General features: G+C 39.5%; 5 protein-coding genes and 3 long non-coding RNA genes across 57 annotated transcripts in view; 3 read left to right on the forward strand and 5 right to left on the reverse strand.

The window, feature by feature from the left end:
* Positions 1 to 1,086: 1,086 nt before the first annotated feature.
* Positions 1,087 to 3,456, forward strand: LOC141385765 (uncharacterized). Of its 2 annotated transcripts, none has more exons than XR_015476631.1 (6): positions 1,087 to 1,191; positions 1,709 to 1,761; positions 1,893 to 1,952; positions 2,028 to 2,129; positions 2,383 to 3,037; positions 3,123 to 3,456. It is a non-coding gene; the product is annotated as an uncharacterized LOC141385765 (long non-coding RNA). The 2 variants fall into 2 exon arrangements; XR_015476632.1 differs by having other exon boundaries at positions 2,881 to 3,037.
* Positions 3,457 to 3,838: 382 nt separating this feature from the next.
* Positions 3,839 to 11,288, forward strand: LOC103908832 (uncharacterized). Its single transcript, XM_087237270.1, has 2 exons — positions 3,839 to 4,893; positions 8,520 to 11,288. The coding sequence occupies exons 1-2, from the start codon at positions 4,801 to 4,803 to the stop codon at positions 10,431 to 10,433; spliced, it is 2,007 nt and encodes a 668-aa protein (XP_087093396.1). The 5' UTR covers positions 3,839 to 4,800; the 3' UTR covers positions 10,434 to 11,288.
* Positions 11,015 to 15,258, reverse strand: zmp:0000000984. 2 transcript variants are annotated; one of them, NM_001440627.1, is given in 3 exon segments: positions 11,015 to 12,675; positions 13,202 to 14,242; positions 14,482 to 15,206. In NM_001440627.1, coding segments are annotated over 2 exon segments (1,173 nt in total). In that variant the 5' UTR covers positions 14,030 to 14,242; positions 14,482 to 15,206; the 3' UTR covers positions 11,015 to 12,330.
* Positions 15,259 to 26,523: 11,265 nt separating this feature from the next.
* ednrba (endothelin receptor Ba) lies at positions 26,524 to 37,658 on the reverse strand. Of its 4 annotated transcripts, XM_087235150.1 has the most exons (8): positions 36,955 to 37,593; positions 36,210 to 36,322; positions 35,919 to 36,123; positions 35,603 to 35,752; positions 35,293 to 35,426; positions 35,031 to 35,139; positions 30,700 to 32,345; positions 26,524 to 28,594 (listed from the first exon to the last, which is right to left on the reverse strand). In XM_087235150.1, the coding sequence occupies exons 1-7, from the start codon at positions 37,381 to 37,383 to the stop codon at positions 32,205 to 32,207; spliced, it is 1,281 nt and encodes a 426-aa protein (XP_087091276.1). In that variant the 5' UTR covers positions 37,384 to 37,593; the 3' UTR covers positions 26,524 to 28,594; positions 30,700 to 32,204.
* Positions 37,659 to 42,579: 4,921 nt separating this feature from the next.
* LOC147846871 (uncharacterized) lies at positions 42,580 to 43,367 on the forward strand. The gene is made up of 2 exons (XR_015476646.1): positions 42,580 to 42,621; positions 43,324 to 43,367. It is a non-coding gene; the product is annotated as an uncharacterized LOC147846871 (long non-coding RNA).
* Positions 43,368 to 46,676: 3,309 nt separating this feature from the next.
* On the reverse strand, positions 46,677 to 49,134 carry LOC147846872 (uncharacterized). Its single transcript, XR_015476633.1, has 7 exons — positions 49,060 to 49,134; positions 48,848 to 48,955; positions 47,970 to 48,053; positions 47,795 to 47,849; positions 47,620 to 47,695; positions 47,369 to 47,545; positions 46,677 to 47,032 (listed from the first exon to the last, which is right to left on the reverse strand). It is a non-coding gene; the product is annotated as an uncharacterized LOC147846872 (long non-coding RNA).
* A 59,194-nt stretch (positions 49,135 to 108,328) lies between these two features.
* On the reverse strand, positions 108,329 to 110,312 carry LOC141385746 (general transcription factor II-I repeat domain-containing protein 2-like). Its single transcript, XM_087237271.1, is given in 4 exon segments — positions 108,329 to 108,999; positions 109,002 to 109,731; positions 109,733 to 109,868; positions 109,870 to 110,312. Coding segments are annotated over 4 exon segments (1,797 nt in total). The 5' UTR covers positions 110,220 to 110,312; the 3' UTR covers positions 108,329 to 108,418.
* Positions 110,313 to 125,704: 15,392 nt separating this feature from the next.
* The window catches only part of zgc:172295, a 122,202-nt gene continuing 103,727 nt past the window's right edge, over positions 125,705 to 144,179 (reverse strand). For 12 of the 45 annotated variants that reach the window (NM_001431102.2, XM_087234924.1, XM_087234922.1 and 9 more), the window contains 3 exon segments: positions 125,705 to 127,190; positions 127,693 to 127,779; positions 128,267 to 128,353. In NM_001431102.2, coding sequence (NP_001418031.1) covers positions 127,174 to 127,190; positions 127,693 to 127,779; positions 128,267 to 128,353 — 191 coding nt within the window. In that variant the 3' untranslated portion in view covers positions 125,705 to 127,173. 45 annotated transcript variants of the gene reach the window in all.

The following is a 144,179-nucleotide window of genomic DNA, read 5'->3' on the forward strand; positions in this document are numbered from 1 at the left end:
GCATAGTGCGCTGGAAAAGAGGTCTGCGACACCTCACTTCATTTTCATAACCGATCACTTTCGTTTTCACATTGGGGTTGAGGGTGGCATGATTGTCCTCTGCCTAGAGCGGCAGTTCAGCTTGCTCCGGCCCTGCCGACAGCATAATGTTAGTTAATCGAGAAAATTCAAAAATATCACTGACTAGAATTTAATTCTAGCAGTCGTAACATAATCAGATGGGAAATGTGGATGGTAATACACAAGTTATTATACAGTTTCAGTTACCTTACCTTAAAGAAGACTTGCTGCTCGCCATTAGCTCCCTCCTGTAACGGAAGGCAATTCCAACCGCGCGAAAATGTAATGGGCGTGGCCAACCTGTGACCTCAATCAAGATGACCAATAGAATAAGGTGTTTCATAAGATCCCGCCCACTGAGATGCAGTTTTCAACTTGCAAAACTTTTCAACTCAAAAGCAAAGATATTAGATCTGCAAAAATGAAACAAAACCGAAAGCAAAATGAATGTGCACACAATTAATTAATCTGGTGGTAACTGCATAAAATGGCAATAGTTTATTTTTTGCAGTGTGAATTTTTTAAATTGCATTGTACCTAGTTTTGGTCAAAAACTTCATATGTTTGTTTGAATAATAAAGACACAAAATTAACCCCGGCATTCATGGGTTCAAAACTTTTCAACTCACAAGCAAAACATTTCAACCTGCAAGCAAAGATTCTAGATGTGCAATAAAAGACAGCAGAAAAGAGAGCAAAATTAATGAGTGTGCAATGAAAATTGTGGTAACTGCATAATAGGACAATTGATTATTTTTTGCAATCCAAAATATTTTATTATCATTGACATAAGTTTTTTAATTAAACGTGTTTTTTATTTGAAATATTATTTTTTTAACTACTACATACTTAATTTTTCTTTAAAACTAAATATTTTTGATTGAATAATAAAGAAACAAATCTAGCTCCATACATTTTCACCTTTAGGACCCAGCAGAGACATCAAACCGAGCCCTATATTATTGTTTATTATTCGCCGCTAGAGGGCGCTGAATGGATCGCAACGTTTCTGTCTGTAACTTAGTCAAGAAGAAGTCAACCTTGAACGGGCCTGCAGCTGAATATTATTGTGGACAAGACCAGCTTGCTATATCATCTTTTATCAAAAGAGGATTCATTATCCATTTCAAGGTACTTGATTATTAACTATTGAAAGTTAAATGTTGTTGTTATTACTGTTTGTGTGTACTATATTAAAGGTCCTGAAAATTGCATTTTTACTACATCTTATACTAACCTACAGGGATGAAACCACACCCTGATAATGTTAGATGCTAATGGAAATTTTTAATCAGTTATAGATGACATACAGCAATTAAATATAAGCCTAACAAAATTATATATATATATATATATATATATATATATATATATATATATATATATATATATATATATATATATATATATATATATAAGAATTGTAACATCTGTTAGCTTTGTATAATAATAGTAGTAAGTTAAGTATGTTAATGGGCAAATAGTAGTATGTGCAAACAAACAAAAATACAAATCCCTTAAACATACATTGTCCTTGCCCAGTTTTCTATTCAGGTGAGATTTTAGTGATGCTGTGACCACTGAAATAATAAATGTTGTCTGTCAGCTCATGTTCATTTGTGGTTTATTTTTTGTTTGTTCATTGTAGTTTGCTCTGGACAGAGCAAGGTTTAGACCTCCTTGATAATCTTGCTGAGAAAGGTGAGAAAACAACAGCTCTGTATTTTGTAATATTTACATGATGTAAAAATGCACAGATACACACACTTAAGCAATAAGCAGCTAAAAATGCACATTTTCATAGTTTTTTTTTTTCTCTCTATCTGTTTAAGGTACCCCTGGAGATGACCACTTGCAGCCTTCCAGTTATCTTTTCTCCGTTGCTAAACTGGGTAAGTACATGATTTTTGTTGTTATTTGGTCCTGCAAACATGTGCAAATTAACAATTAAAAAAATTTGTTTTAAGGTTGGAGAAAACATCATTTGGTATATGGAGGATGATTTGCTTTGTCCATCAAGTTGTCATTTGTGGACAGCCGAAATAAGACAATTAATCAACAACTTGAGGGTGAGTAAATGATGATTACACCCAAAAATCTGTGAAACACCCATACACTCATTCAGCAGCAGAGGTGACTCCATGTCCTGGAGCTACATATATATATATATAATTATTTTATATATATTATTATAAATATATATAATTTTTTATTATTATTATTATATTTTTTTTTCATTTTTGTGTGAAATATCCCTTTAATAAATCCAGTCTACTGTTTCTTTGGCATGGATTGAAGTGCTGTTTTTGTTTTTATTTTTAGATTGCTCAAGACAGGTATTTTATACCAACACGCTGTGGAAATATAAATTTCTAGCATCTAATTCCAAATGAACAATACTCTACGTATAACTGAAAAGTTATTTTCTTTGGTTTTTTTTAATTAAATCATTGCATGGACGTGCCATATAGGAGGGACATTTAACCTTGCCTTGCTGACTACAGACTTCATTTGTATGCTAAAGTGATGTAATTAATGGTTTCACAGCATGGCTGTATCTATTGTATTCCCTGTCTCCAGAACATCATTTGCAAATTGTTGTAATGATGTACTTATCTATTGATGAGATCAGCATGGCACCCAGACTTCATTTGCAACCATGGCACCCAGACTTCATTTGCATGCTTTGTTTTACTGTCCCCCATGACTGACCCCACCTACATGCTGTAAGATGTATAAAATGTATTATGTTTTGCTGTGGAGTTGAGAGTTTGCTTTCGATGACGCCACAGCCACGCTGAGTTTCCTCTTATTAAAAAGGATTCTGCTTTGAAGACAACCGAAAGATTCTCCCTGGTTTTTTGTGGGCTCTTAGAAGTTTACAACAACGCCAAAGATAAACTTTTTGAGGTTTGGGGAGATTCATCACTGTGGATTCTCTTGTATTGCAAAAAAGAGAGGAGAGCATTGGATCCTGGTGAGAAAATCTTGCATAATTTCACCTTTGATATAAGGGGCTTGTTTTGAGTTTAATTATTGTGTTTTTTCTGTTTGATTTAAAGAGAGCCTTGGAGATCCCACTTTGGAGATGGTGTTTAAACAACTCAGCCAGCTATCCGTTCTCCACTGCTATACAGATTGTGCAGCAAGATGGTTCGGCCCTCATACCAGGAGGCAAAACAAACATTTGTTGATTTGCGACCTAGGTGCATAATTTATGACAATAAATGTTGGACATTATTTCATTCATGTGTGTATACTTGGAGGAGCAACAGATACAGAACCCTTTTGTCCTGCTGCTTGGGGATGAACTAAACTGGTCTCAGACATTTGTTATTGTTGGAGGAGTGACACTAAATTCATGGATTTAAATAAAGCTTTGCCAATGTATTAAAAGCTGTGTATTTTATTTACATATAAAGATTACTACTATAATAATAATAATAATAATAATATAAATTTATTAATATATAGTGGTAAAGCCACTTTTTAGCGAAATAACCCAACAAATTAGTTGTTTTTGTAACCCAAATTGTTGGGTTGACCTTAACAACCCAATGTTTTGGGTTAAAATAACCCAACTGAAAGTCGGTGCCAAATTGACCCACCATTGGGTTACCTGTTGGGTTATGGGAAAAAAACGATTTTTAAAACTTTTTATTAAATAACATTTAAAAAATCTTTATAAACTAAACATCAAAGCACAATATTAACTATGCAAATTATTAACAATATAAACAGCCATATATAAAATAAATAAATAGCCAAAGCTATATCATACGGAAGCGTAGAGCTGCCACCCAGGTAAAAAAAAAATCTGAGCTTTATCACGTTTGTACAATATACTTTTCACGTTCTTACAATATAACATCACGTTTGTACAATATAGTTTCACGTTCTTACAATATAATATCACGTTTGTACAATATAATTATCACGTTTGTACAATATAATATCACGTTTGTACAATATACTTTTCACGTTCTTACAATATAATATCACGTTTGTACAATATAATTATCACGTTTGTACAATATAGTTTCACGTTCTTACAATATAACATCACGTTTGTACAATATACTTTTCACGTTCTTACAATATAATATCACGTTTGTACAATATAGTTTCACGTTTGTACAATATAATATCACGTTTGTACAATATAATATCACGTTCTTACAATATAATATCACGTTCTTACACTATAATATCATGTTTGTACAATATACTTTTCACGTTCTTACAATATAATATCACGTTTGTACAATATACTTTTCACGTTCGTACAATATAATATCACGTTTGTACAATATAATTATCACGTTTGTACAATATAATATCACGTTTGTACAATATACTTTTCACGTTCTTACAATATAATATCACGTTTGTACAATATAATATCACGTTCTTACAATATAATATCACGTTCTTACACTATAATATCATGTTTGTACAATATACTTTTCACGTTCTTACAATATAATATCACGTTTGTACAATATAATATCACGTTCTTACAATATAATATCACGTTCTTACACTATAATATCATGTTTGTACAATATACTTTTCACGTTCTTACACAATATAATATCACGTTTGTACAATATACTTTTCACGTTCGTACAATATAATTATCACGTTATTACGTGAAAACTTTATTGTCCGGTGCGAAGACGAAGAGCCCGCCTAACGTTACCTGAAAACTGGCAGTTTAAGCTATGAGCTGCTTGCAACATGGCCACAATAAACGTGGATAGCCCACTACTGAGATTTCTACGGAATCGTGGTGTACCCGAAGAATGTCTCCAACGGATGCAACAAGAAAACGTAAGTGCTGTCGTTACTGGAAAATGAGTCAAATCGCACGGTGAAAGTACGAGGGCCCGGGCGAGTTTGAACCCACTACCTCCCGGGCAGTGATGCCTGTTACGCGTTACTTAATAATGATAAAAGTTCTTTATCCAAGTCAATGTGCGTTACTATTTTTGTAATTTTCCTTAAAAAAATGTTTGATTTCTTCTTGCGTCTCCTATACGTCAAGTCACGTTTTCAGCATGAGGACAAATCACGTGTAATAGCCCTGCATTCTTTTACGATGCAACCCCATATACCCACTCCTCCGCAGGGCATGATCCGACTGTTTCAAGTTAACAGTAAGAAAAGCGAACTCTCTTTACTACGGAAGCGTAGAGAAATGTTACATTTGTTATTTATTATGTGTTTATGCACGTGTCAGCATATGCCTATGATATCAAAGTAACATAAGAACAGTTACCAAAAGACTCTTACAAACCACTCCCGCGGACTCATGTGCCAATTGCTCTGCACATCACTGATGTCCCACAAACCTAGCCTAATATTTGAGGCAGTTTGGATGTGGTGACACAGGGCTACGTGTAATCGGGATGTACGTATCATTTATTTTTTTTATTATGGTGACAGCTGAAGCTAAAAGAGGAATTTAAACACACCCGGCATGCATTCAGATCAGGGGCGTTGCTAGGGTCGAAAGGGATAAGGGGCTTAGCCCCAAAGAACCCCCCCCCCCCAAAAATTCTAAATTCAATACCTTGCAAAATATTGATATTCAATAGGCTACTATTTTTTACATAATAACAATTCTATCAAAAATAGTAGGCTAGCTAAGGCTACAAAAAAAATAAAAATAAAGATCTATATGCTAGAAATATGTTTACTTTAAATTTCTTCAGAGGGATTTTTTTTTCAGTTTTCCTCAAAATAGGGTGATGTGGGCATTGTAGCACTTTAAATGCATGTAATGCCTGTTTTATTCATACTTGAGCAGAAATTCCATATATATTCTTCACAAAAGTAGTAGAACATTCTAGGAAATCCCTAATATGGATGAAGGCATCCAGCTGTTGCTGTAGTAGAATAAAAATACGATCTGAATCAAAATAAAAAGGCTTTAACTGATCATTTACACGACTGCGACAATAATTTTTTTATACAGTTGAAGTCAGAATTATTAGCCCTCCTTTGAATTTTATTTTATTTTTTAAATATTTCCCAAATGATGTTTAACAGAGCAAGGAAATTTTCACAGTAGCCTATGTCTGATATTTTCCTTTTGAAGAAAGTCTTATTTGTTTTATTTCAGCAAGAATAAAAGCAGTTTTACATTTAAAAAAAAAACATTTTAGGGTCAAAATTATTAGCCTCTTTAAGATTTTATATATTTTTCCTATAGTCTACAGAAAAAACCATCGTTATACAATAACTTGCCTTATTACCCTAACCTGCCTTTAAAGCCTTTAAATGTCACTTTAAGCTGTATAGAGGTGTCTTAAACAACGTCTAGTCAAATATTATTGCACTGTCATCATGGCAAAGATAAAATAAATCAGTTATTAGAGTTGAGTTAAAACTATTATGATTAGAAATGTGCTGAAAACAATATTCTCTCCGTTAAACAGAATTTGGGGGGAAAAATAAACGGGGGCTAATAATTCAGACTTCAACTGTGTGTTCTTCCAACCATTTTAGGTATTTTCATAAGAAAGTCGATTTATAATTTGATTCAAACTGACATAGCATGTTACAGTAGAATATAATAATAAGCTAGGTGCATAAACTCACTGTGATTTAACTATTACAGAAACAGATGTGACTTGCTGTATCATATAAATATATGATATCTAGAAAGCTAGTACAATTTACGTTTTTTTTACTTGTATTTACATTGATATGATGCACATTTTACTGATTATAGTTATTTTATGTCACCAAAACTACACATATTTTATACTGTGGAAACAAGCTTCATCAGTAGTTAAAACTATTCAGTTTCGCGAAAGAGTTGTATTATTACCTCATTAGCTTCAGCTCCTCAAAATAATAAATGAATGATGTGCAGTGGCGGGATTTTTTTAACACCATGTGACAACAGAGCCACTCCCACCTGCCGGTAGAAACAGGTACTGCTGAACAGCTGACGGTTTAATTACCTGACACAAACGCTGCGTTAAGTGGAATGTTCGTGATGTATGTGGTAATTTTTAGTACTTAAATAACAAAATAAATGTTATACAACATATTTTTATTTAAGTGCAACATATTCCAAGAGATCAGGGGCTTAAGCCCCCAAAGCCCCCCCCTCGCAACGCCCCTGATTCAGATGCGCATTTAGGCGCGTTGGACAATAAAGCTGCGTTCTGTACCTGAGCAACAAACAAAAAAATACTCAATACATACTAATCTTAGAAAAAATGCCATTGAGCAGAGTCTGCAATCAAACTGCATATTAAAGAAAATACTACAAGCATTTTGCTAAATTTACTTAATAATGAAACTAAATAAAAATATTACTAATTTGCCATTTAAAACAAAACTGAATGATTATAATGTCTGCAAAAGTAGAAAAAGCTGTGTGAATGACAGGTAAAAACACATTGTCAAAAAAAAAAGGGCTTCAGTAAGGCTCGGGCTGAGAATTCTGATAGGCTGTTGGACAAGAGCTAGGCTAGGGCCTGAGTGTCTCGGGCCAGGGCAGGGCTAGGGCCAAAATTCTTAGTTCTATTCTTTTTAACTCAAATTTTATTTTGTATAAATGATAGCTCCACTAAATGATGCATAAGAAGTGGTTCCACAATTTACAATACATTTTATTTTAGAAAAATAGGTTTTAAAATACAAGTTTAACATTTTTCTTTTTTTAAAAAAGGGCAACAAGACAAACAGGGAATAAAACTTGCAGGGCTGAGACTAACTGGAGGAGGAAATAGACACACGGGGGATTAAATCCCAAAAAGAAACAAGTACGAATAATATAATAAGGTCACCCCAGGCAATAGTGAGCATTCACGCCAACGTGAGGGAACCCACCACACGCACAAAAATGGACCGCCACCACCGAGGCCACCTTCACCACCTCCTGTCCCAGACTGCCCAAAAGAAAAGGGGAGCTACAAAAGGGGAGTTATCCAGGTTTAAACAATATATTATTCAAACAGTGGAAATAAGCTACAGGGAAATGTGACTTTTGTTTTCAAGAAACGAATCAGGAATGTATTACATTATTTTTTATTCTGTAAGGGAACTGATACAAAATGTACATGATATCAAACTAAAACTGGCCAACCAAGATGTTTTTAACCAAATTTATAGTGTTTATAATTGACGATATCTTGTAAAGATTAAATTAATAGAGAAAATATAGTTTAGAGAGAATATAATTTAATAAAGGTAATCAGCAAAATTGGATAAATGTTATTCTGTTACTTGTTACCAACTGTAGTAATTTATTCAGCATAGGTTGGAACTGCATTCTTTTTTTTCACTTTATTATAGAAAAAAAAAAATTAAAAACATCTGAAGAGTGTATTTATAATTTTTTACGTTTTATTGTGATCTACAATTAATGTAATCAGTCAGGATAGGCAGCAGGTATACCTTGTGTACTTGTAAAGTAATAAATATTTTTGTCATTACAGATTGATGCCACAGTGATTGATCTCATGGATGACAAGACCCTGTCTGGTTACATCCCAACATATGGTGATCGGATAGCTGCAAGACGGTTCTGCTTGCAAAACAATAGTGCAAGTTCAAAAGATTCAAGAAAAAACTCATTGTTTGAACGATTGAAGCAAAGGATGGGTATCAATGAAAATGAGAAGAAACCTGACCATGAGGAGACATTTGGGTCCAAGAGGAAAAGAGAATATGCACAAAATAATAGATGGGCTGAAAAAAAGACTCGAAAAATTGAGTTGGGGTGGATCCATGAAGGGAAGCAAGTGAGAAAGCGCAGAGGAGGAGGAACAAGGACCTTCCATGTTTCCAAAGACGCCAAAAAATCTGAGATTTTACAGCATGCTAAAGATCTTTTCTTTCCAAGTGGAAAAAACAAATTTGGGAGGTGGGAAGTCTTTAATCATGACATATTGGACTATCAAGAAGAGGCTGTATTTGATGAAGATGTCACAGTTGGAGACCTATACTATGCACTTAAAATGGGAATGCTGAGATTTTACTTGTGCACTAAAAAAATATCCAATGATGAGGATGATGATGATGAAGAGGAAGCTTTTGAAAATGGGGAAACGCATGTGAACACCTCAGCACAACTGACTGATCCACCTCAAGATGACATGGAAGCTCCTCAAACAATTGTGGTCTTGTCATCCGATTTTACGAATGCCGATCAAGATGCATCGGACACATCAGAGGTAATGATTGGCCCCTACCTTGGAGAACCTCTAGCTTGTCATCTTGATGACACTGTAATACTTGAAGATGATGATCTGGTCATCACATCCCTTACACCTCCTTCAATAAACATAGCAGTCAGTACTCCAAACCCATCCATAAGCAATGAAGCAATGAGTTCTCCAGCATCATATGATCTTGTCTGTATCACCATCAAACTTCATAGGGTCAATATTCTGGAGGAGATGATCACCCAGTTCAAAGATCCAGCACTCCTGGGCTACCCTCTAAAATACATCTATATTGATGAAAAAGGAGATGATGCTGATGGCGTATCAAGGGATGTGTATGCTGCATTTTGGTCAGAGTTTCTCGATAACACAGCTGAAGAGGAGGAGTTCAGGGTGCCTTCACTGTCCCCTAAATGGCAAGAGGAAGAGTGGAAGTCCATGGGTAGAATTTTACTGAAGGGATTTCAAGACCATGGATATTTTCCTTGTCGCCTTTCCCCTGTTTTCACGGTGGCACTCATCTTTGGTGAAAATCAAGTATCAAATGAAATGCTGTTTGATAGTCTTCTCTTTTATCTTAGTCAATCAGACAGGGATCTGGTAACGAGGGCTCTAAACGAGGATCTTTCAGATGAAGACAGGGATGAACTGCTGGATCTCATGGATCGCCTGGATGTATCAGTGCTTCCAACCACAGAGAACTTAAAAGGCCTTCTTTTGAAAGTTGCACACAAACAGTTAATCCAAAAACCAGCATATGCAGCAGAGAAAATGTCCTCAGTTGCAAGCCATTTCCTAAAAGAAGCTTTTCAAAGTCCAAAAGATGTCCTAAAAATGTATGAAGAGAAAAAGCCAACAACTAGAAAGCTTTTGAAGTTGTTTTCTGCATCTCCCACTACTCAGGCAGAGAAGCAAAGCTTCAGATTTCTGCAACAGTACATCAGAGGACTTGATGAAATAGGGTTTAGAAGGATGTTCAGGTTTGTTACTGGGTCAGATGTCATCTGTGTTTGCCAGATAGAGGTCCTGTTCACATCGTCGGATGGATTGGCACGACGACCCGTGGCACACACGTGTGGTCCTGTTCTGGAACTACCATGGACCTACACCTCTTACCCAGAGCTACGGACTGAACTTGACAATGTTTTAGCCGCCAAAAGCTCTTACGAGTTCAGCATAGTCTGATAGAAGTACACCATGTGTAAACCAAAGAATGAAAAGTTTGATGGAACAATGAAGTCCAAATTAATATGGTAAAATAACCTATAATGATCACATTTTTGTTTTGAAAAAAAGAGGAAGAGCTTACATATGTTAGGGGAAAAAGCTGTAATTGTATTTGAATTTCCTTTCAAAAATAGAAGATAATTTTTTTCTTCACAAGAACAATTTTTTTTTTCAATTTAAGGGTTTCATAATTCAAATGTTTACCAAGCATGTCTAACCAGCTCATATTATTATGCAACAAGAGGTCCACATTGTTTAAAATTACAGTTCTTAAAGGTTTCATAGTTCAAATGTTTACCAATTGAAATGTTAACTAAGCATGTCTAACCAGTTCATATTGTTTGGCAGCAAGGGTTTAAAATTACAGTTCTTAAGATCTGCCTAGGCTGTTTTTAACAGGTCTGTGTTATAATTCTGTGAAATGCAAGAAGTTGTATGTTTAATGCAATAATTCAAGAGATTTATTATTTTAAAGTATCTTATTTACTTTTTGCCATCATTCGCTTTATAATATTTTGAAGAATGACTTGAGATAATTTAATTGGCATTTTTTTATTGAAGCAATATTTGACGAGAAAAAAGTACACAGAACACTGGTATTTGAGTTGAGTTTTACAGTGTTTATTAAGAGTCCATGTTTTCTTCCATTTACATTCAAATTAAAGGGAGATTTATATATAACGGTGTTTGTTTATTGCTAAATAATTATGATTTATTTCTATTTACTAGTTAACAAGAAACTATTAAAGGGTGGATAACAGTTGAACAATGTTTTTATCCAATTTAAAGACACTGGTTACAAGATCTCATAAATGACAATGAATAGCATATAACATATATTATATAACATTTTAAGAAACACCAAAACCATTTGTAATACATTACTGTTAGCCACTTGTATCAAATAGAACATCATTACACACACAATTATTGGTGCTTTACCCAGTCATTGTATAAGTTGGTATTAAGTTTAGTTTTAATCTTCATTTTGTATTCTCCAGATTGTCCACCTGCTCCAACAACCAAGCTTTAAATTGGTGCTTAAATCACAATGCAGTCAAAAAGCAGTTAAAAATAAGGAGGAATTTTATTGTTGAAAAATCATCTCTGAAGTTGAGTTTTTATTTGAAAACAACCCAGTAACTCCATTACAAACATCATGCTGTAATACTCAAAATTCAAGCCATAAAGACATAATGCCACCTTATACAAAATAAAAAGGTGTATTTCATATTATTTATGTTGAATGTATTTTATGGATGTAGATAAAGAATGATCACATTTACAGTGTTTTCATCTTCCGAAAGAATCTGGAATATGTTTAAACTAAGAAGGCAGTTTGAATCTTTGTACTTTTGTTTTTTCCTGCCTTTTGTCTGAATAATGTTTTGGAGGTTATGTATTATCGTGTGCTGAACTGGTTAAAGATGCACCAATAAATGAGTCATAGATTGTAATTTGCCAATATTCAAAAGGTGACATATCAAAAGTAACAAGACATTGTAAATTTTCAAAATATTTATATAGTTTTCTTTTAGGAAAAAACCTTAAAGAATTTTTTACAGATTATGCAAATAATATGTATCTTTCTCAAAAATTAGACTATAGTATTGTCACTGCAACTAAAAATCTCAGTTTATTAAAACAAAGTAGTGTACAGCAACCACACTTTGGCACTGCATTTGGAATTGTTAATGTCAAGGGATTTGTTTCATTTTGATTGTTCAATTGAGTACATAGATTTGGTTTAATATGTCGGCATTCACTTGCTATGATCTTGATTAGAAAACGAAAACAAATAAATAACAAAAGTGATAAATTGTCACACAAATAAAATGATGTGCCCAAAATTGTATCAGTAAAAGTGCCCAAGTTGTAAGTCCTTCAGGATATAGGCTCTCAGGAAAAGATACAGTTCAATGGATTCATCTGCTGTACTTGGTGGAGTTAAGAAGTTCTCTGACATTATAAGGCAGCACAAGCTGAAAACTGTTTCATCACAGGTATAAGGTCCTCTCTGTTGGCATTCTTGCTTACAAACATCCACTGAATTCTGAGAAACCTCTTTTAGATAATCCTGTCCTCCAAAAAGATGAGGGATGGTGTACATCAGAATCGGACGTCCACTTGGGGCAACTGCACTTCTGCTTCTGCGTATAATGTGGGTGTTCCACAGATGCACAACTTGCTGGAGCTCTTCCTGTAAAAAAAAGAAATAAACAAAAAACAAAACACAGGGACAGAGAAGAAGTCAGTTTGTCAAAAATACTTTCATCAAAATAATAACAGTGGTTGTGATAGAATGATGGTATCAAGAATTGCCCTGTTTGTGTGATATTGTGTAAATGTGTCTGGACAGTGAAATATTGCATGTTTCAAGTCTTGAACAGAATCATATTAAGTCTATTATAGTTATATGAGTGGTGTCAAAGCACATTTTATGTACTCTGTAAGAGGTAGGGCAGCAAGAGTACAGCTATAGCCGTAAGTTTCAGAATTTCAAGTAGGCTATATAATAATACTGCATTACAATATTACTGGGGTAAAGTTGTGATAAGCTACTTGTCAAAGAAAACGTGTAGAATACCCAGTAAGTAAGCATCATCAATCTCTCTCTCCCCTCTCTCTCTCAAACACGCACGCACGCACGCACACACACACACACGCACACACGCAATATACGCGCACGCACACAAACGAGAAAGTATAAGGATGGTGACGTATACCTCAATGACGTTCAGGCATGTAAACAATATGAGCTGCTTGTCCAAAAAGCATCCAGAGAAACTGTCATTGTCTTTTAGATCCTGGAAACGATTCATCCAGTCCTGAGCATGATGCCGTCTCAGAAAGGCCCACCAGCTTTCAATTCGCTGATTGTGATTACTAGACCCAGTAATAAAACAGTTAGTGACGTTATGATCCGTACTCCATCGCAAGAATCTTTGCATGTCTGCCATTGTGACATTTTCTGTTCCCAGATCGGAGCGAATCTGGGAAGGTGTCCCAAGCCTCTTTTCAACTTCTGCTATGAAATACCCAGCAATGATTTTGGGATCACTGTTTGTTGAAAAGGCATGAAGCCAAATCATAGCTCTCGAAAAACCATCAATGGCTCCATTTATACAGATTCCAAAGGGCTTCAGTTTGTCGTAGGAGTCGACGTGCCACATGAAATTTGGTCCAGGATTAACATACAACCGTCGGATTAGACGATTTTTGCGTCGTTGCTCAACACCATAAGGATCTAGATATTTAAGCAAATGACGGACAGTACTCTGAGTGACAACATAACCCGCTTGAATGCAATTCAGGTGGTGTAGTTTGTATCCATGGAGCCTCCCGTGTCCCTCGAGCTGATCAATAAGAAATGCAGCCACTTCCATCGGATCAGACTCATTCTTCCTCCTGTACAGCCCCATGTGTTTTAGGTTCCTTCTCAGTGTCCGCATGCTGATAACAACATTGTCCAAGCTGATCAGTAGCTGCAAAATTTCCCCATGTCTCAATCCAAGCATAAAATAAAACTTGATTAACTGAGTTAAACGAGACATTTTCTCACGCTCTAATCGCACCAGGTTAACGTAGCCTAAACAATTACGTTTTCACGTAATAACGTGATAATTATATTGTAAGAACGTGATATTATATTGTAAGAACGTGAAAAGTATATTGTACAAACGTGATATTATATTGTACAAACGTGATATTATATTGTAAGAACGTGAAAAGTATATTGTACAAACGTGATATTATATTGTACAAACGTGATATTATATTGTACAAACGTGATATTATATTGTAAGAACGTGAAAAGTATATTGTACAAACGTGATATTATATTGTAAGAACGTGAAAAGTATATTGTACAAACGTGATATTATATTGTACGAACGTGATATTATATTGTACAAACGTGATATTATATTGTAAGAACGTGAAAAGTATATTGTACAAACGTGATATTATATTGTAAGAACGTGAAAAGTATATTGTACAAACGTGATATTATATTGTACAAACGTGATATTATATTGTACAAACGTGATATTATATTGTAAGAACGTGAAAAGTATATTGTACAAACGTGATATTATATTGTAAGAACGTGATATTATATTGTACAAATGGATATTATATTGTACAAACGTGAAAAGTATATTGTACAAACGTGATATTATATTGTAAGAACGTGAAAAGTATATTGTAAGAACGTGATATTATATTGTAAGAACGTGATAAGTATATTGTAAGAACGTGATATTATATTGTAAGAACGTGATATTATATTGTACAAACGTGATATTATATTGTACGAACGTGAAAAGTATATTGTACAAACGTGATAAAGCTCAGTTTTTTTTTTTACCTGGGTGGCAGCTCTACGCTTCCGTAATATCACTTTTGTTTTCTTTGTAACAAAATACTGTTGAAAAACCAAACAGAACTAAATTGTGTAGATGGTTCAAGCATGTTGAAAAATTTTTTTTAATCAAGTTCTCTTACATAGAAAAAGTAAATTAAATAGCTACTAGGGATGCTCATTTCGGTTAATTTTGCTAACCGACAACCGCCGCTCATTAATCGGTTATTAATGGTTAACTGGTCAGATTACTAGGCTATTAATTTTATATTAAACAAATTGACGTGTCTATTTTGTGTCTGACACATTCAATATTGCATTTTAAAATACTGATTTATTTTTATATGCTAGCATATTAATAACAGAACAGAACAACAGAGCATCTTCACGCATCTGCAGTGTTTAAACAGAAGAGCAGAATAATCTAAATAAAATGAATAAAATAAATAAGACTGCCCTAAATTATTTTTATTTAAATAATTTATATTACAAAACGAAAATACTGACTGATTCTTTTTAATAACCAGCATAGGCTGTTTTTTTCCAATCATATATTTTTGTCTTCCGTCAAATAAAAATCGCAGACTTCCTGAAATTGCCCGCTCCACGGAAAATATGCATTTATTTAATGCCCCGCTGTTATTATTATAATAACAAAACTTTTTACATTTTTAACAGAAATCATTATTTTAAAGATTATGTCTTGCTATATGGTTATTTCTCTCCCTCGCGGTTCAAGTGCGCGCTGTGTGATGAAAAGACAACAACGAGCGCATATGTTGACTTTTTGTAAACAGTTTTGTTGTTTAAATATGATATTGCATTAATGTGCATACATGCTTTATAAGCTGTAAAATAAAAAGTAAAGCCTATTTGTTGCGTTTATTACGCAGATCCAGGTCAACATCAGCACTGGTTAGCATCACCACGTCTGTATCAAACAGCAATATTCTTCTTCCATTTTGCTTCAAATGTGTCTGTAGGCATGGGTTATACGTTATCGTCCTGTAAGTTATGCCTTGCAGTTGAACAAGGGGCCGGAGACAAGGCGCACCTCACTGCCTTTATGTTGACAAGAAAAAAAGAAGAAGGAAGCGCGGTCCTCATATAAAATGACTGAATCAGCTGGGTATCGATTGTGCAAAAGTGTTGCTGTCTGTGTTGTTACAATTGTAATATTTATTACTATTGTGATATTCAAGATTTGTACATTCATCTAGCTCTGGATAACTTAAAACAGTGATTAGACCTTCAGAGCGGCATTAATGCGTCCTGAAGTAAAGCGAAACGGCTATAAACTCCAGCAAGATAGAGTGATTATATACAGAGCCATATACCTGTATCTATAAATAAACTATGATTATAGAAACTGTGTTCATCTTAACTAAAAGCTTTGTCCTGTTTCCTGGCCTCACGCATCGCGCACCTGTCAGTCAGCACGTAACGTTAACTCCAAAAGGGTTAAACAGAAAGCGCAGAGCACGGTTACAGAAAAGTTTCCTCTGCAGGGGAGTCGGGCATCTGGTGAACGCCCATCCCTCTCTGCGCAGCCACATTAACAACAATGCTTTGACAGCATTGGCAATATTTCAGCCGTTGTCTGTTGTCAAGCGGGGTTACGTTGGTTTTGTTTTTGATATTCCTGACACATTCAGACGGTCCCTTACTAAGAGCTCCGTGCGAGCTCTCCCGGTTAAACGCGTATTGCGAGGGCTTAAACGGAGCAGTGCTCATAATGTCGAGCGAAAAAAAGTGTTCCCCTTCGGGGGGAACTTCAGCACTATAAGTGGATTTGATTGTAAAATCCACGCATTGGGAGGTTCGGTTCAGAAGCTACTCGTCTGAAAGAGTATTGAACGGGCCAATTAAGAATGAATTGGCAGCGCAAGCCTGCGCAGGTGAGCGGCATGAGCAATCAACTGAGTATATAAGCTCACCTGGCGCCAGCAGACGCTATCCTTTTTCGCTTCAGAGACTTTCTGATCGAGTCGATGAGGGTTCCTCCTGCTGTGACCAGCGATTCTGAGCGAACGAGAGCATTCTCCTGGTCCAGAGTGTGTACACGCAGTGGCAGACGGTCGAGCTGGGTTTCTCCCTTGCCTGGCGTTCTTTGGGTCCGGTCCTCCAGAGCGGTGCGTATAAAGTTGCAAACTTCACAGAAAGAGCAACACAGTCGTGCAGCACGTCCTTATCAGGACGGCGCTCCGACTGTGCGTTTCTGGATGCGGTGGTTTCCTGTCCTCGGATGATGGGCGCGGGCACTGCGTTACATGTCTGGGGGTCCAGCATGTTAATGCGCTGCTCGCGGGCAGTTCATGTCGTCATTGCGATGCCATGACTGTTGCGCAAGATCGCGGTTAGCCTTTGCAAAAGGGCGAACCACCCCAGTTGTCCCCTGCTCTGCAGCGGGCACTCGGGCAGATCTGAGGGTTTCAGCGAGAGATAATCCGTCGCCCACGGGCCCGCGGACCTCCCGCTCCTCTAAGCGCTCCATCCAAGCTTCGGGCGGGGGAAGCGATCCGTCTAACAGATGGTAGCCCTTACGCCCGATGACACCGGAGACCAGATGTCCACCGCGGCATCGGAGGGTGGGCTTTTATTGTCCGATGATGATCCAGACCCGCTCGCCCCCTTCGGGCTGGTGAGCGCTGTCACTACGGATCCTGAAACGGACATGTTAGCCGTGCTTTCCCGGGCTGCTTCGGCCGTGGGTTGGAGATGGTTTATCCCCCAGCTCCGTGGCCGGACCGACTAGAGGGGCGTTCCCTTCTTCCCGGAGGTGCACAGTAGGCTCACGCGGTCTTGTAAAGCACTTTTTTCTGCTCGTGCTGCGTGTTCCTCCACCCTAACCACTCTTGACGGTGAAACAGCCAGGGGGTATGTGGCGATTCCTCAGGTTGAGTGCGCGATGGCGGTAAATCCGCGCGGCGCCTCTTCTTGGCGGGGTCCGCCTCGTCTCCCATCCAAAGCCTGTAAGTTATCTACCTCCCTCGGAGCTAGAGCTTACATAGCTGCGGGCCAGGCTGCTTCCGCCTTGCATGCGATAGCCACCTACCAGCGCTACCAAGCGCAGGCGCTGGCCGAGCTGCACGAGGGTGGGTCCAATCCAGGCTTACGAGCTTCGCACCGCCGCCGACTTGGCTCTTCGGACTACTGAGTCCGCTGCGTGTGCGTTGGGGAGGACGATGTCCACATTAATGGTCCAGGAGCGCCACCCCTGGCTGATATGCGCAAAGTCGATAAAGTCCGCTTTCTTGACTTCCCCATATCCCCAGCCAGGTTCGGCGACACTGTCTGTGAATTCACCCAGGAATTCAAGGCGGTGAGAGAGCAGTTGGTGGGTGATGTCTTATCGGCGGTCCGTAGCCCGCTCCGCCCGCCGTGCCATTCATACCTGCTCCTCGCCGAAGGCGCCCGCCTACGAGAGCTGCTCCGCCCCCGCACACGCCTCTGGCGAAGCGAGCGCGTCGGGCACCTCGGAAGCAGGCAGCCCCCCTGCCCAGAACGCCGCTAAGTCCGGCAACGGACCGCGAAGCGCCCCTGGGACAGGCCATCTGGAGAAGAGGGAACTTGCTCTTTCCCCGCTGGAGGGCGGGGCCCTATTTCCAACGGCACTTTTTACTGCCATGAAAACATTATGAAAGGGCACTTTTCACTTCCCCAGATGTGACAGCTCGAAATCTGCCAGTCTGGGACGCTATGCTTTCTAGCTTGCAGATTCGGTGCGTTTCGCCAGTGGCTCACGAGCGCTGGGAGGACGGTCTCCTTTCTCCCACCCCTCGAGCCTCCCCTCCGGAGCTCGGGTTTGGAGTGAGAGCAAATATCTCACCTCCAGCTTTTCCGTGGGACCCGCGAGCTTCCCGGATCAGCACACCCACTCCGCGCTGCCCCACTGCTGGTACGTCAGCGATTGTAGCGATGAGTCCATTAGCGAGAGCTCTGCCTGCCTGGTTAGCGCGGGCCAGCTCTTCGCGGTGGCTCATACGCACAATCAGACTCGGCTATGCGATTCAGTTCGCGAAACGGCCCCCCAAGTCACGGGTGTGTATTCACCAGGGTCAGCCCCCTGTCCGCCCCTTGTCTTCGCCCTCCTGGGATGCAATCGAGCCGCTCCCTCCAGCCGAGATGGAGAGCGGGTTTTACAGCCCACGCTTCATCGTGTCCAAAAAGAGCGGTGGGTCACGGCCAATCCTAGATCTGCGCGTTTTGAACCGCTGCCTGCACAAGCTGCCGTTCAGAATGCTCACGCAGAAGCGCATCCTCCGGTGCGTTCGTCCTCTGGGTTGGTCTGCAGCATTAGACCTGATGATGGACGCGTATTTCCATGTCTCCACTCTTCCTCGCCACCGACAGTTTCTGCGGTTGCGTTTGAAGGTCGAGCTTGGCAATACAAAGCCCTCCCCTTCGGGCTCTCTCTGTCTCTCTGTCTTCGGCTCGCGGGCATCTGCATACTCAATTCTTTACGACTGGCTGATTTTTGCCCTCTCTCGGAGCAGTTGATTATGCACAGAGACAAAGTGCTCTGGCACTTCCACCTGTGGGGGTTTCAGGTCAACCGAGAAAAGAGCAAACTCGCCTCCGTGCAGAGGATCTCTTCTCTCGGGCTGGAGCTGGACTCGGTCACCATGGCAGCGCGCCTCTCCGGAGAGCGCGCTCAGCTGATGCTGTACTGTCTGAGAGAGCTCGACAGTAAAATAGTGGTCCCACTGAAACTATTTCAGAGGCTCCTGGGGCATATGGCATCCGCAGCCGCTTCATGCCGCTCGGATTATTCTATATGAGACCACTTCAGCACTGGCTTCACGATCGAGTCCCCAGACGCGCATGGCACGCGCGCGCACACCGAGTCTCTGTTACTGCGCTGTGTCGCCGCGCCCTCAGCCCTTGGAGCGACCCCTCGTTCCTACAGGCCTGGGTGTCTCTAGAACAGGCGTCCAGTCTTGTTGTCGTTTCAGCAGACACTTCCAACACGGGCTGGGGGGCTGTGCGTTGCGGGCATGCGGCTGCGGACCTGTGGAAAGGTACCCAGTTGCATTGGCATATCGCCTGGAGCTGTTGGCAGTGTTCCTCGCTCTCCACCGTTTTTTTCCGGTGCTGGAGCGGCAACACGTGCTGGTCAGGACGGACAGTACGGCGGCGGTGGCGTATATCAGCCGTATAGGGGGTATGCGCTCTCGCCGCATGTCTCAGCTCGCCCGCCGTCTGCTCCTCTGGAGTCATCCGCGGCTGAAATCGCTGCACGCCATTCATATTCAGGCAAGCTCAACCGTGCAGCCGATGCGCTCTCACGGCAGCCTTGCGTCCTGGAGAATGGAGACTCCACCCCGAGTCTGTTCAGCTGATATGGGCGCGATTCGGGGAAGCCCAGATCGATCTGTTGCTTCCCCCGAGATCGCTCATTGCCAGTTGTTCTTTCCCTGACCGAGTGCTCTCGGCACGGATGCACTGGCTTACAGCTGGCCTCGGGGCACGCGCAAATACGCGTTTCCCCCAGTGAGCCTGCTCGCGCAGTTACTGTGCAAGGTCAGGAAGAGGACGAGGAACAGGTTGCTGGTTGCGCCCCTCTGGCTCAACCGGACCTGGATGTCAGAGCTCTCCCTCGCGATAGCCCTCCCCTGGCAGTCCCTTCGAGAGAGCACCTACTCTCTCAGGGACAGGGCACCACCTGGCACCCTCGCCCATCTTTGAAGAGATTTTAGACGCGAGGAAGACTTAGGTAACCTCCGATCGCGGTGGCTAATACCGTCACTCGGGCTAGAGCCCCCTCCCCGAGCGCGCCTATGCCCTGACGTGGAGTCTATTCACTGAATGGTGTGTCTCTCGCTGAGAAGACCCCCGTAATTTGCCAGATCAGCGTTGTGCTTTCTTTACGCCGAGAGAAGTTGGAGAGCAGGCTGTCGCCCTCCACACTCAAGGTTACGTGGCTGCCATCTCTGCTCTCATAACGCGGTGGCTGGCAGCACCGTGGGAACGCATAACCTCATCATCCGGTTCCTCAGGGGCGTTAAGCGAATTAATCCACCCCGCCCCCTCTCATGCCCTCTTAGGATCTCGCCCTCGCTACACAAGCCGCGTCAGATCCCTTCGATCCTCGACTCAGTATCTTTCTGTCCCTGAAGACAGCTCTGCTGGTCGCGTTGATATCGATTAGAGGGTCGGGGACCCGGAGGCATTTTTCGGTCAGTGACTCGTGCCTGTAATTGGGCTGGCTTCTCTCACGTCCTGAGACCCCGCCCGCGATATGTGCCCAAGGTTCCTACCACTCCGTTTAATACGAGGTAGTGAGCCTGCAAGCGCTGCCCTCGGAGGAGGCAGACCCAGCCCTTCTTATGGTCCAGTTCGCGTTTTGCGTATTATCCGGACCGCACTCAGAGTTTAGATCATCTGAGCAGCTCTTCGTCTGTTATAGCGGTCGGCAGCAGGGAAGTGCCGTACCGAAATAAGTTCCCACTAGATTGTGGATGCCTTTCTTTCACTATCAGAGCCGAGATGAGCCGCGTCCCCCGAGAGCGCGTGCGCACTCCACTCGGAGCTTTGCATCCTCTCGAGCGCGCGCACGCGGCGCCCCTCTAACAGACTTCTGTAGAGCTGCGGGCTGGGTGACACCCAACACATTTGCAAGGTTTTACAATCTGCGAGTGGAGCCGGTTTCCTCAAGGGTATTAGGTAACCCTTGGTGATTGAGGAAACAATTCGGTAGGGTGTTGAAACACGCTTGCTGCGCCATTTTCCCTAACACGGAGATACGTGCGCCTTTTTATCTGTCAGTAAAGTTCCCCGTCAGGTGAGCCCTGCAGATTCCTCCGTGGCCCCCAGCACTGACTCAGCGGAGGAGTCACTTGCTGGCCCACTACGTTGTAGGTCTGCACGCTGGTCAGCCCGCGTTTTGGGTTAAGGTGCCTGCTATGCGCGATCCCCACTAGGCGATCCCATATGCTTATTCCGCCACGGTTAAGTCCCCCCCCTGGGCGGACCCGTGTCTTCCCTCCCCGCTAACCACTCTTTTGCTATGCGTACTCCCCCTTTTTAGGGCTAGTCCATATGTAAATTCTGCCATCTATCCCCCCTTGGGTAACGGATGGCCTCCGCAGCGTCCTCCCTATCGGGATTGCACGCTTCCCAACGTACTGTCGTATTTTCCTAGAATTATCTAGATGCTCACGACTTCCCAAAAAATATATATAAATCCGTAAAACTTCTGTTGAAGTAGGATAAATTAGGGCCAGGGACACGTTGGAGGACCGCGCCCCCCATGATGTGGGTGCGTCACGCTTGCTTGACTATCTCCTCATCGGGGGTGTTGGTAAGGTGCAGTCATTATGGCGCTTTCAATGGGCTCCCAATGCGTGGATTTTACAATCAAATCCACTTATAGTGCTGAAGTTCCCCCCGAAGGGGAACGTTCGAGGTTACTAAAGTAACCCTTCGTTCCCCGAGGAGGGGAACGGAAGCACTATACTCCGTCGCCATAATGACTGTCCCTTAGCTGTTGAAAGTCTCTTCAGCTTAAAAAGGATAGCGTCTGCTGGCGCCAGGTGAGCTTATATACTCAGTTGATTGCTCATGCCGCTCACCTGCGCAGGCTTGCGCTGCCAATTCATTCTTAATTGGCCTGTTCAATACTCTTTCAGACGAGTAGCTTCTGAACCGAACCTCCCAATGCGTGGATTTTACAATCAAATCCACTTATAGTGCTTCCGTTCCCCTCCTCGGGGAACGAAGGGTTACTTTAGTAACCTCGAACGTTTCCTCACGTTCTTCTTCAACAAGCTCAACTTTTGCAGGCACGGGTGACGTTATTGGAAAGGTAGTCACGGGGTGTGTCGCGATTCTCCCTTATCACACACGATTTCGATTTCATATCGTGTATCGTTACAGCCCTAATATATATATATATATATATATATATATATATATATATATATATATATATATATATATATATGTAGAGGACAAACTAGCCAGACAGTAGTGTGTGAATTGTGGATTAAATAAAAATAAAAAAAGGCTATATTTGTTTTTGTTTTTTGTCATTAATGTTTTAATAGACTTTATTACACTCACAAAATGACGTTTGTTGTTTTTTCAAGCTTCTTATTTCACTTGAGCTTAAACAACACAATTCTTGTTTTTTTTTTTTTTTGGAACAACTTATGTTCAATCCACTTACATTTTTAAATAAAAATAAGTTACCTAATTCCTTCATGCTGTGTCAACACAAACCGATTGTGTGGAGCGCAGCATTATTTACAGTGTAGGTAGAACTGTAGTCTGAGATACGAACGAAAGCAAGTGATACATCAAAGTTTTGATTTAAAAATGGTGTCATGTTTGGTATCATTTTAAATGTCTCTGCGTAATTGGTAAAATGGTCTTAATTTCACTGTAATATTTCACTTGTATATGTTGATTTGGTTTTTGGCTTTGATAAGATCTTTGCCAGATGCTCCCCCTCCTTAGAGATGATTTACTCCTCAAATTAACCAGGCAAGGGTCTCGGAGACCCTTTTATTGTCTTAAATGTATGGCTGTTTGCTCTAAGTTGAGTATTTAAGGTAAATTTGTACAAATAAAATTGGGATCTTGTAGGCAAGACACCCCGTTGGAGCATCTCTGAGACTTATGCTGCATCATACTTCTCTGTTAAGGTAAGCATCTCTAGCTCTTTGATTTATCAATGAGTAATGGATGTTGTATTTTTGCAGTATCATCTCTTAATTGGCTTTTCGATTGTTTTATTATGTAACTGGTCTAGTACAATTTTACCTGACAAATAAAATGTTGTTTTAATTCATCGTGAATTTTCCTGAAATATTTTTATATCCAGTAGATTAAGTGGAGTCTTGCGCTACCTGTATATGACTTTTGATTTAAAGACACATTTGACTGTTCGGAGCAGTGTGGCACGACAGCATGGAGATCTTTAATCATCTAATCACTGAAAGTAGCAAGGGGCATGGACTTGGCTAAATTTTCTATACTTTTAGGAATGAGTGAGCAGTTTGCAACCAGCCTATTTGAATATTAGTTAATCCTGCACCCTTTGACTTATTTTAGAGTGTAGACATACTGTCCTTGAAAGGACATAAAAACCCGGGGTGTCTGGTCCCTAATGAACGTATAACTGAAGAGTAAGGGAACATATATAAATTAAAACTCTAAATTAAGTCCTAAATAATGAATGTGATCAGTTCTTACAATTACCTGACAAAATTCAAAGCTAAAAAATAAATATAAATAATATAAATAAATTCTAACAAATAACAAAATTATTTTCAGAGGCACTAGAAAAGGCTTACATGTATTTAACCTTCGACCATGCTGTTAGTTTTGTCATGGGCTAATAGATGGACTTCTACGCTATACCAGATAAAAGATGGCTTAATTTGTGCTCAGATTTTTGTAACAATAACATTATGCATGTATACGTAAAAGCAATTGCATTTAAAGTTGAAGTTTTAAAAAAGAAAAAAATATATCAATATTGAATCAATGTGAGTATTTTTAATGCTGGGTAATGAATAAATTATCAACATTTATTTAATATAAGTAATTTTAACAATGGCAAGTTATTGAATCATCAATATTAAATAAATGTAAGTTTTTTTCAATGTTGGGAAAGTGGAAAATTATCAACATTTACTTAATATCTGTATTTTCAACATAGGTAAATTATTGAATTATCAGCACTGATTCACTGGAATTAATTTCAATGTTAAGAAATCTGTAAATTATCAACATTTATTCAATGTAAGTATTTTCAACAAAAGTAAATAACCAAAACATCAACATTAATTCAATGTAAGTATTTCCAATGTTACGAAATGAGTAAATTATCAACATTGGTTAAATTTAGGGGCGAGGCAGTGGTGCGGTACTGCTGTCGCCTCACAGTAAGAAGATCGCTGGGTCGCTCTTTCGAACCTCGGCTCAAATTGGTGTATCTTCTCTGGTTTCTCCCACAGTCCAAAGACTTGTGGTACAGGTGAATTGGGTAGGCTAAATTGTCTGTAATGGATGAGTGTGTGTGTGAATGTGTGTGGATATTTCCCAGAGATGGGTTGCGGCTGGAAGGGCATCCGCTGCGTAAAAACTTGCTGGATAAGTTGGCGGTTCATTCCGCTGTGGCGACCCCGGATTAATAAAGGGACTAAGCCGACAAGAAAATGAATGAATGAATGGTTCAATTTAGGTATTTACAACAATGGTAAGTGATTAAATTATCAATGTTGATTCCAAATATAAATTAATGCTGAATATTCAACCTCAACCAAAATGATGATTCTGATAGAATTTTAACAGTAAATCAATGCCTGTCTGCTATCTGGGACACATTGATTTCTTATTTGAGAGTGCATTTTGTTTTATTATTTGATCATTTGATTTATTATTTGGGTAGTTGTTTGAAAATTTCGATTTATTATTAAATGTTTAGACATATACGTACATAACCATTAAATACAAATTAAAAGTTCACATGTGAGAAGCGTTCCTTTTGTAGGGTGAACTAGGTAAATGTGAGATGAAATTTCATATTAAAAGCAGTTGTGGGTGTACTCACACTAAGCATGTACTTACACTAGGCCATCTGAACCATGTATTACATTTTGTATAGGCCTTTAGCATTTGTTGATTTTAATTTAGTTTTAATTTATTTTCAGAAAAGTTTAAAGAATGCAAAATTAAACATTTCATTGACAGATATTTAAAATAAACTAACCATACAAATTTAAATTTTGGTTTTGAATGCTATTCAATGAATATCTGAGAACAGACAAACCATTTAAACACATTTAAATACATCACTCTAATTTATTTTAACCAGAAACTGGCAAATGACTCACAAAATAAATATAGAGATAAAAAAAACTATCAAACATATAACAAAACAGGGCTACATAAATGTTTATTTTTCTTATTGTAACTGAGAAGCAAGGAAAGTAAGAATTAATGATTACAAACAAGTTTGTTTATGATAGATTTAAGATGTTTATGTTTTATTTAATGTAAATATATTCTGGTTGCTATATTTTTGAAGACTCTCAAAATATATAAAAAATATATTTAAATTATTATATATCATATCATTTTAAAAGTAAAACAGACACAGATTGGATTGGTGTGTTTAAAAAGAAAAGGCCTTAATAATAAGTACCTGAACAAAGTAATGGCTTCACTGCAGAATAAATCTCATACAGAATCATTCCCCTAATAGAGCTATCCTTTTGTCTGTTTGAAGCCAAGGGTATTATTTAATAAGAGCAAGTGACGTGGAAAAAGATTTTATTTGGACATGAGGTGGGCAGTCCATCATGTGATGACTCTAAGAGATGCTGTTGTTGTAGTTTATACAGTCACCAAACGAGGAGGAATTCTGTTAGGAATGAAACAAAGAGACTCTTTCATGGCATGATTTGCCATGCATTATGATCATTTAAAAAAGGTCATGAGAAAAGGGCTCACATGCTTATCTTTAGTCATGCCCTTATGAATCATGTGATCTTGTTTCTGAGAAGGTTATACACAAAGCTGTTGCTATCATTTAGGCTCATTTTTGCAAACTGTCTTCCTTGGTTTTAAATTGATAACAGTAAGGCTTGTGGGAAGAAAAAGCTTCTTTTTTTTTTCTGAAACAACGCTACTATTCACCATTAATATAGAGACAAAGAATGCAACAACGCTACATTTTATGTGAGACATTTTATTTTACATTTAAGATCCATATGTAATTTTGTTTCATCCTTAAAGATAATAGTAAAACCAGATCACATATCTGAATCCTACAAGACAAACAAACATTTCAAACCAAACAACAACACCATTAATAATAAAAGTGAAATTGTGTTGATTTAATCATAACTAGTTGATTTAATTATAGGGCATGTGATGATCAGCCTAAATGAAATAATTAAGCTACTAAACTATTTTATTGGTAAATGTGAGTAAACTACAGCAGTTAAAATAAACTAGCAAATTATAATAAATCTACATAAGTTATTAATCTTATTTTTTGTCAAAATTTTAAAATCAAAAGCTGTATATATTAAGATTAGTTGCTCATTATATCATTGTTAGTACTTAATGCTGTAACTGAGACTAGGACATGGACAGAAAAAATAACTGCAAATAGTGTAATCAGTGATTTACACTGTCATATGTTTTTCTACCTTTACAGTAAAAAATAATTTATTTGCAACAAATTTAGGATACAAATCTTACATAATAGATGGACAACAGAACAAAAATTGAAATACTATAGACAAGATTTTTAAAAGAAGCTGAACAGCACAGCGGGATTTATAACACACGATTAAGAAATAGGCAACATGCTCAAGGCTTCGAGACATGGAGATTAGCATGTAGACTACTCAAATCCCTTGCTGCACCCATGCAATAAGCTTGTTGACTTGAAATGTCCTTTTGGGCAACTACTTATTTTTTCACTTAAAACAAGCATTGTTGTTATAATAATTTGCTTTAAAGACATTAGGATATTTTTAAAATGTCCAGAGAACTGTACATGTGATGTGCATTTAAGAGATTACAGTCAAATGTGGTCTAACATTTCTATTTTGTTCCTAAAGCATAAATGTATGAATAAAAGTTAAATGTGTGAAACAAAAGACTTTTGTTTTAACCTTCTCATAACAGCTCAGTCTTAAACATGATCATTATTCATCTGTAGATGCTGAATGTTAATTCAAATGAATTAAAAAAAACAAACTACTACTCAAATGCTTGCATAGAAATCATGACATGACACATCATGAATACAAAGGGGAGTCCATATGTGCTTATGAAAATTGCAAGCTGATCAATAGTTTTAGATCTCTTTATGAAACATTATCAATAAATGTACACCTGTCAGCATCTTTCTCATGAAAACTTGGCATTATCAAGACAGCATAACTTGTCATGAATATGCTATAAACATGATATATCAGATATCAAAGATGATAAACAAACTACTTTAAATTTACATTAATTTAAATATATCAATATTAATATACAATTTTATGGAACAAAATCAATGACAAAAGTCTTGAATTAAAAAGCTTGTTGAATAGCACAAACTGAAAAAAATAATACACCGTATTAACAAGTTCTTGCATTTTAATGACTTGAATTCCAGGGTTTGTATTTGTAGGTCCTGAAATTTAACATAGCTGTTTATTTAAGCTGTGAATTTTTCAATGAAAAATATTTCAAACATGTTTTCATACTTAAAAATTAAATAATTCATATTCAATTTCCAGATTTCACTTACGAAATATTCAATACCCTTTAAAAATACAATGTATAATATTCAAAATGTCATTTTCAGTTCATTTTATTTCAGTTCAAATATTCGCTTCCATAAATTCAGTGGCTCAAATTCGACTGTTAAAATTCAACATTACATCCGGGAACTGCAGGAAAAGCAATAGATTGCAGATTGAAGATCGTCAGCTGCTCTAGCTTTCACCAGCAGGTGGAGATGGAATAATGTAAGATTTTTAACCCAGTAAACATGCGAGAAAAAAGCTAATAAAGGCACAAAAGTAGTATTTAATATTAATATCAATGCCTTGGACATTATATATGATAAAAAGTATGAGTAAAATGAGTAAATGAGGTTTTAGTCATCTATTTAATTGCCCTTATGTAACGGAAGCCAGCTGGTGATCGCATAAAGCTCACTCCTTGGATCCAGGGACAGACATTCTGCAATCTGTAGCATCCTCAGAGCATTTGTCTTCCATGCCGGTATCGCCGGCTCGCTCCCTGCTCGGACCGGTGCGGTTACACATAAACCATCTTTTGATGAATATGATGTTACACATTCTCTATCTTTATTAACTCTTTCTTCCATAGACGTGAAGTATTATTTTGACAGCTAAAGAATACAAACATAAGAGAAACAGGAGAGGAAATCTTATAATAATACAAAATAGATAAACGAGGAACAATTAAGAACGAAGATATTCAAAACCAACAGTTAAACAAAAACCAAAAGTAACAAAACAGTTTTTTCAATAAGTCATCTGTGATTCTAAATTAACATTTCTATTTTCTCTTATTTTTTTCTAGGTTTTGGGGTTCTGCCATGGTTAAACATTTGCAAAATATCTTTAGTTTGTCCAAATTATTATTTTATTGTTATGTAGCCTATAAGCGAGAAAAAAGTATTAACGCAAAAGTGGCAATGTTGCAGCCAATTATAAGTAATCAAATGAGTCGCCTGTGGTTTGATAATAGGGCTATCATAACTGACTTTAATTATTTTTCAGTATAAAATAAGAAATTCCTTCTCTGAACAGTTTTTATTGTAGTCTAATAACTTTTCAGCGACAGTTGTATTTTATGATTAGCAATGTTGATCTTTTTTGCAGTTATTACACATCTAAACTTAATTAAACTGGATTGAATTTAATATAGTTGTCACTTCAGCTAGTTTCATAAGATTAATGTTTAAAATGTGTGGTTTAACATACATGGTTGAGTGGTTCGTGCAAAGCAGCTCAGTGTTCATCATCATGGGGTTATTACTGAGCTTTATTCGCCATCCACTGGAGAGAATGTATTTGCTCATTTATTCTATTAACTCTTTTCTGCAAGTCTGTTTTATGATATCACAAAGTCAAACCATTATGTTTTTATTTTATATTTTGAGATGATCATATTTAAATAAACAATTGCTAGGGTAGCTAATAGTTTCTTTTTTCTTGTTTTTTTTTTTTTTTAAATCAGTAGCCTATAAAATTATAATTTTTGCTTGACATAGTTATTGGTTTAGGATTCTCGATGCATTTTTGCTAAATGAGTGTTGGATAGTCATAAGCTTACACTAGTTAAATCAATTATATTATCAGAAATGACAGATATAAGAAAGCCATTAATATTCATCACTCTTTTTACAATTATACAAGCAACATTTTGAGCCAACGTCAGCTCCACTTTCGGAAATGGTAAACAGTGAGGTGTTATTCATATAAACCCAAGCCATGTCATGATTAATATAATAATCGAAACACTCTTGTAGGCTATATTCTTATGCTTGGCCAAATGTCACGACTTTCATTTTCACTTTACATAATTATGCACAAGCCCAGATATCATCTGAAACTTCAGAAGAATTCCCATCATATATTGGCAGCCATCCAGCATCTCTTAACCAGTTTGATGTGCGGCGCTGGCTCTGACCGGCCACCGGAGCTCGTGGCCACTCATTCGACTTTGTCGTGTGCAAGCCGCAAAGCACAGGTATGAAAATGCCAATCATTTCCTTCATTCATCAATTCATTAATTTTCCTTCTGCTTAGTCTCTATTCTAGAGGAAAAACTATTAATCTGGACAAACTAAAGACATTTTGCAAACGTTTAACCGTGGCATAAAATAAATGTCATAAAATAATAATATTAACAATCATAATAATAATTTAAATAATGAAAATATATAACCTATCCCAATCCTGACATATCTGCGTTTAAATAATAACTGAAGACGCTCCTTTAATGCATTCGCATGTTATGTTAAATTATTTTAAATTACACGCCCCATCCTTACCCAACCTTAAATCATACCTGAACTCTCTGTTTTTACAGTTCCAAGTAACTGTTTTGTGTGACATTCTCATAAAATCTCTCTGGTTTTGAATATCTTTGTACTTAATTGTTCCTCTGCAATGTTTATCTATTTTGTATAATTATAAGATTTCCTCTCCTGTTTCTCTTACGTTTGTATTCTTTAGCTGTCAAAATAATACTTCACGTCTATGGAAGAAAGAGTTAATAAAGATAGAGAATGTGTAACATCATATTCATCAAAAGATGGTTTATGTGTAACCACACCAGTCCGAGCAGGGAGCGAGCCGGCGATACCGGCATGGGAGACAAATGCTCCGAAGATGCAACAGATTGCAGAACGTCTGTCCCTGGATCCAAGGAGTGAAGTTTACGCAATCACCAGCTGGCTTCCGTTACATAAGGGCAAAAAATAGATGACTAAAATCTCATTTACTCATTTTACTCATACTTTTTATCATATATAATGTCCAAGGCATTGATATTAATATTAAATACTACTTTTGTGCCTTTATTAGCTTTTTTCTCGCATGTTTACTGGGTTAAAAATCTTACATTATTCCATCTCCACCTGCTGGTGAAAGCTAGAGCAGCTGGCGATCTTCAATCTGCAATCTATTGCTTTTCCTGCAGTTCCCGGATGTAATGTTGAATTTGAACAGTCGAATTTAAGCCTCTTATTTTATGGAAACGAATATTTGAACTGAAATAAAATGAACTGAAAATTACCTTTTGAATATTATACATTGTATTTTTTAAGGGTATTGAATATTTTGTAAGTGAAATCTGGAAATTGAATATGAATTATTGAATTTTAAGTATCAAAACGTGTTTGAAATATTTTTCATTGAAATATTCACAGCTTAAATAAACGGCTATGTTAATTTTCAGGACCTAAAAATACAAACCCTGGAATTCAAGTTATTAAAATGCAAGAACTTGTTAATACGGTGTATTATTTTTTTCAGTTTGTGCTATTCAACAAGCTTTTTATTTCAAGACTTTTGGCATTGATTTTGTTCCATACAATTTTAAATGTCATAAAAAACCATGAACAGGTATTAGAGAAATTAAATTACATATAAACCAAAAATACAGTGTTACAGTGATCTCATAGATGGCTATGAGCCTGTTGGCTTAGAGAGCAGGTAAATTACAGATCATTTGATTATTTGAATAACTCCTAAAACTGATTAGAAATACTGATGACGGGGAAAAAAATTATTTTGGTTGAAGGAAACATTATTGAAATGAAAAAGAACCATTACATTGTTACAAAAATATTTGACTTGTAACACCTACTCTTGAGTATTAACATTTAATGACATTTTAATAACAAAATCGAATTTGTATCCATGTAGTTGAGGTCAAAAAAAATATTAATGATGCAATTATAAAACAATTTGACATTGTTAACACTTTTAATGACAAATTGTTTTGACCAATTTAATTTGTACCACTGAAAAAGGTTTTCAAAAATATCTGTGACAAAATTATAATCCACATATGACAATCAAAGAGTCAAAACCTCATAAAGCTTAGTTTAAGTTTGATAATTAATCTGCTGAATGACCCTTAAAGACAGTTGTAAAGATATAAATGCCATAATTAAGAAGGTGTCATGACAGTCTTATGCAAACACCTTTAAAACAGGAACTTATATGTAATATGTATGCTTTTTTTAAACTTACAAGCACAATCTTAGATTTGCCTTTTATATCACCATTTTATGGTTCATGGTTTTATTTGCATAGTATTAAATGTTAAAGTAAATTTGTTGGCCATTGATACATGTAAGCATATCAGTGCCTAATTTGAAGTATACTTGTTGGAGACATGGCTGTTATGGCTGATCCTCGCTCTGTTACCTTCAGCTTTATGCAGGACTGTTTGTCATCCATGGCTAGTATTTCAGGAGGCAGACACCAGCAACACAGACATGACTGAACAAAACAGAAAAAATACATATTTATCATATAATGTACCAGGACAACATCAAGTAAATATAGAGTTAAACTAAATAATTTCTTAAATAGGGAGCTTAACAAATAAAATATAAATACTTTTGAAAACTGGATTTTACTATATATATATATATATATATATATATATATATATATATATATATATATATATATATATATATATATATATATATATATATATATATATATGTGTGTGTGTGTGTGTGTGTGTTAGTTTTATTTTATGTTTGCCATGATGAAAGTAAATAATATTTTACTAGATATTTTTCAACACACTTCTATACAGCTTAAAGTGACATTTAAAGACTTAACTAGGTTAATAGGTTAACTAGGCAGGATAGGGTAATTAGACAAGTTATTTTATAATGATTGTTTGTTCTGTAGACTATTGAGAAAAAAAAATGCCTAAGCGGGCTAATAATTATGTCCTTACAATGGTTAAAATTAACAACAGCAAAAAAAAATAAATATGACTTATTCCAGAAGAAAAAAATATTATCAGACATACTGTGAAAACTTCTTTGCTGTTGCAGTTTTTTCCAATTGTTTACACACAATTACTTGTACTTCAGATACTGACTACAACATTATAAGTGATGCACCAACCTCCTGAACCAATTCTACTAAACTACAAGCACAATTCCTGCACTCAAATTGCATATTTAAAACACACTTTTTCCAAAACACAACACACAATTCTCTGCATTTGGCACAATTTTCATGCAAAAAATCTCTTTTCACAAGGAAATTGTAAAGTCAGTTGTCCTTCTTTGCATACTCACTCACCACCGCCCTGTAACTGTAACTGTATTCTGTAAATGCTTATGTTGATGGTATATGTAGACCACGTTATGTGCAACTTTTTGTCGATTGGGATGAACACTGTGTACACTGTCTTTGTGGGAAAAATAGAGTAAAATATATTTGGTACTGTGTATTTGTGTGTTTTGTATAAAAACAATATTCTGACATATTTTACAATGCACTAATGTAGGCTAATGTACTGTCTGTAGTAAGTGTAACACAAAAAAGGCTTACAGTAAGTCATTATGATAAATGGAGACGAAGCTGTCGGAGTGTTCAAATGTTCTTATAAATGTCTATTTATGTGATAGTTGGTGTGTGTCATTTGAAAACAAAATGCCATTTTGAAAAAAAATCACATTGTTTTGAACGTTGAGTTTCATTTTGCAGAAGAATTGAAGGGTTTTGCCCTATGTGTGTGTTATGTGATATGTGTGTAGAGTTCTGACAATATGAGACATGCTTTCAGAAAATGTGTGTAAACAATTGGGAAAAGCTGTAAACATCATTTGGGAAATATTTAAAAAAGAGAAAAATATTTAAAGGATGGCTAATAATTCTGACTTCAACTGTGTATGTTACATGAGTAGTTTTTTTGTTTACATTTACTTTTTTTCACTTACATGACATTGCATCTTTATTGTGCATCATACTAAAAAGATTCCTGTCTAGTACATGTTAGACAGCATACTCTCATAAAAGAGTTCAGTTGAGTGCAAACGTGTTTTATGTAAATAATCTCTTAAATGCAGGGACCTTCATGTATGACATAAAATGTATTATTTCTATTATACTCACATCAAAAAACTGGAAGCAGTATTATTTATTTTTTAAATTATATATATATATATATATATATATATATATATATATATATATATATATATATATATTAGTGCTGTCAATCGATAAAAAAAATTAACTAATTTAATCACACTTTTTTTGCAATTAATCATGATTAATCACATTTAAAAGACTGAAACTTGCAATTTTAGCTATTCAAATGTAAACACAAGACAAAAACTATTTAAATTCAAAATATAATTGTTCATTAGAATTTTTGTTTAATTTGTAACAAAGATTTCTTCATGTAAGCAACATACTTGAAATAAACCATCAAGATCCTGGCTTGACAGCCATATTTATTACAGAAATAAAAACACAGGCATGTTAGTGCCATTTGAATGTAAACATGTAAACCTTACCATGGTGCCTTACCATGTAAACAGCCATGTAAAACATTTTTGACTACCTTAAAGGACCACCAGAGTCCCGAAATGCGGAGGTTTTTCTTTCCGTTTGCCATGCAGTATCAAATTCAATTAAAACAAAAGTCGAAAGATTAAAAATTAAACATACAAAATTAGATGAAACGAGGAAACGCTGGATAACCGAGTAATGTGACATTAAATGTTTTATACTGAAACTTGTCTTCAAAAAGTGCTTCATTTGTCTTATCCATACTTCTGTGTATGTTGAACACACGTCAGCAACAACAGGAAAAAAAAACCTGCAACTGCGTTAATTGCATAAATTTTTTAACGTGTTAAATAATTCAAATTAATCGCATGCGTTAACGCACTAATTTTGACAGCACTAATATATATACCAGTTCTTGGAGGGCCTTAGCTATGCAGTTTTGTTTCAACCCTAATTAAACACACCTGATCAAACTAATTAAGTCCTTCATGCTTGTTTAAAACCTACACGTAATGTTGAAGCAGGGTTGGAACTAAAGTGTGCAGGTCAGCGGCCCTCCAGGAAGTGAGTTTGACACCCCTGCCTTACATCATAGCATCATCATTAAGCTTACTGAATTTGTTTGAACTTTGAACTTACTCTGAAGCAGCTCTTGAAGCGCTTGCTAACCATGTACAAAGCAATTGGGTTTATACATGAGTTCACTGATGCCATATTGATCCCAATATAATCAAGAACCAAGAAGAAACTACATGTAAACAAACACAGTTTGATTATTATTAAGAAGAACACAAAGTAAAATAATGAACATATTTGTTTTTACACTACATGTCAGAATTGTTGCGCTCCAATAGAAGGACATTGCAGTATTTTAACAAAAGCTTGTAAGACGAGATCCTACCTCAGAAGCTCACAACGGTTGGGGTCCCTTTCATCATAAATTGTACGTTGAAGAATACGACTAAGATGCAGTGGAAGCCAGCACAGTGCAAAGACTAGCACCAAACAGAAAACGGTTTTAGCCACCTCACGTCTCTGAATCATGTATAAGAAATAATAATAAGTAAATAAGTTTCCAATCATGTGAATTAGACATAAGTACATTAAATGATTATTACATATTTCAACTAATTAGCAGCAGAAAATATGATTATTATTTGTAAATAAGCTTATGTTTACTCTGAACAGTACTCATTCAGTAATACTCTGACCTGTTTTATGTGATCACTGAGTGCAATTTGGACTCCATTTTTTTTCCGAAGCATTTCACAGGTCATAAGAGTGTAAAATATGGCAGTACATGTCAATGGCATGCAGAAGTAGAAGCTGAAAAGCCACCAATCTTTGGCTTTCTTATAAAACTGTAATTTAAGAAAGATTAATTTAGGGTTGCAATTTTTAATTGTTAGGCAATTCAAATATATATATATATATATATATATATATATATATATATATATATATATATATATATATATATATATGTATAATATGCACAGGACATCTTTACTATATATGCAAACTGACCTGCATAAACTTGATTCTTTGCTTAGGGTGCAGAAGGCAAATCCTGAGCTGCTCTCCTTTGTAGTCCATTGTGATCATGTCAAAGGCAATGGCCTCTGGCACTGCAAGTATAATGGACAACACCCAAATCAGAATGATTTCAATGGCTGTCCATTTGGGAACACCAATGCCTTTGATGCGGTTCCAGGATGACACTGCTCGAAATCTTGGGAAAATGATTAGTGCCAGATGCAAAACTGATTAGTTAATAAATATTAAACAAAACAAGCAAATACAGTAAATTAAGAATACCTGTCTATGCTCAGTGCACACAAACTCAGAATTGTAATGCCAACTGATGTCTTTTGTATAAAAGGAACCAGTTTGCAAAGTCCAACACCAAATGGCCAATCTTTAGCCAGAAGCTGAAAAACAGGTACTTTTGTGTAAACATCTAAGAGCAAAATAAATAGTAAAATAATAATAACAAAAACATTGTTGTTGACTTCACAGTTTCAACTAAGATAAGATAATTTGTTTTTGGACCTTCAAGCTGTTTTGTATGAAATCATATGACGATTGCTTCTGTGAAATTTGACCTTTGAAATATGTATCTCATTGCAACTTTCAGATTTAACACCTCCAGATTAATATGGAAATGCAATATCCTCGTTGTAGTAGGCTATACTTTAAACGTATAGAAAGACAAAACAGTATTGCTAAATACTAAAAACATTTTATTGTTGTAATAAAAACATACTAAAATATAGTATACTGATGCCGGAAACTAGATTTTGAACTGGACGTAATGATTTTGTTTAGAAACTGAAGGGGGAAAAGCATATATCCTAATTCACACACTTGGAACAATTTATTTTACATACTGGAACGATCATGTCAGTGAAGAACTGGGTTTCAGATTTCAGAACTGTGATCTATAAATAATGTTACAAGTGGCAAATTAGGAACAACTCACAAAATAAAAATATATTTATTTATGTATTTATTAATTTTAACTTAAATACTAAATTAATTATTTGCGTTAAATAATACTTACCTTATACACATTGATGGGAATGTCTATCATGATGTGTAAGAGGTCCCCAAGCGCCAGACTTGCAATGAGAATATTTGGACCGTTCCGCATGCATTTGTTTTTATAAATGATTCTAAGCAGCGTGGAATTTCCGATTATACCAACTACAAATACAAGGCATGAAACCACGGTGTTAATATACTTGAAGGTGTCCCTGATTTCCGTGGGATCTGTACACATAGGAGGCAAAACTTTTGGTCGCCGAGGCATGGACTCGTTGATCTGGTTTCCTATTACAATCGTAGATTTTTGAGTTGGAGACAAAGGTCCCATGGAAAGCCGACTCTGATTAAAATCCTTTCCTTGAGCACTCATCACTGCAATGTGTTCAGTCAGGAGAAACAAAAAACAAAAAACGCATCTTGTTTCCATAATAATTTGGAAACGCATGACTATTTAACAGTCAGCACTGTTTTCTTTAGCATAACACAGATATCAACCCGTCTGTAGGCTAGAATTACAAAATCATTAATAAACCTATTGCAATAGTTTTCTATGCATGGTTCTTGCAGAAAAAGTCAAAATGAATACACGCACATGCACACAGACATTTGTTTAAAATGACAGCAGCGTTTCTTTCAAGGATTTTATCTTCTGTGCAGTTTCTCAGGAAACGACTCTTCTCTTTACTGGTTGTCTAAATACATTGACAGTCAAAGTGGACCAATGAGATGAAAGTGGGAGATAGGGATTATGTTGGTGTGGGTGTGATTAACAAATTTAAAAATAGCAACTGGAATAAAACCGGGACTATCCATTCTCATGCTCAAGATTATAAAATATGTGGTAGTATGAAAACATAATAGTAGTAAAATTTATTTTGCAATGTATTAAAACCGGGGCGGCACCACGGTGGCTCAGTGCCAGTGGTTGGAATTGTCACCTCAAAGCAAAATCTCATCTCAGCTGCAACAGGTAGGTTCTAAGCCGGCACACGACCGACCTTCAACGTTGAAATATGGTTGAAATACGGTCAAATGTATTATGTATAATGTCTTTACCGTTGAACAGTTTAAATTTTTTTGGTAAACCAGTCTGCATGACCAGTCAGTTGTTGTTTCAAAGTTGAAACAATGTTGAATAATAAACGGTTGAAAAAAGTTACAGAAATCCTTATATAAATCAACGTTGACATTTTTTTTTTTTTTTTGCATGATCTGTGTTGAATAAACATGGCTTCACTTCAACAACTTTCAAACGCACCTCAAAATTATACTGCTTCATAAAACAAGCACTCTCTAAAACAAAATGATTTAAATTTTTATATGAAAGTAAACATAGACATGATATAATTGAAGGCGCCTCGTTGTACGTTTCGATCCATTGCTCCGATACGTCAACGCTGTATGGAAGGCCGTTGGGGCCAAAACGTTAATGCCCATTGGGGCCAAAACGTGTGCTACTTACGTATTCTACACGCCATCTATACAATGATCTTGAACTCCTAAAATTACCTAGGCACAGCAAGCGGTAAACAGATGCAACTATTGCAGCTTGAACTAGAATGAGGAACTCGTTTCACTGTCAGAGATGTGTCGCGACACATGGGGTGCAAGGCAATGTCACTGATAATGTATTTTGCATTCATGACGTTCAAAGTTTGTGTTTGATTTTATTTATGACAATTAGTACATTTTATGTATAGTACCTTGGTAAAACGGTGTAAACAATAGGTCTCCGGCAGAAACGGTGACATAAACAAATGAATAACCATCCATAATTCAACACTATTGTGTCGGTGGACTAAATATGCTTGATAGGATATTTTTTCTGTGGACTCTTACCTTTCAAAATAAACTGTGATGCACAGCAATGAATGCGTGTGTGTATTGTTATTACATGATATGTACGCCATATCTAATAAGCGTTTTCTGCAAAACTATATATAAACTATATTATAAGCTTTCCATTGAAAAATAACTACACTCTCAGAAAAAAAGGTACAAAATTGTACCTTTTAGGGTACAAATGGCCCGTCACTGGGGTGGTACCCTTAAGGGTACAAATTTGTACCTCTATTTAAAGGTACAAAATTGTACCTTCTATATTTGTACCCTTTAAAGGACAATTTTGTACCCTAGACACTGAAGGTACAAAAATGTACCTTTTTATATTATATAGTATTTTCAGGGTACTGACCCAGGCATTTTGATCCTTTGGTGACTGCATGCACAAATAAATAAATAAAATATTTTGGTTCACAGATGTCCATTTTTATTTATTAATGTAGAAATATTTCATTACAACTCACAACTGAATGTGTTAAGAAATAAAATTACACAGCAAGTATAAAGCAGACATGTAAAACAGTAAAAATAACAATTTAGATAAGAATAAAAACTAAATAATCTACACTTAATACAAAGACCACAAGAAAACTGTTTAAGATTTATAAACACATTACACAGGCTACATCAAGTACTGCACTTTATAAAGTCCAAAGCAGAGGTGGGACAAAGTCATTGTTTGGCAAGTCACAAGTAAGTCTCAATTCATTGCCCTCAAGTCCCGAGTCAAGTCCCGAGTCAAGACAGGCAAGTCCCGAGTCAAGTCCCGAGTCAAAGGCAACAAGTCTCAAGTCAAGTCCAAAGTCCTGCAGTTTGATTTTCGAGTCTTTTCGAGTCTTTTTAACAGAAAAATAAAATATATACAGATTAGGTATGGTTGTAAGATCTGTATTAATTAAACAAACCTTTTTATGAAAGAACATTGCTCAGATATATAAAATACAAATGCAATTTTCTGAAAAAGTACTGAACAGTGCTGCGTCTCGTCTTCACAGCATAATGCACAAGAACGAGTTCCACCAAAAAAAGACTCCATTTTGCCTCACATCACACAGAAATTGCAGGTCTACTGCTGTCTAATTCATTAGGTTTAGTTGTGCTATGTTATGTCTTCGGTGATCAACTTGTGATTAACCAAAATTACATAACCTCAATGTGGTAGCAGTAGACCAACTCCTGTATATGCTGCAAAGTTAAATTGAGTGAAATTGGAATTTTGTCAATTGAATCTCGTGTGTGCTAAAGAGATGGAGTTGCAAATCTGTCTAGCAGCAATGTAAAATGGTAGCACATATTGTTAATGAAGTAGGCTACTTCATACAAACAATAACGTTGTTTTCTTCACATAGCGTTGAAGAGCTTTGCTCTCTACCTTGTGTGATGCTCGTGCACAGATTTCCTCTGTTTGTGGACAAAACTGATTGCGACTTCTCAAATATACGCTGCTCACGCGCAAATTTTCTCTCGCTCTCAAAGATGCACTGCTCACACACAAATTTTCTTGAGCGCTCTCAGATATTATATGCAAACTCACAATTTGTGTCGTGTTCCCTCTTCCTTTCATGCTTTTTGATATGATTCATATTGCTGCACTGTTTAATAACAATACCCAAAATACTAAAATAGACTTACATATTAAATGTTTAATCTAATAAACCATAACATTTTTGGTTGTTTTATATGATGAGATATTTTCAGTTTCAAACACTTAAAGACAGAGAATAGACCAGTGGTGCCCCCCTGAAAATTTGCTTAGGGGTGGCCAGAAGAGGCCAGCTTCGTCAGTGGCACCAATCGATCCACAATAATTTAGTGGCTGCTATTTATTTATTGAAATATTGCATTGTATTGCATTTATGCAAGTAGATTTAAATAAATAATGTCAACAGCAAAATCATATCGGGGTGGCTAGAGTTTACACAGGGGAAACACCCCTTGTAAAGGGGTTTACACCACTATAAGGCACCCCTGGAATAGATGTTGGATGTAAAGAATACATTTTATTTTAAAAGCATTTAAACAAAAACTAATGCAAGCGGAAATGTAACTGTGATAAAATAAGGAAACACTTGATAAGGTATTATAGCCTACTGTACTATTCACTCTTCAAATAAATCTCACTATCAATCTCATTTTATCATGGCAGCTAAAATAAAGTAAACTAGTGTCTGCTGGCTTCCACTTTGCTGATGAGATTGTGGAGGACATTTTCCATGTCATCCTCTTCATTTTGAGGAAAGCTGTTCCACAGGGCCCCTAAACACGTATATTGGCATGTACTGTGTTTTGAACAGTAGCCTACTACAGTAAAGAACTTCAATTGATCAGTTGTGGTAATACTATAGTTGCTATGGTAACACAAGTGTAATATAAACAAATTACCCAGTGCTGTATTATTTTACAATATAGGGTATTTTATACTACAAATCACTACACTTTACTGTAGTAAAACCACACTTTGTATTTTATCTGTTCACTATTGTTAATACTACTATAATAAGTATAATACAAGTATACAACAAGTATAATACTCAAAAACACTAGAATTTATTAAAGAATTTACCTTAACCTTTTAGTTTTTGGTGTATTGTAAATAAATAGTAAAGCAAGAAAGAAACCATATCAACATTCTTGGAATAACCCTTCGCTAAGCCTCGGCCTCCTTAGTTACTGTTGCTACGCCTGTCAAGCTTTCATGCCTGGCACATCTCTTACAGTGTGTATGCGCTGGTGTCAGACATTCCCAAGGATTTATTAGTCATTTTTGACAAACAGGTGAGATATCTGAGAAAGCCAGACAAAAGAGGACTGCAGTATACATTACAGGGGTATATTCACAACATAATAGCAACTGATTAGAGAATAATTTTATCAAAATTGAAGCAAGGTTAGCCTAGCAACCTCATATGCTGAACATTCAACAGCATAGTTCATGCACAGCAGGAGAGGTGAAATTATAAAATAATATAATAACCTAAGAAACTGATAGATTTGTGCCGAATATTAGCATCATTGACCCATAACAGTGTACAGTACCTATTACTGTCAGCATGTTTGTGTGCTCTTTATCCAGTTTTTATTCAAATTTGCAGTTAAGTGGAAGAAGAAAAAATTGAAATGCAAATCAAAGTATAAATAACAGAAGTGAACAAATAGATATTTCCTACCAGCAAATATTAGTGTATGTATTTATATGCGTTACAATGGCGAGGGTTTAAACTAAGCAGTGCTCATAATATCGAGTGGAAAAAAAGAAAAAGACCGCTGGTAAACATAACCTGCTTTTTTTTTTATAAGAACACAGTTTAGATCTGTTTAGGATAAGAGGAGTGTGAGTTATTGCCACCTATCACTGAATGTGAATATCGAAAACAAAATCAACTTAGCTGTTAACTCCTTTACCGCCCCTCACACCAAGTACACCCGTCTGCAGAGAGGGTGCTCGCTGCAGAGCCATTTGAGGAGAGCTGAGCTCCAGCGAGGGGGAGCATGAGCTGTCGCTCCTCCTCCTGTAAGCTGTTTTAATGCATACACCAACCCCACCCCTAACCCTACCCCCAGTGACATCACTCGTAGAAGAAGTGCAAAAAAGGTGGAGCTCAAGCTTAAGCTCCCCCTCGCTGGAGCTCAGCTCTCCTCAAATGGCTCTGCAGCGAGCACCACTTGCGTCTGCAGCCCGCAGATCGGGGCGGGGCTGAATATGGGGCGGAGCTGAATGTGCAGCCCCGCCCATAAATGGGCAAGACTGAACATGTCACTCCGCCCACAAGTCTTTCATTGGTTCATGGAAACAGACGTTGATGTAATGTATGCTTTCGATTCCGGTTTTCATCTCTGCATGGTAAGTACACATCTTCTGTCATGTAAATGGTCAAATTATAGTGCAGTACACCTCACGTATTATGTGTCATTTATTTAATTAAAGGCCTTTAAGGAGATATGAAGTTTTAAAGCCTAAAAAAAAATGTTTTCTGTGTTAGGGTTGGCGTTTTCCAGGTTGATCGTACAGTTGGTGGTTTTATTCACTTAGAAGAATAATGTAAACTTTAAAGAGTTTTGAGCAAAACAGTTCATCACATGAAGTTTATTAATATCAAAGATAACAAAATATATTTTTCTTTGTGGCATGTTCTCTAATTGATATACTCTGGTAATGTTAATGCTAAATATGTACAATATAAAACTTGATTCTTAACTTACTGATCTATACTACATTCTGTTTGCAGATCATTGGCATTGATATATATAGTCATCACTATGATTCCTGTGGAGCATATTCTCTGTTTTATTTTATTTTACCTCAGTTCTTTCTCTCTTTTGTTTTAATAGATTTGTGCATTTAATAATTTTTAATATATTTATTTACACTTCATGTTCTCTCTTTTTTTTTTTTTTTTTTACTTTATAACCCATGCATGAAACTTATGCAAAGGGGAATGTGAGGAGGGGCATGCCTAGTATAAACAAATTTAATTCTTTGAGTTTAACTTTAATATACTGTATGTTAAGCGACATGTTGATGATTGTTGGTTATTTTGTACAGATGCCGCCTGAGATCCTGTAGTGTATCCTACTGAGAGTTGTCACACAGGATGGTGATGGGACATTTCTGCAACTCTCACTGACATCCAGGACTTTCTGAGCAATTGTCATTCATTCATTCATTCATTCATTTTCTTGTCGGTTTTGTCCCTTTATTAATCCAGAGTCACAACAGCGGAATGGACTGCCAACTTATCCAGCAGGTTTTTACGCAGCGGATGCCCTTCCAGCCGCAACCCATCTTTGGGGAACATCCACACACACACACACTCATACACTACAGACAATTTAGCCTACCCAATTCACCTTTACCGCATGTCTTTGGACTGTGGGGGAAACCGGAGCACCCGGAGCAAACCCAGGCGAAGGCAGGGAGAACATGCAAACTCCACACAGAAACGCCAACTGAGCCGAGGTTCGAATCAGCGACCCAGCAACTTTCTTGCTGTGAGGTGGCAGCACTACCTACTGCGCCACTGCCTCGCCGAGCCATTGTCAGTAATCCAAAATTCAAGAAGCAGGAATGTGTGTGTGTGTGTGTGTACACATGATAAAGAGTACAGAATATGCCAAGCACTTTTTACTGCAGATTGTTACTAATGCTGTAGTGGAATTTCCCTGTAAAAATATATATAATTGTTTTTATGTTTATTAAAGATATTAATCACAAACTGCTGTATCTTAAATTATTATTATTTTTTTCTATAAATTGTCAGTCTTCCTTTTGTACGTGTGCATGTGCATACACAGATGTTCTGTAGGTGAGACATCTGACATCTAAAAAACACAGATCTGCCAGATTTTTACTCGAACCGAGAAAGAGGGACTTTCAACTGACTGTATTGCTTTGTGTTGGTGTTTTACTGAAGATGAAGTTGGTATTTATTTCTCAGGATTTGTCAAATAAAAAAAATCTGAAGTTTACACGAGTGCTGCACTTATTAACGTCAAATTTATTTTCATTAATTTGTGTCCTGATAGATAAGTAATAAATAAAACTGGCCGTTTGTGCCACACTATTAATATAATATTAAGTGTATTTAATATTCTAATTAAATGAAATAGAATAACAATGTTGTATGTGACTCTTAATAGCCAAACAAAATCATTATAAAAAATATTTTTAAAGATCTACAGTGCAGAAATGGACACAGAAGGGTTGTTAGAAAGTGGTATTAAAGTATTTACCCTGCATTTACAAATAATACAAAAATAAAACCAAGAAGACTGCATTTTAAATCAGTAATATTAGATTATGAAATTATTTGTAACTTATTAATTAAATTGTAGAACAGATATCAAAACCACCCAGTAGGTGGCAGCAGAGCACTGTCTTCATTCAAATGGAGTAACTGAACAAAACTTTAATGGATTAGTAAATAATAAATAATGAAATTGATTGCATTCATAGATGACACACCATGTAATATGAAAAAAATTAATATAAAATTTTACTCATGCTGGAACATTTACATATAACAGATCATATACATGTATATTCATAGCAGCATCAAAGTAAAAATAAATCCATTATATGATGAAATAATCTGATTTAATAAGTAAAAAGGTTACAAACGTATACTTCCCTTAATAAATAATAGCTTATTCCTGCTCTTAATAAAACTCAAAGCAGTGCAGTATTGAAAGAAAAACAATTGGACACATGCCCAATATTTATAATAGACTTAAATCAAAGTATAATTTTAATATTTTCAATTGTAAATTTTCCAGAGAACTCTTCCATTCAAAGGGAAAAAATTAAACTGAACTAAAAACACTGCATTTTTATTTATTTATTTTTTTTTCTCTCTCCATCTTTATTTGTTGTAAATATGCAATATGCATTTGCATTTTGAAGCAAAATAATAAACCATTAAAATATCAGAACTAAAATCACTGCGTTTCTGAAGTGACACCATTGTGAAAAGAGTCTTTTGAGTCTTTTGTAATATTTTTTAGCAGGAAAAATACCATTATGAAATTCACATAACTGTTAACATAATTAACATATAAAACGCTCAGCAAGAATGTCCACTTTTGTGCATTTCTGTGTTTATTAACAATAAAAATAATATTTAAGAAATTGTACATGCATTTCCTGTTTACTGACACTACGTAGTGGGCATTCACGCTATTACGTTTCCACTAACCAATGAAATTACAGATGGGCGTGGCTGAATGTGCAGCCCCGCCCCACATTCATCCCCGCCCAGATCTGCGAGCTGCAGACAGGGGCTTCTCCCTCACACAGCTTGATCCACGCTGGCATTTCTCCGCTTGGGCTTTAGGTTTTGAAAAGGGAAAGATCCCACCACCCAGTCCAAACTTTTAGGATAGCGGGTGTCAGATTTGCACAATTCAATAATTGCGCAACGATTTGGCTTGTTTCCCTCGCTCGAAAGCTTGACAGAGCCCCTGTCCGTAGCCACGATTGGTAAGCCGCGATTGGTGGGTGGCGGTTTTTGGGCGTGGCTTAGCGAAGGGTCAGTTTAAAAGGAGGATCCCGTGAGAGCAAAAGCACTAAAGGTATGAGACGCCATCGTAAACAAAAGTCAAGCGAACGCAAAGAGACTGAATGCACGAGCGAGAGAGAGAGAGAGAGAGAGAGAGAGAGAGAGAGGTGTATGTTGTATGTGAGAGAGAGAGAGAGAGACAGAGTATTGGCACGCGAGTATTGGCTCGATCTCAAATTCAAATTCTCTCTGCGTTCGCTTGACTTTTGTCCACTCCGGCGCCTAGTCACGTTGGATACTGTCGAATCAAAACAATCTACCGTGCTTTGATTGGATGTCATCCTGAAAGCGCGCATGCTGTCACACACACGCACACATAAACGGGGAGAGAGAGAGAGCGGTCCATGTCAACATACTTTTTTATCTTTGGGCTTTTCATGGGAAGCAGCAAGTCTTTACAAGTCAATAGGGGCAAGTCCTAGTCAAAGTCCGAGTCATTTATGTTCAAGTCCAAGTCGAGTTGCAAGTCTTTTTATATTTTGTCAAGTCAAGTCTAAAGTCATCAAATTCATGACTCGAGTCTGACTCGAGTCCAAGTCACATGACTCGAATCCACACCTCTGGTCCAAAGTATTTGTCTTTTGTCATAATAAATAATTTGTCATCAACATTTTCTCTGAATTTCAGAATGAAGGCAAACTTTCTCTATAAATTGCTCCAACAGTGCAGAAAATCAAATACATCAGTAGCCTCTTCCTCAACATCAGTAGATTACTCCTCATCATCCTCAAGTGGAGTTGTAATTTGTGGTAACACAATATGTGTTTATGCTTTTCATAAACATGACATGTAAAGCACTCATATCTGGAAAATGTTCTTTGATAGTCATTAGGACCACAAGTTATTTAAAAATTTGCTTTATGCATGAATGATAGCAGTGTGCTGGATTAACTTGATGATTGTGATTATCCCAAGAGCATGTAGATAAACAAAAAACAAGGTTGATCACTCTGGTAACTGGAGTAGATTGAGGCTCGTACCGTCCACTGTTCATTCAAAACATTCCACTGCAGAAACATCAAGGTGTTCTTCTAATAAGATGGATATGTCAAAAATGTATATTCGTCCACATCATTAGCCCGGCCAATCGCAATCCCATCAACTCTGAAGACTGCCGTGACTCGTCTTGTTAACACAGTTGTCCAGTCGGTGGCCTCCTCCTGTACTTGAACTGTTGGATGTGGTGAAGATGGTTCACTGTAAATGACAAAGCAATAATTACATTAATATCAGTCACTCTATCACTGATGAAGAGAAAATCAACATGCATAGAAAGTTAAATAATTAATATTCACTGATTAAAAAAAAAAGTATCACAGATTAAAAGACTAATATAAATTTCATTCATTCATTCAATTTCTTTTCGGCTTAGTCCCTTTATTAATCTGGGGTTGCCACAGTGGAATGAACCACCAACTTATCCAGCATATGTTTTATGCAGCAGATGCCCTTCTAGCTGCAACCCAGTATTACGAAACATCCAGACACACTTATTCACACACACATTTATACACTACAGACAAATAAGCTTACCAAATTCAGCTATAGCGCATGTCTTTATACTTGTGGGGAAACCGGAGCACTTGGAGGAAACCTTCACGAACACTGGAAGAATATGCAAACTCCTTACACAAATACCAACTGACCCAGCCGAGGCTTGAACCAGCGACCTTCTTGCTGTAAGGTGACAGCACTACCCACTGCGTCATCCTAATATAAAGAATATCAAGCATTATAAAATGCATTTATCACAGCATATACTAAACAGAAAACAACATACGCACCGGAGCACAACGAAATGTTGAAGTGTCTCGCTTAACAAGGCTGGCAACATGAGAAGTGCTGCTGTAAAATCAATTCCTGGAACATAAGATGTGGCATACAAACAAATATGAATGAATCCATCCAAAGCTAGAATTTAATAATATTAATGAAGTGGAGAAAGTTTAGAAAGAGTACCTTAGAGTCAGGTCCATAGCATTCTTCAGTTGATCTCTTATCTTTCGATGAAAACCTAGAAAATAATTTTAAACATGTGGGTGTACATTTATTGTTGTTTGTAAGTAAAAACCTACAAATTTAAAATAGTATGTAAGCCATTAAAACCATGGTAGAGATAATGAGACATACTTACATCTTGTAACTGAGCCATGCTTTCTTATGACATGCCTTCATTGGTCTGATGCTGTTAGGCTGCATTCTGTTGTTCAATCTTGTCCTGAAAGACAATTGGAAACTTCAAAAACTTCTGGAAAGCAATAAGATAAAGCAATAACTATTTATTTATTTTGAGATATTAATAAAATAGGTAAAATAGCTCAAGGTACCAGTTTCAGAACAGATGAGACAAATTATTACATTAAAAAACAAAGTACAACTTAAAACGTAGATTTATACAACATGGTATGTTAATAATTCTACATTAACATAAGTATTACGTTAAACGATAGTAAAGCACCATCAATTCTGGACATGAGAGTTTGTGGACACTCCTCAACATTAATGTAACTTAGACAATGAAACGAAGATAATTCGAAGATAATTATGAAGACATAATCAGTCGCTTTGTCGGTGACAAAATTGTGATTTTTCTTCACAAAATGGCGGTGTAACTTATATAACCGTCTAAAATTACATTTCAGCGGTCAAATGTGGCTAGAAAAATGGCCTCAAAATATAAAACATTATCGATAATTACAAATTTCCAGTATTAATAACAAAAGGTTTTATATCAAGGTATATGAAGACTTTAGTCGCGCGAGCTCCGGGGAACACCGCACATTACTCACGGGTCACGGCCCGATTCCGGTGCACGGATACGGCAGCGTCGGCTCGCTTCTGCCGCCGCAACTGGCCTGAGTGTCTTTTGCTATTTGGGTTGCGATTATATTCCGTCGTGGCAACACTTAATAATAAAGCAGTAACGTAACGTAAGATATAAGGCACGAATACGTAACGTAGGCGATAAAGGGAACTTTTACACCGAGAAAACTAACAGCATATAGTACTCACCGTCTATAACATTATGTCCCTCGGTGACTTCGATAACACATTGTATTAACTTCTTTAATAAGCTGCAGACATCTTAGCAAACTCCATCCTGCAGGCCAGCCCGGAGCACTTAAAGCGGGGGAAAGCCGAGACCCTAGAGTCAGACAAAATCAACAGAACACGGCTTCACATGTAAAAATGAGACTGAAAATATATCTTTAATACATTCTTACCTGAAAAGTGTGGACTCCAAAATAGACTTTTCTTTGAAAAGCGTGCGAAGTTCTGTGTAAACAGCCAGCATACTCGATGGACCGCCTCAGTAACAAACACTACTATAACGTCTCAACAAGCCAAATTCTTAAAGAGACAGCAACATCACCACCTGTATGAAGATGCTGTCACTCTGCATGGTTCTTATTCTACATCCTATAAACTATAGGGTCTTAAACAGTAAGCAAAGACCAGTATTTACGTTTTTAATTATTAAAATTACATTCAATTATAAATTAAATTATTAACATTTTTGAGAAAAAATGTAATTTAAATACATGAAAAAAAATTTAATTATTAAAATATTTAATTCAATCAATTTATTTATTTATTATATTTTTAAATTATGTATTTTAGTATTAATGTTTAGTATTAATACATTTAAATTAGTGTTATATAGTGTCTTGATCTTATCATGAGCTAAGGGTACAATTTTGTTCCTATAGGGAAACAAAATATATAATTGTACCTTTAAAGGTGCCAAATTGGTCCTTTACGGTACAATTTTGTATCCAAATGTGCTATAAAAGGTACAAAAATGTACCTTTCAAACCTAACTCTGGACATTTGTACCTTTATAGCCCATTTGGGTACAAAATTGTACCCTAAGGACCAATATGGAACCTTTAAAGGTACAATTTTATATTTTGTTCCCTCTAGGAACAAAATTGTACCCTCATTGTATCTTTTTTCTGAGAGTGTAGCTGCAATGGGTGCTTAGGGGATGTAGCTTTAAACTGATGTAGAGGTTTTCAATATTACTCTTGTCCTTTTTGATGTAATCTATTCATAAACATTGACATGTGGATAATACGGCACCTCAGTGCAACCTCGTCGGGGCGCTGTGGAAGGGGTTAATATCCACTACTGTATGGATATCTGTTAAGATAATGTACAAAATAAACCTGATATAACGTCCACAAACCGGGATTAAAGCATCTTCTTTTATAACTGAACTGACACGTGGCTATGGTGATAAAGTAAAGCTGACGTAAATCGCTGTAAAGGCCCATGCACACCGAGACGTTTTTTTGCTCACGTTTTCTGTCAACTTTTAACGCCTTGTGACTATATAAAGGGCGTCAATGTGATCGTGCACACCAACGCACAAAATGCCAGGCGTAAAAGCATCATTTAAAAAAAAAAACGTCTCATGCTTGTCTCACGCTTAAAGTTGTGTAGCCCCATCTAACATCGAGTGATTTTGCATACTCTTCTGCTTGGCGCCAGTAAAAATAGCTTGGGTTTGAATGCGAAAAAACATCTCATAAACGCTGATGATAAATGCAAACGAAAAGCGTCCCGGTGTGTAGGAGCCTTAATTCATTACACACATGTTCTGTTTTAAAACATTTTAAACTTGTCAAACTCACTCTTCTTGATCACATTTGATGATGATTTTTGATCCTAGAAAACTGAATAGACCTGTTATTCCCGGTTGCTTTGCATTCGTTTTCTCTCGTTGATATGATTATACAGGTGACTATCAGGACATGTTAATACACAGCTGTTAGTCAATTAGGTGGGCGGGGGGACTGCACTCCTACGTCAAGTTGCGGTCCATTTATTTGCGGTCCTGAAAACCACTCCAATTAGTCCACCGTTTTATGTAGTTAAATTAAAAAAAAAAGGACTGGGTGTATATATCACCCCAATATAACATCTATTCACTATATGTTACGTACAATCCATAGGTAAAACATAGGTATTTATTCATTTTAAGGAAAGGATCTGGGTTTCAGTCGACAGGACAGTTTACGACCACTGGCTCCTCGAAGTCTGGTATCCGTGACACCTTTTGTTATTCAGAGAAATGGATCTAGAGACTTCAAAGACATTCCGATCCCCCCCCCCTCCTTACAAACAAACACACACACACACACACATACATCCCTACAACCTCAAATGACATTAGTCCAAAAAGAAATTGGACTGAGAAATCATGGACCAGCACAAAACTAAAATGTTATGTTTTGTAAACTTTGTATCTCAGTTCTGACTTTTTTTTACCTATATAACCTCTCTTATAACCCGTATGCCTGGTTCCTTTAGGCCTTTTTAGAGCATAAATAATGTAAGTGTGGGAATTATGTTGATGTACTTTTGATGTACTTTTATTGTTAATGTACCTGTTCATGTCTGGTACCGATGAGATGCTGCTGACATTTTACAACACATGATGCATAGAGCATGATAATAACTTGGACGGCTTACATTCTTTAATGTCCTGCATTAATGCCTCTCCGCATGCTTTAGGTGGACACTCAAATTTGCATATGACCAGCTCGAGACAAAGGAAGTTTTCCCGCTATAACTTTGCCCTGAAATCATTGGTCGAGCATGTTGAGAGGGCAGTGCCATAGAGCTCAAGCTTAAAAGCTAATAATTCACTTTTCTAAATGAAAAGATCTTTACCGTGTCCGCTGGAAAGAGCGGCAGCTATGGTTGTGTTTGTTTGGTCAAATTAACTATAAATTAATCCAGAATGTTAATGATTAATAATAATTTGTTATTGTTGATAATTAATATTTATAATCCGAGAGTCCACTCGGTCGAGCGGGCAGGATCATATACAACCATATGTTTGTTTGACCAAATTGACCGAAGGTTAAGCCTAAATATTTATATTTAATAATCACTCGTTGTTATTAATTATTAATATTCATTAATGAGCTAATTTCTGTTACACTATATCTACACATATGTCTGTCCAAACAACTTAAAAAGTAGATTTTCATCATAGGTGCTCTTTAAATGATCATGGTAAAAGGCATTTTAAAGTGTTATTATTTTCAAGGGGGAAAAACAGGCTCTTACAAAAGGATCCACAACACTGGTCAGTGAACACATACAATGCATGAATATGCACAGATGTATTTATTGTTTTTATTGTACAGATGTGCCAAAGAAATCAAACTGATGAACATGACTTACAACACTTGTTTTATTGAAGCTTTTAGAAGAAAATATTCTCCGTTTAGGATCCACTTTAGATGTTCAGATATTTGTTTCTTCAGCAGTACTGTTGTAAAAGCTAACAGCAATGAATAAAACATACACAAAGCTGCCCTGTAAGTGTGCAAAAATATATGTAGACAATTCAAAATCATGCAGAAAAGTTTGTATAAGTTGCTGGCAAATTTTGGCTTTTCCCATGTTCCCATTTCATGCTATCATAAGGTAAATAATTACAATAGAGTCTGATGCAAATTCAAGAGACTTAATTTTAACTCGAAGTGATCATTCACCAAAAAAGAAAAAATTCCCACATCATTCAACTATACCTGTCCACCAAGCGCTCCTGTTCTTTTCCTCCTTCTGCTTTGAGCAGATGTTTAGCTGAAATAAAAATCTGGCTTTCAGCTAACTTTTTAAAATTTAACAGCGACAAAACAGAAGCCCTTCTCATCGGCTTCTAATAAATAATATATATTAATAGAATTTTGCAATCTGCACCCCCAAAATGATACTGCGAATTTTATGTAATTTTGCTCACATGGATAATTTAAACCATTCCTGAGCACTGCGTTTCGCATTTCAAGTGCAGAGATGCATTCTGCATGAATGTCTCCCAAATGTGGTGAACATTTTGCAGTAAAAACTGGTCACACACAACAATTTTATGCACTCGCACAATTGCTCCCAAATATATTTTGAGGTCGCATGGATAAAATTTTGGGCGGATATGCGACCAAAATGGTCGCAATTCCGAGCCCTGCAAAAACCAAGCTTACAGAAAAGCCAGGCTTATTTTGGTAAGTCTGGTTTGTTAATGGCAGATTCGGTTTCATAATTCAAATTAACGATAGTTCAAACTTAGTTACCTTGGCAACTTATGCTGGGAAACTAGCCTGGTCCGAGGCAGGCTAAGTTTTAGACTAAGGCTTAAGTTCTAGCTTAATAAAAGTACTGTTAACATTCACCTGTCATAATTTGATGCTATTTAAATTCACTTAACGTCTTAATAATGATTAAAACTTTATAGCCACTAGTAGAAATATTACATATATATATATATATATATATATATATATATATATATATATATATATATATATATATATATATATATTTACAACAGTTCTGTCTAGTTCTCGAATCTGATTGGCTGATAGCGGTGATATATTTAAGTAATATCAGCACCCGTACAGCCTCTTTACCCTTTGTGTATTGCTCTGCCCAAATACAGCCAGCAAAAAGCAGACACTACAGATCTAAAGTTTAAAAGATGCTTGCTCAGCTGTCAGCTTATGATTTAAATACTATATAATTTGATGAACTTGATCATTCTTGTTGAATCTGAGGGGAGTCGCTCCAGTATGGAAGGCTGTTGGGGCCAAAACGTCTGCAGCGCGTTGTGTGTGTGTCTGTGTCAGGCCTGTGAGGGGTGTCAGGGGTGGAGTGAGTGACGTATCTGAGTAGGGGCGTGTGCGCGCGAGACGTACCTGAAGGACGGTGACGGTGGGGGTGAGTTGCGACATAGGCTACCTGAAGAGAGCTAGGAGGGATGCGGGGGAGAGGGGTGTGCAATGTATTTAACAACCGGTTTGCGAGAAATTATCATTCATTTGCGGCCATTTGGGAGTCTCTGTGCACTTGCGGGATACTCCTAGTCTTTGCAAGTGGATGAATGTAAAGGAGGATTAAGCTAAATTGTTTCTACTCTATAACTAATATTCTCAACTCACAGCAATAAAACTTTACAATGAGTTCAACAGTTTGTATTCTATAGTTTATATTATAATTTTCCATATTTTGGCATTTTTTTACAGTCCTATTAGAATCCAACATGGAAATCAATGTTTTGTTTATTGGCATTGATTGTTTTGAAATTTAAATGTCATTAACATGCCTGTGTTTTAATTTCTTTAATAAATATGGCTGTCAAGCCAGGATCTTGATGGTTTATTGTGGGTATGTTGTTTACATGAAGAAATCTGTGTTACAAGTTGAACAAAAATTCTAATAAACAATTATATTTTGAATTTTAATTTTAATAAACAATTATATTTTGAATTTAAATAGTTTTTGTCTTGCGTTTACATTAATTTTACATTTCAATAGCCAAAATTACAAGTTTCAGTATTTTAAATGTGATTAGCGCGATTAATCGCGATTAATTTAAAAAAAGGTGTGATTAATTAGTTAATTTTTTTTAATCGATTGACAGCATATATATATATATATACGTGTATATATACGTATATATAGTTGAAAGTCAGAATTGTTAGCCCCCCTTTGAATTTATTTATTTTTTTTAAATATTTCCCAAATGATGTTTAACAAAGCAAAGATATTTTCACAGTATGTCTTATAATATTTTTTCTTCTAGAGAAAGTCTTTTTTTTTTTTTTTAATTTAAAAGCCATTTTAAGGTCAAAATTATTAGCCCCTTTAAGCTATTTTTGTGATAGTCTACAGAACAATTGTTATATTATAATTTGCCTAGTTAAACCTGCCTAGTTAACCTAGTTAAGCCTTTAAATGTCACTTTAAGCTGTACAGAAGTGTCTTGAAAATTATCTAGTAAAATATTATTTATTGTCATCATGGCAAAGATAAAATAAATCATTTATTAAAGATGAGTAATTAAAACTGTTATGTTTAGAAATGTGTTGAAAAAAAATCTTCTCTCCGTTAACCAGACATTGGGGAAAAAATAAACAGGGGGGCTATTAATTTTGACTTCAACTGTACACACACACACACACACACACACACACACACACACACACACACACACACACACACACACACACACAGAGCAAACATCTTTAAAGTTTATTTAATTTTATTACATTTTTATTTAATATTTCCTCTAACATATTAATTTGGGTGTACTAATTTTTGGACTGTGATCTTGAGTTTATGTTTTGTTGGATTGGTTCCAAAGTTTGCATTGGTACTTTATAACCTAATGTAGATGCACAAATATATTATTGTAAAGCATCCTGTAGAAAATATTAATTTAAAAGAGATATCTGTGAGGGGTGTATCTCTCTCTCTCTCTCTCTCTCTCTCTCTCTCTCTTTCTCGCGAGATGTAGGAGAGTGGTGAAGTTTTGGTGGGGAAGAGTGATTTCTACTATCTACTAAAACTTTTTTCTTTATTTTCTTATCTGTATCTTTTTTTCTTTCTTTGATGTAAGCGTCTTATTTTTTGTATTTATTGATTCAAGTTATTTGGTGAGTGAGAGAATGGCGTCGCTCGTGGATGAGCGAACGCCATCTCTTTCACTTCGCCATGGTGTCAAGTGTATGACAGAGCAAGGAGTTAAGGTGGAAGACGTGCTAATAGCTGTGGGAGAACAAATCGGCTGTGAAAATATAGTTTCGGCGTCTAGGATGAACAAAGCAGTTGTTGTTTTTCCTAAGGAAGAACTTTTTGTCTCGCAGCTTATTGAGAGTGGTGTAATAATTAGTGGGAGTTTTTGTCCCGTACTACCACTAGTTGCGTTAACGTCTAAGGTAATTATCTCGAATGTGCCGCCGTTCATCCCAGATGAAGCCATTGAGCGAGAGCTCGTTAGGTTTGGAAAAATAGCGAGTCCGATAAAAGTTATATCGCTAGGATGTAAAAGTCCAGAGCTGAAGCATGTGATGTCGTTTTGACGACAAGTCTTCATGTTTCTAAATGAACCAACGTTGGACATATCTTTTAGGGTAATGAATGAAGGTAAGTCGTTTATGATTTATGCTTCTACTGCTGGATTGAAGTGTTATGAATGCGGAGATTTTGGTCATAGACAGTATTTTTGTCCCCATAAAGTGCAAGGAAATACAAATGATGACAATGGTGATGTAAATGAGTTGGAGGGAGAGAAGAATCAAGTGAAACAAACAGAAACGGAAACGACAATTGAGAATGATGTTGTTGGTAAACAGCAGAATGAAGGGAATGCGATTCAGAGAAATGTAATGAATGATGAAAATCAGGCAACAGTGGTACAAGAGGTTGTAGATGAAAATGATTTGAGTTCTGAAACTGTGACTGCGAGTGCTAGTGGTTTAGTGAAGCTTAATGAGAAAATGGAAGGACCTGTAGAAGGCCTATTAGAAGACGAACATAAACAGGATATGATGGATGATGACGACACTTTCTCTCAGACTTCAGATTTTTCCGAAATGGGTTCTCAAATGGAAGACAGTAATTTTTATTCTCTACAAGAGATAAATGAATTTTTGGATGATACTTTCGGAAGAACAGTTGAAGTTGAAGATTTTTTCCCAGATACTGATAAATTTGTGAAAACGGTTCTTAGACTACGGCGTACTGTTGGATTGGATGAATTAAGTGATAAAAAGAGATTTAGACTGGGGAAATTTCTGACAAGAATAAGGAAGCATAAAGGCTCGTTTTCAAGAAAATAGGTAAATGAGTCTGAAACACTGGGTGTTCTTTCTTTCCTATTTTTTTCTGATCCTTGTCTATTTCTCTTCTATTATTATGGGGCTTATGAAAATAGGTTCTTTTAATATAAATGGAGCGAGAGATCAAAATAAAAGGGCTATATTATCAGAATTTTTAAGAATGAATTAAATTGATATTATTATGTTACAAGAAATCCATTCTGATAAGGCAAATGAGATAGATTGGGGTTTGTGGTGGGAAGGGAAGTACGTACTCAGTCATGGTTCAAATTTAAGTGCTGGTGTTGGGGTTCTTTTTTCAAAATTTTTTAATGTTGACATTTTTAAAACTGAAGAAGTGGTAGCTGGAAGGGTATTATTTGTTCACGCACAAGTTGAAGGAATGGAATTTTTATTCATTAATGTTTATTCACCAAATGTTGGTTCTGAAAGAATTGAATTATTCTTAAATATAAAGAGTCAGATTTCAAAATATGATAATAATGTTTGTATAATTATGGCTGGCGATTGGAACTGTACTGAAAATGTTAAAGTTGATAGAAACGGTGAAGAACCTCATTTTCAGTCAGGTTATGTACTTTCTAAAGTGATAAAAGAGCACAATTTAATTGACGTTTGGAGAATCAGAAATAAAGGTATAAAGCAATATACATGGGTTAAAGTAAATAATACTGAAATTAAGGGGGCTAGATTAGATAGATTTTATATATGTAAGTCTTTTAATAGTAGAGTGGTAAATGCTGCTATTGTCCCTAGTGGTTTCTCAGACCACCATATGGTAACTATAGATATAAATAAGAAAATAACAGCTAGAACACAATATTATTGGCATTTTAATAAAAAATTATTATATAATAAGTTATTCTGTGAGAGTTATGGAGATTAGAGAAAAATAATTATGAAACTAAATGCCAGTGGTGGGAAGTTGGAAAGGCGCATATAAAAGTACTTTGTCAGAGTTATGAATCTCAAATCTCTTTTAAAGTTAGAGATGCGGTAAAAAAATTGCAATGTGAAATTGGTGAAATAGAAAAAATTATGTTAGACAATGAAGAAGGAACTGATAAAAGTGAAAAAATCCATAAGAAGAAGCTAGAGTTGAAACAAATTTTACAAGAACAAGTCAAAAATGCTTTAATAAGATCACGTTTTTGCACGGTTAAGGATATGGATGCGCCTAGTTCCTATTTTTTTAAACTAGAAAGAAAGGTAGTTCAACATAATCCTATGCTTCATTTAAGTTATCCAAATGGAAAAATTACGGACAATCCAAATGAAATGAAAAAAATTGCAGTTGATTTTTATTCCGAACTATTTAGTGCTGAGCAGTGTGATGAAGAATGTATGATGGACCTTTTTGAAGATCTTGCTAAGTTGCAAACTAAACAAAGAGAGAACTTGGATAGTGATATCAGTTTGCAAGAGCTTACAGATGCGTTACAGCAACTTTCATTAGGATGTTCGCCCAGAATTGATGGAATAACTACAGAATTTTATCATCACTTTTGGAACATTTTGGGACAAGATTTTTATGAAGTGGCAAAAGAGTGTTTTGAAAATGGACTTCTTCCGAGTAGCTGCCGAAGAGCAGTTTTGTCTCTTTTACCAAAAAAAGGAGATTTGGCTTTCTTAAAGAACTGGAGACCTGTTTCACTGTTGTGCACTGATTATAAAATTTTGGCAAAATGTTTAGCAAATAGGTTAAAATGTTATTTGGAGATAATTATTCATGGTGATCAGACATATTGTGTACCTGAAAGATCTATTATGGACAATCTTTTTCTTTTGAGAGATGTGATTCATTTGAGTATTAAAAAAAATATTAATATGGGGATTTTAGCATTAGATCAAGAAAAAGCTTTTGAACGGGCTGACCATAGTTACCTTTTTAGTGTTTTAAGTTGTTTTGGTGAAAAGTTCATTTCTTGGATAAAACTGTTATATCATGATGTTTCTACGTTGGTGAAAGTGGGAGGAGGGTTGAGTGCCTCAATTCCTGTGAGAAGGGGAATCAGGCAAGGATGTCCACTCTCTGGCCAGTTATACAGTATTGTTATTGAACCACTTTTAAGAAGAATAAGAAAAAAATCTTAATGGTTTTTCAATACCTAATTATATAAATTGTGATAAGATAGTGTTATCTGCCTATGCTGATGATATAACAGTTTTTATACATGGAGAAGATGATGTTAATAATCTTAAAAATATATATAGAGTAGTATGAAAAGGCTTCTACTGCAAAAGTTAATTGGAATAAAAGTGAAGCATATGCAGTAGGTCGATGGATTAATAAAAGACTTCCAGATCTACCAGGAGGATTAAAATGGGGAAGGGAAGGTCTTAAAATTTTAGGTGTGTTTTTAGGTTCTTCAAATTTCATGGAAAAAAATTGGGAGGGACTGCTGGAGAAAGTGGTGGCCCGATTGTCTAGATGGAAATGGCTATTACCACAAATGTCTTATAAAGGGAGAGTTTTGGTAATAAATAATCTGGTAGCGTCTACACTATGGCATAGGATGATGGTGCTTGAACCACCACAGGAGTTGGTGGTGTCTATACAAAAGAAACTAGTAGATTTTTTCTGGACTGGTCAACATTGGATTCGTGCTGCACAACTGTATTTGCCAAATTGTGAAGGAGGGCAAGGATTAATAGACATCAAAAGTAAAATTCAAGCTTTCAGACTGATTTCAGCCTAAAAACTTTTGTGTAAAAGCAAGTTGTCATGGACTCATACTGCTTGTGCAATCTTGAGAACAGTAAAGGGGCTGAATTATGATCTACATATTTTTTGGATACAAACTGATGAGATGGATTTAACAGGGATTACATCGTTTTATAAATCAGTGCTACAAGCATGGAATAAAACCTTCAAGATTCAAAGAATATTTGACATCCCTAAATATTGGGTGTTGGAGAAACCCCTTTTTCATAATCCAGTGGTTCATGGTACATTGATATCTTCGAGGAGTGTACAGAACAATATGATTAAAAGGAACTGTACAAAGTTAAAACATCTGGTCAAGGTGGATGGATGGAAGTCGATAGAGGACATAATGGTTTTTACAGGACTAAGATCCCATCGTTTAGCTACACGATTCTTGGAGGAAATACACTCTTTTTTGCCTGGACAGTATAGAGCGATTTTACAAGAAGAAGACTCGAGTGAAGAAGTTAAAATTCTCCCTCTGGTGGTATCTTCAAGTTGTGAATTTGGTGGGTTCGAGGAAGAGACTGGAATTTCTAAAACATGGACGGTTGACGGAATGTCTAAAGAGGTTTTATACATCTTATGTGTTAAGAATGTTCACAAGGACATACTAAAAGGACAGTTATTGAAATGGACTAAAAAGTTTGGACCTAATTTCCCCTTAAGAGATCAGTGGAGGTCCCTATATAAATCTCCTCTTGAGAAAAGAATCGGGGACTTGCAGTGGAGACTTGTTCATGGGGCAATAGCTACCAACAGTCATGTGTCTCATCTTAATCCAATAGTTAGGAGGGAGTGTGCCTTTTGTGGTAAGGAAGAGAATGTAGAACATTTGTTTTTAAGTTGTACAAGATTGAAAGACCTTTTTAATGTTTTAAAATACTGGTTTAGAGGTTTTGGTGAAACCTTTTCTGAATGTATTTTTATAGGGGGAGTGAAATATAGAATGTCTAAAAAGATCCTTTTTACTCTTTTAAATTATGTTATTGGCACAGCAAAATTGTCTATTTGGAAAACTAGAAAAAACAAAATATCAGGTGTTGGTGGAATAGATCCAGTGAATATGTTAAAAGGTTTAATTTCAAATAGATTGAAAATTGAATTTACTTTCTATGAATTGGTAAGAGATCTAATAACATTTGAAGAAAAGTGGTGTCTAGGAAGCATTTTATGTAGTGTTTATGAAGAACAGCTTGTACTTAATTTATAAAAACAATAATAAGGTAGTTGGGTTTCATTTTTTAATTTTGGTTTTTTAATCAACTCAAAGATGAATGGAATATGATGTGAATGAACATTTAATGGAATGAGAATGTTTTGTTAAAAAAAAAAGAAAAATTGTATATAATAAAGCTGTTTTAAACCTCTCTCTCTCTCTCTCTCTCGGTGCATGCTGGGAGTGTTTGGGGTGTGTGTGAGAGTGATAACGGGGAGAGTTTGACTGAATTGGTGTTTTCTTCACGCCTAAATTTTTCATTTTCCTCTTGTTTTCAATTCACATGTACGAAAACATATGATTTTGTTTTGTTTCTTTTTGTTTTTGTTTATCCCCGAGGGGGTTTATTCGAAATGAGGAAATTGAAAAGGCTCTGTTAAGATCTGGAAAACTGGCTAGTGAGATAAAGATGCAGGGGCGCCTCCAAGGGGTGGCCAGGGGTGGCCGCGGCCACCACTCGGTAAACTCTGGCCACCCCTGTGGCCACCCCTTTGGCCACCCCAATATAATTTTGCGGTTGACATTATTGATTTAAATGAACTTATAAATTCCCAATATTTAGATAAATAAATAAATACATAAATAAATAAATAAAATGCAGTCACTAAATTATTGTTGGTGTTACTGACGTAGCTCTCCCCCTCTGGTTCAATGCTGGTGAAAGCAAACTGACGCATGCGCGCGCCTCACGCACTCCTGTGTGAATCCCGGTTGGTTGTTTGCATGCACGCCGACATAATAGGCACCGCTCATGCGCCGTGAAACCGGAGTAACAGCCTTTTGTGCAGAAGTGTCGGCACGCAGCGAGTTTTGAAAGTCGTTTAAAGTTTATATAATATAATGATGATGATGATGATGATGATGTTACTTTCACTAAGCATGCCTTTAAAGCAGAAAGGAGGGATAATGAGTCAGGGAGGTAAGACTTCATAACATGATTTCTCAGCCATGATCAGGTCTAAGACCACAGATAATTCTATAATACATTTTTTGTATTCTTTAGAATTGTCATAATTAATTTTCATGCAAAAGGTTTCTTAAGTGATGTTGGCATATCACTCCAGTTGTTGTTTTCCAGTAATATTTAGGACTGATTTCTGTTATTTATTTAGAATAATAATTGTATATTAATATTAATTGTATTTATTTAGAATAAATATAAATAAATTGTTATATTTATTGAATAACAAATCTAACAATTCAAGAGAGGTGGGGGTGTATAGGGTGGTTCGCCCAGGGTGTCATTTAAACTAGAACCACCACTACCCTCCCCGATAGACAGCAATGGCTATTTAATATTTACCTTAAGCTACAGTATATCAATAGAAGAAGCTGCATTAATAAAATGGTTCAAAAAGCAATATGGATAAATAATATTATTAGGTATAGTGAGTGTGTATAGTAATGCCTTTTGTTCAGTTTGTTCATTTGTTTGGGTAATTAATAAACTCATTATTCTTTCATTCATTTTCTTTTCGGCTTAGTCCCTTTATTAATCCAGGGTCACCACAGCAGAATGAACCGCCAACTTATCTAGCACATTTTTACACAGCGGATGCCCTTCCAGCTGCAACCCATCACTGGGAATAATAAACTCATTAATCTTCATTAATTTTAGACATGGCATATCTCGTATGATGTACAATAAAGGCACGTAAAAAAAGAAGTCATTTATACAGTATATGAAAAGTGTTTTTAAACTAAACATAGATTTTTATTTGGTTTGCACATGTACTTGCTGAATTATTTCAAAGAATAAATTGCAATATTTCAAGTAGAATTATTTAAATGAATAAAACTACATTATTTCATTTACCAGAAACAAAAATATAACATTACACTGAATTCATTTTTTTTTTTTTGTGTGCCACCCCAAGATTTGGAGCGGCCTCTTCTGGCCACCCCTAAGAAAATTTTCTGGGGGCGCCACTGTAAAGATGATTCCGTTTGGATGTAAAAAGGCTGCTCTGAAACATGTGATGTCTTTTAGACTCCAGGTGTTTATGTTCTTGAATGAACTGGAGTTAGACATATCTTTCAGAGTCATGCATGAAGAGAAAGCATTTGTTATTTATGCGAATACTGGAAGCATGAAGTGCTTTGATTGCGGGGACATAGGGCACAAAAAGTATTTATGCCCCCATAAAGCCCAGATTAATGTTTTGGAAGTGAGGCCTAGTATTTCTACTACTGGAGAAAGTGGCGTTTCTAACGTTACACCTTTTGTGGAGGTTGTGCAAACTGAAGTTGCACCTCAGATGATGAGTACGGGAAATGTTGAGATTACTGAAAGACAGATTAATAAAGTGATTAAATCTGGTAAAAATCCAAACGTTTCTGAATTAGAAGAAAACGCTGTAAGAGTTGATGGAACTTTGGTTTGTGTTGAAAAGGATCCCGATGAGGTTTGTGAAATAGCCAATATGGTTGAAACATGTACAGATGCTGGTATGGAGATGGGAGATGATGATTCATTTTCTGATATATCCGAAATTGGATCACAGTGTGGAAATGTGGATGATGTATACACACTGCAGGACTTAGATGACTTTCCGGATGAAACTAAGATTTTAACATCAATGATTTCTTTTCTGATGTTGACAAATTCATCCGCTTAGTAAAATTGTGGCAAAAAAAATGTTAGTTATGATGCTTTAAGCCACAGGTGTCAAACTCAGTTCCAAAAGGGCCGCAGCTCTGCACAGTTTAGTTCCAACCCTAATTACACACACCTGATCAAACTAATTGAGTCCTTCAGGCTTGTTTGAAACCTACAGGTAAGTGTGTTGGAGCAGGGTTGGAACTAAACTGTGCAGGGCTTCGGCCCTCCAGGAATTGAGTTTGACACCCCTGCTTTAAGCAAACAGAAAAGATTTAGGTTGAGAAAATTGTTAACAAGGTTGAGAAAGAAAAAAGCAAATGTTTCCAAAAAGAAAAAGAGATCAAATGTTTAATGCATGTGTGGTGTTTTTTAGTTGAAATAAAATTTTTACATGTTTTTCATGCATAAGAAGGCTTAAACAATTAACCTATAAAGTGTTAATTATTGTGAAACTGTCAGAAGTGTTGTAAACTGCTAAGTGCTGCAAATCGCATGCACAAAATACAGAAGTGTCACAAGGGTGCAAAAGGGGGCAAAGAGTTCTGAGGAAGGACATAATGTATGAGCCGTGTGTGTGCTATAAGGAGACATTTGCCTTAAAAGGTTAAACCAAGTGAAGATGCACGGAATACAAACAACTGTGGTATAAAAAGGATGTGTCTCTGAAAGAGAGTTCAGAGTTGAACCTCTCCTGCGCAGTGTATTGCTTTTGGTTTCTTTCCTGCTTGAGCAAATAAAACTTATAATTTTTGACAGACTGACTCCGAACCCATTTTTGAACATGCACTGGACCCTTTGAAGTCCAACAATTCCGGTGACCCCGACGTGATGGGAAAAGGAGGAGATTTGCAGGACAGAAGGAATATCTGAATCAACACAAAAGGCGCCTGAAACTTAAAAGGTAAGCAGAAACCTTTTTAAATAAATTCTGTGATTGAAAACTGCAAATTAAGTGTTGAATTCAGCATAATCCTGATGTAAGTAAAATACAGAGAAACCAAAAGTAATATTTAACATTTTTAACATTTTTTAGAAGAGTTATTGTGAGACGTCTGGAAAAGGATATCAGCGTAAATTGTTAGAATTTAAAGGGAAAGGCCTTGTCCCTGCAAGGTAATTTTAGGGTGAATTACTAGAATTCAGATAAAATCCTTGTCCCTAGAAGGTATAGGGGTGAATTTTCGCGCAAGAGAATTCGAAGGAAATCCTCTTCCCTTAGGAGGTAAAAGATTAAAAGTGACCCAACTCGTGACGAAGGTAGAAAGCTTTTAATACCAGGGACAAAGACAGAAAGTCATGTCTTTGTAAGGAAGTCCTTCTCCTTGTGAAGGGAGTTTTGATGGAAACTAGAAACTTTCGAATACACATTTTATTTTATGGGATTGTGATTAAGTTTGGCTAAGGTATCAGGAAAAGATAGAGTAGGGAAAAAAAAAAGAAAGACGTAGGGACAGCTTAGGTAACCCCGGGTGTGGGTGACGCCGTATACTGAGGGTCAGAGTAGGGAACAGAGCTCAAAACATCTAACGCACGAATACAGGAAAGACGTTGTGGAAGAAGAATACGAGAGGGAGTGTTAAAGGAAAAATTAATAAGAGAAAAAGTTAATATTGCAATTTGAGGAACATAAAGAAAATATGAGATATACTGTATATATATGAAATACTATAGAAAATATTAAATATACTGTAGAATAGGGACTAGAAGAAAAGGTTCCAGAGAACCAGGATTAGGACAGTGTAGGGAAAAGCGCTGACCTGACGAGGTCATGTGTTGGTATGAATGAGATAAATGGTAAAGAAGTGTGAGGATGAGTGACAACACAGCCTAAAAACAATGTTAATGTGAAGGTTAAAAGGATATGTGTAGTTGTGTCTTGAACAGGAACTAGCTGAGTCTCTCGGGTCCAAGAGAGGGAGGCAACCAGGAAGGAGACCATTGCAGAAGGAGGTGACACACTAACACATACACATATAGGAAAAGACCAAAAAACATTTTTCCATTAATCACAAAGTAGTCTACAAGCTTTGCAATTGGTCCACAAAACTGGGGATTTATTCACAGAAAGATACGGGGTTGACAAAGTAAAGGCAGACAGGCTTAGACAGACACAAAAAAAGGAAGATAACTGGAGCCATGCCTTTTCATAAGGAATAAACAGTTAGGCAGAATATTGTAAAAGAAAATAGAAAAAATAAATATATATATTTGATCAAATACTGATAAATGTTGACATAATGATTAGAGATATAGTATAAGTTACTAAATAAACAGATCTATTATATTGAAGGACAAAAAGACAAGTAAAATAAAAAATAATGGGAGATATACTTAATATAGTTATAATAGTTTAAACAGACCTTGAAGCTATATGAATAAATAAATAAAATAAATAAGTATAATAATAAATAATAAAGAGAAATTAAAATACAACATAAAGACCAGATACTAAAGAAACATTAGAAGAGATACATTGGAAGAAAGATGGAGAACTGAAATAAGAAAAAGAAAATAAGCTGTTAAACAGCAAAGAGATAAAATTGAGGAGCCTTTGGTCGATGGTGAGGAAAATTTAAAAGAAAATTTGACTGGTTGAAAATGGTTAACTGAAGTGTTACTGGCCAAATATGTAAGAAAGAAAATAATAAAAAAATAAGGAAAAATTAAAAGCTAAGAAAAAAAAGAGTCCTAATTATGGTTTAATAGAAAGAAATGTCAAAAAGATTATAGTTTAAAATATGTCTAAAATATATATAAAGAAAGAGAGATATTAAACAGATGAGATAGAAACTAGAAAAAGCAATAACTCTTTAAGGAAGTAACCATTTGAGGAACTAAGACTTGATATTAGAGGATGAAATTGTGTTTAGGTGCAAAAAAAATAATAATTAAAGAAGATTATAATAATAATAATAAAAGTTTGTTGTTATTCTAAGATTACTAATGGAGAATTGAGACAATCAATCAGACACTCCTTTTGGCAAAGTAGCAACTGCGTGGGGCACAGTAATAAGGTGAAAATTTTCTGCATCACCTGGTGCTATACATAACATAAAGTCCACCCCTAAGGCATATGAAACATCAGCAGCATATGTATTGAGATGTAAACTGGAGTGAGAAGCCCAGACTGGGACACATATTCATGCTAACCAATTTATGAAGAAGTGGTTGAGGATACTTCAAGCTGTGTTAAATGACTAAAAAAATACAAAGTGAACAAAGCCAGACAAGAAGTCAATGATCAAATGAGAAAGATAAAGGCAAACAATTGGTGCAGTTGCCTGACCCTGAACAGTCTTACATGGCACCTGTGTACAAACAGCCATCAAACCAAACACCTAAACGCCAACCTCAATTTAGAAGACAGAATAGGGAAGGCATTAGGATCAAGGGGTTCCCGGGGGCTTACAGAGGGTGTGGATTTGGAGAGGGTTGTTTCAGGTGTGGCCGCCTAAGTCAGCTACATCGCAACTGCCAGGTTAGTCAATGCTACACCTGCAATCAGCTAGGACGCATTTCGACAAGATATCCCAACAGACAAAATCCGTATGCCGAGAGAGGGGGCGTGCAAGGAGGCAAAGGCTTTGTGGCACCACTTGCAGGGCAAGCTCCAAACCCTGGAGGACAGAACCCAGGGCAGGGTGGAACACTATCCACTCTGGGGAAGATGGGAGCATTTCTGAGGAGGCCCACAGGGAGACCAAAGCAGGGCTATGGTGGAGCCACTGTTATCTATAAAGGGTCAACAAAGACTGTCTGGACTTTTTTGGTCAAGACGGGTGCGACCTATTCAACATTGATTAACCCTGTCAATCAGGACTTGATTTCACAAAAAAAACTATGGAAGTAATGGGTTTCACTGGGGAATGTGAAAGACTGTCTTTAACTGAGCTAATACCAGTGTCTGTTGATGGACAACAACTGAAACATCACTTTCTGTTGTCTGACAGAGCCCACATGAACTTATGTGGCAGAGACTTGCTGATAAAGCTTGATGAATCATTCTATGCTGTGCTGACAGTGTTATTATGAGATTTTTTTTACAGGGACGACTAAGAACTGTTCACTGGGTACACCTCACCTAGGAGGACAATAGTTGCTGTCATCGATGCAAGAGCCTGTAGGAGCTGACATTTACTGGGGCAAACTGTAGCCAGAAACCATGCCGGGAGACGGCCTTCCCTCACTTTATGCTCAATGGAGACCTTGGGTAACTCTTATTGCACCATACATGCCTCCCACCAACCCACCGCACATGACTTTATTCTGTGACCAAAACTAAACTGAAAGAAAAAAAATAATAATTAGAAGGGTGTGGTTGGCAGATTAGCTAAACATATATGGGTCACAAGGTGGCATGGAAAAGAAAGAACGGATCATGAGGTGACAGCACCAATGCTATACATTTTACCAAGCCAATTTTGGTCTACAGGACCAGCAGATGTGGGTTTTTGCTCCTCACTTTCAGACATAAATTTAAGTTTAATAATGGAGTTAAATAATGAAAAACCCATAGGGCAGCCACAGTATCCTCACAAACCCCAAGCTAAAGCCAGCATTGCAGACACAATTAAAGAATTGTTGACTATAGTTGTATTAGAGCCATCGACCTCACACCTAAACACTCCAATTTTACCTGTAGAAAAACAAAATACAGGAAAATACAGAATGGCTGATGATTTAAGAAAAGTTAATGCGGTCGTGAAAACCGCCACAATGCCAGTTCCAAATGACTACACTGCATTACCTGCTTTACACCAAGAGAATAAGTGATTTTAATCTCTAGACTTAGCCAATTAATTTTTCTGTTTAACACTGGCACCACAATTGAGGGATGTGTATTCATTTAACTTTAGGGGGCAGAAATACAGGTACAAGTAAGAAGGTGTTATGACACTTATAGGGAACCAGATTTAAAGAATGTAAATTAAAATTATAGTTGAGTAGATCACACGCCACAATATTGGGACAAATGGTGTCTAGAATAGGTGGAGTCAGATAGCAAAATAAATACGTCATTTCAAATAACCGTAAACTGGTGACTGTAAAAGACATGTTAATAGGACTAATACAGATTATAGACTAAAATCATATTTAGAGGTATTACAAATTGCAGGAGAAGAATGAGGGTGAGGTTATAATTGATTATAGAGATATAAGGGAGAACAGGTGAATAAAAAGATATCTGCTGGTCATGATTGACAGCTATACTGGATGGCTGGAGGAGTGGCCAGCAAGCAAAGAGGACAGTCAGACAGTGATTAAATGTTTAATGAATAACAATCTAGAAACAAATAGATGTTGTGGGAAAATTAGATTAGATAATGATAAACACTGGAATAAGGAATATTTTAAATTAGTGGAGTAGGCACTGGGCCTGAAACATGATTTTAGAAATGGTGTAAAAAATAATAATTACAGGGAAATGTCAAGAGAATTAATAGAAATTTGAAAACAAAAACGGCAAAAATCTGTGCGCAGACCAAATGGAAATAAAATAAAAATCATATTAAGGGATATTAGTTAATTATGGAACAAACGATGAAATTAATGACTTTTGAATTGTTTACAGGACTGCAGTTTCGGGGCCTGGTACAGCTTTGATGTGCACTGAATCACTTATGTAGAGATTATATTATGACAAATTAACAACTTTATTCACATTTTTTTTTCTAAACAGGTTGCTGAAGGTGTGAGGCTGTCCGGACTAACTTGACAGTCAACATAGGGGTTTAAAAGCGGCCTGGAGTTTGGTCCAGGCTGAAAGGGGGAGTTTAATAACAGATGACTAATTGGACTAATTGGAGTGTGTAAGCATGTATTGGTGTAGGAGATGAACATGCTGCAACACCAATGCATGAGGCCAACTGTATATTAGATGCAGGCCAACACAATAAGGGGAACCAAATAATATGTTAAATCTTAAAATAGAGAGAAAAAAAGACTGACTTACTAACACAGAAATCTGACAGAAAGTGTGTGAGTGACAATTGTAAGGAAAACAACAATTGATGCCAAAAATTGTAAAGAAAGAATGAAAAAAAAAAAGGGGGGAAATGAATGGGACAGGGTGTCAATAAATTGGACAGTGTTCCTCCAGACACTCCTGTTTCCCCCACAAATCCAAAAATTGGGTATGCTAAATTGGGCGTAGTGTATGTGTGTGATTGAGTGTGTATGGATGTTTCCCAGTGATAGGTTGCAGCTAGAAGGGCATCCGCTGTGTAAAAATATGCTGGACAAGTTGGCGATTCATTCCACTGGGGCGAACCCTAGATCAGGGGTTTTTCAAAGTGTGAGGCGCGCCTCCCCTGGGGGGCGCCAGAGCATGTCAGGGGAGGCGCGGGAAGAAATATAATACTATAAAAATATAATTATTAAGTTTAATTATTATATGTATTTTTTATTATATTTAAATGTTTTAATTAAATAAAGCAAAAAAAAAAATAATAATACGACAAATATAAGAAAACCTTTTTTTACCCAGAAGGCCATAGCTGTGAATTCGCTTCTGTTTGGCAAGCCCACCAATACAGGTATATGCCAGGTAATACAATGGGTCGGTTTCTGAGACCCCCCGATTCAAAGCTGTAATGAAGTTCACAGCCCTTTGGCCGCCGGGAAGAAGGAGGCGGAGAACCGACGCAGTTTTAAAATGATTTATTAATAACAGTGACGGCAGCTCTTCACGGAGGTTGCCGTCAAACTGAAAGCAAAAGTAAAATATGTCCGGCCCGGTCCTCTCTCGGCTTCCTCTGCCCTTGTTCCTCCTTTTATGATCCAGAGCTCCTTCCGTGGGATCTGAGGCAGGTGCGCACCGCAGATCCACTTACGCGGTGGCCTCACTCCGTTCCCACGGCTCTCGGCCACGCCCCCTCGCCACAAAAGCCTTCAAGTTCAGGGCTTAAACCCAAAAGACGACAATATGATGATCAGTATTTGAGTTTAGGATTTACGTGGACAGGACCAGCTGATGAACCACGACCTTTATGTGTGGTTTGTCAAAATATTTTGGCTAATGACAGCATGAGACCCGCTAAACTTCGACTGTTTTGACTGGGATGGACAGTTCTTGGATCTGTTCTATTCATATTGAACCATCATCCTAGTTTTAAAAACGTTATATTAAAATACTTGTTATTACTCTAAATAATTGCACTTTCATGCAAATGATGATAAAAGTGAGTTAACAGTCTGACATCTGTCTGTGTCTTTATATATACTGTATATATATATATATATATATGTGTGTGTGTGTGTGTGTGTGTGTGTGTGTGTGTGTGTGTGTGTGTGTGTGTGTGTGTGTGTTTGGGAGGAGGGGGGGCGCTAATGTATAAGTTGTGTCAAAAGGGAGGCCCTCTGTCTTAGACTTTGAAAAACCCTGCCCTAGATCAATAAAGGGACTAAGCCTTAAAGAAAATGAATGAATAAATGAATGAATTAGACAAATTAGATTGAAGAAAATTTTGAAAAAATAAAGTAATGACGGATCTATAACCAGAGCCCTAGAGGGATTAAAAATACTCTAAAAGACGATGGCAGAACACTTTGGTATAGATAACCCCTTTGATGAATGGATGACAAGTGGATGTTGTTGTGTCCCATGCATCAGGTCATTGTGTAACAGGGTGATAGTAACAGCGATTGAAAAGGAAGATGGGCCACCACCCCCTTACACAATGCCATTATTAATATCTGCTGAGGAGGAGGAAGAGGAGGAAAGCCGTGTGTAAATGTCTCTCTACTAACTGTGCTTTTTCCGCAGATGCTGATTCATCATTTATTTTGTGTTATAAGAAATGTTACTGGAGGAGACTGGAATTGCACTATTGATTTTATCATTGATAGTCATGGAGAAGAACCTCACCATGAATCAGCTGATGTTTTATCAAATATTTTAAAAAGTTTTGAATCAATAGATATTTGGAGAAGAATAAATATTGGAATTAAACAGTATACATGGCTTAAAGTGTCTAATAATAGGGTCAGTTGAGCTTGGTTAAATCATTTTTATAAAGGTAAAGAATGGAATAATAAAATTACTGATGTCTCTATTTTACCTGTTGGATTTTCAGACCATCATTTGATATTATTTGGTTTAACCATGAAAAAACGTTCAAAACTAAGTTATTTTTGGCATTTTATTACCAAATTGTTAAATGAGATTTGATGATTTTGTGAGAATTTTAAAGATTTTTGGAACGATTGGAGGCTAAAAAAGGGTTATTTTGGAAACTTGTCTTTGTGGTGGGAGGTTGGTAAGGCAAATATTCGAGTATTTTGTCAAAATTACAGTTCACTTTCTACTTCTAAAACAAAGGTAGCAATACAAAAACTTCAAAGAGATATACAAGCCCTGGAGAATACTCTTGTCAACAATAATAATGGAAGTGCACACAATGAACATTTTAAGAAAAAGAAGGAACTTGGGTTCCCCTTCGGGGGGAACTCCAGCACTATAAGTAGATTTGATTGTTAAAATCCACGTATTGGGGAGGTTCGGTTCAGAAGCTACTCGTCTGAAAGAGTATTGAACGGGCCAATTAAGAATGAATTGGCAGCGCAAGCCTGCGCAGGTGAGCGGCATAAGCAATCAACTGAGTATATAAGCTCAACTGGCGCCAGCAGACGCTATCCTTTTCGCTTCAGAGCCTTTCTGATCGAGCTTATGAGGGTTCCTCCTGCTGATCTACAGCCATTTCGAGAGAACGATTGCATCCCGGTCCAGAGCGAGTCCACGCAGCGGCAGACGGTCAAACTGGGTATCTCTCTTGCCTGGCGTCCCTTTGGGTCCGGTCCTCCAAGAGCGGTGCGTATTGTTGCAAATCCTAAAAGAGCAACACAGTCGTGCAGCACGCCCTTTTCAGGATGGCGCTCCGACTGTGCGTTTCTGGTTGCGGGGGTTTCCTGGCTCCGGATGATGGACACGATCACTGCATTACATGTTTGGGGGTCCAGCATGTTAATGTGGTGCTCGGGGGCGGTTCATGTCGTCACTGCGATGCCATGACTGTTGCGCAGTTGAGATCGCGGTTAGCTTTCGTAAGAGAGCGAGCCACCCCAGTTGCCTCCTGCTCTGCAGCGGGCGCTCGGGCAGATCTGAGGGCTTCAGCGAGAGAAAATCCGCCGCCCACGGGCTCGCGGACCTCTCGCTCCTCCAAGCGCTCCACCCAAGCTTCGGGTACTGGGAGTGATCCGTCTAATCAGATGGTAGCTCTCACGCTCGCTGACACGGGAGATCAGATGTCCTCCGCGGCATCGGAGGGTGGGCTTTCATTGTCCGACGATGATCCGGACCCGCTCGCCCCCTCTGGGCAAGCGAGCGCCGTCAAAACGGATCCTGAAGCGGACATGTTGGCCGTGCTTTCTCGGGCTGCTTCGGCCGTCGGGTTGGAGATGGTTTATCCCCCAGCCCCGCGGCCGGACCGACTAGATGGGTGTTACGTAGAGGATCAGAAGGCGAAGCCTTCGAAGCCTCTCGTCCCCTTCTTCCCGGAAGTGCACAGTAGGCTCACGCAGTCCTGGAGGGCACCTTTCTCTGCCCGCGCTGCGTCCGCCTCCGCCCTTACCACCCTGGATGGTGGAGCTGCCAGGGGATATGAGGCGATCCCGCAGGTGGAGCGCGCCATTGCGGTCAATCTTTGTCCGCGTGGCGCCCCCGCTTTGCGTGGTCCGCCTCGTCTCCCGTCCAAAGACTGTAAGTTTTCTGCCTCCCTCGGAGCTAGAGCTTACAAGGCTGCGGGCCAGGCAGCTTCCGCCTTGCATGCGATGGCCACCTACCAGCGCTACCAAGCGCAGGCGCTGGCCGAGCTGCACGAGGGTAGGTCTAACCCAGGCTTGTTACACGAGCTGCGTACGGCGACCGACTATGCTCTCCGGACCACTATGTCCGCCGCCTGCGCACTGGGGAGGACGATGTCCACACTTGTGGTCCAGGAACGCCACCTCTGGCTAAACCTGGCAGATATGCGCGATGTCGACAAAGTTCGCTTTCTTGACGCGCCCATATCCCAGGCTGGCCTGTTCGGCGACACCGTCGGTGAATTCACCCAGGAGTTCAAGGCGGTGAGCGGTGCCGGTAGCCCCTCCTGCCCAGGGTGCCGCTAAGTCCGGTAAACGGACCGCGAAGCGTCCCTGAGACAGGCCATCCGGAGAAGAGGAGACTTGCTCTTTCCCCGCTGGAGGGCGGGGCCCAAAATCCAACGGTACTTTTCAGTGCCACCAAAGTTTCGATCAAAGAGCATTTTCTCCCTTCCCCGGATGTGACAGCTCAAGCCCCGCCAGTCTGGGACGCGCTGCCTCTCAGCTCGCAGGGCTTGCATGCTCCACCAGCGGCTCTCGGGTCTCCCTTCTCCCAGCCCCCAAGCCCCCTCCCAGGAGTCAGGGTGCGGAGCCAGAGCGAAACGCTCTCCTCCAGCTCTTCTGTGGGACCCTCGCGCTCCCCGGATCAGCACACCCGCTCCTCGCTGCCCCTCCGTGGGTACGTCAACGATTGCTGCGATGACGTCATTAGCGAGGGCTCTGCCTGCCTGGTTAGCGCGGGCCAGCCCCTTGCGGTGGCTCATACGCACGATCAGACTCGGCTACGAACTACAGTTCTCCAAACGGCCTCCCAGGTTTACGGGCGTGTATTTCACCAGGGTCAATCCCCTGTCCGCCCCTGTCTTGCAAGAGGAGATTGCTGCCCTCCTGGCGAAGGGTGCAATCGAGCCGGTACCTTTAGCCGAGATGGAGAGCGGGTTTTACAGCCCGTACTTCATCGTACCCAAAAAGAGCGGTGGGTCACGGCCAATCCTAGATCTGCGCGTTTTGAATCTCTGCCTTCACAAGCTGTCGTTCAGAATGCTTACGCAGAGGCGCATCCTCCGATGCGTTCGTCCTCAGGATTGGTTTGCAGCCATAGACCTGAAGGACTCGTATTTTCATGTCACCATTCTTCCACGCCTCCGTCAGTTTCTGCGGTTTGCGTTCGAAGGTCGAGCATGGCAGTACAAGGTCCTCCCCTTCGGGCTCTCTCTGTCTCCGCGGGTCTTCACCAAACTCGCGGAGGCTGCCCTAGCGCCTCTGCGGCTTGCGGGTATCCGTGTACTCAATTATCTCTATTATTTTAGCTCACTCTCGGGAGCAATTGACTGCGCACAGAGACGAGGTGCTCAGGCATCTCCGCCTATTGGGGTTGCAGGTCAACTGGGAAAAGAGCAAACTCGCCCCGGTGCAAAGGATCTCTTTTCTCGGGATGGAGCTGGACTCGGTCACCATGGTAGCGCGCCTCTCCGGAGAGCGCGCTTGCCTGCTGCTGAACTGTCTGAGGGAGCTCGACAGCAAGTTAGCGGTCCCACTGAAATATTTTCAGAGGCTCCTGGGGCAAATGGCTTTCGCTGCGGCTGTCACGCCGCTCAGATTGCTCCATATGAGACCACTTCAGCACTGGCTTCAAGATCGAGTTCCAAGTACGTTGGAACTCGATCTTGGGTCTTGGGAACGCGGGTGTGTGCCCGCATGGCTTGCGGGCACACACCGAGTCTCTGTTACTGCGCTGTGTCGCCGCACCCTCAGCCCCTGGAACGACCCCTCATTCCTGCAGGCCGGTGTGCCTCTGGGACGGGCGTCCAGTCATGTTGTTGTTTCGACAGATGCTTCCAGCACAGGCTGGGGAGCCGTGTGTCGCGGGCATGCAGCTGCGGGCCTGTGGGTAGGTGCCCAGCTGCATTGGCACATCAATCGCCTAGAGCTGTTGGCAGTGTTCCTTGCTCTCCGCCGTTTTTCTCCGGCGCTGGGGCAGCAACACGTGCTGGTCAGGACGGACAGTAGGGCGGCGGCGGCATATATCAACCGCATGGGCACGCAGTTAATGTGCAAGGTCAGGGAGGACGAGGAGCAGGTTTTGTTAGTTGCGCCCCTCTGGCCCAACCGAACCTGGATATCAGAGCTCTCCCTCCTCGCGACGGCCCTCCCTTGACAGATCCCTTTGAGAGAGGACCTACTTTCTCAGGGACAAGGCACCGTCTGGCACCCTAATCCCGATCTCTGAAACCTCCACGTGTGGTCCATAGACGCGAGGAAGACTTAGGTAACCTGCCGCCCACGGTGGTTGATACCATCACTCCGGCTAGAGCCCCCTCCACGAGGCGTGCCTACGCCCTGAAGTGGAGTCTATTCACTGAGTGGTGTGTCTCTCGCAGAGAAGACCCCCGATCTTGCCAGATCAGTGTTGTGCTCTCTTTCCTTCAAGAGAAGCTGGACAGCAGGCTGTCGCCCTCCACTCTCAAGGTTTACGTTGCTGCCATCTCCGCTCACCATGACGCGGTGGCTGGCGGTACCGTGGGAAAGCATAACCTCATCATCCGGTTCCTCAGAGGCGCTAGGCAAATTAATCCAACTCGCCCCCCTCTCACGCCCTCTTGGGATCTCGCCCTCGTTCTCACGAGCTTGCAATTTGATCCCTTCAAGCCACTCGATACAGTATCTTTAAGATTTCTGTCTCTGAAGACAGCTCTGCTGGTCGCGTTGGCCTCTATTAAGAGGGTCGGGGACCTGGAGGCATTTTTGGTCAGTGACTCGTGCCTGGAATTCGGGCCGGGATTTTCTCACGTTGTTCTGAGACCCTGCCCGGGTTATGTGCCCAAAGTTCCTACCACTCCTTTTAGAGACCAGGTAGTAACCCTGCAAGCGCTGCCCCCGGAGGAGGCAGACCCAGCCCTGTCCTTACTTTGTCCAGTTCGCGCTCTGCGCATTTATGTGCAGCTCTTCTGAGCAGCTCTTTGTCTGTTATGGCGGACGGCAGCAGGGAAGTGCCGTGTCTAAACAATGTTTATCCCACTGGATTGTGGAGGCCATTTCATGTGCTTATTTGAGCAGAGGCCAGCCGCGCCCCCCAGGAGTGCATGCGCACTCCACTAGGAGCGTTGCATCCTCTTGGGCGTGTGCGCGTGGCGCTTCTTTACAGACATTTGTAGAGCTGCGGGCTGGGCGACACCCAACACATTTGCAAGATTTTATAATCTGCGAGTGGAACCGATTTCCTCAAGGGTGTTAGGTACCTTTGGTGATTGAGGAAAAAACTCGGTAGGTGTTGTACACGCTTGTGGTGCCTTTTTTCCTTAACTCGGAGAGATGTGCACCCTCCTCTCTGTCAGTAAAGTTCCCCATTCGGTGAGCCCTGCAGATTCCTCCGAGGCCCCCAGCACTGACTCAGCGGAGGAGTCACTTGCTGGCCCATTACGTAGTAGGTCTGCCCGCTGGTCAGCCCGCGTTTTGGGTATAGGTGCCTGCTATGGCCGATCCCCGCTGGTGATCCCCATATGCTTTTTCCGCCACGGTTAAGTTCCCCCCCTGGGCGGACCCGTGCTTTCCCTATCTGCTAACCACCTTTTATGTGCACTCCCCCTTTTCAGGGTTAGTCCATATGTAATTCCATTTGTTTCCCCCTATTGGGTGCGGATGGTCTCCGCAGCGTCCTCCCTACTGGTATGGCACGCTTCCCAACGTACTGTCGTATATTCCTAGAATTATCTAGACGCTAGCGACTCCCAAAAAAGATACCTATTCCGTAAAACTTCTTTTTGAAGTGGGATAAGTTAGGGCCAAGGGCACGTCGGAGGACCACGCCTCTCATGATCTGGGTGCGTCACGCTTGCCTGACCGCTCTCTCATGGTGGGTGTTGGTAAGGTGCAGTCATTATGGCGCGTTCAATGGGCTCCCAATACGTGGATTTTAACAATCAAATCCACTTATAGTGCTGGAGTTCCCCCCGAAGGGGACTGTTTTAAGGTTACTAAAGTAACCCTTCGGGGAACGGAAGCACTATACTCCGTCGCCATAATGACTGTCCCTTAGCTGTTAAAAGTCTCTTCAGCTTAAAAAGGATAGCGTCTGCTGGCGCCAGGTGAGCTTATATACTCAGTTGATTGCTTATGCCGCTCACCTGCGCAGGCTTGCGCTGCCAATTCATTCTTAATTGGCCCGTTCAATACTCTTTCAGACGAGTAGCTTCTGAACCGAACCTCCCCAATACGTGGATTTTAACAATCAAATCCACTTATAGTGCTTCTGTTCCCCTCCTCGGGGAACGAAGGGTTACTTTAGTAACCTCGAACGTTATTACTGCAGGAGCAAGTGAAAGGAGCTTTTAATAAGAGCGAGGATTTGTTTGATTAAGGACATGGATGCACCTACTTCATACTTTTTTAATCTTCAAAAGAAAAGTGTTCAACAAAAACAAATGTTTCATCTTCGCCGTTCTGATGGGGTCATAACTTCTGATCTAGTAGACATCAAGAAGCAGACACTCACATTTTATAGGGATTTGTATGGAACTGAGATTTGTGATCATGAATGTGCCTTGGACTTGCTGAGTGATCTACCGAAATTGTCAAATGAACAGAGAAAATCCTTAGATAATCCAATACCTTTTCAAGAGATTACAGAAGCAATGAGTCAGTTATCAAACAGTCGTTCTCCAGGAATTTATAGATTGCCCGCAGAGTTTTATAAGACTTTTTGGAACCTATTAGGAAATGACTTGAATGAAGTTTTATTAGAAAGCATAAAAAACTAGCTACTTCCCACTAGTTGCAAACGAGCAGTCCTGACATTACTACCTAAGAAGGGGGACTTATGTCTTTTAAAGAACTGGAGACCTGTTTCATTATTGTGTATGGACTATAAAATACTCTCAAAATGTTTAGCAAATAGGCTGAAATATGTTTTAGATTCCTTAATTCAAAATGATCAGACATATTGCATTCCAAACAGGTCGATAATAGAAAATGTTTTTTCTTTTAAGAGATATAGTGGATTTTAATCAATTTAATAATGTCGATCTGGGAGTGCTTTCATTAGATCAAGAAAAAGCCATTAAATCAAGAAAAAGCTTTCGATAGGGTGAAGTGATTCTATATCATATATTAAGTTATTATATTCTGAGTTTTTTTTTTATTGTGAAAGCAGGGGGAGGATTGAGTGCACCTATACCTGTATTAAAAGGTATTAGGGCAAGGTTGTCCACTTTCTGGACAATTATACAGTCTTGTTATTGAGCCTTTATTGTGTAGGTTAAGAAGGAATCTAAGAGGAATTCATTGTAACGATGCTATGAATGGCATTTCAATATCAGCTTATGCTGATGATGTCACTGTTTTTATTTTAAATCAGGATGATATACAAATTTTAACTCAAGCTATTGGGAAATATGAGAAGGCATCATCAGCAAGAGTGAATTGGGGCAAAAGTGAAGCTTTTAAAAATAATTTAGCCGCCTCACTTTTATGGCATAGACTCATTGTAATGGAACCACCTGAAGATTTGATTTGCAAAATACAGAGAACATTTGTGGAGTTTTTTTTTTTTGAGCGGAGAACACTGGATTCGTGCTGCAGCCCTATACCTTCCTGTGTGTGAGGGAGGCCAAGGATTGGTGGATGTTCGAAGTAAGATCTGTGCTTCCAGGATCCAAGCAGCACAGAGATTTCTGTATCAAAAGAACTTAGCTTGAAATAAAACTGCTAAAGTGATTTTACAAAAGGCAGGTGGTCTTCAACTAGATAGACATTTGTTTTTAATGGAACTAAAGAACATAAACCTTTTTTGGGATTACATCTTTTTACAGCTCAATGTTGCATTACTGGTGAACTGTTTTAAGAGTGGAAAGAGATATGGATGAACCTGGAAGATGGATTGAAGAAGAGCCATTGTTTTTTAATCCAGTGATTCAGACAATACTTTTATCATCTATGAGTGTGCATGAATGTTTACAAAAACATGGTATTGTGAAACTTGGGCAATTGTTGAAAAAGAACCACTGGGAATCAGCAGAAACCATGAAAGAAGTGATAAGTTTCAAATCCTCACGCTTGACTAAAAAGATAATAGAAGAAATTGTTAATAAATTACCAAGCAGTTATAGAAGAAGCCTTGGTCACAAGACTTAATCAGAAGAGAGGAATGAAATGGACTTTCCAAAAATACAAGTTGCTGCAGCATGTAGTGAAAGACAAGATGATGAATCTGCTGGTTCAATCCTATCATTTGAAACTCCACGTTTGGATTGGTTTGAAGGCATATCAAAAAAAGTCATATACAATGTAACAAATAAAGAGCCCATATTATACATGAAATAGGGTCATATCTTGGTTGTAAGGGTCTCCAACAACAGTTTAATATGCATGCAAGGTCAAAAAACACTTTCATGGTCTTATAATCTGCTTTAATTTTTCCTAATTATCCCAGCGACTCCTGTATGAATCGTCCAGTGATTAATTTGTTCGCAAACCCCTCCTTAGCGCGAAGCTAATCTGCGCTGATCGGACCAATGACAGCCTGTTGCGATTGGTCGACTGCCTTCTGTGAGAGTGAAATGCCCAACAGCTTATCAGCAATATAAAAGTAATTACAGTTCATACACGCTCGATAGTGTAGGTGTGGATTTTAGCTGCCAGTGGGTTAATGTAAATACAGACTATGGAGTTGAAAATACAGACGTCTATCCATTTTATTGAGCAAAAACTCCAAAAACAGTTAAGGAGATCTTCTAGCTTGTCTCTGCTCTTTTCACAGATACACACACACATATTGCACACACACACACTTAACCCTGCTCCGGACGACAACGTGCGCGCACACACACACACACACAAACACACACATCTCCGGATGACAGCACGTGCACACACACACACACGCACACACAGACACACACACTACTCCTCCTCCACGGAGCTCTGTAAACAAAGCAGCACACGTCGCGTTTTAAACGTGGCTTTGCACCCGATATGAGAATAAAGCGAGTTAACCTCATACAGTACACGCGGTTACAAGTAACAAATCACAACTAAATACATTTGCAAGCTAGAGTAAACGAGGCAACTTTAATCGCACGTACTTACACTTGAGAAATGGAGGAAGAAACCCATCCTGACGTCCATCAGTAAGTTACTCTTTACTAATCCTTCCTTTAACAAACGCCGATGAAGTATTCTTTGTAGCATGTAGTTTCCAGAAGTTTCCAATAGTTTCCAACTGCTCGGCTATAATGCTGAGGTTTCATCTTTGGGTAGAGACTCAATAATATCCATCTGCAGTGTGACTTCAATCGACCAGCATGTATGTGTGTGTGTGTGTGTGTGTGTGTGTGTGTGTGTGTCTGGGTTTCTATGTCAGAGGCCGGGGCCGCAGGTTTGAAATCTCCTAGGTTTGCACGTGAATAACTTGGTTTCATTCGTACGTCATGGCGAAACACCTAATGACTCGGTATCAAGGCGACTTGTTTAAAGCACTACGAGTCGACTCTTTTATAGATGAATCAACAGTTTTAAACACTGTACTCTTACAGATTTAAGCCTTAGCTGGATACTTCACTTCACTTAGAGCTGTGTTACAAACTACATGGAGGGGAATTTTCAAAAACCCATAATATGGGCTCTTTAAAGTGTTACATCAGAAGTCTCTCAGAGAACAGAAGATATCGAAGTGGCCAGATTTGTTAAAACAATACTTTCTGGTGACAGATAGATGGAGAACGTTCAAGGTTACAGAAGTAACCCTTTGTTATCAAGGAGGGGAACAGAAGTGCTATAGGTGGATTTGATATAGAAAATCCATGTATGGGAGGATTCGGTTCAGAAGCCGCTTGTCTGAAAGAGTATTGAACAGGCCAATGAAAGCAATGAATTGGCAGCATAAGCTTGCGCAGGTGAGCAAACGCCATCCTTTTAAGCTGAAGAGACTTTTTAACAGCTAAGGGACAGTCATTATGGCGATGGAATATAGCACTTCCGTTCCCCTCCTCGGGGAACGAAGGGTTACTTCTGTAACCTCGAACGTTCCCCTTCGGTTGGGGTATTCCAGTGCTATAGGTGGATTTGATATAGAAAATCCACGTATGGGAGACAATGGAAAATGGCATAATGACTGCACCTTACCAACGCCTCCGAGAGGGCAGTCAAGCAAGCGTGATGTACCCAAATCATGGAAGGCGCGGCCCTCCAACGTGTCCTTGGCCCTAACTTATCCCCACTTCAAAGGAAGTTTTACGGAATACGTATATTTTTTTGGGAGTCGCTAGCCTCTAGATCAGTGGTTCTCAAACTTTTTTCACCAAGTACCACCTTAGAAAAAAATCGTCTCTCCAAGTACCACCTTACGACGCTATTTTTTAACCAGTATTAAAAAATAGCGTCGTAAGCCTAATTAAGCAGCTACAGGTGTGCACAGTTTTAAAACGATGCAGATTACTTCCTATTAGTAAGAATATGTATTATTGTCAGTCACTTTAAACATTTGAAATAGTCTGAACATTAACTGTGCTTGCAGATAAAAAAAAAAAAGTTTTAGTTAAAATGTGCTTTTAAAAGTTCATAAAAAAATGGCGCTGTTCTTAAAAAGTAAAAAGAAAACTGCTGTACTTAAATCTAAAGTATTCATAGTAGCCTATTCATCAAAAGCTGGAAATGCTGCTTGGACCTTATAAATATAGGCTATATGTCATATTCATACACTTTCAGACAAATCTTGAAATAAATGTTAAATGTACATATGAAAGGGTTCATACAGGCACAGCCTAATGAAAATCAATTCCAGCACCTATTTTTTTTTTCAAGACTGACATGCTATGTATTGAAGACCTGAAATGTATTCTCAGCAACCCATAAAACATTGCATAAGAATAGATACAAATAAAAACCATTAATAATAATATTTATTAATCATATATTAATAATATAATAAACCTGCACTAAGTGCTTGTGAAATCTTTTTTGTACTCAAGTAAAAATACTATTACACTGCTAAAATAACAAAAATTTTAGTAAATAATACTAATATTAGGTATACAAATTACTCTTTTAAAAAGTACTAGTTGGTTACTTTTGAAAAAAAATCTGATTTTCATTAAGAAATCACTTTTAAGTGTAAACCTAATTTAATGGTTTGATTGCTTACATCCCAAAGCTAGATGTATAATTTGCACTAACAAAGGAAGTATAGTCAATTTTTCCTTTCATGACAATTAATCTTTTTCAATAGCACTGGTAAAACTACCAAATAATCTTTAAGGCCATAGAAACACTTTTTGCCCATTTTTAAAAATATATATTTTTATGCTTTGAAAGGTTAAAGTATATGGTAAAAAGATTTAAATTTAGCCTTTTATTTACATATTTTACACTATTTTCTTTACAATATGGCAAATTTGTTTCTTAAATAGCTGTACATCACATGTAAATTTTATTTTACACTTGATCTTAATCTAAAATAGAAACGTAAAAAAAATACAAGTACACTGTCAGTAAAAAAATAAAACAAATGACTTCATTTTACTTGAGGTATTTGAAATATGACAACACTACATTTATCAAAGCAGTGCTTTATATTGTAAATTGTGATAAATAAACAATAGGCTAACAATGGATTGCTTTGACCTGTAATGCTTTAGGACAGATCAGAATACAGCTGAATGTATAAATCACACAAATACCTCACCCAGAAACATTTCCAGCATAATTATGTTGTCGTAAAGAAATAAAAAATGTTCCACCTTTGCTAAAAGTAAGTTTCACTTCACAACACCAAATAAGAAGACCATTAGCATTGTCATCGATCATGTAATCTATTTCTAAATATTTGATAACTTTCAATACTTTTGACTAAATTTAGTTAAGGAGCAAAGATAAATAATGTCTACTTTAATAGTGGAAAGATCGCGATTGTATTCAATCTGAGCACACAGGCGATCCTGAGAGCACTTCCAGTTCATTTGAAAAAAGCCTATTTAAGAGCTCACATATCTGTTTTAGCGATGTGTGTACATGAATGCGCTCTCGTGTTAAAATAAAGCACTCGCCGCATTTGCAGAAATGAGTAATTGCGCAATACCTTCATTCCCGCGCCGCCATTCAGAATGTATTTGGAGGAGTGACAGGTCAGAGGCGAGTCGACTGGCTGTCGGAGAGCGAAACGTGTATGAAGATCATCAAATAGGCTGGAAATATGTCCGCGGTTTAATTACTCTGCTAGACATCTCTGTAGTGAAAACATCCGAGAAGCATTATTCCAACAAAACATTTGTTTTTTAAGTTGTTTTTTCTGTCTCTGCAACACAGAAAGCCTTTGTCCCGCCCTTACGTTTCACGCAACTAGACAAGGTCGACTGTGATTGGCCACTTTTCATGTCAGTCAAATCACGCTTCAGAATCAATTCTTAAACTTCGGAAACAGATTTTCAGCAGCTTATGACACAATGCACTAAAATAAACACTCCAAGCACAGCGCTGTGATCGTACGCTTCACAAAACAGCCAATGCTGATCACATCAATGTTATATTACGCATTAAAGGATTAAAAGTGTTAATTGTTTCTTTCATTATTCAGCGATTCCTCCGCGTACCACTAGGAGGAAGCCCGGTACCACAGTTTGAGAACCACTGCTCTAGATAATTCTAGGAAATACGACAGACCTAACGTAGTGGGCCAGCAAGTGACTCCTCCGCTGAGTCAGTGCTGGGGGCCACGAAGGAATCTGCAGGGCTCACCGAAAGGGGAACTTTACTGAGAAGGTGCACATCTCTCCCTGTTAGGGAAAAAAGGCACCGCAAGTGTGTTACAACACCCCACAGAGTTGTTTCCTCAATCACCAAGGGTTACCTAATACCCTTGAGGAAACCGGCTCCACTCGCAGATTGTAAACCCTTGCAAATGTGTTGGGTGTCGCCCAGCCCGCAGCTCTACAGATGTCTGTTAAAGAGGCGCCGCGTGCACACGCCAAGGAGGATGCAACACTCCGAGTGGAGTGTGCATGCACTCCCAGGGGACACGGCTCACCTCTGCTCAAATAAGCACATGAAATGGCCTCCACAATCCAGTGGGATAATCTTTGTTTGTTCACGGAACTTTCCTGCAGCCGACCACCATAACAGACAAAGAGCTGCTCAGATGATCTAAAGTACGGGGTACGGTCCACTTAGATACGCAGAGCGCGAACTGGACAGAGTAAGGAAAGGGCTGGGTCTGCCTCCTCCGGGGGCAGCGCTTGCAGGGTTACTACCTGATCTCTAAAGGGAGTGGTAGGAACCTTGGGCACATAACCCGGGCGGGGTCTCAGGATAACGTGAGAAAAATCCGGGCCGAATTCCAGGCACGAGTCACTGACCAAAAATGACTCCAGGTCCCCGACCCTCTTAATGAAAGCCAACGCGACCAGCAGAGCTGTCTTCAGGGAGAAAAATCTTAAGGATACTGATTCGAGTGGCTCAAAGGGATCTGTATGCAAGCTCGTGAGAACGAGGGCGAGATCCCAGGAGGACATAAGAGGGGGGCGAGTTGGATAAATTCGCCTAGCGCCTCTAAGGAACCGGATGATGAGGTTGTGCTTTCCCACGGTGCCGCCATATACCGCGTCATGATAAGCGGAGATGGCAGCCACGTAAACCTTGAGAGTGGAGGGCGACAGCCTGCTCTCCAGCTTCTCTTGAAGGAAAGAGAGCATATCACTGATCTGGCAAGTCCGGGTGTCTTCTCTACGAGAGACACACCATTCAGTGAATAGACTTTACTTCAGGGCGTAGGCGTGCCTCGTGGAGGGGGCTCTAGCCTGAGTGATGATATCAACCACCGCAGACGGTAGGCTACCTAAGTCTTCCTCGCATCTAGGGACCACACGTGGAGGTTCCAGAGATCGGGGCAAGGGTGCCAGATGGTGCCCTGTCCCTGAGAGAGTAGGTCCTCTCACAAAGGGATCTGCCAGGGGAGGGCCGTCACGAGGAGGGAGAGCTCTGATACCCAGGTCCGGTTGGGCCAGAGGGGCGCAACTAGCAGAACCTGCTCCTCGTCCTCCCTGACCTTGCACAATAGCTGCGCGAGCAGGCTCACTGGGGGAAATGCATACTTGCGTGTGCCCCGAGGCCAGCTGTGGGCCTGTGCATCCGTGCCGAGAGTGCCCTCGGTCAGGGAAAAGAACAACTGGCAATGAGCGTTCTCGGGGGAAGCAAACAGATCAATCTGGGCCTCCCCGAATCATGCCCATATCAGCTGGACAGACTCGGGGTGGAGTCTCCATTGTCCAGAATGAATTTGCTGCCGTGGGAGCGCATCGGCTGCACGGTTGAGCATATCTGGGATGTGAATGGCGCAAAGCAATTTCAGCCGCGGATGACTCCAGAGTAACAGACGGCGGGCGAGCTGAGACATGCGGCGGTTGATATACGCTGCCGGCGACGTACTGTCCGTCCTGACCAGCTCATGTTGCTGCTCCAACACCGGGAAAAAGCGGTGGAGAGCAAGGAACAATGCCAACAGCTCTAGGCAATTGATATGCCAATACAGCTGGGTGCCTTTCCAATGGCCTGCAGCTGCATGCCCGTGACACACGGCTCCCCAGCCCGTGTTGGAAGCATCTGTTGAAACAACAACATGACTGGACGCCTGTCCCAGAGGCACGCCGGCCTGCAGGAGTGAGGGGTCGTTCCAAGGGCTGAGGGTGCAGCGACACAGCGCAGTAACAGAGACTCAGTGTGCGCTCGCATGCCATGGGCGTCTTGGGACTCGATCTAGAAGCCAGTGCTGAAGTGGTCTCATATGGAGCAATCCGTGCAGCGTGACAGCCACAGCGGATGCCATATGCCCCAGGAGCCTCAAAAAGTATTTCAGTGGTACCACTATTTTGCTGTCGAGCTCCCTCAGACAGTTCAGCAACAGGCGAGCGCGCTCTCCGGAGAGGCGCGCTACCATGATGACCGAGTCCAACTCCATCCAGAGAAAAGAGATCCTCTGCACCGGGGCGAGTTTGCTCTTTTCTCGGTTAACCTGCAACCCCAACAGGCAAAGATGCCGGAGCACCTTTTTTCTGTGCATAGTCAATTTCTCCCGCGAGTGGGCTACAATCAGCCAGACGTCGAGATAATTGAGTATGCGGATGCCCGCGAGCCGAAGAGGTGCTAAGGCACCCTCCGCGAGTTTGGTGAAGACCCGCGGAGACAGGGAGAGCCCGAAGGGGAGGACCTTGTATTGCCACACTCGACCTTCGAACAAAAACCGCAGAAACTGGCGGTGGAGTGGAAGAATGGACCAATGGAAATATGCGTCCTTCAGGTCTATGGCTGCAAACCAATCCCGAGGACGAACGCATTGGAGAATGCGCCTCTGCGTGAGCATTCTGAACGGCAGCCTGTGTAGGCAGCAGTTCAAAACGTGCAGAAGGGTTGGTTGTGACCCACCGCTCTTTCTGGGTACGATGAAGTATAAGCTGAAAAACCCACTCTCCATCTCGGCTGGAGGAACTGGCTCAATTGCACCCTTTGCCAGGTGGGCAGCAATCTCCTCTCGCAAGACAGGGGCGGACAGGGGGTTGACCCTGGTGAAATACACGCCCGTGAACTTGGGGGGCTGCTTCTCGAACTGAATTGCGTAACCGAGTCTGATTGTGCGTATGAGTCACTGCGAGGGGCTGGCCCGCGTTAACCAGGCAGGCAGAGCCCTCGCTAATGGAGTCATTGCAACAATCACTTACGTGACAGCGGTGGGGCAGCGCTGAGTAGGTGTGCTGATCCGGAAAGCGCAAGGGTCCCGTGGAACAGCTGAAGGAGAGCGATTCGCTCTGGCTCCGCACCCTGACTGCGGAAAGGGGGCTGGAGGGCTGAGGGAAAGGAGACCGTCCCCCCAGCGCTCGTAAGCCACTGGCGAAGCACGTAGAACCTGCGAGCCGGAAGGCAGCGCGTCCCGGACTGGCAAGGTTCGTGCTGTCACATCCGGGGAAGGGAAAAAGTGCTCTTTCATAGATGTTTTTATGGCAGTAAAAAGTGCCGTTGGAAATGGGGCGGGGAAAGAGCAAGTTCCCTCTTCTCCAGATGGCCTGTCCCAGGGACGCTTCGCGGTCCGTTGCCGGACTTAGCAACGTTCTGGGCAGGGGGGGGGCTGCCTGCTTCCAAGGTGCTCGACGCGCTTGCATCGCCAGAGGTGTGTGCGGGGGCGGTGCAGCTCTCGTAGGCAGGTATGAATGGCACAGCGGGCGGAGCAGGCTACGGAACGCCGATAAGACATCACCCATCAACTGCTCTCTCACCGCCTCGAATTCCTGGGTGAATTCACAGACTGTGTTGCCGAACATGGCTTTGGATATGGGGAAGTCAAGAAAGCGGACTTTGTCGACTTCGCACTTATCAGTCAGGGGTGGCGCTCCTGGATTACTAATGTGGACATCGTCCTCCCCAACGCACACGCAGCGGACTCAGTAGACCGAAGAGCTAAGTCGGCGGCAGTGCAAACCTCTTAAGCCTGGGTTGGACCCACCCTCGTACAGCTCGGCCAGCGCCTGCGCTTGGTAGTGCTGGTAAGTGGCTATCGCATGCAAGGCGGAAGCAGCCTGGCCCGCAGCCTTGTAAGCTCTAGCTCCGAGGGAGGCAGATAACTTACAGGCTTTGGATGGGAGACGAGGCGGACCCCGCCAAGAAGAGGCGCAACGCAGATTGACCGCCATCGCGCTGTAGGGATAGTTTACAGTTTAACTCAAAGAATGACCAGTCTGGTAGATGAAGAAGAGCCGGAATCAGAGATTTAAATAAATAAATCAAGTTTACTGAAGATAGTTTGCAGTTTCATTCGCAGAAGCCAGCTTCAACACTCGCAATGAGTTCCTAGGCTGCTCTGACTTACAGTTTCAACAATCGAACAATTATACTCTTTACACAAGTCCAGAAAAGGTGGGATCCAGGTAAACAGTTCTCATTGGTTACAACAGAAATAGACAATTCTAAATACATGCGTCAAAGAAACATAGTATCTACTTCCAGATATGGATGGTGACCTGATGCCTAGAGGTGAGGTCGCCCTAAGTTATTAGGAGCTGATCTCCGACCTGTAAAAAGCTAAACCAGGAACACAATAAACCAGACACAAAAGACCATCTGTATTAAAGACGCAAGGATGTTTCTTGTACGTTCTGCTGTGTTATCAGGCTGGTTCAAGACTGTTTCCATCAACAGTCTGCTGCAATATCTTTACTCCACACAGTCTATCTCCACACAAAAAGCAATTACATTCAAATTAATTATACTCAAAAACAGATCAATCAAACAGCTATAATATTGTAGGCAATATCAAGACAACTAGAACAGGTGTCTTCTTCTCCTCTGTATTGGACCTCCAGTCATAGGAACAGATGGGGGAGAGAGAGAGAGATCTCCATGACCTATGACCTGGTTTGTGTGTTTCCTGAAAACAAAGTTAAAATAGACAGGCAAAAAGAGAAACAAGGGCTGTTTCTCAATATGCGTTCTTCAGCGGTCTTGCGTCCTCGTGTTCTCGTGCAACGTCATCATCAGCTGCCTAAGTTCAGTTCCAATACTCAAGACCGCAAGTACGGAGGACGCGTGAAACTTCCCGGATGTGTTCTTGATATCGAGAACGCACTGATGCAGACTTGAGCACCAAACTCGCTCTGGAAGTCCCAGAAGTCATTGCGACTGGAGGTGGGAAGCGCAGTATTTTATTTAGATTTATTATTAAAGTTCAGAGATATCACTTATTTACCTCAGGAGTTTCCCTAAATGAAACGGTGAAATTAAACATTACCATGGACATCTTAATAAAGGAATAAACACATTAAGGGTTGTTTGTTTGCTGAAATTCGTATTAAAATCTGTTTTATTTATATTGTGCAGAGTATATGTATAATGTTTTTATGCAAAGTATATATTTTGAAGAAGGGGGAAACAATAAATCGTTGTATAAATTGTAGCGTACAGTCCACAGATAAAATTTCTTATTGATTTTATCACGGTCTGGCTTTGGTCGACAGAAGGGTTTTACGACTCCTGGCTCCAAGAAGTCTGGATTTTCGTGACAGCTTAAGTAATGTAGGGAGCCTGGAGAGATAGGTCTGCCACTTCAAAGACATTCCTGCCCAAATACACACACACACACAACCACGAGGCTGTTCCGACAGAAAGAAAATTAACTCATCAAATCTTGAACCAGCACAAAACTAAGGTGTTATGTTTTGTAAACTTTGTATCTCATTTCTGACTTTTCTTACCTGTGTAACCTCTCTTATAACCTGTATGCATGTTCCCTTTAGGCCTTTGTAAAGCATAAATATTGTAAGGATATGAAAAATTATGTTGATGTACTTTAAACCCCCCCATGTTTGGTACCGATGGGTTTCTGCTGACATTTTACAACACATGATGCATAGAGCAAGACCATAACTCGCATTGCTTTATTCTTTAAAGCCCTGTATTAAATGCCTGTCCGCATGCTTTAGGCGGACACTCAAATTTGCATACGAGCAGCCCCGAGACAAAGGAAGGTTCGCGCACAAACTTTCCCCTGAAATCATTGGTCAGAATGCTGTACGGGTTGTCACGTGACCCGCAGGTATAAGCAGACCTTCTGCCCAAACATCTGGGCAGAAAGAGAACGTCCTAAAAAGGAACATCATTGACGGTGGCCCTCAGGCCACACGTGGCTTTCTAAGCCGCATGGACTTTTTCCCGTAACGCTTTCTTTATTTTCCGGCAAAGTAAACTCAGTTTAAAGTTTGTGATCGTGTTCGTCCGAACTGCATTACAAACTCCACGCATCAAGAAGGACATCAAGAGTAGTTTTCATCACGACGGAAGAGAGACACATAAGAGAGACCTCCAGACATGAAAGACCAGGTGATTTTAGTCATGCAATTAAGCTGTGCCCCTTTTATCAAAAAGGTGTTTTTTTATAACCTTGGTGGTCCGTAATGGTGCTTGTGGAACTGAAAGTTTTGTCACTCTTTTATCTGAAATCTATATTTCCTAGCTTTACTATGTCTCTTTGCTGTTACACGTTCTATAGACCCGATATCTCCACGTGGTTTACCTTTGTTTTGTGTTTAATGTTTGTGCGTTTGTTTGTTCATTACATCTGACTAGTCAATAAATTCCATTTATAATCAAATGAATTGTATTGTTTGCCTCACGAGAAAATGTCACTGAAATACAGATTCCCCTGCCTAGCTATTATAAGTTGTTTAAAACTTTTGAATGATCAATCTACTTCACAAGAAGTAGCAATTAAATTCCCTTTTTCTAAATGAATAGATTACCGTGTCCGCTCGGAAGAGCGGCGGCTCTGCTTATGTTTGTTTGGTCAAATTAACAATAAATTGATCCGGAATATTAATGATTAATAATAATTCGTTATTGTTGATAATTAATATTCACAATCTGGGAATCTGCTTGGTCGCGCGAGCATGATCATTTACAATCATATGTTTGTTTGACCAAATTGACTGAAGCTTAAGCCGGAATATTAATAAATAAGAATAAACCGTTATTGTTGATTATTAATATTCATAAAATGAGCTAATTTCATGTTACATATATTGGTGGAGACTATGCGAGCAGTTTTTCAAACATTTTCTGTGAAACAAACTTTCCAATTCATTGTGATTTATGGAGCGTGCTATAGAAGAAAAAAAGGACCGCGAGAAGCATTTCCTTTTCTTCAAAGCTGGGAGGACGAAAAGCCTCCTCCTTCCATTCTGTTCACCTACACAGCAGAGAGCTGCCCGTGTAGAGTGTAACAATATAAACTGCAGTTCATATATATTTTAAATCGATTTTGCTGAGACGCACGTTCCGCAAATCATTTAAATATATTAGTGTGCCTGTCGGAGGAAAATACACCTCCCTCAGCGCTTGTGGGACAGTTTGGAAAACCCAAACCTGTCCGTTTAAAGGCCTTCTTATAGCTAGAAAACCTCTAGCCTATTCCTCCCGTGGTTTCAAACTGTTAGATTAGCTGCCTAACGTTTAACCTCTTTGCTTCGCCGCCGTGCGAAATTAATTTCAGAACTGCTGGACGGTTCTAAATTAATGTATTTGGGAGCTACAAGCTTGCCATTTAACCGCTTTCTGACGAAAGGAATTCTCAGAATCTTAAGCATGTTTTTAAATGGTACCAAAATCTGATATGGACGTGAATTCCCATATTTCAGTTCTGTTCGTCCGGACCAAATCTGTGTACAAACGTGCACCGCCTTGAGAGACGTCTCGCATTTTATGTTTGTTTGTCTAATTGTAATGGTCGAATATTATTATCAATGTTACGGCAACATGATATAATGACCGCTTATGCGAATCTTAGTGGTTCGCGCTTTGCCTTTGTGAAGTCAGCCGCATACCAAGTTATGAATGAGAGTTCCTTTCATTCATAAAATCGGCTCTTCGAGCGCTCATTGACTCCTCGTCCACGTAACTCGTGCGTGCGCACGCATGCGTGAATGACGTAGTCACCACCCCAAAGCATAAGATCCGCCTTTCAGGAGGCAGAGTTGGTGACGCGGTTTACATCACAGGGCAAAACAACTCGCTAGCTTCTAACGACTAGCCTTAAGTAAACTAACCCTTCGCGTCTAACTATTACCAAACTGTTAGCACAAGGCTAACCGGATGCGAAGCGTAACTCGTAACAACTTGCTAGCGGCTAACGCCAGCTAATGCTTAAGCAAACCAACCCTTCACATTTTGTAACATTAACAAACTTTAGCACAAGGCTAACCGAATGTGAAGTGCAACTCGGAAACATCTCCCCCTGTCTCCTTCTGCTCTTCTCACATCAGTTCCGCCCACCATTGTGTCTGAAGTGGTCTGAAATGGTCAAACAGTTTGGAGTTAATTTGTTTTAATTTCGATTAAGCATTTTATTTTCCCTGTTATCATTTTATCCAAACAATAGTTTAGTTACCTAAGTATAGATTATTGGTCTGTTTTTATTTCTTTTGGTATTATGAATTATTTTGTTACTTTCAATTTTTTTTATTAATTTTCTGCTTTCTGTCTTTTTCATTTTAATACCGTTGTCCAGTTTAATTTGTTATTACTTGATTTTTAATCAAGTTTCCAATAATCTATTCTAAACTTAGGTCATGTTTAATTTTAATTTTGTTGGTTTTGCTATTTGGGGAATAGCCTTTAATCTCTCTATTATTATCATTAATAGGCATAATTCTTCTTCCCTTTTGATTTTTTTTTACTCCATCTTTTCCTCAAGCCTTATTTATTCCCTCACCTCTTAGGTTATAGGGAAAGTATTACTATATAAGGGCAAGTATTAGTCTGAAGCTAAATTTAGAGCTATCAATCTATAGATCCCACATCTGATCAAAACATGTTGGGGTAACCCATTAATGTTTGTAGATGCCCCTGAATACTAAGGCACTCTTTCTACTTTTTCTAAGCCGTCCTGTACTGCTTTTACCTATAGGGGATTATTATGATTATTCTTTTAGATTCTTTTATGCCAATTTAATTTTCCTTTAGCCTCCCTCCATCACAGGGTGATAACCTTCTCTATCCATCAGATACTACAGCATACTAAGATTCCTACTCCAACTGGCTCGCCCAGAATAGTAGATCCATAGTACTGCCCGTATCCGGACCCGAGTCCTCTGTGCTTGTGTGGTTAAGCGTACAGGTTATTCAGGTTGCAGATCAAAAGATTGGGTTCATCTGTCTGACATAACTGACCCCTGCTGAAGGATGCGTTAGATACCTTGGCGTGTTGTCACTCTGGCTTGTGTGGATCACAGTGGCATCAGCAATCGTACTCCAAGAAGCACTGTCCGTGCCCACTGGCATATGGTCAATCTTGGTTAATTACCCTGTCATGATTCCACACACGTGCCCGCCTGAGTGAGATTGGCCACCTCATTCTACAGGCCTAGAGCGGCACCGGAATCATCAGGCAAAACCCAATTTTGAATCATGCCAGGCGGTCAGTGACCTCCTTGAGTGCTACGTATTGTGCTAAAAGCCTACGCTGTGTGAGTTCACAACCGAGTTACATTATAGGCAAGTGATCTGATAGCGACTGCAGTAGGAGTTGGGGAAAGTCTAACCAGATAGCATGCTCTTGCGACCTTCATCTGAATGCCTTTCACTCACCACCAAGTGTAAATAGCATGTAAAACCTAGTCTAAACTTAGCCCACTACAGGACTATAAAACGAACGTTTTAGACATGCCCATAGGTTTTGCTATTCTCTCTCTCTCTCTCTCTCCCTCGTTTCTCATCCTTGTCTGTCTTTCAGTTTTATCTTTATTCATATTTACTGATATCCATATTAGTACTTTCTTTCATTTTTCTTTCCCTGTACACTCGTTCGTCCGAGCGAGGTGCCTTTTTGTCTAACTTATCGTTAGTATTATTCATTTTTGTTTTTTGGGTTACTGTTATTTTTATTTACTTAATTATTTTTAGTTACTTTGACCTGCTCAGAGACCACGCCATTGAGAACCACCAGGGTGATTTAAATAATTGATTGATAATTTGCACAGCCTGGCGCATGACTAAAAGCCTTGAGGCCAGTACGTAGATATCAACTGTTATCTACCCACCCAAATTCGACATCCGAATTGTCCGGCCCCCAGAGGATCCTTAGAAGGACCAACGTCTAGCCGGCACATACCCCCTAGCTGACAACCCTGTCAGACTAATAATATAGCACAATGCTAACATCCACTCGATTTGGCCATGTGGGTCTCTCTCTCTCTCTCCCTTGTGATCTCTGTCTCACCCAACAGACCAGCATGTCAAGTGCGTCCAGCCGCTGCTCACTGGGACCAACTGGAGGCCTGGTTAAGTGCTTAACCCACAACCTCCTGCCCAACGACGCCATGGAGCTGCAGCGGCCAAGCAGAGAACAGCTGGACGTCTGCATTAATCCGCTGAGGGCGAACGACCTAGCCCGGAGCCATGACAGCCAAGCCCAGACTCAACTCTCCAGGGTCCTGACACACCTCACCCTTGCACTGGCCAGACCCATAGGAAAGGGGTCTCAACCAGCAGGAGCATCGAGCCCAGGACGCCTGCAAGACGACGAGGGAAAAGGACGCCGAACTTCTGGAGCAAATGGACCGACTACAGCGCGCCCCGATGGAGCTACAAGCGGACAACGGACACAAGGAGCGACGAGAGGAGAAAGCCAAAGATGAACTGAGTGTAAAGCTACAAAGCTGAAACACTTTTGCAAAGAGCAGAACTAAAGACAGTGAAGCTCGGGTCAAAGCCTCTAAAGTCAACGGCTGAGGGCCCGAGCAAAAATCCAAGACGGAACCCAACAAAGAGACTTTTAAGCATGAACCTACCAGAGTTCACCCAGAACTGTCACATTCCTACAACCCATGTGACTATCCGAAAGGGGAAGTGCTGCAGTCAGCCCAAAAGCCAAGACTGGACAGACCAGCAGAGGGGGGTGAATCCAACTCATACCGCCCCGCCAGCCAGCATTCCAGCAACGCCCATGAGCAACACAGGGCCAGGACTCCCTCCAATGGGGTCCCCCACGACAGACACCATCTGTCAGCCAAAGACTTTGAACCAGCTGGCCAGGGAAATGCCAACTTTCACCCCAAACCCTGCTGGAGGCGACGACACACACTCCTACTTCCAAGAAATTGACTGTTACACAGACAAGGCCAAGTGCCACTCTCTGTGACAAATTGTATCTGCTAAGAATTACTTCAAGCCGTGAGGCAAGAAGTTTCTTGAATCAACAGCCCCGTGCCATCAAAGCAGATTACGAGCCGAGGCAAAAGCTCTTACTAGAGTGTTTTACCTGACCCTGTGTCAGAGTAAGGACTGATTGTCGCCATGGGTCTCAGAACAGCCACGAGACCTCACAAGCATACTGTCGTCGACTACACCAACCCTACTTCAAGACAGGAAATGAGCCACGGACGGAGGAGGAGTTCACCTTCCAGATCCTCTCTCTCCCAAAAACCTGCTTTCTGTGGTGAGTCCGCACACGGGCAATGCCCTGCCCCCACGCCCTGACCACCCAACAGCGGCAGAGTTTAGCTCATAAAATCTGTTCAAAACAAAGACTGCTTTGAAAGACTGTCAAACACCTACAAGCTACCCTGTCTCAGAGTCTCATCCGGAGCTGACTTTAAAAGGCACAGTACTGTTTCCCAGCCGCAAGACTTCCAACAGTGAGTTAAAGCCTTTCTCCGCCAGCAGAGGACAGCACCGCCAGGAAGGCGCATGTCCCATCACCAGACAGGATGCTCGGAGACACACTGGGACAAGCCACTCACCACAAGCAGCCCAAAAGGAGCCTAACAGCAACCAAGGAATGACCAACCTGCAGTAGTTAGGAGCTCAAGCAACCAGCATCCAGCTAGTTACACGCCAGAGAAAGCCAAAGGTGAAAACCTGACACCAAACAACGGCACAGTGGCGTCATGAGCAGCAGAACTGCTAAAAAGCTTGAAGGGGCCCTACAAGAAGTCAAGCCAGACTTCTTATGACTAGAGGGGGGTCCAAAACCATTTACCCCCCTGAACACCTGCTTTCTGCTCCATCCCTGCAGAGTACTGCGAGTCCAACACAAGCTAAAGACTGTGTACCTAACTGCAGCATCACGCTTCCCCCAAGAAGCAGCCAGTGCCACCATGCTTGCAACCTCAGGTACCAGAAAACACTGGTCTGGTTGTCTGTTTACCTCCAGAGCCACAGCCCACCAACCAGCCACACCTGCGTACAAACAACTGCTCAGGCCCCTGCACTTCAACTCTTGGGGAACCTGACCGAAATGGCGTAGCAATGACACGCTACTTGGCCGTAACCGTGGAGATGAAAGAAAGATGAAAAACGCACATCAGCACAGGAGCAGACCTCACATTAATGTCATCTTTCCTGTTTGAGTAACTCAAAGCAAGAGCTCAGAGACTAAAACAAACACTTAAAAACCAACCAGGCAGGCTGATGGTGCAAATACTACAGCAAAACTGAGGTTCAACTCACATACATCGCTCCCATTCAAGTAACTACTGTCCCCATGACTGCAGTGCACCCCGTGTAACCGTCGCCAATGGGCACATACCTGCTGCTGAATGGTAAAAATACGCTGCATATGTGTGAACCTCTTTTGAACTTTAAACCACTTTAAAAACTGGGCCCAAGTGCGAGAACTCTCTCATAGCCGTCAGGTCAACCCCAACAGACTTTCAGGTCACCGAGGTCTCGGGAAACTGCTGGAACCCGCGAGAACCCAAACTCAACAACATAGACGGGGTCAAGGTCGCTACTCTGCAGCCTTCAAACCAGCTAGCAACCCCAACGCTTGCTGCCCCAGGCCTCAAAGGGCTTAATGTTGAATAACCAGACTGTGAATGACACTGTACTGGCACTGTGAGCAGACAACCCAGCAGCCATCAGCCTCGCACTGTGCGACACTCCGCCTGAACACACCCCCAGACCCGTGTTCAACTAACAAGCATACACACTACTGTCCAAATGCTGAACTCTCACACATGACAACTGCCAACAGCATTTGCACATTGAACTTGAATCGGAACGGCGGATGGTTGACCCATCCCGTCCTAACTCTCACGGCCCCGCCGCACGATGTTTACATCAGAGCTAATAGCCTGATACATCTTCAGGCATATATATAGACACCTTTAACGACCGGTGATTGGCACCCACACTTCTCACAGCCAACAACGATGGCTGTCACCCTCAAGAAGCCCCACTCAGGCCAGACCATGCCAGAGGCCTGCTCTGTCATCATCAAACAAGACTCTGTGGTGCCAGCCTATACAAACAGGTGCTCTGTTTGGCTCTCCATACGAAAGGCCGAACTCTAAACCATACATTGGGTTTTCTTCCAACCAAAAACAGAAGGCATAAAACTGGGCCTCAACCAGGAAGCCATACCCTAAATTGAACTGTCCTCATGAACAGTATATGTCTTGTGTAATAGCTGCATGGCAACTGACATAAAAATCTACAAAGACTACCTACTGGGACGATTGGTCAGCTACCAGTTCCATGACTTTGAACTCTTGGGCCAATTAGTGTCCTCTCCCCACATGCAACGACACCAGAGAGGAGCTTAGAAAACACAAACTATACTGTTCCATTCAAGCTCGCCACACTTACATCTGTCTTACCAGTAAACAAATAACAGGTAGGCAAGGTGAGCTCACTGAGGACTAACTCCTTGCCGTGTGCCCAGCCACATGTCGCCCCATCACTAACATGGATGAAGACAGGGCACTTTCCTCAACAGGACGGACATGCGGAGGCCATGCAGGATGATGTCAACCAACAAACGTCAGCACATCCTGTATGACTACAACGGTGCCCTCACTAAAGACTCTTTAGACTGCAAGTCCCACTGACCTTCACCTGGAAATATCCAGCTCCATGCTGGGAAAAGGACATCGGGCTATGCAACAAAACCTGCTCGGCACCCATCTGGCCCGTCCTCAAGCCCAGGGTCAAAGGGTGCCTGACCATAGAAAGCTAAATCAGCAAATGCCATGGTCACAAGGGCCAATGACACCACTGGAACAGGAAGTGCCCAGAATTCAAAGACCAACCATCTTCTCAACGCTTGATGTGGTCCCCGCCTTCTGGACGATACCTGTACATCCAAATGACCAGCATAAGCTAGCTTTCACCTTGAACAACAGACACTAAACGATCATGAGGTGCCCCGTCGGCTAGGCCAACTCACCAGCCGAAAGCAACACCCTCCTGAACAAAGCATATCCCGATGCTTATGTTAGAGGCAACCTCATCTACGTTGATGACATCCTTAACGAAAGTACCACCGTGTCTGGCCACTCAAAGGAGATAGACAATGGCCTACAACAGTTGACTGTGGCTAGCGCAAAAGACTACCGCCTAGAAAGGTCTCCGAACCGAACGGCTCCCTAAGTGGGTGCAACTACTCCAGACACGTCATTAAGAACTGTTCAAAGACTTCTAGACCCGTGACCACCCTGTCAAAAAGGGCTGTCCTTCTGTTTGACGGAAGGTCAACAGCTGGCCACGACTGAATTGAGACAATGTCTGGGCATATGCAAGTAAGACACTCCTTGCGCCAGAAGGCAAATACTAAGACTGTAAGATGACATCGCTCTGCACGATGGGTGCCATTTCAACAACTATTCTCCAACTTCTTTGGAGCACAATAGCCATCATAGACACCTGCCACGAACCTGTCATGTTACTGAACAGTCAGCACATCCGGGATGGCATAAAGACTAATGCCAGTACGGCCATGCGGCTGATGGCCCCCCAGGGCCACTGTATTGACACGCGTTACACCTTAAGCCACAAACCCACGCTGGACAATGGCCTAGCTGTTTACCAAGACTGCACAACTGACAGACTATTGGCAATACCGTAGAGGATGGACCCCAGCCACCTCTGCCCACCTGGCATTCAAGTACTCCAAATACTAGGATGAGAATGCGTGCCAAGGTATGCCCAAAGCCCGTGTCGATGGATGCTCCCGCAAACATCGCAGTATGGAGAAATGGCAGTCAACACTGCAACCCTTCAAAGCACAGCAGCCCATGACATCAGAGTGCACTTCACGTTCCACCACCCAGGGTGGAAACAAAAGGCTTCAGAACTGCCCACCACAAGCCAGTGAAACATCAACACTTTTTCTTTTTCCCAAGTAGGCGACCACAACACTGACAACCACATCATGGTCGTCTACAGAAAAAAGATAAGAACAGTTCAAACTTTCAGGCACTGACAAAGACCTGAATGACTGGACCGATGCCCTTACCAAGAAGGTGCATCACATGGTGGACTATGGTCACCACCCAACCAAAACCCCGAGATCTGGCAGCTGTAACCGGCAGCCAACAACCCTGCCTAGCCTAGCTGCCACATCCAATCTCACCAGCCCGACAAATGTCGACAAACGACATTGCGACCACATAGGCGTCTGACTCCTCACGTCAGACCAGGTTTATTTTTACCTTTACTTTGTCTCTTGTTGTTTTGTTTTGTTTCCACCACTCACCCCACCTACCACCCGATCCTTCTGTCTGACCTCAGCTTCAACACAGTTGTCACTCAACACCTCCTACATCTTAAGAAAAACAGGTGCGTGTGAATCATTTTTGGGTTGTCACTGAAGACCCCACGACACCACAGTTCGTGCTGCCTCAGAGCCAGAGGGGGGTAATGCTAATGTACTGACCCTGCACACAGCAAAACATGCCCAGGGCGCTGATTCACCGAGCACCACAGCAACACAGAGAAACCATCCTCTCATGATCAGACAACCAGATGGATCGGGCGGGACACTTCCATGGGCTCACAAAGAGCAACAATTTTTTTTGTTTGTGTTTTTCTCTCCGTCGCTTTCTCTTCCCCTTGAACTCATATGCCAGTACACCAAATGGGTAGAGTGTCTCTCAGCACCGACAACACAGCCCAGACCATGGCATATCTTCTGATGATGTAAACAACTTGGACAGAGGCACCCACCCTGCACTACCAACATCACACAGGAAGGGCAAAGACTCCTGGTTGTATACGCTCAGCTGCACAGCAGCCAACCCTCAAACCTACGTATCACAACCAGAGTAACAAACACTGGGTCACAAGCCAGGAAAGGGGGTAGAGACCCTGCAACCGGTGTCACAGTGGAATGCCCAGCCAAGCACAGTCATCACAGACACCACCTTCTCTCTTCCCTGTTCCCTCTCTCTCTCTTCCTTTTCTACACAGGATACAGCCATGATCCTGTACCTCAGTCTCACCAGAAGACCACTGCAACCTCACAACTATACTCCTCTATCACTCATCTCTGGAAAACTGCGGGACAACTACCACTCCGTGCCTCCCGACAACAGGGAAGCACACATTAACAAGGGCTTCGCCATTCAATAAGATGCAAGCACCAGTGGACAAGTGCACCCCTGACCTCCTCTTCAAAGCTTTCCTGCGTGAAACCAGGAAGGGGGGGAAGAGCATGAAGAAACCAGGTCAAAACTGCTTGAGTCTAAGCCACGACTCGTCGACCCAGCAACGGAGGTCGAAGGAAACTCACCTCCAACCCATCCTGTACGTCAAGTTAGATTTCAACCAACGAGGTTTTCTCCGAACCTCCTTCGTTGCAAAGGGGGGATATATGTAGCGTACAGTCCACAGATAAAATTTCTTATTGATTTTATCACGGTCTGGCTTTGGTCAGAAGGGTTTTACAACTCCTGGCTCCAAGAAGTCTGGATTTTCGTGACAGCTTAAGTTGTTCAGGGGGACTGGAGAGATAAGCAGGAAAGCTTCAAAGACATTCCTGCCCAAATACACTCACACACACACACACACACACACCCCCACGAGGCTGTTCCGACAGAAAGAAAATGGACTCATCAAATCCTGAACCAGCACAAAACCAATGTGTTATGTTTTGTAAACTTTGTATCTCATTTCTGACTTTTCTTACCTGTGTAACCTCTCTTATAACCTGTATGCATGTTCCATTTAGGCCTTTGTAAAGCATAAATATTGTAAGGATATGAAAAATTATGTTGATGTACTTTCAACCCCCCCATGTTTGGTACCGATGGGTTTCTGCTGACATTTTACAACACATGATGCATAGAGCTAGACCATAACTCGCATTGCTTTATTCTTTAAAGCCCTGTATTAAATGCCTGTCCGCATGCTTTAGGCGGACACTCAAATTTGCATACGAGCAGCCCCGAGACAAAGGAAGGTTCGCGCACAAACTTTCCCCTTAAATCATTGGTCAGAATGCTGTACGGGTTGTCACATGACCCGCAGGTATAAGCACACTTCCCCCCAAACATCTGGGCAGAAAGAGAACGTCCTAAAAAGAACATCATTGTCGGTGGCCTTCGGGCCACGCGGCTTTCCTACGCCGCATGGACTTTCCCGCCACGTTTCTTTATTTTCCGGCAAAAGAAAACTCAGTTTAAAGTTTGCGATCATGTTCGTCCGAACTGCATTACCAACTCCACGCATCCAGAAGGACATCAAAAGGAGTTTCATCAGGAAAAGACCCGCATAAAGAGAGAGATCCCAGGCATTAAGTCCAGGTACCTTTAGTTATGCGATTAAGCTGTGCCCCTTTTAGCAAAAAGGTGTTTTTTATAATCTCGGTGGTCCTTAATGGTGCGGTTGGAACTGAAAGTTTTGTCACTCTTTTATCTGAAATCTCTATTTCCTCACTTTACTATTTCTCTTTGTTGTTACACGTTCTATAGACCCGATATCTCCACGTGGTTTACCTTTGTTCTGTGTTAAATGTATGTTTGTGCGTTTGTTTGTTCGTTACGTCTGACTAGTCAATAAATTCCATTATAATCAAATGAATTGTATTGTTTGCCTCACGAGAAAATGTCACTGAAATACAGATTCCCCTGCCTAGCTATTATAAGTTGTTTAAAACTTTTAAATGATTAATCTACTTCACAAGAAGTAGCAATTAAATTCCCTTTTTCTAAATGAATAGATTACCGTGTCCGCTCGGAAGAGCAGCGGCTCTGCTTGTGTTCGTTTGGTCAAATTAACAATAAATTGATCCGGAATATTAATGATTAATAATAATTCGTTATTGTTGATAATTAATATTCATAATCTGGGAATCTGCTTGGTCGCGCGAGCATGATCATTTACAATCATATGTTTGTTTGACCAAATTGACTGAAGCTTAAGCCGGAATATTAATAATTAAGAATAAACCGTTATTGTTGATTATTAATATTCATAAAATGAGCTAATTTCATGTTACACTTGTCACCTGCTAAAAGAGGGGGGATGTAGCATATTGTATGTCAAGTGACGTAACAGAGATGGGTGGAGCTAGAAGGAAGTGGTGAAGCCAGTGGCGGGAGCAACAGTAAGAGAAGTTTGTGACTGCTGAAGAACATAATAAAAACACAGCTAGAAGCTATTACTAGTGGGAGACTTCCGGTTTCCGCCCGATTGGAGTAAGTTGGATGTGCGCTGCTCTGCCGAAAAACAATTTATTAATATGAACATCTGAACTGTCAAAACTGAACAAAACAACAACCTAATGTAAGTAACCCTATACTAAATCATCCCTAATGAAGAAGAACGAAAGAACGAAGAAGAGTAAAACAAAGCAAATACAGAACATTTCGGCAGTCCAAAAATGGCAGAGAATGCAACACAGTCTGTACAAGAAACCCCAACGGAGAGCCCAGTATCGCTACAGACATTAAGGGAGGAACTACAGATATCCAGAGAAACAGTGCTTGGGCAGATAAAAGCTGAAATAATGACTTCGATTAATGACAGTAACACAAATATCTCCTTTCTGCGGGAAGAAACAAAAACAGACATGCGTGCTATTCATGAAGAGCTAGCAGGCGAGCTAACGCACCTTCGCTCGGCACACACGGAGACGGTCAGTAATGTCGAGGAAATGGGAAAAACTCTCAGCGAAACTATGGAGAGAGTAACCGTATTGGAACAAGCACAATAGACGAATTCCAAAAAGTGCAAAAAATTACAAGACAAATGTCTGGATCTAGAAAACAGAAGCAGGAGGCAAAATATTTGCATGGTGGGCATTCAAGAAGGAGCTGAGGAGGGGAACATGATACGATTTCTCACAGACTTTTTTCCCGACGTGCTTGGTACAGAGAACTTTGTGTCTCAGGTGATAATTGACCGAGCACACCGCACTCTAGCTCCCAGACCTACCGGAGAGGAGAGAGCAAGAGCCATACTCGTTCGCCTACACTATTATGCAGACAAGCTCAAGATACTGGATCTCGGCAAGAAAAAAGGCAGACTTGTATACAAGGGAGCTCAGGTGCATATTTTTCCGGACATGAGCCCAGAAGTTACCAAATTGCGCTCGGCTTTCAACCCATTGAAAAGAAAACTCTGGGAAGCCAATATCACGTACAGCCTATATTATCCAGCCAGACTTGCAATCACGATTGACGGCTTTAGACATTCATTTGACTCCCCACGAGCTGCTGAAGAATTCTTCAACCAGAAGATCGCTACAACAGGTTAAATTACCGCAGAAACAAGTAACGTTAATATAATTACTCACATTTAGTTTAAAATTTACAAACACTTGTAGTATAACAGACTCAACAGCAGGTTGTATTTTTGTTAAAATATGTGATAATGTATCATACATAACAGAAAGTAATTTCAAGTAGGTTAGATATAGATGTGTGTATGTGTGTGTATGCATATGTATGTGTGTACATATATATACAATTTTTCCCCCAATATCATAATTTTATTTTAATTTTTTTCTGAAATAGGAGCTTTACTCTTAGACGTACGATAAACCCTGCTAATAATACTATTGTCACTAGTTATTACATGACGTTAAAATTTAACAATTAAGGTTCAGATGTCTTAAATACATAAAAACCTAAAAGGAGAGCAGAGAGAATACTGTTTAGCTTTGCTTTGCTTTCTCTCCTCAAGCTGTGAAATACAGCAAATGTTTTTCCTGGTAAATTTGTTATTCCCCTTCTACTTGTTTGGGAAGCGGCGGGGAGTGGGAAGTGTTAATGTCAATGTTGTAAAGTTTGGAGTTCTACACGCGAGTTTTATTATGTGTATTTATGTGTGTATACAGTTAAGTTTTTTCTTTTTTTTTCTTACTTTTGAAGAGGTTGATGTCCAGTTTGTCACATGGAATTGTAAAGGCCTGAATGGTGCTGTGAAACGAGGTAATATACTAACTCTCAGAGAGCTGGGGGCAGAGATCACCTTTCTGCAAGAAACACATATTAAAATTCAAGCACACAAACAACTATGTAGAAATTGGATTGGCCAAGTATTCCACTCTTAATTTAATTGCAAGTCATGAGGAACGGCTATCCTTATCAACAAAAATATCCCATTTACATCATCAGATATAATTTCTGACCCAAATGGTGGATATATTATAGTAACAGGAAAACTTTACAACACCCCGGTAACATTAGCAAACATATATGCTCCCAATTTTGACAACGAGAAGTTTATAAACTCAATTTCAACAATTCTACCCAAGCTTAACAGCCACCATCTTATCATGGCTGGAGATTTTAACATGGTAATGGATTCAGTATTGGACAGATCATCCAGTAAACAATAGTCTTTATCCAAATCAGCCAAACTAATCCAGAACTTTTTAAAATCTGAGAATATTATAGACATTTGGAGATATTTGAACCCAGCTAAGAAAAAATACTTTTCTTCTCACAGGTAAAAATTCTTCTCACAACCACATAACTCTTTTTCTAGGATTGATTTTTTTTTTTTAGATTCAAATTTGTTTTCAGCAGTGAAGGATATTGACTACGACACTATTATTCTATCAGATCATGCCCCACTAAAATTAAAACTAGCCTTTGCAAATAAATATACTTCCAGATCCTGGCAAATGGATAATAGCTTATTGACTAATGAAAGACATGTAGAGTCTATGAGAACCCAAATTGATTTTTATATGCAAACTAACAAAACCCCTGAAGTATCAAAAAGAACACTATGGGAAGCTTTTAAAGCTTACTTACGTGGCCAAATTATCTCCCTTCATGCACACCAGACTAAATCTCAAAAAGTAGAAAAGCAAAGATTATCAGAACAGATTTCAGATATAGATCGTCAATATGGAGTATCTCCTACAACAAAACTACTAACGAAAAGGACAACATTGCAAACAGAATTTAACCTTCTCTCATCAGCCGAGACTGTAAAATTAATAAACTATTCTAGACATAAATATTATGAATATGGAGATAAAACAGGAAAATATCTGACTCATCAAATAAGAGTATCTGAGACATCAAAATTAATAACAGAAATTCATACGAGTACCGGTTGCATAAAAAAGATCAACTAGAAATTAATAAAGAATTAAAAATTTTCTATATGAAACTATATTCAAGCGAGTCAGCAAAGGAAGCCAAACTATTTAATAATTTTTTAATAATTTAGATATCCCTCCAATTAACGAAAGTGATAAGAAGCTATTAGATTAACCTATAACTTTGGAAGTAGTTAGTTTTGCAATACGTAGCCTACAATCTTCAAAGTCACCTGGACCAGATGGATATACACCCAAATTTTATAAGATGTTCGCAGCAGAGGTTTCCCCTCTTCTCCTAGATGTCTTTAATGAATCATTAGAGAAAGGTCTTCTTCCAGACACATTTTGTCAAGCATCAATTTCTTTAATATATAAAAAAGAAAAGGATAGACTGGATCCAGCATCATATAGGCCAGTCAGTTTACTAAATGTAAATACTAAAATATTAGCCAAAATAATGGCCAACAGGTTAGAAAATGTGCTCCCAACAATAATTCATGAGGATCAGAATGGCTTTATTAAAGATAGACAAATGGCTCATAATATTCGCAGATTATTTGATATAATATACTCCTCTCATTCAAACTCTCAATCTGAAATTCTCATCTCGCTAGATGCTGAGAAGGCCTTCGGGTTGAATGGGATTATCTCTTCTCGACCCTGTCAAGGTTTGGCTTTGGTGAAATATTTATCTCATGGATAAAACTTCTTTAAGCATCCCCAATGTCATCAGTACAAACAAATAAGATAAGATCTGATTACTTTAGGTTAAGTCGCTCTACTAGACAGGGTTGCCTATTATCCCCAATGCTTTTTGCATTGGCAATTGAGCCACTGGCCATCTATCTACGAACTCCAACTGATTATAGTTGTATCATTCGAGGTGGTGGGGAACATAAAGTATCACTTTATGCCGATGCCGTTTTATTATTATATATCACAAACCAATGGAAATCTATACCTGCAATAAAGAAATTTGGAGACATTTTTTAGGATATAAACTTAATATAGAGAAGAGTATACTATTTTCAATAAATAATTTAGCTGATCAACAATCTTTTGAAACCCTACCTTTTAAAACCTCAACCCAGTTTAAATATTTAGGAATAAAAATCACTAAAATGTATTTGGATCTATTTAAAGATAATTTTCTAATGTTACTTGATCAAATATCACAGGACTTACAGAGATGGTCTCATATAATTATATCATTAACAGGAAGAATTAACATAATTAAAATGACCATCCTTCAAAAATTTTCTTTTTTGTTTCAATGTACTAATATATATATAAAATAGCTTTTTTTAATAGACTTGATAAAATTATTTCAGAATTTATTTGGAACAGAAAGAAACCTAGAATAAAAAAGGCATTTTTGCAGAGACCAATATCAAATGGAGGAATGGGACTACCAAACTTTCAGGTATACTATTGGGCAAGTAATCTAAGGATGATGGCTTACTGGACACAAAAACAATCCCAGTTATGGGTAAATATAGAAGAAACATGCTGTTATCCTTCATCGCTTTCAGCTTTACTATTTTCTCCCTTGTCTACTAAAAGTCCTGATCTATTAAAAAATCCAGTAGTTTCACATACTCTCAAGATATGGTCCCAGATTCGAAATTGTTTTGGTTGGCAAGCTGGCTCCCTCCAAAGCCCCATCACAAAAAATCATTCATTCACTCCCTCATATAAAAATACATTATACGATGACTGGGTGGAAAAAGGAATTCATAATTTTCTAGACATATTTATTGATCAAATATTTCCTTCATTTGAGCAACTACAAAGTAAACACAATTGACCTCGGTCCAATTTTTAAAAAATATTTACAGGTGCGAAACTTTGTGAAGCAAAACAACCCACTGTACCCTAATTCCCCAAATCAATCATCAATGGAAATGATAATTTTGCGTGACCCTAAGAAAAAGGGAGGTATTTCATTTGTATATGGAATGCTCTTCCAATTAACAAACACAGCAACTTTAGAATCCTCCTGAGAAGCAGATTTAGAGGTTGAAATCACCAACGAGCAATGGGAGATAGCCCTTGAACAAATCCACAGATCATCGGTGTGCGCAAGACATGGTCTCATACAATTTAAAGTAATACATCGTTTACATTGGACCAAACAAAAACTTAATAAGATATTTCCAGAAGTGGACCCTGCATGTAATCGGTGTAGGCTAGAATCGGCGTCACTGGCTCATATGTTTTGGAGCTGCCCAAAATTATCATTGTACTGGGAAAATATATTTCTAACATTTTCAAAAATAGGTCAAAAGCTGATAGATCCAGATCCCTGTATAGAAGTTCTAGGCATTACTGATTTCGAGATAGCTAAAAACAGTACTGAACAAAATATAGTTCCATTTGTCTGTCTACTAGCACGAAGATTAATATTGTTACACTGGAAACAGAAAGCCGCTCCAACATATACACATCTTATGACAGATGTAATGAAACATATGGAACTAGAGAAAATCAGATTCTCCCTAAAAAAAGAAAGAAGACAAATTCTATAAAATCTGGCAACCTTTCATGGCTTACTTTAAAGACATAAATTCGACAGGAAATAGTCAAATTGAAGAGGATTAGACCAATTTAGTTTAAAAACAGAAGAGTATTATTATTTTATTTTAAATTTTCTTTACTCTTATTTATTATTTAATATTTTATTTATTATTTGTTTCCTTTTTGTAATTTCAATTCAAATAAAATTTTTTTTGTATTATTATTTTTTTTTGTATTAATCTATTATTACTATATTTATATACGGATTGTTTGTATATTACATGCTTTATTGTCAATTGTGGTGTGAATGTTTGTGCTTGTTAGTCCAAAGATGTAAGTTCTTGTGTTATATAATCAAAAAACAATAAAGAAAGTTATATATATATATATATATATATATATGTATATATATATATATATATATATATATATATATATATATATATATATATATATATAAAAGAACGTAAAACATAAAACACGCAGGGTCGGCGCAAGCTGAACTGGCGCTCTCAGCAACCGGCAATTACACCGCCCTCAACCTGTAAGTGACCGGTTCGCGAATGAAAGCAAGGACTGTGAGGGTGGGTGTAGTGCAGGGATGTCAAAGTCAAATATCACAGAGGGCCAAAAAACAAATTTGCTACAAGCCGAGGGCCAGACTGGTTTAATGTTTATTAAAACATATTAAAATGATTGCATATACCCTATATTGAACCAAGACCTAACACAGTGCATATTATTTAATGATTAAATGAATAAAGCAATATTTTCTTATGGCTTCGTCAGTAATGTCAATTTAAAACTTTTTTCAACAGGCACACGGACAAAAACGAACCTTCTTTAAAGAAAAATCACATGTCCTGTACATTAAATGAATAAAGCAACATTTTCTTATGGCTCTGTCAGTATTTTCAAGAGAAAACATTTTAAACAGGCAAATAGCAAAAAAGTGAATGTCCTTCAAAAACAAAATATGTTCCTTAATATAAATGCATAAATGAAATTGTATGCATTATAAACTGAAAATGCACTATTGTGCTGCTCTATGATCTTACCAATCACTTCTTTCAAATAGTAAAATGAGAAAATAAAATATTAAATCAAATCAGTTGTATTCTTTCTCAATGCTCTTATCTGCAATTTTCCCTGAGTCCATTCAAATGAAAAATAAATATAAATAAATAAAACACAATAAAATAAAATACAAAAATCTAAGGCACACATAAAAAACAATACTTCCTTCAAAGAAAAATCACGTCTCGTAGAAAAAAAAATTGAAAATGTAATGCTCTGTGACACTCACTTGTCTGAGGCTGAGTCTGATAGTTGGTGGTGTCTCATCTTTTGTACAAGTTCATCAATGTTCGGGGTCAGGATCTGAGCTGAGGAAATCCTCAAGATTGAGTGAAGGAGCTCGTCGGAAAGACGGCTCCTGCGTGATGTTTTGTGTAGGTTTATTAAAGAGAACAGTTGTTCACACAGGTTTATGCTGCCAAACATAGAGAGCGTCTGAGCAGCTTGGATGCGCAGATGGGGCATTGTGTCGGGGATGAAACGTACAAACTCAGCAGCACCAACTCTCTCATATTTTTCCTTCAGTGTGTCATTGCACTGGAGCTCAATCAACTCCATTTGTAGGTTGGGTGGTGCGCTTTCCACGTCAACTCCAAAAGGATTGCTGAGCAGTTCAAACCTGAATTTTTGGGCTTCAAAGTCAGCAAATCGGCGTCGGAAGTCAGCGGCAAGTATGTTGAGTTTATCAGCAAACTGTGCACTCGGAAACACAGCGGTAGAGAGCTTCTCTTTCATGGTATGGCAGCTGGGAAAGTGGCTCAAGTTTTCTTTTAGCATCTGCGTCTCCCACAGACTCGGCTTGGTTTAAACGCCTTCACTGTACTGTACATGTCGGAGATGACACGCCTTCGTCCCAGCAGCTGCAGGTTCATCACATTCAGATGGCTCGTGATGTCGTGTAAAAGCGCCATTTCACACAGGAACGTTTCATCTCGGAGCTCTGTTGAGTCTTTCCCTATGCTTTCCATGAACAGACAGATCTTCTCACGCAGCTCGAAACATCTTTGCAGCACCTTTCCCTGGCTTAACCATTGCACCTCTGTGTGATAGGGCAAGTCACCATACTCTGTATCTAATTTGCCAAGAAATGCCTTGAACTGGCGGTGATTTTAACCTCTTTCTCTGATGAAGTTAACTGCTCGTGTTATGGTGCTCATAACATGTTCCATTTTCAAGGCTTTGCCACACAACGACTCCTGTATGATACAGTGATAAGTTGTCAGATCATCTGTGACTTTTTCCTCCCGCATCCTTGCAACTAATCCACTCCTGTGCCCACACATCGCAGGTGCTCCATCTGTAGTCAATCCCACAAGTTTTCCCCACAGCAGCTCCATCTCATTTACACATCTGGATACTTCTTCATACAGATCTTATCCTGTAGTTGTACCATGCATAGGACGTAATGCCAAAAACTCTTCTGTTATGCCCAGGCTGAAGTCCACTCCACGGATGAAAATTGACAGCTGGGCAATGTCAGATGTGTTGGTGCTCTCATCCACAGCAAGGGAATATGCGATGAAATATTTTCCCCTTTTCCACAAGCTGTTCTTTTAGATGGGTGAAAAGCTGTTCAGCAATGGTGTTTCTGCTCAGACTCACATTTGAAAATAGTTGCCTTTTGTCTGGGAACACTGCGTCACAAACTTTAAGCATACAATTTCTGATAAACTCTGTCTGTAAATGGCCGGGCTGATTTTGCAATCTCTTCTGCCACAATAAAACTGGCCTTGACAGCAGCCTCGCTTTGTGATTTGGCTTTCGTGAACAGAGCCTGTCGGGACTTAAAATCTTATTTTAATTCTTCCACCTTCTATAGCCTTTGTTCCGTGTTCATATTCTTGTGTTTGTCTTTGTGTGTCTGAGACGCTTCATTGTGCCTTCTTAGATTATATTCTTTCATTACAGCCAAAATGTTTCCACACAGAAGACACACAAGTTTCCCTTTTACCTCCGTGAACATGTACTTTGCCTCCCACCTGGCTTGAAACCCCCTCTTCTCAGCGTCCACTTTCCGTTTAGACATTTTTGGGGAGGGTGTAGCTGAAAATTGACATCTGTTCTGATTTCTGATGAATAATGAAGCCCGAGGTCCGCTTGCTGCGCTGCAGTGAGTTCACGGCCTACTGTTGCATTGTGGGTTAATGTAGTGTTGGTTCGTGCAAAACACCACCAGGCAGCTGCAGTCTGCGGGCCGGTTTCAATAGTAATTAAGGGTGCTTTCACATCTGTGAATCGATTCAGTTGTTCCAAAACAGAGATTACAAAAGTTACATTGTTGCTCTTTGCTCTTGGAGCAGTTCGCTTTCACACTGCAAAGTTTCTAATCGGACCAAAAGAGCTAAAACAAGTCACGTGCGAGTAAACTCTCCTCACATTGTTCAGAGTTTCAGGGTTTATTTTTCAGCGTCCCGCTACGCTGTCAGGAGAGGTGGTGGTCTGGTGGTGATTGACAGGGTGCACGCGCGCGACTTGTTCGTGGAGAGACGCGGTGGAGAGGGGTGAGAAGGGTGCACGACGATGCCTATTTGAGGACCGGGAGGGAGACATGAGATTACCAGGAGATCATCACTCGTTTGCGGGCATCCGGAGACTCGCGAAACTTCCCGCCCTACTAATAATTCTCACTTCATATAGCCGTAAGCCTATTACATATCCATAAAACACTGTGATATAACCGCGCTCGGATCGGATCGCTTTCTCACTGCAATCGAACCGCTCCAGGGTTCGTTTCAATCGAGCCGAGACCACCTCATTCAAGCGATTTCGGAGAGATTACTTTGGTGCGGAACAGAGCGCGATTGCCGTGTTCACATATGCCAATCGAACCGCGCTAACTGGGCAAACGAGATACGTTCCGAAACAAAAGTCTAGGTGTGAAAGCACCCTTAATATCATCCCGGGGGCCATAGATAATTCAAGGCCATATGTGGTGTAGTAGATGAAAGTGTAAGAGTTGAAATATTGCTAATATTTTGATGTCTTTGACAATTCAAAACATGAGCTGAAAACAGAGACTGGTGACTTAACAACCCAGCAGGTGGGAATGCGGGAAAAACTAGTTCCTGCTGCATTTGCATCTGAGTCTGCTGAAACTCGGCTTCATCCACCCCATCTCACATATGGTCATTTCAATGTTTGAATGTTCTAGATTAACCAAACTGACTTTAACTATCATGTTTGATATCATTTGAAATGTCTCAGTGCGATTGGTACAATGGTCTCATTCTCTCAGAAACAGACATAATCAAAACAATAAATATATAACTTCAGGCATCTTTTGAACCACTGTGAAGGGTGTGACTTTCCACTAAGTGTGAATGCCTTTTGTTATTCACACCCCCTTCCTTGAGGGAATTCTTGGATTATTTAAGGTAAGGTTTGAGAAAGACTCAGGGCGATTCTGCCTAACCAGATCAGCCCATAACATGGCTTGCTCCATGTTATGTATATTTCAAAGTCAGGATATGCATCTTTTAATCTTAGATTTATCTTTGATAATTTGATGTTTTGTATTGATCTTTTATGAATTGACTGATTGAATTGGCATAATACATTTACCTGACTAATAAATTGTTATGTTTTGAATCATTCAAACAGAGTTCGTGTTATTATCTTTAGTAGATTGCGGTAATTTCATAGCACCACAAGCCCCTGTTCAGGTTAGTAGCGAACTAGGACACGGTAGACGGAGCATTGCGGCACGCTATACGATGTCTCTAGAGCTCCGACTAACAAATTGGCATTTATTCATGTATACTTAGGCTGTAAAAGGATATCTAAGGGGATAGTCCTTCACCCGATAAACTTATAATACTATTTAGATAGTATAGTGATTATTCAAATTTACTAATAGTTTAAGTACGACTGGTCTGCTTAATTCTATAGTAATGATCATTATATGACTAAATAGCTCTGTTTGATTTAGGAGGTAGCAGACCTATAGGGACCGCATAACAAATATCCTAATCTGAGTAAGTAGGGTTCTGCCTTTTTAGGATAGCGGTCAATCGCCACTGTTTAGTGACCAAGACTGACAAGCTTGTGCTTAAGAAATTGTATACTCGGCCGGTACAAGATTCAGGATGTTATAGGAATCCCAATGAACGAGAATAACATAAAATGATGGACCGAAGAGAATATTCAATCATAATCTAAATTAATGTGAATGGAAACAAAATAACCTTCTCAATGTTTTATAATTGGAGTCAGATAAAACGAGGATAAATATATTAATATTCTAAACCACCTCATACTAAAATTGGAGTCAGATATGAGCTAAATTTAATATAAATCAACATTGTGCACTGGAAAGACCGAACATGCAGTGAACCTTCATCCACCATTGGATACCGTCATTGGACCAACTGGCTGGACCCTACAAAATGGTGACCCATCTCTGTGATCTCCCAACTCAGGCGAGTTACGTCTTTCCAGCACAAAATGGATTTATATCAAGCAAGAGGTTTGGATCTTCTATTCTATCTTCAGCTGCTGTGGTAAGTCAATTCTTCTTTGCCTATTAGAAATGTTGAGGGAAAGCGAGACGCACCCTATATAAACACATTGATAGAATGAGTCGGAAATGCTCAAAAATGTTAGACCGGAATGCGTTATCCGGTGGGGTTGAGAATTAGACAAAACCACTTTGATTATTAGGGACATGATAGCAGCAGTTTAAATAAACGCCATCCCTTGCTCTGAAATATCTCTTTGTCTGCTAGACAGCAAGAGTTGAAGCTTAAAATTGGAATAACATCATCCAAATTATATTCTAGAACTCAGTGGAGAGTCATAAATTAGATCCTAAAAGTTAAAATCAAAAATTATCTATTGTTTTTAATCTACTGTTTTATAAAAAAGAGAAAAATGGAAAAAAGGAAAAAATGGTTTAAGACTTAAAAACAATTGCTAAACTTTTAAACTGGATTAATAACAACAGTCTGTTTTAAGGCATTTGCATGTGAAAAATAAAGGTGAGCAGAACAGAATTATTTGATTGCAAAAAAGACAAATAGGCTCTAATGAAAACTCTGCTTTTACAAATCAGAAATTTGCCATTTAAATTTAATGGTGATAAATTCAAATATGATGCTGATCAACTAAAATATCCACTATACTTTAATTTAATCTCGAAACAGACTAAAAATATAAAAGTTAGAAATTAAATTCTAAGATTTTAGCTTTAAATCAGCTCTTAGACTTCCTGATTGCTCAAACCTTTTCATATTCAAATGGCCTGACAGAGAGCAAAGAAATTTCATCTCAGTGATAATAAGATACTCAGAATGTGTTTGCTGTAAATGCATAAAACAATTACATTTTTCCATTTGGCCATAAGCCTTTGCTGACCCTTTGTTGTCCATGCAACCTACTGTCACGGTGTGGGGGTGGCGAGGACCCAAATGCAGGGAATGAAGAATTTAATGAAAAAAATAAAACAAAAACAAAACTCAAATCTCCCCATGTGGGGAAAAACACAACATTATATTACACACTCAACTGGACAAGATCTGAAACTTGGCAAGACAATACTTTAAACCGCTGTTGTAGAATAGAAATCAGTAACAGGGAAGGGAACAATCAATAACGGACCAGCACAGAACAGAGCACACTAGGAGAATAAATAGGAAAGACAAACCAATAAACAGACAGGCGGACAGGTGAAAATAATAATTACAAACAAGGTAACAAGGTAGGTGGGACAAGACAATAGACGGGAGAGCGCATGACACAGAGAGACAATACAAGCCATGCGCTCACATAACACAACACTGAAGCACACGACAAAAGCACGTGACCACAATGTAAACACCGAGCCACGTGCTTTGACAAAAGACGCAAGACACGAGCACACGATGAATGAAAACACTCACCGTGTGGTCACACATGCAGCATGCATGCTTCATCCCAGCGCCGACCAAAACCGAAACCAACAAGACTGAGACGCTGGGAATGAAACACCATGCTGCTGACAGACGAAAACACAAACACGAGTACAAGAGCGCACGCGTCTGAGGGACGCAGAGCGCGCGCGCGGCCGCGTCAAGCAGGAGCGCGCACACTCTGCGTACACCCACGACGGCGCGCGCGCGCACACAGAGACAGAAACAGGACCAGACACGAGTAGTGTCCGAGATCTGCCACCAAAACAAGAATTTACAAGACCAGAGTGGCAGAACCCTGACACTACCCCCCCCCCAAAAGGGACGCCACCTGGCGTCCCTAAAGGGAACATTCAACAAGGTACAAGACAGACAAGAAACACCACAAGACAACAAAACAGGCAACATCAACAAACACAAGACAGGGAGGTGAACAGGCAAGACATGAAGGGGGGAGGGAGGGGAGCCAAGTCAGACCCAACAAGACAAACAAGGGAGGGATGGGAGGGCAAAACCAGGGAGGATCAGGAGGGACAGTCCAGGGTGGGTTCAGCGGGTCGGGAGCCCCGGCAGGGAACCAGGGTGAAGCCGGGTGATCCGTCCAGGGTGGAAGAGGGGAACACCAGGGAGGAGCAGGAGGGACGACCCAGGGAGAGTCTATAAGGGGAGACAAGGCAGGAGGTCGGTGGGGAGCTGGCAGGGCTGGAGGCCTGTGGGGGGCCGGCTGGGCTGGAGGCCTGTGGGGGGCCGGCAGGGCTGGAGACCAGAGGGGAGCCGGCAGGGCTGGAGACCAGAGGGGAGCCGGCAGGGCAGGGAGCCGGGCTGGTGCCGGCGGCGCAAGGTGCTGGGCTGGGACCGGCAGTGCAGGGAGCCGGGCTGGGGCCGGCTGGGCAAGACGTCTGGGTGGCGCCGGCAGGGCAAGACGTCTGGGTGGCGCCGGCAGGGCAAAACGTCTGGGTGGCGCCGGCAGGGCAAGGAGCCGGGCTGGGCAAGACGTCTGGGTGGCGCCGGCAGGGCAAGATGTCTGGGTGGCGCCGGGAGAGCAAGACGTCTGGGTGGCGCCGGCAGGGCAAGGAGCCGGGCTGGGGCCGGCTGGGCAAGACGTCTGGGTGGCGCCGGCAGGGCAAGACGTCTGGGTGGCGCCGGCAGGGCAAGACGTCTGGGTGGCCCCGGTAGGGCAAGGAGCTGGGCTGGTGCCGGCAGGGCTAGACGTCTGGTTGATGCCGGCAGGGCAAGGAGCCGGGCTGGGGCCGGCAGGGCAAGACGTCTGGGTGGTGCCGGCAGGGCAAGGAGCCGGACTGGGACCGGCACTGAGCTGCGTTCAGGGGCTGGAGCCGACACTGGAGGGCGCTCAGGGGCTGGAGCCGACACTGGAGGGCGCTCAGGGGCTGGAGCCGACACTGGAGGGCGCTCAGGGGCTGGAGCCGACACTGGAGGGCGCTCTGGGGCTGGAGCCGACACTGGAGGGCGCTCTGGGGCTGGAGCCGACACTGGAGGGCGCTCTGGGGCTGGAGCCGACACTGGAGGGCGCTCTGGGGCTGGAGCCGACACTGGAGGGCGCTCTGGGGCTGGAGCCGACACTGGAGGGCGCTCTGGGGCTGGAGCCGACACTGCAGCAGAGGTCTTCCTCTTTAACCTCCGCTTCTGAGTGCGGGTCAGCCCTTGAGGGCTGGACATGGGCTGGGAGGCGGCGCTGGTGGTGGTGCGAGGGATCCTCTCCTCCTGAAGGATCCCTTTCTCCTGCTGCTGAACCATGTGATTAATAAATTGCTGGTATGACCAGCCCACCATTCTCTGGATCTGCAGAGGAAGAAGGGGCTTGTCCAGAGCAAAATTTAGGTGGGTCATAAGCAGCCAGTCATTAAAATTCAGCCCCTCAGCTGCCTTGCGGAATTTCTCCGCAAACTCCTCCAAATTCAAGCCACACTGTTTCAGTGACTGCAAATGCAGCAACTTAGTAATGCGGCTAGCGAAGGAGCCATCTTCACTCCGCTGGGTCCTCATTCTGGCTGGTCCGTTCTGTCACGGTGTGGGGGTGGTGAAGAGGAGGCGAGGACCCAAATGCAGGGAATGAAGAATTTAATGAAAAAAATAAAACAAAAACAAAACTCAAATCTCCCCATGTGGGGAAAAACACAACATTATATTACACACTCAACTGGACAAGATCTGAAACTTGCCAAGACAATACTTTAAACCGCTGTTGTAGAATAGAAATCAGTAACAGGGAAGGGAACAATCAATAACGGACCAGCACAGAACAGAGCACACTAGGAGAATAAATAGGAAAGACAAACCAATAAACAGACAGGCGGACAGGTGAAAATAATAATTACAAACAAGGTAACAAGGTGGGTGGGACAAGACAATAGACGGGAGAGCGCATGACACAGAGAGACAATACAAGCCATGCGCTCACATAACACAACACTGAAGCACACGACAAAAGCACGTGACCACAATGTAAACACCGAGCCACGTGCTTTGACAAAAGACGCAAGACACGAGCACACGATGAATGAAAACACTCACCGTGTGGTCACACATGCAGCATGCATGCTTCATCCCAGCGCCGACCAAAACCGAAACCAACAAGACTGAGACGCTGGGAATGAAACACCATGCTGCTGACAGACGAAAACACAAACACGAGTACAAGAGCGCACGCGTCTGAGGGACACAGAGCGCGCGCGGCCGCGTCAAGCAGGAGCGCGCACACTCTGCGTACACCCACGACGGCGCGCGCGCACACAGAGACAGAAACAGGACCAGACACGAGTAGTGTCCGAGATCTGCCACCAAAACAAGAATTTACAAGACCAGAGTGGCAGAACCCTGACACCTACAGGCAAACACAGCTCTGATCACAAGATAAAAGCATTAAGCTAAAATGCACTGTTGTTCTAAAAAACTCTTCAGAGACCAGATATAATTATATTTAATACATACTATTTTTTATATAATATAATTACATTAGGAATAAACAATAATGTACATTATATTATAATCGCCAATCATGGCACTAAAGACCAAAAGATGAAACATTCATCTTGAGGAGGTTTGCTCTCTTTATGTTTTAATGAAAACACAGACAGAACTACTATAGCATAACTGATTGTAAACCAAATAAATCCTCGCTGAAAAACACCACCTACAATTAAAATTTGATCAGAGAGTGAAACTCACCAGAAAAATAATGAAAGGGGGATGAATATGATAACATTTAGAGTTACCAAAGTTTTTATGGGTCAAAAGATCTAAGAATTTGTGAGTCACACCATAAAATGAAAACTGTTAAGCAGAGAACACCAAAAGGGTGAAATGATTTCTGCCAACAGATCTGACTGTTAATGAGAGCAAAAAATGAACTATGGGTATCGGCCCATTAGATTGTAAACTGAAATTAGTGAAAAATCATTAATTGATTCAGAAAAATGTCCCCAGCGGAACTGGGAGATAATGCTCAGGATACAGCAGACTATGTAAACTCCACAGCGAGAGCAGTTTTCAGGTGTTACACACTCACAATGTGCTGAAATCAACGACAGCAATTCAGATCTGACCAACAACATCATGTGGCTTCCAGAATTAATATTGCAAAATGATGCATTAACATTAATTCCACATGATTGAATTTGAAACTGATGAAAATTCTAAAATTAACTATGGTTCTCTCTGCTTTTGTTCTCATCTTAGGCAGACCAATAACAAAGAACACTCCAGATCCGGTCCACATCAAACAAGTAAAAATGAGGGCGACAAAAGGTTAGGCCATAACCTGAGAGGCCAAAAGTCTTCCATCTTGCATCTCAAAGCAAGAACCCCTGTGGTGCTAACACCTCACACTTTGGTGCAATCTAACGACGTCCTGCAGTGAGTCTGAAAAAGCCTTTGATCAGTCATCAGAATAACAATTATCCACAGCTGAACTTATCAATGGATTCAGCATTGTAGGAGGCTTTGTGATTTCACAAAACACCTCTCTTCAACTAAGATGTAAATTATTACATGTTAAATTAAACAGAGGCACGAAAGATTTCATAGTTAAAATTTTCCCAAATTGCTAAATAGCAATGGGACTAAAACCCTGGTTACCTAGAGGCAATAATGAACTTTACTGCATTGTTCCTTCAAGACCAATAGCAACAGACTCTATTGTTACGAATCCTAGTGGCATTTTAAAAAAAAAAAAATTTATACTATACACATGTTAAACCACATGTCCTGTATGAAAATGGAATTAACTATGTTGAAATTCATGATACTTGTTTCTTTGATCTCCAAAAGTAGAAAACTCTGCTATCCCCTGTATAGCTGCAGTTTGAACTACAAACAGGAGTATACAGTGTGATAATTAAATTAACCATAAAAATGCATTCTTACAGGATCCAGCTTTGAACATTGCACCTTATCATGCTCCGTAAAAGATATTATATGGAATCAATTTGCGCCGGAACACACCTCATGTTCACATTCTTATGCTGGCTCCCTGTTAAAACAGGACTAAAATTTTGCAACACAATTATAAAAATTGATTACCATTGTTTGGAGCATTACACTGACACATAGCCACAGGTAAACCCAGGCACATAGATAACACCTTAGTCTACAAAGACCCAGGAGTCAAATCTCCTTAATTAAGATCTTTTGTCCATGTTTATACAAACAAAACATATTAGCCTCACACACATAGAACAGAATAATTAATCTGATGACAGACGAGACAACAAACACCCTCTGACACCCTCTGTCAGCTGACAAGAAATTACACATTTGCATGGCTTTGACAACAAATTGATGGTATAAAATTTCAATAGAGGCGAACTTGCCAATAAATTCAAGAATAGATACACTGACTGTTTTGAGGATGGTTGACAAAATCTATCACCAATAACAGGAATAAGTGCTAAAGTGATTAAAATTAAACCTGAAGTGAGGAAACTTCTAATAATCAACTAGGAAATTTTAAATGTGACAAATACCATCAATTGTGTTCATTTATTTGAATGTATTGTCATGATGATATGATTTTATGATGCATACTGCCTGTTATACTGTTTTAATAAGTTGCACTGACCTTATGATAGCTTTACCTTGAGTAATTCAAACCAAGAATATTTAATATTCTCCCTATCATTATACCCCATCTCAGTGGTGACAAAGAATTTATCTTTTTTTGATTGGACCTTTTAAACAGATTGAAAGAGACCTGAGACCAGTTGTACAACTAGCACGTGCTGACTTTTATGTTTTGATCATATATTTTATGCTTAACCTCATGACTTTCTCCAATGCAGAATAATACAAGTTCATAATTGTTCAATCGCTGAGCCATCAAGTTGCTGTTTAGGTGTCCGGAAAGAGGGCAGTGTATACACACTGTAGACCCCCACATGCAGAGGTCTGCATAAAAAACTGCACCAATAGAGGTGACCAGATTCATCAGAAGAAGCAGACTATGAGAAGCCCACACGACGTGGACACTTTTGCCAGGGGAAGGACACAGTGGAAGCTTTGTAGGCCTGTATGGACTGAATGAACTGTGCATTCGAGTCAGGCTCATCAAGAGGTGAAAACGAGCCTGGACCTGTTTAGCTACCTGCTGAACACAACTTACAACTGAAAAATTCTGCAGAGACTGTCTTGAATTGCCCCTGAACGACCTCAACAAGGATACATAGTGACCCCATGGACACATTTATATCTGACCCATGGAATCAAATGAGGGAACTGTAAGAGTTGAAATATTGCTAATATTTTGATGTCTTTGACAATTCAAAACATGTGCTGAAAACAGAGACTGGTGACTTAACAACCCAGCAGGTGGGAATGCGGGAAAAACTAGTTCCTGCTGCATTTGTATCTGAGTCTGCTGAAACTTGGCTTCATCCACCCCATCTCACATATGGTCATTTCAATGTTTGAATGTTCTAGATTAACCAAACTGACTTTAACTATCATGTTTGATATCATTTGAAATGTCTCAGTGCGATTGGTACAATGGTCTCATTCTCCCAGAAACAGACATAATCAAAACAATAAATATATAACTTCAGGCATCTTTTGAACCACTGTGAAGGGTGTGACTTTCCACTAAGTGTGAATGCCTTTTGTTATTCACACCCCCTTCCTTGAGGGAATTCTTGGATTATTTAAGGTAAGGTTTGAGAAAGACTCAGGGCGATTCTGCCTAACCAGATCAGCCCATAACATGGCTTGCTCCATGTTATGTATATTTCAAAGTCAGGATATGCATCTTTTAATCTTAGATTTATCTTTGATAATTTGATGTTTTGTATTGATCTTTTATGAATTGACTGATTGAATTGGCATAATACATTTACCTGACTAATAAATTGTTATGTTTTGAATCATTCAAACAGAGTTCGTGTTATTATCTTTAGTAGATTGCGGTAATTTCATAGCACCACAAGCCCCTGTTCAGGTTAGTAGCGGACTAGGACACGGTAGACGGAGCATTGCGGCAAGCTATACGATATCTCTAGAGCTCCGACTAACAAATTGGCATTTATTCATGTATACTTAGGCTGTAAAAGGATATCTAAGGGGATAGTCCTTCACCCGATAAACTTATAATACTATTTAGATAGTATAGTGATTATTCAAAGTTACTAATAGTTTAAGTACGACTGGTTTGCTTAATTCTATAGTATTGATCATTATATGACTAAATAGCTCTGTTTGATTTAGGAGGTAGCAGGGACCGCATAACAAATATCCTAATCTGAGTAAGTAGGGTTCTGCCTTTTTAGGATAGCGGTCAATCGCCACTGTTTAGTGACCAAGACTGACAAGCTTGTGCTTAAGAAATTGTATACTCGGCCGGTACAAGATTCAGGATGTTATAGGAATCCCAATGAACGAGAATAACATAAAATGATGGACCGAAGAGAATATTCAATCATAATCTAAATTAATGTGAATGGAAACAAAATAACCTTCTCAATGTTTTATAATTGGAGTCAGATAAAACGAGGATAAATATATTAATATTCTAAACCACCTCATACTAAAATTGGAGTCAGATATAAGCTAAGTTTAATAAAAATCAACATTGTGCACTGGAAAGACCGAACATGCAGTGAACCTTCATCCACCATTGGATACCGTCATTGGACCAACTGGCTGGACCCTACAAAAGTGAAGACAGAGGGGTTCGCATACTATTCTGCTGCCCAACGCGTCCGCCTAGGTTGCCTCTATGCACGCATCATCCCTGAACACACGTAGGCCACAACAGAAAATTAAAAAAAAAACATCAAAAACTTTGTTTTTTTTTATTTATGTGTAAAATATTTTAAATTAATCACATGCATTAACGTGCTAATTTTGACAGCTCTGGTAAATACTATATTTTAACTGTTAATGGCATAAAGCACTTATTAAAATTTGGTTTAAATAGCAAGTCTGTGTAAACAGCTGCGTCCCAAATGGCACACTATTACACTTTGTACTTATGCACTTACACACTCAACAGGATAGTATATGTATGTAGTGTCATCCCAAATGGCACACCAATGTTTTTTTACTAAGCGGAAATTCAAACCATTTCCCTAATGACGTTTGACGGTTGCCAAATGAGTGAAATAAATGACCGAATAATCACATAACATCTGCCATGAGTATAACCGCATTCACCATCTGGAGGCCCTATAATCACTCTCGTAGAATTTTGCTTTCACAATCCAAAATAAATAAAGTTATCTTACATGTATGCCCGATAGCTCAGCCCCTTTCGCTACGTAAGCAAACCTGCGGTCGTTGAGTGCGTGAAGTGTCCATCATTCCACACATTATTATTTTTAGAGTTTTCAATGTAAACACACTACTTACACTATTTATACTACAAAATGGCGTAGAATAGTGCATAAGTATGTGATTTGGGACGCAGCTAGTGTATGCTTAATTTTTTGTGTAAATAGCATTATACATTTAGTAACAAAGCAATACCTTCTACAAACTCTAAAAGTGTAAATGGCATATATTTTCTATTCTATAAGCACTGAGTGTATATAGCATCTACCATAACTTTTGTTGCTATATTGTGTAAATGGCACTTAGAATTTTCTGCTATTTGCACTTAGTGTAAATAGCATCTCTTTCTATAAGCTAACAGTTGGTGCTAATTACAAACTAACATTAGCGTTTGGCTTACAGAATTGCTGTATGCATGATAATATTAAGATTTATTACTCACCAATGTCGAAGCACTTCCAGATAGTCAGAGATGTAATGACAAACGGCATCCAAACTTAAATTGTGAATAATAAGAGTGCAAAGTCTCTAGATAAGGATTTGGATGTAACTAGCTTAGCATGCCACTAGCTTAGCATGCCATTCACATAGTTTGGCTCCAACTGTTGTGTCTTCGGAGACAGACGGCTGGGTAACTGTGAGAAAATCTAGAGGTGGGAGAAAACACTGTGTCCCTTCCAATATCAAACAGGTTTAGCCCTCTCAGTGATGCACCTACTGAGAAACCTGATGAAACGGAATATACAAGTAGACACAACAATCACCATGGTAAAATGTCTGCTGGGAGCCAGAGCGCCTGACATTATGTCAAATTAAAAAGTGCTGGCTAAATATAAACGCAAGTTCTGTAAAATCGTTTCACCGCTGACTCATCACTTAATGGCTGGATATCAAAGTGGTGCCCACCAAATAACATTTTTGTTTTGGTTGTGTAGTTTTTGGGGTAGACCTATTGAATAGAGATGGTCTTCATCCCACTCGGGCTGGAGCAGCTCTCCTGTCTAGTAATCTGGCATATAGTCTTAGGGCGTACTCACACTATGTACAATTGCCTTGAACCAGGCCAAAGCATGCTTGTCCCTGCTCTCGTCTCCTTCGAAGGCCCGCACTCACATTACATTCAGGCCTTAAACCACACTGAAAAACTAAACTGAACTTCAACATTACAAACTGAACTGACACTTTCAATTTACTATAATCTTCTATGTGGGGCTGCTTTGACACAATCTACATTGTAAAAGCGCTATAGAAATAAAGATGTATTGAACTGAATCAAAATGCTACCCATCTGTGCAAACTCTTGTATAGGTTTACCTATACCTATTTTATGAAAGCACAGAAGCCATATATCGGAAATAAATACAGTCATTGATCTCCATTTAATTTTTGTATACTGTTCATAAAGATTTTTGTTAGGTTATAAAAAGTATGCTATTCATTCTATTTCCTTCGGCTTAGGGGTTGCAACAATAGAATGAACAACCAACTATTCCAGCATATGTTTTATGCAGTGGATACCTTTCCAGATGGAGCCCAGAACTGAGAAACACCCACACACACATAGGGATGCACCGATGTGGATTTTTTGGCCGATACCGATAATTCTTCAGATTTGAAGGCCGATAGCCTAATTTAAAAATCTGAAAGGCCTAATTTAGACATCGGCTCCATTACGATTATCTTAAAAATAGCATTTATTGGCCGATAACGATATGGCCGTCGATATATCGTGCATCCCTCACACACACACACACACACACACACACACACACACACACACACACACACACACACACACACACACACACACACACACACTCAGGGTTCTTGCACCATTTTAAAAGTAAAATTTAATACTTTAAGACATTTTTAAGACCTCAACAAATATAATTTAAGACCCAAAAATTTCATAATTTCTTTGGAATAGGCTACTCAATTTCCCTGTTAGATTTAAATGAGTTGTGCCTCGTCACAGCATGGATAACCCACAGTACCCTTCTTTTGAGTGTCTGGTGGTGAAATTAAACTGTTATAGCTGACTGTGAGGGGGCGTCCGAACTAGAGCTGTAATCAGGCCATCTTTTTCATGAATGAGTCGTTTATGTGCGTTAACATTACTTATTCATAACATAGGCTATAGGCCACTTGGAAATTGGAACAAAAAGTCCTCTGTAACATCTTAACATCTCAGCACTCTAAATAGGCCCAGGTACATACACTTAGCCTTTAAATTGGCCACCACACCAAAAAAAAAGTCTTTCTTAACAAATTAAATTAGAATAAAAGATAAATCACGACTGGTATTTGGCAATAATGTAATTAAGATAAAGGCTCTTTGCCACTTCTCTTCACAATAAGGTGACGGTGAAGCTGAATATTTAAAGATTAATGCAACATTAGCCTGTATACTCTGTCTGGATTATGATTTTATTTTTAATTTTAATATTTAGTTATAATTTGAAAATTCTTCACTCGTCAAGATTAGTCTGCATGTATTTGTGGGGGAACATTATTAAATCCACTGTAAATGGATTTAGTGCAGTCCTGTGCTCACTGAGCAGCACTGAACACCCTTTCACTGCTGCTGCTACTGGCCAGAATGCACTACTGATCTGGCTAATTTAGCATGTTTTGATTAGGATTGTTTGTTCATCTTCCGTCAGTTAAGAACATTCATTTCATCTTCCCTGTCAGTTCGCTGTACATAACTGTTTAACGCTTTACCGTAATACGCAGTGAATGAGTGACTGCCGAAATACCTTGACGGCCAGAATGACTGTTCTTATTGAACTAGCAGCTGGCCTGACCGCAGTCAAAATTCGTTTTTTTTTTTTTTTTTACTTCTCCGTCATCATTTGTTTCACCTTTACAGGGATGAATTTTAATGTTATAACAAACGATTTGATTACTTTTTTTTCGCGCTAATCGAAATGCATCACATGACTGATCATTTACTGCTTAAGCTCAAGCCCGGCCTGACCTCGTCTAAAATGATAGAAATTAAGTCCGTCGTGTTCAGGTAAAGATCTTCAGCTCTAGACTTAGTAAAACTGTTAGGTTGCAAACAATGCAGGGATTAACCTGGACCCCTATGACTAGCTGCTGCAACGTACCGCTGCTGCTTTCCTCCTTTTATGTGCAACTCGACGGCTTGAAGCCCCATGGTCCCTGAAGAAAGGTCTTTTTGCAGAATTTACACATTCCCTCATTGCCATGTCATTAAATGTACACCTTCCCATCTTTGCATTTTGAACCTCACCTCGGCAATAACATGCGTAATAACAGCATGCAGGTACAGACCAACGTAAACGTCTGTAGCCAACACGGTGGACCACTGTGCTTCCTGATCATCATTAAGCACACCGGCTGAAAATTTAATACCTAACAGCCACTTTACGGTAAATTAAAGAATTTAAGACCTCAATTTCCCGGATTTTAATTTAAGACATTTTAGGACTTTTTAAGGACCCGCGGGAACCCTGCAACTGTTCCCCATTTTAGCTTGTTCAATACACTATTCACTCAGCCTATATAAAAAAATAAACATAACAAAAACTGCCTGCTGACGCACAAGTAAATCTTCAAAGTGAACAGTGTAGGCCACTTAATGACCTCATTCACATCACCCTGCAGGCAATGCTGTTTCTCTAGCTTAACAATGAAATGAAAACCTTATATATGGAAATGGATATTTTCATTTTGATATTACAACTTAACAGACAAAAAAAAATGTTAAGGCATCATGTAGCTACATATGACAGTCATCTTCACTGTATGATTTTTATAACAAAACAAATAACATAACATAACTGTCCCCTTTCATATTCATTGAAAAATACGAAACACCCTATTTTGCTGAATGTAAGTTTTAATAATCAATAATGGCAATTATAAAAGTATAACAGAAAAAAATTATACAATATAGGCAAGCAATGAGTCAAATATGCAGAATCAGTTACATAAATTAATATATTGACTTATCTTTTCTCTTTGCCAGAACGAGTTACCTGAGAACAAGTCGCTAATAGATTCAAAAGACCACAGACTGATTAGATATAGACAACAAGATGAATTAAATATCACGTTTAACAACTACATTGAAATTAGACCCAGCAGTAGATTTTTGATAAACTGTCCGATATGCACTGCTATCAACTGGGGGTTTTCTGCTCAAAGCACCTGCTGACTGCCTGGTTGCAGCGCATGACAGAGTGTGTGTGTGAGTGTGTGGTCAAGTGCTGTGCATATTTAGAATTTCCAGTGTTTCCCTCAATTTCTCCCTTCCGTTTCTCCTCCATCTCTCGGACTCAACTATTTTGACAAATACACACTGATGTGTATGCTCACGAGCCCAAAATTGGAGTTTGTGATTGACACAAACACAAATGCATCGCTTCCAAATCCTCTAAAGAATTGTTAGGCTGCATTAATTAGTGCAACCAGAGCTGGGAACACTTCCCAACAAAAAGACATTATAATCTAAATAGTATCTACACTAGTTAGTCTGTTTTTCCTTATCCCGAGGTCTTTATAATCCTGGATCCATCCCATATGCTGAACAGATGTTGTGGTGGTCTTGGACGAGTGGAGATTGTAAGACTGACCTGCAGTCTCTCTATGATAGATGTCAGTCGTTCTCAAGGATCCGGAGCCCAGATTGCAGCTCTTGGATTTGCTCTTTACTGTTTTGGCTTATGGCAGTGATATTTAAGTTACACTGAACTGAACTAAACTAAACTGAACTTCATCTGTGAAAACTGGACTGAAGCAGTTTCAATTTATTAATATGTCATTATATTAAGCTGCTTTTATATATTGTAAAAGCACTATAGATATAACAAAATGAATTGAATTCCATTGCTGGTTATACAAAAAAGAACCCAGCACAATACATGGTAAAGTGTACTAAAATAAGTCTCCTAAACAGGTAGTAATTTCAGCATGTCTTGATTTTTTCAAACTTAATAACAATTCCCCACAATGTGCATGTTGATGTCTGACAGTCAATACATAATTTACAGTGTAGGCAAAATAGCAGCAGAACAAAAGAAACACTGAGCCTCTGCAACTTCAATGTCAAAGAGTTCCTTGTGTTAAACAGTGTTGGGATTATTTTATAAAATAATTACATAATTACAATTGATAAATTACACAATCACATTATTTTCAAGCAATTATACCATATATGTTAAAAAAATTCCTGCTGCATAGCCAAACAATTTCTTCATTTGTAAATCTGAGGTACCACACGTGATGGAATCGTCTGATACTTTAATGCCAGTGCCACTACAGCACATTTTGAGTCTTCAGTTTTTCAGTTCAAGCCAACTTCTGCCCTGATTTTGGAGAGGAAAAAAGTTAGATCAGTAAAGACTGATATACTCACAAATGTTAAAGCAATACTCTGAAAAGACAAGATGGATATTACAAATAAAGTGAAAAGACAAAAGCAAAAACTAAATAGCAGTGAAAGAGGAGATTCTCAAAACTCTCACCAAGTTGAGAAAACCTTACTTTTAAAGCTACCAGTTACAGCTTTATAAATGATCAAAACTGTGAAAGGCTTTGAGTTTTTTTTTTTTTTTTTTTTTATAACAATTGAACAGGACCTGTTCAATTATTTCATCCTAACAGAAACACATGAAATGAAATGCTAGACTATACAATTCATTAACTAAATCATAAAAAAGAGGACTGGGGTGTGATGCCTCACTCATTTTCATAACTTATTTAGACAGATGATCTTTAAGCAGATTACGTAAAAAGAAATGCATCTGTCTCTTTCACCATCTCTCAATTACTCCCCCTACACACACTCACACTCACTTTCAAACTAACCTGCAATGTACTTCGCTCCAATTAACATAAACATGCTACCCAGAATGTAAAAGCCCAAGGGTACACTACTGAAGATACTAGTGTCCTCTGTTGGTTGTCCAGAACACAGGTCCATGTTACACAAGAGTGGAAAGAGAGAAAACAAGTGGAATAATTGAGAAACTGCTGATTTTGTTCAAAAAAATAAATAAAAGGTCCTGAAGATTTACCCTGAATAAGGTAATAAATAACAGGAAATACATTTACAAGAGGACTTTGTATCCCTGTTAAAAATAAAATAGCTGTTTTCTTGCAAAAACCTGGTTATTGATTACTACAAACAATACATTAATCTTTGACTGCTGGTGTTCAGTTAGTTGGAATATTGGTTCTTTTGTAAATAACATTGCTGAGCAAATGATAAGATTACTCTCCAGAATTTCAAAAAATTGTCATGCAGGTTATTTTTTGTTCATTTAAATCCAAACCAACTTGCATTTCTCTGTTTTTATATTCCATGTTTGCCATTTACTTCATCTGTATATGGTGTTTCGCAGCCAAACAAATTTTTTTGATTAGCCAAACAAGTCCTTACCATTTCCACTGTTGACTGGCTCTATGGTTTCCCAGTTCATGGCCCTTTGAACAGCTTTCTTCCAACGAGCATATCGCAGTTCACTTTCTGCTGGGAGAAAAGAAAACGGCATTTCATATGATAACAAGAGTGCTAAGCAATGTTTATGATGCGCCCGGATGCAAAATGTGGGATATACAAATTCTAAAATTATTCAACTCCACTCCAAAGAGGAACTTTGTGAAAATTGTGAAATTTGCTGCATATGTTTTTAATGAATCCACAAACACATAGACTGCTGAATAGAAGTGTATGCTTAGTATAAAAATGGGTGTTTAATAATGGTGGAATTTAAATGTTTTTTTTTTTTAAAGTGATAGAACAGCAAAACATTTTATTAAACTTCAATTGCTTATGCATAGGTTGTTATTAATTTCTGCCTATGTTATCATTTACATTACTGCATAAAAATAAAACAAATCTCTTTCAGGCTCTTTTGTTGAGTTTCTTTATAATTTAGCCTATCCACAACACAACTCAGGAGATAAATATTTGACTGATGAGTTAATATTAGATGTCTCACTCACACTAGGTATGATAAATAAAATAAACCTCCATAACTTAAATTTAAAAAAATTAAAAACTCCATTTACTATATTTGTTAAAATATTTTATTGAGAAATGAAGTATTGGTATTTTACATATGTATATTTACATATGTTTTATAAAGGGAGAGACAGAGAGAGAGAGAGAGAGAGAGAGAGAGAAAGAGAGAGAGAGAGCACAGATAGTTCTAAATATGTTCAATGTAGAGCTTCTGATAATATGGGCCATTTATGAAGTAATAAATGAGCATATGAAAACTTCAGATGCAAAATCCTCTGAATCTATCAGACATCAGGCTCTTCTGATTAGGTTCAGCTAAATCCACTTGTGCTTTTTTGCAAAACAAACTCTAAATCCACCTATTGGGACAAGACATTATAATTGTAACGATTGCTCAAACATAGATGGATCCATGTGCAGTACGTTTATACCCATTGTCCTGGTGTATATGTCGGGGCTGGGCATCGACGGCGATCTGCCTGCTCTCTAAATCTCCTTATGGCTCGTGATAAGTGTGTGTGAGCGGCGTTCCAGGTATCTTCACTGCGCTGAAGCCAGTCATTGACAGCGGGTAGTTCGGTGGGTTCGCCAGACCATAGGAATAGTGGGGGTTGGAACCCGAGTACACACTGGAAAGGAGTCAGTCCCGTAGCAGCCTTACGTAACGAGTTCTGTGCGTATTCAGCCCATATCAAATACTTGCTCCAGTCGGCTTGATTTTGGTGGCAGTAGGTGCGTAGAAAGCGTGTAATTTCCTGATTGAGCCTCTCGGTTTGTCCGTTGGATTGTGGGTGGTATCCTGAAGTTAAACTGATGTTGATGTTGAGACTTTTAAAGAAAGCCATCCATACTCTTGATGTGAACTGGGGTCCTCTGTCTGACACAATATCCTCCGGTAACCCATAAAATTGAAAGACATTATTACATAGGAGTTCGGCCGTTTCTAGAGAGGTGGGAAGTTTGGGAATGGGAATGAGTCTGCACACCTTGGAAAATCTATCAATTATGGTTAGAATAGTGGTATTGCCTTGAGATGTGGGGAGGTCCGTTATAAAATCGATAGCTATATGGGACCATGGTCTGCGGGGGGTGGGTAAGGGTTGTAATAATCGGGCCGGTAGCTTTTGGGAGTGCTTGTGCATATTACATAGACAGCAGTTGTTGAGAAATCTTGTGATGTCCGTCAACATGTTGGGCCACCAAAATTTATTCTGTACTAGTTCCTTTGTTCTGCTTATACCTGGGTGTCCGGAGCTGGGGTTGTTGTGTATTTCACCGATTAATCGTGTCCGCAAGGTTGTAGGAACGAAAGTTTTCTCTGCGGGGCAATTCGGTGGGCGTGGTTCCTGCGTTTGAGCCTGGCCGATCTCAGTAGTGATATCCCACATGATAGGTGACAGCACCAAGGATTTCTCTAAGATAGTTTCCTCTTTCTGCTCCACCACCTCCTCTTCAAATATTCTGGATAATGCGTCTGCCTTGACGTTCTTTGAGCCCGGAATATATGTTACCGTAAAGTCGAATCGGGATTGAGTCTTTTTGCAGAGTGTATGTATTCTAGATTCTTGTGATCCGTTATTACCGTGAATTTGTGTTTAGCGCCCTCCAGCCAGTGTCTCCACTCCTCCATCGTGGCTTTCATGGCTAGGAGTTCCCGATTGCCCACATCATAGTTCTGTTCCGCGGAGTTAAGCTTACGGGAAAAGAATGCACATGGATGAGATTTGGATGGAGAACCCTGTTTCTGGCATAATATTGCGCCAATGCCCGTGTTGGATGCGTTAATTTCCACAATGAAGGGTTACTCAGGATTAGGATGATGAAGGATGGGAGCGGTGGCGAAGCGGTGTTTCAATTTGGCAAATGCCCTCTCAGCCGTGTCGTTCCATTTGATAAGTGATCCCTTCCCTCTGGTCAAACTTGTGAGTGGGGAAGCAACCAAACTGAAGTTTCGAATGAAACGTCTATAAAATTTTGCGAAGCCAAGAAATCTTTGGAGCTCTTTAATGGTTCTAGGCTTGGGCCATTTTAATACTGCTAGCACCTTCTGCTCATCCATGGCCACGCCCTCAGTGCCAATAATGTATCCTAGGAAGGACTGAAATGGGAGAAGAACAAGAGAATAAGGGGATGTTGTGGTCATCAGCAAACGTTTTATCCATAAAAATACCTGCAGCGCCTGAATCGATTATAGCGGTCAAATTAATTACAGTACCATTGACAGTCAGGGAAATGGGAACTTCTATGCATTGGTTATTTATAGAGGAACAGAGAGCTGAACTCACCGGGAGCGATCTGGAGGAGGGTCTCACTGGACACCGGGCCTTAATATGTCCTGGCAGGCCGCAGTACATGCAGAGATTGAACTGGAATCGGCGTTCCCGTTCTTCGGAGGTTAGTGGAGTGTGACCAATTTGCATGGGTTCCAGAGCATTGTTTGCGGGTAATCTGGGTCTTAGACTGAGGGGCGACAAAGAGTGAAGTGGTTTACGAGCTCGTATGAGGTTGTCCAGGAGTATAGAAAGTTCAATGAATTGATCCAATGTTTTTCCCTCGTCACGACAAGCTAGTTCAGTTTGCAGTTCTGGGTTGAGACCTTTACGATATAGTGTCTTTAATGTATCATCCAGCCATCCAGTCTTGGCTGCCAGTGTGCGGAAGTGAAGAGCGAAGTCGGCGGCTGTTTGGTTGCCTTGTTGAATAGTTAACAACTCCTCACCAGCGCTGCGACCTCCCTCAGGATGTTCGAACACAGTGCGGAATTTTTGCAAGAAACTTGCAAAAGTGGCGAACGTAGGGGTGCTTGGTTGCCAGATGGCGGTAGCCCACTCCAGGGCTTTGTCGGTGAGTAGCGAACAGACAAACGCTATTTTGCTCTTCTCCGTTGTGTACATATATGGCTGTTGGGAGATAAATAGCTGACACTGCAGTAGGAATCCTTTACATTTAGCTGGATTACCTCCATATTTCTCAGGAAGAGCCAATCGTGGGTTTTGTGCAGCACTGGGGTTTTCGCTGTGAGGAGCGTTGAAAGCAAAGCTCTCCATTGGTGACTGTGCAGAGATGTTCAGAACTTGTAATGCCTTCACCAATTCCTCCGTGAGCTGAGTGAGGTGAGTGAGTTGTTGTTGATGAACCGAGAGTGTTTGGGCTTGAGCTTGAAGTGCCGTAGAAAACTTTTGCATGGCTGCGGGATCCGATGTTGGCGAAGTCTTCTGTAACGATTGCTCAGACATAAATGGATCCATGTACAGTACGTTTATTGTATAAATGAGATTAAACAGGAAGAAGTGTATACTCAAGTGTACAGCAGAAGACTACGGTTTAGTAGACAGGCGGCTAGCAATCGACATCGGATAACAGGCTGGGATCAGGGCTGGCAGCAGAGATTCAGAGTCCAAAAGCAGGCAAAGTTCAGGGCAGGCGGCAATACATATACAGGGTCAAGAAACAGTCCGGGTTGGCAACAAGAAGAAATCAGAATCAGGGAAAAACGCTCAGAAATGTCTGCGGGGCAAAACAAGACTTCGCACTGAAGCAGCGTGTGAGTGCTGCTTATATGTGTGTGGAATGTGATTGAAGATGTGTGTCAGGTGTGTCTGCAATCAGTGTAGATGGATGACGTAATGTCAATAGTCCGGTGATGATGACCTCTGCTGGTTAGTGAAGGGAATAGCTGGGACCGAGCCGGTGACAATAATTAGCTGAAAAATCACTAAAGATGCCCTTTTAAATGAAAACATAAAACACATTACACAAACCACCGAAAATTAAAAATACATAAATCAAGTCAAGTAAATGGCGGTTCATTCCGCTGTAGTGACCCCTGATAAACCAGGGACAGAGCAGAAGGAAAATTAATGAATGAAATCTGTTAAGTATAAGTACAATAATTAATAACATTAAAATTGACATTAATTAAATCTTAACAATCTGTTGTCATTTATGATATTTGGGAAGTAGATTTAATGTAAGTTGAGCAATGCAAACATTGTAAACTAAGCTTGTTACACTCAAATAATGTTGTGTAAAACATTATGAAACATCAATATCTGTGCATTATCCATTAATATAAAAAAGCTTATCTGATGTATAGGTATTATGAAGTAATATAAATAATGTTTAGTTTTGTACATCATATTCATCCTTTGAAAATAGCTTACATTAGCAAATAAAACACAAGGTAAGGCTGGGATGCCTTAGACAATTTTATAAACTGTCATTCATTCATTCTCACCACACTCAGTCTTTGTCTCTTTTTCATCTCTTGTTAATCCTTATAGCCTCCATATCCAATATAAGAACGGCATCTTAAAGGGGTTGTCCACTACCATATCATATTATAAACTTTAGTTTATGTATAATGTAGCTGTGTGAACATAAACAGCATCTCTGAATGTAAAATACTCAAAGTTCAATGCAAAGGGAGACCTTGGCTTTTACAGAGTTAGCTTAACAAAGCCTACAATGAACGAACTTTGGGTCCTACAAAAAAATACATCCGGGCTAGTGAGATCACAAAGGTATTTTTACGAGGCACTTTAATTTTACAGCAGAGAAAGCTAAAATGCCGTCCAAATGCTGCTATTTCCACAGAGCTTTTTTATTTACAGAGCTGTTTCTGTATTTGGGCTTCCAAAGGACACGACACAAAGACAGAAGTGCTTACAGTTCAATATTAATTATGTTCCATAGAATTATAAAATACATAGCAAGCATGATTTGACAAAACACAGCTTATATATACACACACACACACACTCCACCAGTGCGTGCAATGCTCTCTATAGGCAGCTTTTCCATGCGTTCTACATCTCAGATAATGAACTCGCAAAAGATATGTGAACGATTCACTAAACTTACACATCCAAATTCCGAATATATGTAAAAGATGTCTTGTAAGGCGTTGAGTTAAAAAAATACTGCAAAGCTAGTATTTTTACAGTAAAAACCACTTCTGGAAATTTTCTGAATTTTCTTAAAGGTGCATTAGGTGATTGTCTTCAGAAACATTTTTTGTTGTGCTGGTTGAAAGTTTTTTCACATTCCAATAGTAATGATTAAAATAAATGATCTAAATTTATTTATATGTTTTTATATTCTGGGTAAGGCATGTCTTCAGAAACATTTTTTGTTGTGCTGGTTCAAAGTTTTTTCCCATTCCAATAGTAATGATTAAAATAAATGATCTAAATTTATTTATATGTTTTTATATTCTGGTAAGGCATGTAACGAATGGAGGAAGATCAAACAGACATATATCATTATTACATAAACTTTTAAGGAGGCCACAAAAACCCACCCCACCAAGAGGTCACGTCACATACCTGAGCATGAGTTACCATGGTCACAATCTTAACTGGTAAGGTTCCAAGACTTTTACACTTACACATGAAAAGAACAGGGCATTTCGTTTAAATAGCTAAATAGTGTTTATCAATGATTTACTAGTGATTATGATTATCTTTGTTTTAAAAACCTTAGAAGTATTGCTTAATTGCTTAACACTCAAAGAACATTACAGAGGTCTTTGGTATGTACTAATGTGGTTTAGAGAACAACTGTATGCATTGTTTTATGTTACTTGTAACATGTGTTGAGATTGTAAAATCGTTAATACTTCTCTATTAAAACTACTCACCAAGCATATGTAAATCACAAGTCTTAGACAAAGAGACAAAAATCAGGCTAGAAGGCAACATCCCATTGGCTCAACCCCTGAGTTCATGAAGTCAGCAATTCTAGTTAAGGAACTGAACAACAAGTTCACATCCTCTTACCTACCCCCTCTCTTAGCCCTCACACCACTCTCTTTACGCTCTGATCTTTACTCTTCAGTAGGTCACCAGCCAAAATGTGACCTAGGGCTTTAGGCCTCACACAAGCTGAGGCCCAACTTCAGCCTTCTAACTCTTCAGAGACTTTCAGCATCAAGCCAAGTCTCTATTCTAGACATTTTCAACTTATAACCTCACTGAAATGCTGATCAGCCAATCAGAATGAAGCCACTCATCAACTACTCATCAGAAACTTCCAGGCCAGCACACTGCTTAAGCCACAGACAAAGAACTATGCGAGTTTGATTCAGTATTAGATATGCTAGTTTATCATGTCTTTTGTTTAAACAAGGGGATTCAGTTTTCTTTGAAGATTGGTTTTAGGTTATTGATTTTGAATTTGCAACTCTCTCTCTCTCTCTCTTCTCATGGGGCCTTTTTGGCCTTGTCTTCATTAGCCACATTTACACTATCAGGCCAATGCAAGCCAAGGCTTTTATCGGGCCGGGCCGGGCCAATTGTCTGGGAGGTCGAGCAGTAAGGCCGAGATCATGTTGCGTTTCCACTGTCGGCTATTAGCTCGCAGAGTGTCACGCAAACCCTGCCCCCAGATCGTCCCCCATATCAAACATCACACAACCCACCCACTTTAGCGGGAATAATAATAATAATAATAAACTTTATTTGTATAGCACTTTTCCAACATACATGCAACTCAAAGTGCCTCACAAACAACAACAAAAGCATTAAAATAGACCACAAAAACTTATCACATATACTGAAATAAAAGCATTCATGTACACAAAATGTAAGTATATATTCACATGATCACACACACAATAGTCCTTATATATGCAGGCACACACCATACATTACATACAAAAACCTACAACAAAATAGATAAAATGCGTACACCTAACAAACTTGTTTAATCATACGCAATTTTAAAAAGATGTGTCTTAACACGCTTTTTAAAAACATGAATACTTGGGGATTCTTTCACTTCAAGGGGGAGACAGTTCCAAATTTTTGGAGCATAATGGCTAAAAGAAGTGCCGCCAGATCGCATCAGGTTTACAGGATAAAATTCTAAAAGTCCAGCACTAGAAGAGCGTAGTAAACGGTTTGGATTATATTTTGTTAAACAGCCGGAAATGTAGGAAGGTGTCATATTGTGTAGTGCTTTAAAAACTAATAAAAGAATCTTAAAATCTATCCTTTGGTGCACAGGCAACCAGTGTAATTCTATTAATACTGGTGTAATGTGCTCTCGTTTCTTTAATTTCATTAAAACTCTGGCTGCTGCATTTTGTATCAATTGCAACTTCATTGTAGAACCCTTAGGTAGACCAGTATAGATAGCATTGCAATAATCAAGCCGAGAGAAAATAAAAGCAGGAATTAATTACTTGGCATCATCAAAAGATAAGAAAGAACGAATTTTGGCAACATTTCTTAAATGATAAAAACATTTTTTTGTAACTTGATTAATATGAGATTTAAAATTAAGATCACAATCGAAAATAAAACCCAGGTTCTTTAATTCTTTTTTTGATTGTAAACCTAAAGAACACAGTTCTGCTTCAATCCTCTCTCGCTCAGGTTTTTTGCCCACAATTAGAATTTCTGTTTTATCTTTATTCAGCTTTAAAAAATTTGCAGTCATCCATTGCACAATATTGGACATGCAGTTGGACGAATATTCCAATGCAGCAGTGTCTCTTGGCTCAACAGAAATATATAATTGTATGTCATCAGCATAAAGATGATAATTCATGCCATATTTCTGAATTATACTACCTAAAGGAAGTATATATAATAAAAATAGACTTGGGCCTAGGATAGATCCCTGAGGAACACCATATAATATATTGTGTTCTTGCGATGTATATTCATCTATATTTACTAAGAATGTCCTTTCTGTGACATATGTATTGAACCAATTTAAAACTATCCCAGAGAGACCTACAATTTTTTCCAGTCTGTTAATCAAAATGCAATGATCAACCGTGTCGAATGCTGCACTTAAATCTAGAAGAATTAAAACTGATGTATTACCTTTATCTATGTTTAAGCGCATATTATTAACTACTTTCAATAATGCTGTTTCTATTCTATGACCTTTTCTAAAACCTGACTGATATTTTTCCCAAATTTTATGCTCATCTAAAAATTGATTGAGCTGTAGCAATACAACTTTTTCTAAAATCTTACTGAAAAATGTAACATTAGAAATTGGTCTGTAATTATTTAAAACTGTGGAGTCCAAATTAGTTTTTTTTTAAAGTGGCTTTACCACAGCTTTTTTAAAAGTATTAGGAAAAATTCCTGTCATTAATGAATCATTTACGATGTCAAGGACATAGTCAATCAAGCAATTTGAAACCTTTTTAAAAAATTCTGTTGGAATAGGGTCAAGGCAGCTAGAAGAGGACTTTAACTAAGATATGATTTAGATAATATTTTCTTTACTAATATTTCTAAACCTTTCCATTTTATTTTGTGGATAACTTCCCAATTCATCTACAAAATTTTGGTCAATCTGTATAATATCAGTTCTAATCTGCGTTATTTTGCTATTAAAAAATATAGCAAAGTCCTCACACATAATAACAGAAGGCTGGTCAAAATAATTAGCTGTTTTTTTTGTTTAAAAGACAATCTATAGTAGAAAAGAGTTTTCTAGGATTACTGCTGTTTTCATTAATGATTATAGAATAAAAAGACTGTCTTTCTAAACGAATAGTTTTATTATATTCGTGTATATTAGACCGCAAAATTTCATGATGTACGGTTAATTTAGTTTTCCTCCAGAGACGTTCTGATTTTCTACATTTCCTCTTCAACTGACAAATATGATCATTCTTCCATGGCATTTTCTTTAACCCTAACCTCCTTTTCTTTATTTTTTCCGGAGACACAGTATCAAGAGTTGATTTTAATAACGCGTTTAAGATATCAACTTTATCATGCACATTCATCTCAGGCCAAAAATATATAGGCGCTTGTTGAATCTCATTAATAAAGGTTTCCGACGTTAAGGTATTAATAAACCGCTTTCTAACTATTTTTTCTTTAGGCTGAAGTATAGTATTAATTTGACAATTAAAAAATAAGCAGAAATGATCTGAGATTGCTAGATCAATAATTTCATTTATGTTAACATTAATACCAAGTGAAATTATAAGATCAAGCGTATGCTTTTTATTGTGTGTAGGGCCATTTACATGTTGCGTGAGACTAAATGAAAAGAAAATATCTAAAAACTCTGCTGCTTTGCGATCAAGTTTGTTATCAACATGAAAGTTAAAATCCCCCACTATTAATATTTTATCATATCTAGTAACACACAAAGTTAAAAATTCGGAGAACTCGGAAATAAAACCCTGATTTTGTTTAGGAGGTCGATATATTATAACAACAACTTTCTATTATTTCTATTGCCAGACATTCGAAAGAAAGAAATTCATCAAGAACAACCTCTTTACATGACAGTGACTGCATAAATATAGCGGCTATCCCGCCACCCTTCTTTCCACAGCGAACCTTTTGCAAGAACGTTTAATGAGGTGGGCAAGCTTCTATAAGAGATATAGAGCCATTCTGATCAAGCCATGTCTCCGTAAGGAACATAAAGTTTAACTTTTCCTCTGATAGAATATCATGTATCAAAAATGTTTTGCTCTCAATTGATCTTACATTAAAAAGTGCCATTTTTAATTGTCCTTCATTTTGCAAAAACTGTATATTATCATTTAAATAGTTTCTTGCTATCGGTACCAAGTATGATTTTCTCCGATGAATATTTCGTGTGGGCCTATTGCTATTGTCTCTATAAGTGACAACAACCTCAATATCATTAACCTGGTTGCATCCCTTTTCCAACCCCAAAGAATTAGTATTGCAATTATATATTACAGGGATGCTATAAATTTGTCACAAGTTATGCAATGCATTTTCAACGTGTCTGGACAAAAAGTGTGCACCAGTCCTACTGGGATGTATTCCATCAGCACAGTAAAATCTCGCTCTTTCCCAGAAAAGGTCCCAGTTATTAATAAAACACAAATGTTCATTTTTACAATTCGTTTCTAACCAGTTGTTGAATGCAAAAAGTCTGCTGTAAGATTCATTGCCTCTTCTATACGTTGGCAGTGGTCCAGAGATTAGAATCCTTATTGCAGGAGATGTATTTCGTACAGTTTCCACCAGTTCATTAAAGTCTTTTTTTAAGATTTCTGATTGTCTAAGTCGAATGTTGTTTGCACCAAAATGAAGTATAACTGTGTCATTTTCTTTTGCGTGATTTAAGATCGTTGGGATTTGGACAGCAATATCAACAACTCGAGCTCCCGGAAAACATTTATTTTGAACTTCAGTAGAATTAGATTTGATATTCAAATGTCTGATAATGGAATCGCCAATAATAAGTGTCTTACCAGACGAAGCAGGTGGCAATAGCATGTCAGTTTGCGAGGTAAGCGGTTCAAAGCGATTGCTGGTTGGAAAATCTAGCTTCTGTGTCAGAGCGGCCGAAAGATGAAACTTCTGTGTCAGCATACTCAGCGCGGCCGATGTTCTGGCCTTAGAACGTGATTTTCTCCGTTGGTAAAGCCAGGGTCCATTATAAGTTGGAGCAGGTGTAAAACAAGCCTCGACTGTCTTCTGCCGAGGTACTCTCTTGGGTAGGAATACCCGGTGTAGATGTAAATGGTGTCCATTGTTGTTGTGTCGGCCTAATGTCCGCAGCCCGAGATGTTTCTAGCAACGTTTTCCGTTCACACAACTCCGTATGTTTCTCAAGCAATCCCTTTATTTGAATCTCTAAAACTGATAGTTCCTCCTCGATCGAGCGTACCTCGAAATCTTTCTGATCGATTGAGGAAAAGTCTGCCCTGTCATTCCTCCAGGCTGCTGCAGCCGCCATTTTCATGTAGATATTTGATGAGATGGATATTAAATTTAATATTGAATCAGGCAGATAAAGCACACCATCGCATCATCACGACACAATTAAAATGAAGACAACCGAAACAAACAAATGACACGTTACTGTACAGCATTACAGTATATGTCTATACGTACAGGCCTGTGTGTTCTCATTCATCATATTCATTTACTCGCTGATGACTGTTGGCATCGAACATCGAGTGGTCTCGAGAGGGCAGGGAGCGCACCATCTATTAAATAACACCACTGAAATTCTCTGTTCATACCTCAGTATAGAAAATGTATTTTATAACATCCTCATTTAGATAAATGAGGTGAGGTACCTTTTAAAGAATCGATAATGTAAATTTTTTATTTAGTTAAAAAACAAAACATAAGTAAGCGGTGCTATTCTGCCTAGCCTGCTTTAAAGAGCTGAAGTTGGTTTTATATTCATTCAGTTCATTTTTTAACGATGACAACCTGTGACGTGCTCCCTATATTTTTTTGACATGCTATTTTGAATATTCAGTCTGAAATAGCATGCAAGTTTATGTACGGCTTATGTAAGTGTTACTCCTGCATGTTGTCGGCCAACTACTAAGCATAGTAGTCGCTTTAGGACAGCATGTGAGAATGAGTCCAGTGATCCCTGCATGCATGAAATATTGCACATTATGACAAGTTTTGCTTGCTAACTACATAACTGAAAACGTGCAAGATATAATGCAGTTTTTCGTTCAGAATTGTAGTATTATAAAAGTGCTAAAAAATTGGCGAATGACATGATTTAGTGGGTCTCTGTCATCTTTAACGTGCGCATTATTGATTTCAGACGGCAGGGCTTTGAACAGCAGGGGAGGTATTGTATCTGAAAGATGTTATTACCGGTTGGCATTTAGGCAGATCACCTACTGCACCTTAAAAAATAATACACCTAAAAAATGCACGTAAAAAATAATACTCACATTATACCTAAAAACTTAAATGCAAACACACTTTCATTAAGTTCATAAGATCATCTGTTGAAGTGGTGTAAAGTAACAAATAGTAGTTTTAAAAACATGCACTTTTACTTTCCCTTGAGTACATTGTAGTGCTGCATTGGTACTTTTACTCCACTACTTTTCTTCAACCTGCAGTCATTACTTTATTTTTTTGTTTGTTTAAGGGTATTAGAAAAATCCGTCTTGTGATTCCTGTCCAATCAGATCGCACGCATAGGGTAAGTTGCATCATCATAATCAACTACCTAGACATGGGCTATTTATAATGGCAACAAACAGTTTAGAAGCATTAAAAGTATCCAAGAAGATGTCCAAAATCTTTACACGCTGCTGACCAAAATGGCCTTAGAGTGCTTTCACAACTGTAGTTCACTTTATTCAGTCCGGACCAAGTGCAATAAATGATACATTGTAGCCAGGGCTTTACATTACCTTTTTTAATCACCAGCCACTGTGGCTAAAAGATTTCCAACATTACTAGCCACTTGCCATTTTCACTAGCCACAATTTTTTTTCCTTTAAAAATATATTTTTATATTAATAAATGTGACTTTGACATGCTAAAATGACTTGATTTAGATGTTGTGTTGTCCACATGCCTCCTCATTCATTTCACTATTTGTGTGTTGTGTATGAGCTTGCTCACTGTGCTTGAGCAAATGGGTTGTGTCGCATTGCAATTGGTTTTTATTTCACATGATTTTTTTAGGACTTAAAATTAGGGATTTACCAAATTTATCTTTGACCACACCAAAAAGACATAATTATTTCTTAGCCATACATTTTAAATGTGTCAAAACAAGCAAATATATAGCTGTATACATGCACTTTTTATTCAACGAATAAAAACAACACACAACCCACCCAGTTCAGCGGTAATTAGGCAGATAAAGCACACCCTCGCATTTATCACAAAACGATTAAAATGAAGACATAAAACACACAGATGACACCTTACTGTGCAGCATTACATTATATGTCTATTCACACAGGTCTGTGTTTTTCCATTCATTATATTTCTTTACTTACCGACCGACTGTTGGCATAGTGCATCGACTCTTAGATCTCGCCACCACCGGAGGGACCCAGCACAGTGAGCGCACCCATCCATAATATAAAACCACAGAAACTCTCCGGTGATAACTCTGTATGAAGTGTATTTTATAACATCCTTGTTTTGATAATGTCGTGTTAAGTGTTTCAGCACATAAGAGGCAGTAGCCTAATAAAATATAGCCATATTTGTTGCACTCAGCCGCTATTCACTAATAAAGCTCCACATTTAACATTTCATTTTTAATTTTACCACATCGTATAAAAACAAACACTTGTTTGAGGATATAGAACACATTTTGCATTTGCAGATTTCCCCGATGCGTTTAAAGCGGCGCTGCACAGGACTAAGTGACAGAAAAAAAGGTGGGCTAGCTCTGCTTTCCCTTACCCCAAAAATGCTCCGTTTGCACGATTTGTTTAATATTATCGTATTCAAATACTTTATAAATAATATTTTAAACCTCATTCGGTGTTTATTATTTTAAGAAAATATCTAAAATATTTTTTTCAGATAGGCCATTGTAAAATGAAAGTTATATATGGCTTAAAACAATTTAATTTATGTACTTTTTATACCTATTTTGTTCTAGCAAGCTTGTGTTTGTTTTATATTGGTTTATTTATTTAATGTGATTTTATTATATCCAATATTTGTAATTCTTTAAATTATTTCAATACAGATAGGCTAGTCTATCGCGATATATGACACTATTGTTTAGAGCCGCCAAAAGTGGACACGTTTGTAAAAGTTTTATGTCTTTCTGTAGTATTCATATTTTTTATGATCACCAAAAATAAATTTAAAAAGAACAAGCCGGTCGAGGTATCAACAGAGCTGTCAAGCAAGCGCTCTTTTGCCCGGCCCAACACACACACAGGTCTCACAATGCGCACATATCACGCACAAGCACGCCTTTTACGCTTGACAAAAACTTTCGACAACCTTTACTGGCTCCTGTGTCTTTAATATAATGTAAAGATTGTTATTGAAACATCGAGAGGGACGCAGCAAGAAAATGTCAAATTAAAATTTTTAATGCAACAGCCAACATTTAAAAGGGAAACATAAGGGCGATCATAAGCAAAAAGATCCCAGCTTATAAGGTGTTTTATAGATTAGCCTATCCTAAACTCACCAGCTATATGTTATTTTTCCTTATTAATTTATTTGTTTGCCGCTTGTACTCGTGCACGATAGGAATACTAGTGTAATAATGCAGTCATGCCATCTTTAACAGACTTGGGCAAACTCCGCCTGTCCTTTCACTCCGTCCCAAAGCCCCAGCTGGCCCTCTTTGGCCCAAGGTATTCGGTGGGCCGAAAAAGGCCGGTCGCTGGCCCCGAGAAAGCCCAGCTTTGGCCCGATTAGGCCCCAAAAGTGACCGTAGAAATGCGACTCGCCCTGGCTCGCTCACTTTAGGTGCGATAGTGGAAACGCGGCTAATGTATCCCTGCTCATAGCAAACTATATAGTTTGTTTACATTAGAAAAACTATACATTTCGAAAATGAAGCGCGACTGTGGCTTGAAAACAATGTTTTAAAGTATTACAAATGGTGAAGATGCATCGCACGTCACTCCAGGAGGAGGCGTGAATTAATTTAGCTAAACTGAGACATGGTCATGTTCCGGAAATATTAGCAACGATCCATCAGGTAATGTTTTTCCCTCTCTCTCTCTGTTGGTAAAGCGCTGTCAACAAATATTTTTCCTCCACATCCCATAAGGCACATGGCATGGGTCTACGGCAGCTGAATTAGTCCAAAAAGGCGCAGTTCTTTTGCAGTTGGATCTGTTTTTGTTCGGATCATATTCTCACCACAACGAACTGCTCCAGGGATAACCAAAATTGCTGGCTCAACGTATTTTGTCCAGAAGTGCACAGTGGGCTCACGCAGTCTTGGAGGACACCTTTCTCTGCCCGATCTGTGTGCACCTTCGTCCTCACAACCCTTGATGGCGGAGCAGCAAAGGGGTGGAGTCCATTCCCCAGTTTGAGAGTGCCATTGTGGGCATGCGTGGTGCCTCTTCCTGGTAGAGTCAGCGTCGTCTCCTGTCCAAGAGCTCTAGATTTGGTTATCTGCCTCCCTTGGAGCCAGAGCCCACATAGCCACGGCACAGGCTGCTTCTGCCCAGCACACTGTGGCCACCTACCAGCGCTTCCAAGCCCAGGCGCTGGCCCAGCTGCACGAGGGTGGTTCCAGCAGGTTACACAAGCCCAGCACTGAAACCGACTGTGCTCTATGAACCACAAGTGTGCCCTGAGAAAGACGATAGCCACATCAGTGTTCCAGGAGCACCACCTCTGGCTGAACCTGGCATAAGATATTCACGAAGTTGACAGTTCGCTTTCTTAACTCGCCCATATTCCAGGCTGGCCTGTTCAGCAATACTGTCTTTGAATTCAGGAATTTATGGTGGTGCAGTCAATTGCGATGGGCAGAATCTATTGGCGGAAAAGTAAGCCGCCCCCCCCGTGAACCGGACCGCAAATCGTCTCTGAGACGGGCCATCTGGAGAAGTGGGAACTTGCTCTTTCCCCAGTGGGGGACCGGGCTC

The sequence above is a fragment of the Danio rerio genome, chromosome 1, assembly GCF_052040795.2.
Source record: "Danio rerio strain M-AB ecotype USA chromosome 1, GRCz13ab, whole genome shotgun sequence".
NCBI lineage: Eukaryota > Metazoa > Chordata > Actinopteri > Cypriniformes > Danionidae > Danio > Danio rerio.

Coding starts and splice junctions, on each gene's coding strand:
- LOC103908832 (XM_087237270.1), top strand. CDS start 4,801: ATGGCCACAATAAACGTGGATAGCCCACTACTGAGATTTCTACGGAAT. Junction 4,894..8,519: donor AACGGATGCAACAAGAAAAC/GTAAGTGCTGTC, acceptor TTGTCATTACAG/ATTGATGCCACAGTGATTGA.
- zmp:0000000984 (XM_087234995.1), bottom strand. CDS start 14,029: ATGTCTCGTTTAACTCAGTTAATCAAGTTTTATTTTATGCTTGGATTG. Junction 12,676..13,201: donor CATGCCTGAACGTCATTGAG/GTATACGTCACC, acceptor TTTTTTTTACAG/GAAGAGCTCCAGCAAGTTGT.
- ednrba (XM_087235150.1), bottom strand. CDS start 37,383: ATGCGTTTCCAAATTATTATGGAAACAAGATGCGTTTTTTGTTTTTTG. Junction 35,427..35,602: donor TCAGTGATCACATAAAACAG/GTCAGAGTATTA, acceptor TACATGATTCAG/AGACGTGAGGTGGCTAAAAC. Junction 32,346..35,030: donor GCTTCAAGAGCTGCTTCAGA/GTAAGTTCAAAG, acceptor TGTTTTGTTCAG/TCATGTCTGTGTTGCTGGTG.